This window comes from Vombatus ursinus, unplaced genomic scaffold (assembly GCF_900497805.2).
Source record: "Vombatus ursinus unplaced genomic scaffold, bare-nosed wombat genome assembly UNPS02014793.1, whole genome shotgun sequence".
Classification (NCBI taxonomy): Eukaryota; Metazoa; Chordata; class Mammalia; order Diprotodontia; family Vombatidae; genus Vombatus; species Vombatus ursinus.
The window spans coordinates 6,967,788-7,095,348 of NW_020954571.1; the positions used below are offsets into that span (position 1 = coordinate 6,967,788).

At 37.8% G+C, this 127,561-nt stretch overlaps 1 protein-coding gene across 3 annotated transcripts; it reads left to right on the forward strand.

Moving 5' to 3' along the window:
* Positions 1-12,504: 12,504 nt before the first annotated feature.
* SETX (senataxin) lies at positions 12,505-105,016 on the forward strand. 3 transcript variants are annotated; one of them, XM_027869290.1, is made up of 25 exons: positions 12,505-12,645; positions 44,797-44,980; positions 46,062-46,272; positions 50,738-50,847; positions 51,355-51,574; positions 52,402-52,521; positions 53,566-53,737; positions 53,912-53,999; positions 57,542-61,903; positions 62,715-62,814; positions 63,673-63,849; positions 65,349-65,587; positions 71,335-71,502; positions 75,535-75,691; positions 76,295-76,396; positions 76,584-76,699; positions 77,037-77,108; positions 81,257-81,406; positions 82,219-82,326; positions 83,703-83,890; positions 84,180-84,272; positions 89,706-89,870; positions 92,413-92,511; positions 93,536-93,623; positions 99,101-105,016. In XM_027869290.1, exons 2-25 carry the CDS (start codon positions 44,804-44,806, stop codon positions 99,881-99,883), a joined length of 8,265 nt encoding a protein of 2,754 aa, XP_027725091.1. In that variant the 5' UTR covers positions 12,505-12,645; positions 44,797-44,803; the 3' UTR covers positions 99,884-105,016. The 3 variants fall into 3 exon arrangements, with proteins under 3 accessions (XP_027725091.1, XP_027725092.1, XP_027725090.1); XM_027869291.1 differs by lacking the exon at positions 12,505-12,645 and adding an exon at positions 12,917-13,103; XM_027869289.1 differs by lacking the exon at positions 12,505-12,645 and adding an exon at positions 19,708-19,796.
* The last annotated feature ends 22,545 nt before the right edge of the window (positions 105,017-127,561 follow it).

Here is a 127,561-nt window from a genome sequence, read left to right on the forward strand (position 1 = left end):
GTCCCACATGAGACATTTCTAGATATCCTCTAGTGATCTCTTTTCATGGTTACTATTAGATTGTCAGGAATGCTGACTATATTCCTCTCTTTTAGCTCTGATAATACGTTTGCAAAACAAAGATAACAGTGACGGCAAATGTCACTGAGAAGCCTTCTACTCCAATCCTTGGGTGGGGAGAACCAGAGCTAAATTAGGGCTGCTTTACAGCAATTGGAATGTAAGGGATCTTTCTGAAAGTTTTAAAATGAAAAAGTTTCTCCTATGTATTTCAATTCCTATATTTGGAGTCAAAGGCCTCCAAAAGAATGACTATCTGGTAAATCAATAGCCACACAAAAGAGGAGAAAAAGATAAAACTCATACTTAAGATTTATATATCCCAATGAGGTTTATTATAGGCTATTTTTACAGCCAGCAAGAGGTAGGAGGGATGTTGTGTTTCTCCTAGTCTGTTTCCAGTTTGGAGTGGTAATAGGGCAGCTCCATTGAAGGCTTCCCATTCTTTTATGCAGGAAAAGTCCGATCTCTGACATGTTTTAGGGATGTTCTCTTACTTTTAGGGAGTCTCCAGGGTGGTAGATATACTGTGATGTGTCTCTCCAATTCCTCTAGTCACTCGCAATTTTAATTCTCCAAAAACCATGGTATTTTACAACTTTATTGTAGCTGCAAAATTTCCAATCAGCCAAAAATGGGCAACTGAGATAGGAGCAATGATCAATTTATTTAGGGAGACCAATGGTCCCTAAGTAACTGAAATCCAAGCTCTTCCTCATGACCAAGCACGCTCACTGCTAGAAGGTGGTCAGTATTTATACAGATTGAGAATACACTAAAAATAGAATGAGCCAGTACAATTTCATGATTGGTTAACACCTGAAGTAGGGTAAACTCTATCATTGGTTTCAGGGCATGCACATTAATCATAACCACTTTGTCATCAGGCTTTTAAGTCATTAATTCCTGGTTATTAACTGAAGGTTTTTCTCAGTAAAGGCATTTCACCTGCCACCTCAGCAGATATTTTCATAGGAAATCAAACAGCTGGTGTTTTGGTCAGCAGTATACTAAGAAATAAGGAAATAGTATGCAAAAGGCAATGTCCCAAGGAAGCAATGACAATGATTTATAGGGATGAGGGATCTTGATACTGCAATAACAATCTCCAGGGTTAATGTAATATGTAATGTAATATGACTATAGCAGTCATATGATTTTATAATCTACAGTGATATCACTAATATATAATATCAATATCACTAATACATAAGAAGGTTTTTGGTCCTAACACACATAACTCTTAATGTAACAATATATCTATATCTGTCAGTCTAAACTCTATTCTTATAAAATCACCATGAATTGAATTAAATACTGATTAAATTTAGTAGGAGTATCAAAATTTTCTTCACAGTATAAGATGGATGCCCATTGATTGCATAACAGCTAAAAAAAACTATAGTATGTGACTATAATGGAATATTATGCAATAAGAAATGTTAAATATGAGGAATTCATGAATTGTGGTTCTATTTGTAAGAACAGATGCAGAACTGAGAATATGTATATCCAACGACTATAATGTAAATGAAAAAAATCACTAAAAGGAAGTTGAACCTTGAGTAATGGAAAAACTAGTGTAGGTTCAGAAGAAGAAATAATGAAACATAACTCTAGTCTCAAAACAGAGGTGGCTAGGTGGCACAGTGGATAGAGCCCAGGGCCTGAAGTTAAGACTGGAGTTCAAATCTGGCCTCAGACACTTAGTAGTGCCAAGCCACTTGGCAGGACAAGTCACTTAAAATCTGTTTGCCTCAGTTTCTCCAACTATAAAATGGAGACAACAGCACCTACTTTGCAAGGTTGTTATGGAGATCAAACAATATTTGTAAAAAGCTTAGCATAGGGCCTGGCATACAGCAGGCACTATATAAATGCTTATTCCCTCCTTTTCCCCTAACCCCTTCATAATGGAGAGGTAGGGAAGTACTGGGATAGAATATTATATGCATTGTCAGATATAATTTTCATTAAAGTCAGTCAATAAGCACTTATTAATAAGCACCTACTATATGACAAATACTGGGACTATGAAGAAAGACTAAACACAATTCCTGCCCTCAAGGAGCTTACATAATTGTTTTTCTTTGAGACAATGGTGGGATTCAATAGGAGATGAGGAAATGATTGTGATGCAGACAAAAGGCATAAAACCAAAGTTGGCCATTTGCTTCACAAAGAAGTCCTAGAGCAAGCCAAATGAAATCCATAATCACTAAAGGAGCATTTGGCTTCATTCTCAACATAGAAAAAATAAAGTTGATAAATACCTACTGGCAGACTATGATGTACAACTGTATGGACAAGCCCTAGATCTAGTTCATCAGTACATTTTTTCATATTTTAAAAGCTGGACAATACCTAGAATTAAATAGACAAATTCCATACACACACACACACACACACACACACACACACACACACACACACACAAAATTATTCTCTTACAACAATTTAGTAACCATGGCAAAAAAGGAAATGAGGCTAGTCTGATATGACCTCTTTTTGATGAAACCATGGGGGCTCTTTATAATTACTGTTTCCCTTTCTAGATGTTCATTAACCATCTTTTTAATGATTTATTCTAAAATTTCCTCATAAGGAAGTTAATTTCACTGGCCTACAGTTTGCAGACTTAATTTTCTTTGCTTTTTGAGAAATAAGGACATTTACCCTTCTTCCATCTTATGGTGCCTCTCCCATTTTCCATAATCATTTAAGCTATTCCCAATCTGGCTCCAGCCTACCTTTCCAGACTTACTACATATCACTCCCCTTCACATATCCTGTGGTTCAGCCCAACAGCTTGCCACAAAACACTCTTATCTCCTTCTCTCTGCCTTTGTAGTACTACCTCTTATGCCTGGAATATACTCCCTTCCCTCCTCCACCTCTAAGAAAAATCATGTCAAATTCCAAGAGAAGGGGAGGCTACTAAACTGCACATAAGAATCTCTGCAGGCCACATACTGATTTAGTTTTAAAATGTAATATTATCTATGTTTTATTGTATTTTTATTTATTCTGTTAAATATTTCTCAGCTACATTTTATTCTGATTAAGGTAGCACTTGGAAGAAACCCTAACTTCCTCAAAGTTTACCTCAAGATCCTTTCCTGATGCCCAAAGCTGTTAATGTTTCTCCCACCAAATTATTTTTTATCTGTTCAGTATTTTGTGAAAAATTATTTTTCTTAGTAATCATTATCTTGGAAACTCAGAGCTTCCCCATCCCCTTTCTTTCTAAGTTCAATCCTTCTTCAGAAGGACATTGAGATGTAATCTAAACGGGTCTATTCCTGCTCATTATATTGCCTAGACAGGCCTGGGAGAATGCTGATTCCTCCTTATTGTGAAGACAGGTGATATGGAAATTGATGTCTCTTTGACTAGGATTGAGTGATGGGGGTCATGTACTAAAAGACTCTTATTTTCATATGGGCCACCTCCCAGAGTTGACTGGCATCCCTTGGGAACACCTACTCTTTGAAGAGCATATAAGGCTGTACCCCAAAAATCCAATTTGAGCCAGTTCTAAACTGGCCCCAGGGGTCCAGTTTTATACTGAACTCCCAAAGCAATGCATGTCAAGCCACCTTGAAAGAAATTAAACTGTGAACACACACACCCCAATTTCGTTTGTCTTTCTTAGAGCTGACTCTGTTTCAAAATTGGGGTTCGTTTTTTTGGTGGGTTTCACAATTTATAAATGTACATGTTTTTTTTTCCCCCCATGGTAAACTGTCTAGAATGTCTAGAATCTTTATTGAGATAAGGAATTGTTTTGTTTTTTGCTTTTGTATCACCAATGCTTTCAAAGTGCCTGGAACACAGTACAAACTTAATAAATGTCGGTTGAACAATCGACACATAGAAATATTCAAATATATGCATAAAACAGAAGAAAGGCAATAAGAGCAAAACAAACAAAACACCCAACGAAACTCAAAAACACAATAATACAAAAAAGTAATGACAAATAACTGTACTTGTAACTCTAAGCTTGTTATAGGTTGTTAAGAGAAACAAAAAGTTAGTGCAGTAACTTTGAAGTATTGATGCATTTCATTTAGACACAATAGGTACTACCTAACAAACACCCAAACAAACCCCACAACAAAGAGGACAATTTAGCATAACTGTTGATTGAATGATTATGCCTGACTTACAGGACTAGTCATACTCTACTTTCAATGTTTCCTGTTTATTAGAAGAAAGGAAGTCTAGGTAATAGAATGTCCAACCTGAGAATTTAGTCATTACCTTGATTCTTTGAAGTCTTCCAAATAAAACTGTTCAAACCTTTGTTGCTACTGTTCGTCCTTCATTTTCAAATAGGACCAGTGATTTCACAGGGTGACATCTCAACTTGCGAGTGAATTAGATCTAAGTGAAGCAGAGTTGCACAAAGTTTTCAGCCTCAGTCTCTCTTCCAGAGTCGTCAAAGTCTAGTGGCAAGACAAAAGTCAAGACAACTGGCAATGGCCCAGGATGCAATGGATGACCTTAGAGTCTTTAATGTCTGACCAAACTCTAAGCGTCTACAATTCTTCCTTTAGCTGCCTTCATGGCACATGTTCTCATTTGGCCATTTCACTGGGGAAGTATTCACATGCTTAGGATACACAATACTCACTGAAGATTTTTAGAGAAATATTGCTGAATTTACTTCAGAAGCCATAGCACACACAGGGGCCACACCCCGGTAAAACTGGCTTGGCAGACGGGTTAACCCAGGTTGCAGGTAACTGACAGGCCTCAAACTTGTTCAGACCTTACACAACAGAAAAAGGAAGACTGTATGCTTTAACTATGATAGTCTGGTACAAAGCATTGTCCCTTGTATCTGACCTGTTTTGTTGTCCCATAATGTTGTCTAGGTTGTTGAAGCTAGGTGGCGCAGTGGATAGAGTACTGGGCTTAAAATCAGGAACACTCATGTTCATGAGTTCAAATTTGGCCTTGGACACTATGTGACCCTGGGCAAGTCACTTAACCCTGTTTATCTAAGTTCCGTATCTGTAATATAAACTGGAGAAAGAAATGGCAAACCACTCTAGTATCTCTGACAAGAAAACCCCAAATGGGATCAAGAAGAGTCACACGTGACTGAACAATAACAATGTTGTCTTTTTTTTTACATTGTTGTCCTTGGTTTACGTTTAGTTCTGCCTTCATTCCACAGCACTTCACACAAATCTGTTTTTCCCAGAATCCCTCAAATTTATCATTAGCACAGTAATATTCCATCACATCCTCACACTGCAGATCATTCGACCATTTCTCAATCCCTGGGCCTGTATTTTGCTTCCAGATTTTTGTTATAGATTTTTATACGTGGGTATTTTCTGATCAATAACCTTCTTGGATAATATAATATTAATAGGTAACATTTATAGTGCTTTAAGGTTTGCAAAACATTTTACAAATACCTCATTTTATCCTAACAAACCTGAGAGGGAGGTGTTATTATGGTCCCCATTTTGCAGATGGAGGAACTGAGGAAGAAAGAAATTAAGTCATTGCACAGGGTCACATAGCTGGTAAATATCAGAGTCAAAAGGCATGAATAATTTATTAACTTCTCTGGTTTAATCAAAATTATTTTCCAGAATAAATATTTCAGTCCTGCCTCTCTCCACCCCTCTCCCCTCGCAACAAAGAGTTTTTCTCCCTTTGTTTGAATGGAGCCTGGCTTGAAGAAATTCTTTCTCTCTCCTTCATCAGAGTTTTTATCCCTCAAACCCCTAGCTTATCTCTTCTTGTTCCTCTAGGTAAACTACTTTCTGGTGAGACTCAGGAGGCCCCAGTAGTTTTCTCTTCTCCTTGCAGCACAGAAATATTTCAAAGTTATCTGGACTTGTTTACAATTCTTAAATTTGTTTACTGATATAATCTATTGTATTATATAGTGGTTTCTTGGTTGTTTAATGTTTTTATTTACATAGCTGTATTCAATGTAAACATTGTTATTCTCATATTCCTTTGAATGTCTTTAAATTCATATTCCTTTGAATTCTCCTTGTTGGTCATTCCTTATAGCATAGCAATATTCATTATTCATTTCTCACTTGACTGAACTACTTTGGGCCTTCTCTGACTACTGACCTCATCATCTGGTGAGATCTCACTAGTCTTGATATTCCATTCCCATTATGACTCTCTGCTGCTCTGATTGGAGAGGAGTTGGAGAGGAGTTGGAGCGGCAGAGGGAAATGAATTCCAAAACTCCATTTAAGAAGAAAGAGATAGGTTTGCTCAGACTTCTCATTTCTCACCTGGCCGCACTACTTTAGGACTTCTCTGATTTACTTTTCCAACGTGACCCTGATCCAGGTACCTCCCCACCCCTCTCTGCTTATCAGTTTCTTTTTGTGTTTGTTTTCCTCTATTAAATTGTAAGGGAAACTTGGTGGCATAGTGGATGGAGTGCCAGGCCTGGAGTCAGAAAGACCTCAGTTCAAATCTGGCTTCAGCCATTACCTGGATGACCCTGGGCAAGCCATTAACCCTAAATGTCTCAGTTTCCTCATCTGTAAAATGATCTAGGGGAGGAAATGGCAACACTTCAGTATCTTTGACAAGAAAATCCCAAATGACGTCATGAAGAGTTGGACGTGACTAAACAACAAAATTAGATCGTAAGTTCCTTGAAGGCAAGGACGGTCTCTTTTTATATTTGTATCCCTTGTGCTTAACACTGTGCCTGGCATATTGTGCGCACTTAATAAATGTTTATTGACTAAATATTTACTGATTGACTTATATATCATGATTTATTCATATATTCTTTCAATCACTGAGAGTACAGATTTATAATTGTTTCTGTTATTAATATATTATGTATTAATATGTAATATATTATGTTGCTAAGGCTTAATGGCCTTTAAGGTCCCTTCCACCTCTAACTGATACCTAACATTTATTTAGCACTTTAACACTTGTAAAGCACTATAATAAACTTATGAAGGTACCATTATTATGCCCATTTTACAGATGAGGAACCTGAGGCACAAAGAGGTTAAGTGACTTGCCTAGCATGAAGTGACAGCTAGTCAGTATCACAGGCAAGATTGGAACTCAGATCTTTCTGATTTCATGTCCAGGGCTCTCCTAGCTGCTTATAAATCTATGAAGTGTGATAGATGATTGATTGAACTCCTTTTTTTATTCCAATCGGTATTAATCATTTTGTTATGATTCCATGGGGGTAGTGATTATAAATTCTGTATATTAGGTCCCAGAGCTGTAAACTGCAGATTGTAAGTTCACTTGCTTAATTATAGGAAGTTAACTAGAGGACCTCCATCTTTGTTTTTCCTCGTTATGGTGATCAAGACCAGCATGGCAGAAGTGACTCAATTGCATGGAAAATCTTCCAGCTATTTTTGTTGTCCCTCTGTCCCTTGTCATCCCTCTTATTGGCTGACATGGGAAGATGACCATGAGCACTTGACCAATGAGTGACCCTGGCTGTTGGCCTGTGACCTGCCTTTCTACTGGTCCATCAGCCTATGTAGATTTTTTGACATCTGTTCATCAGCCTAGCTCATAGGTCTGCTCATCAGTTTGGTAGGACCTCCTGAAAGATCAAGATAGGTCTGTCAAGGTATGCACATTAACCTGTTTGTTGACCAATGGGTTTCTGTATTTTATGTAGATCCTCCCAGAGGGTCAAGGGCAAGTTCTATCACCCCAGTGAGATTCTGTATTTTCAGTTTGTTTCATCTGTATTGTCTGGGTATCAAGCATATAGAACTAAGGCCCTGGAGGAAGGGGGTATCTCAGAGCGTGAGGAAGATCTGAGGTCCACTTCATTAGAGGGGGCCATGGAGCCTTTAATAAAATGACATTGGCTCAGAGTTCTGCCTCAGTTTCTTTTATTGTAGGTTGGACGATTTTGGACCCCACAGAAGGGCAGAGGAAGAGGCAGGAAGTGAATAAGCATTTACATAGCTCCTATACCTGCTAGGCACTGTGTTTACAAATACTATTTTATTTGATTCTTATAAAAACCCTGGGAGATAGGTGTTATTATTATTCCAATTTTACAATTTAGGAAACTGAGGCAAACAGAGGTTAAGTGAGTAGCTCAGGATCACATAGATAGTAAGTATCTGAAGTAGGACCTCATTTCCTGTCAATAACTTACTTGGTAAATAACCATATACTAGAATTTTTGGCTCAGCTTTATTACTGCCATTTACTTAAGATGAGCAGGTCATATAACTAGCTAGAGCCTACATAATCAAACTGACAAAAAATTTTAGTTTTGTTAATGGTTAGTTTATAAATTCTAAGTGGTGTTTACTGATTAGTTTCATGTTTTACCTGATACAGATCTTCTCATCTGCTTTTTTTGCATAAATCTGTTCTTTATGTAAATCGTTAACCTCTCCTTCTGCCTTATAAAAAATTCTATTATGCCCATACTGCTCATGTAACTAAACCGAACCTATATATAAGGCTGAAACTGCTACTCTTGGCTCACTGATTTTTATATACAGTGAAACTATGCTAAGTTACATAGTGAATCAGTTTTACCATATCTCTGCATGTTGATGGTTATTGGCAGTAGTACCTATCAACGAATTCTTGGATAATTTTCTGTCACAAAACATTCCTATTAACTTTTGTTGTATTGGTCTTCAACAGTAAAAATTCACAGACACTACCCTTCCCCCCAGCAGTGAATTAGCATGTATTAAACCTGTAGAGTAGTTCTAGTCTAACCATGAACATGAATATCTTTCCAATTTCTTGAATTTCTATTAAAAAATTGTAATTGTATTTGTATAAATCCTTCATGTGTCAATGGCTGGTTAATTTTATCTTAAACAGAATTTCTCTTTCTCTCTCCTTCCTGAGTTTTGCTGGTAATTTACAGGAAGGTTAATGATTTTTATGAATCTAATTTGCTTCCTGAAAATTTATTCAAGTTATTTGTATTTTCCATTTTTTCATTGATTCTCTAGGGCTCTTTAAAACATTTTTTTTCGCAAAGAGAATTTTTCCTTTTCTTGGTATATACTTATTTCCTCAAGATGTTTTTCCTGTCTCATTACTAATGTTTCTAGCACCATGCCAAGTAATAATAGAGATAGTTGGCACGTTTGTTTTATGCAAGATCTTTTTCTGCAAAGGTTTCCAGTTATAAATCAAGCTAGCTCTTGGTTTCAAATAAACGGTTTTACTCATATTATTTTTAATCCTATGGTTTCTCAAATAAATGAGTGCCATACTTTATTGAAGTTTTTTTGTGAATATTTAATATTATCATGTGAATTTTAAGTGCCTACTATGTGCCAGGCACTGGGAACACAAAGATAAAAATTAAATACCTCACCCTTAAAGAGCCTGCTTTCTATGCAGAAAGAAAATATGCACACATGTAAGTATTCAAAATAAATGCAGATAATTGTGTGGGGTAGAGGGAGGCAATAGGTGCTGGGGGAATGTAGAATTTAGCTAAGTTTTCAAGGAAACTAGGGACACTAAAAGGTGGAATAAGGCAACTTAAAGCAATCAAGAAAGGGGTGGGAACAGAAACCCACACTGTCAAAAATTTTTTAAATGATGTCCTGAGGCAACTGACCTTTTGAAGAAGGAAGGCTTGCATACTTCTGGTGGGCCTAAAGAGTCTAAGAGGAAGGAAAAGTGAAAGCCTAGCCTCCCAGGAAGTTAAAAGTGTGACAATATAAAAAATTCTTCCCTAACCTGGACTTCTCCCATGTAATGGATAAAAAGTTTGAGGGACATAATTTCTGGGTAATTAATCATTTTATTAATTATGCTAGCAGATAATAAAAGGGGTCAGTGACACTTTCAAATGCCAAAGACCCCTCATGGAACCCATTTAACACTTATATACCCTTGGAAGAGTGGGTGTTCCTGAGGGTGGCATTCAACTCTGATTGGTTAACAGTTAATGAGAAGAATAAATATTATAATGAGAGATGAACTTAATTTTGATTATGTTATTTATTTCCAGACCTTCTCCAGCCTTGGGCAATCTAGACAAAGGATCTACCCTCCCTCCCCAAACCACCCCTTTCCCCTAGTAGAACTGAATGGGTTGGGTGGGGCAACAACTTCACCTAGATAAGATGGTCTAGGTGGGGTAAATTTTTGGGCAAGGATCAAGGTTTCCTTAAGGGAAAAAAAACCCTGATCTCCCCAATAACTGGTTATTTAATAATCATTTCTCTCACCCAGATTCTTCCTTCTCCCCTCCCTTATGAAATTTCTATTAGCTATTGGTTCAGGTCACTGTCAACAGCAACTCTCACTTGCCTGGCCCTCCCTCATTCCTTTCTCCTTTCATTTCTTCTCATGCACTTCTCCTTTTTCCTTCTCTCTTTAAAGACAAATATTTGTTTAGTTGTTTCAATCCTGTCTGACTCTTATGTGACCCCAATTGGGGTTTTCTTGGCAAAAATACTGAAGTGGTTTGCCATTTCCTTCTCAAAAAGACAAATATACTAAGGAAAAAAGGACCCCAAAGAGGTCAATGACAGAATGAAAGGGCCCATATGTATAAAGGTAGTCATAGCAACATTTTTGTTGTAGCAAAGAGCTGGAAGCAAAGTAGGTGTCCATCAACTTGGTAATGGCTGAACACATTATGGTATATAAATGTAATGGGGTATTAGAAATTACACAGACCCTCTGAAACCTGGCAAGATCCATGCAACCTTATGCCAAGTGAGGTAAGCAGAACAGAACAATGCCCACAATGATGTTCAGAATGCTGATATTTGCAGTGACCAATTATGACTTTCAGAAAACTGATAATGAAACTTAAGTCTTCCTCTTACCTCTTGGCAGAGGTGCTGGATAAGAGATACTTAGTTAGATATAGCCAATCTTATTCTATGTCTTCATTGCACATAGTTGTTTGCATATTGCCTCCCCCATTAGACTGTGAGTTTCTTGAGAGTAGGGACTGTCTTTTGCCTTTCTTTATATCTTCAGCAATACTCAAAAGTGTCTGACACACAGTAACAGCCTGTAATATACGAAGTAGATATATAACATAAAATATACATAATAAATGCATAATGATTGATAGATTGACTTGATTATACTTATTTGCAAGGGGGAGGTTTTGATGAGGATGATGATAATAGCTAACATTTATTTAGCACTATGTGCAGGTAATTTTGATACCCGACTCAATTTAATCAGTATTTACTTAGTTCTTTGTGATTTAACAGGTATAGCTGATCATGTTAGTGAATTAAGCAGAATAGAATTAAGTTTGAATTAGTTATGTTACTACTGTTAGAATGAGTGTTATAATTAATTAATCTACAATGTATTGACAATTATGTTTGATTTAATAGCTAAATCCATACTGTATTAATAGGGCATGTTATAAGAATTTATTAGTGCTCCACCCCCACTACTCTTAAGTATTATGCTTGAAATAAGGTTCACTTGCCACACCAATTTACACCCATAGAAATTACTACTGCTCTTTCCCCAGTGACCTTTGCTGCAAAACCACATCTTCCTTAGTCCCCTAGGATACTGCTGATCAAACAGTGGTGTTTAAAAGTTATGGAAAGCTTCTGTTGAGATGCTTGTAACTAATGATCTGTGAAAGGCTTGCTGACAAAAGTAGTTATGGTTGATGGACATTGCCCTTAGACTATCATAGGACCTCCCCACCACTTCTGAAAACTAGGCAACCATAGGAATTTCCATGCTTTTGAAGGAACTTCCCAACATCTTCTCAAGGTTTAAAGATCCCTCAGCCCCTGAGCATTTTGGTCCATGGCCTGAAAGGTCTTGGATCCCATTACTTAGGGACCTCCAGTCTCCCTAATAAATTGACCACTGCTCCAAGCTCTCCTTCAGTGGTATTATACTGAGGATTGGGAATTTTTGGGCCCACAACTTTACAATTATTGTCTCATTAGATTCTCACAATAACCCTGAGAGGCAGATGCTATTATTATTCTCATTTTACCAGATGAGCAAACTGAGGCAAACAGGGTTTAAGTGACTTGCCCAGAGTCACATAGCAAGTAAGTTTCAAAGACCAAATTTGAACTCAGGACATTGACTCTATGCCCAGCACTCTATCCCTGCACCAAAAGTCGATGCGTAGTGATGCAACACACACACCAGAATCGAGTTCATTAAGGGGTAGAGCCAAGCAGGACAGTTTTGTTAACAGCATATTAAATTTAACGAAAGCTTAAAAAAAAAAAACCACAAATGGTCCACAATTTCACATACAATCCTCTTTTCTGGGCCTTCTTTGTTTAACAAAGAACTTAAATGTTTCCAATTTATTGATCGTTATGTCTGTAATTAAAAAAAAAGACTAAGGGCAGGACTTATCCAGGGCAGTGTCAACGACGTGAGATGGGCGGGGAAGGGGCGGGACCGGAGGCGCGCGCACCCCCGGCAGCCAGACTTCCGGATGAAGCTAGTATCTTGTCCTTTTTCTCCCCTCCCCCACCCTTCCGCCGCTTCCTCAGGCAGGCTCGAGCCCCAGCATGGCGACGGGATAGCGGCGGAAGGAGGTGAAGCCGAGTGAGTGAGTGAGTGAGTGAGTGGAGTCTTAGTCAGGTGAGGAGAAAAGCACAATTGGAGATGGGGGTGGAGATGGTTGGAGGTGGGTGGTTTGGCTCTGCGGACCGCGGAGGTGGGCAGTGAAACGAAAGGCCACGCGCCTGTGCGCACGCGTGCATCGGCCGGGAAAAGGATGGGGAGATGGGGCTCTCTTGGTAACGGGTGTTCCAAAGGCCTAAGGGTTGGGGGGCGGGGGGGAGCAAAGTCCGCATGCGCAGGCCGCGTGCTCCTCGGACCACGCCCCTTTTCTCTCAACCTCCAACTTGCTCCCTTCCCCTTCGGCGCGGGCGCGCGCCCTCTTCCCTCACCTTCCCTCGACTGAGGAATTTTCTCCTGAGGCTACGTCTGGGGCTCCCTTTCCCGGCCCGGCCTTCCCCCGGGCTGGGAGCCCGGCTCTGCGACGGAATTTGTGGCGTTTCCCTCCCTTGAGCTGGCGGGTAACCGCCCGAGGGCTGGTGAGGGCTTCAGGGCTTGGATGTCAGCGCCGGCCTGGGGTGGGGCGGGGTTTTGGTAGCTGACCCTGTGAGGGAGGATGGACTCAGGCGGGGGGGCGGGGCGGGGCGGCCGGGGGTGGGGGTGGGGAGGTAGGCATAAAAACAAATCTAATCGCACCCCTTTTTCTGGCGTTTTAAGGTTTCTCATGTGCTTTCCTTAACCAGCCTTCTGTGAGGTAGAGAGTGAAAGGATCATTCCCATTTTTGCCCTTTTTTTATTTGTCAGGAACTGGGGATGTCATCGATGGTGGGGAGCTCTTTCTGAGGAAACTCCTCTGCCTGAGGCAGATCCGCAACTGTTCTGCAATTTACAATCAGTCTTAGAAGGTTGACTCCGTTTTACAGATGAGGAAACTGAGTCTCATAGGTGAAATGACTTGCCTAAGGTCACACAGCTAGTATGTATCAAAGCTGATATTAGAACCCAGGTTTTCTTTACTCAAGTCCCACACCACACTAAGTAGAAGGGATCAGTTATTTCCAAAATGGCCTGGTTGTGCATGTGTGTGTTCTGTGTATGTTTTATGTTATTTTATACAGCAGTGGAACCACGATCTTATTAGTATGGATATAATTGTAGAATGGAAGTTCCTAGAATGGAGCTTCTTAACCTGGGGCCCATGGATTTCAGGGGAACTGTGAACTTGGATGGGAAAAAAATTACATCTTTAATTTAACTAACCTCTGACTAAAATTTAGCATCTTTAATTATGAAGTTAAAAAACAACATTCTGAGAAGGGGTCCATATGTGGTTTCACCAAATTGCCAAAGGGCTCCAGGATACAAAAAAGGTTAAGGAACCCTGTCCTAGAGAGCAAGGGCTATTTCATTTTTTGTCTTTTCACTCCCTAGCATAGTGCCTTGTATACTTGGTAGGTAATTTAACAAATATTTGTTGATTTGAATTATCTCCATACCTCTTTCTTTGTGATTCTCCTTCCATAAATCCTTCATATAGGGATCTGCACAATATGCTGAAAGCCTTCTTTGGGTTCATACAAACCAGTGCAGTACTCAGCTCTCATTTGTTATCCCTCACTCTGAACGTGACAACCTGTCTCCTTTTCCACTTATGCCGTGCTTTTACTGAGGCTTAAGTCATTATATCAAATTGATATATTTAAAGTCCTTTGTAAATTAAAAAAGTACTGTAAATGTTAACTATTGTGATTCTATTTGTAGCTATAATGACATATTTATATAACACTTTACTGGAAACAACCCTGTGAGGTTGATCTTGTAAAGATTATTATCCTCCTTTATAGATTAAGAAATTGGCTCAAAAAGGTGAAGTGACTTACCTTGCAGTTAGTGAGTCTGTTGGAGCCAAAATTTGAATCCTGGTCTCCAGAGTCTAAGTTGGGTCAAATGTTCTAGATGATACATTGACCTGTCTTCAGCCTCCAAATCCAGTGTTCTTTCCACTACATCAAGATGGCTTTCTACATCTGATTTTACTATTGATGTTGTATATATGTAGTGCAGTGGTGTCAAACTCAAATAGAAAAGGATCCCTGTGGGTGGCAAATTGACTTAGAAAACCACAAATTAACATTATCTATACTGTTGTATTTTATTTGTCATGTTAATTTTTTCTTAATTCAGATGTTAAACATTTTAATCTGGTTCAGCTGCAGTTTGAGAATTTTGAGGTCCAGTGTGTTTGACACCTCTGGTATAGTAGATTAGGGTATTGGTTATATCAGGAGACCTGGGTTCTTGTTCTGGCTCTGTGACTTTAGGCAGTTTCCTTCTTTCTAGACCCTAGTTTTCTAGTCTGTAAAACCGGAGGATTCAAGTCAGTTCAACATCTTGAATTTGTCTCCTCTTTCTACTGTAGCCATCTTTGTATAGGCCTCATATTGACCAATCTACCTATTACAATAACTCTTTATGAGTCTTTATCCACCTTTTTGTCCCTCCAGTCTATGCTTTATACCATTGCTAAACTCATATTCCTTCTGTATAGTCTTGTCATGCCTCTATTTAAAAATATTTAGTGGCTCCCTATATTTGCTAAGTAAAGCAAATTTCTCAGTGTGGCATTAAAGATCTTCCACAATCTGGAACACTCCTGTATTTGTAGTTATGTCTTTTTGTAAATCTTAAAGTGATATACAAATGTGAAATATTATCATCTTACTCCCCTTCCCATTGCCAAATTGAACCTACCTGCCCCTCTTTTACCAGTATGCTCTGTGCTTATCTAAAAACCTTGTTTCTTTGCTGTATATAAGGCCTGGACTATATTCCCTCCCACTTTACCTATTGAATTCCTACCCATCTTTTAAGAGCCCAGTTTATATGTCAACACCTGTATAAGCCCTTCCCTGAATTCCTCCAACATTCTATCAACTCCTTAGTACCTCATATAGCACTTTATTTTGAACCTAGCTAATGTAATTATGTATTAACATGCATATTATAGTTATGTATATATTTTCCTTCTACACTGGAAACCATGAGGACAGTAACTTTTCTAAACTTCTTATTTCCCTAGGGCTTAGCCTAGTCCCTTTAGCAATGCACTATAATAGGTGCATAATAACTATGGAATTGCACTGAAAACTTAGTAAATTTTCCTATGTGCAGAAATATGATAAAAACATTATCCCTTCCCTTATGGAATTCAGTATAGTAAAGGGAACTGATAAATACACAACTAAATGTAACAAAAGTAATACATTTTAAGTACAGTAGCAATTTCAGGATTGTACAAAATCACTTTGGAAGTCCTTTACATCTCTTGACATTCTGTGATTCTTTGTATTTGGGAGATTATACTTAGATTTATCCCTTTAAAAAAATAAGACTCCTGTCGAGCACATAAAAACAAAATATAGATAATTGAAAGCATCTTGTCAGTAAACAGTTTATAAAGAGATACATGGTATTCAGGAATGCTGCCTGATTTAAAATAATGGTCAGTGTCTTTTTTTTTTTTTAAAGCAAATGTATTACTAATATATGCCCAAAGAAGTATATGTTTATGCTAACTGACCTAGCCAGAAAGCTGGCCTCAGACTTGGCTTTTTGGGGGGGGGGGGGGGCCCTACACAAGTCACTTAACCTTTCAGTGCCCCAGCCTACTCCCTTAAGATTTAGTTAAGGAGAAAGCTCCAATCTTTATATGCTATAAAAATGTTTATACATAAAAATATGTGTAAAATTCTTACAAAATTGTTTATTTGAAAGTATAAATGGTACTGCCTTAGAATTACCCTTGTAATCCTTTTATCTTAATTTTGAAACTTTTTTTTTTAGATTATGTATGCTGCTGTACCTGAGGTCACTCCCTCTGAAACACTCTTCAAGTGTCACCAGAGTCTTCTTAGTGCCTTCTCCAAAGGGCCAGTCAGTGTTGGCAGCAACCCAAGAAAATAGGCAACCTCTGGAGTGTCCAAAATCTTTCTTGTTCTTTCCATAAGCTTACAAAAAGCTTTTTAAAAAATTATTTTATTTTCAGGTCTGCATTCTCTCCTTCCTATATTTTTCTTCTCCCATTCCCATCCCATGATAAAACAAGAAAAACAAAACACATTACTAACATGTCATAGTCAAGCAAAACAAATTCCTACATTGGACATGTCCAAAAAAAAAAAAAGCAAAACAAATTCCTACATTGGAAATGTCCAAAAAAAAAAAAAGGATTTCCTCAAATTGGACTCCCAAGACTCTCTGAATGGAACTCACTTGCCTTTTGAGGCAGCACATTCCATTTTTGGGCAGCTTTGTAATTGTTAGGAAGTTTTTCCTGATGTTGAGATTAAATTTACCTGTTTCTCCTAGTTGTTTTTATAAAAACCATCAGAAATCTATCTTCTTTCCTTTTTATCCCCACCAACTTGCTCCATTGAGAGTGAAAGAAAAACAAATCCCTTTTATAAATGTATTTGTAGTTAAACAAAACGAATTTCCACGTTGGCCATGTCCAAAAAAATGTCTCATTCTATGTGCTTAAATCCTTCACCTCTTTATTAGGAGGTGGGTGGCCTACTTCATCCTAAGTCATATGAAATCATGGTTCATGATTACTCTGATCAGAGTTCCTAAGTATTTCAAAATTGTCATCATATTATTGGCACTATGTAAATTGTTCAGGTTTTGTTCACTTCATTCTACATCAATTCATGTAAATCTCAGATTTCTTTGAAACCATCTCCATCATTTCTTATAGCACAACAGTATTCGATGACATTTATTATAACTCATTCAGCCATTCCTCAATTGATGGGTACCCTCTCAGATTTCCATGCTTTGCCCCCTCAAAAAATAGCTGTCAATATTTTTCTGCATTCTTAGAGTTTGTTTTGCTTGGATTACTTCCTTCCTTAATCTGTCTTCCTAATTACTTTCTGTTTCATTTCCCTGTTCAGTGAGATGCTTTGTTAAGAATATAAACTCTTCGTGTTTGTGTATATTCTTCAAACTTTTAACCACTTCAGATAAGAATGAGGTTGAAGTGTCAGCTGCTTCCTCCATCCCCTTCTCGTTTATATAGATGTCTGCTAAGCGCATACTGATTATGTGAGATAATTTTTTAACCTTCCTTTCCTTTTTCAGAGCCACTCCCACCCTCAGTATTTTACTCTTTCCATTCTTAAGATCATGAAGATATAATAGATTTACTCACAGGTCTTCTGTCTAATTAGATTTCCTCTCTGATCCCTGATGATGATGGGCTTCAGTGGGGACAAGGTATCATCTCCTGTATTAGAATTTAAGCAATTTATCCTTACTTAGTCCCTTAAGGTTGTTTTTTTATGTTTCTCTTAGCTTATATTTGAACTTCAAAGTTTCTGTGCAGCTCCAGTCTTTTCATCAGGAATGCTTGGAAGTACTCTATTTCAATAAAGTTCCGTTTTTTTCCCTTGTAGCATTATACTCAGTTTTTCTGGGTAAGGTATTTTTGACTATAAGACTATGTCGTTTGCCTTTTGGAATATTGTATTCCAAACTGTCTGCTTCTTTTTGGTGGTGACTGTTAGATCATATGTGATTCTGACTGTGGCTCCTGGATACTTAAATTCTTTCTTTGTAGCTGCTTGAAATATTTTCTCTTAGACCTGGAAGCTCTGGATTTTTACTGTAAGGTTCCTGGGAGTTTTCATTTTGGGCTTTTTTTTTTTTTTAGGGAGATAACCAGTGAATTCTTTCTATTTATTTCTACTTTGCCTTCTAGTTCCTGAGATATTGGGACAGTTTTCTTTTAAGATTTCATGAAATAGGATGTCTAGGCTCGTGTTTTGATCATGACATTCAGATAGTTCAATGATCTTTTCCGCAGATCAGTTGCTTTTGCTATGAAATAACCTCTGATTTTTTTTTTTCAGTCTTTTGACTTTGCTTTAATATTTCTTGTTTTCTCTTGGAGTCATTGGCTTATATTTGGTCCGTTCTCATTTTCAAGGAGTTTGTTGCTTGGGTGAAGTTTTGTGCCTCTTGTGTCAAGCTGCTAATTACCTTTCCAGTTCTTTATTCCTTGATTCTCATTTCTTTTCCCATTTTTTTCCTCAAGCTCTCCTTTCATTGACAAAAGCTTTTTTTTAAAATTGTTCACCTTTTCCAGAAATTCTAGTTGAACTTGTGGCCACTCTGTTTTTCTCTAGGGCTTTGCTTATAGATATTTTAGAGTCATTTTCTTCAGTGTTTGTGTCTTGAGCCCCTCTGCTACCATAATTAGTTCTTTATGGTAGAATTCTTTTTTGGTTTGCTCATTCTTTCTCTGGACTTGATATTAAGGCAGGAGGCTGCACTTGTGGAGGGAAGGTCTGGGCTGATCCTGTTGCTGCTTTCTTGGGATATTAAGTGTTGTGTTATTGCTGGATGCTCCCAAAGAGGTAGGATCCCGGGTAAAGTCTGATTGCTTTCCCCCTGGTCTGAGCTCTGTAAGTTTCCTGACTTGAGTTTGGGTCCAATCAACAGTAGACTGCTGCTAGGTTTGGCCACAGTCAGCCAGTGGGAAAGCTCTGCTAGTTGAGACTGATAGAACTGTAGTCTTCCCTTTGGCCTGGGGTTCTTGCCCTGATTATTTCTATGCAGGCTTCAGACTGGACCAGAAGCTAGAACTGTGACCCTTGCTCTTCCCTTGGTAACTAAGTCACACTGATGCTGCTTGCTTCTGAACCTGCTCCTTTCTTGGTACACAGCCTCTGGGTTGTGCTAGGATAGAAGAGTGTGGTGGGGGTAGGCACAGACCCGCTCCTCACTCTGCCCTGGATATGTGACTGGAACTGGGTAGTGGGTGATGAAGTTGCCAGTTGGCACTTGTCGCCAGCAAGTGCCTTGGTATGGGACCTCTGCTTGACACTTGTGTACAGCTTGTTCTGATCCCCTGCAGACTTCTCTATCTGTCTCCTTATGCCAAACTTGGCTAGAAAAATGACTGAACATGATTTTTTTCTTGAATTTCCCTATTAGAATTCCTTTTCTAGATCTGTTTTGTAGGAGTTTTGGGGAGCAACTCTGTACTGCTTCCTGCTGTTCCTTGGTCTTGACCTCACCTACAAAAAGCTTTTAAAACACTAACTTTTGTTTTTATATATCATCCCTTTCTCTTGTCAGTGTCGTCCATGTGACAAAGCAAAACTGACACTTCAAGCAAATCTGAAAGTACATGCAATGTTTCATATCCATAATCTCTTCCAAAAAAGGTAGGGAGGTATATTTTCTCATCCATAGGACAAATCTTGGCCATTATAATAACATGATGGGTCAGAGTTTCAAAAAAAAATTCTTTCCGTTTACACTTACAGTCATTGTGCATACATATAATTTGTTTAAAAATTACCCATGTGATAGGCACCTATTTTGTTTCCAGTTCCTTGCTACGAGAGAAAGCACAATAATAATAATCGTTAGCATTTATATAGCACTAACAGGCTTGCAAAGTGCCTTACAAAATACTTCATTTTACCCTCACAACAATCCTGGGAGGTAGGTACTTTATTTGGTTTATGTGAGAACTTTCATTCTACTTTTGATCTTTCTTGGCTGTGTTCCTAGTACTGGAATTCCAAGGGTCATACCTGAACCTCCAGGTATGGACATTCCACTCATTTTTTTAAAAGTATGCTTTGAAATTGTTTTCCACAATGGTTGGACCACTTTAGGATTCTACCAACAGTGTAACAGTACATGGCTTTCCATAGCCTCTCCAACACTTTCCATCTTTTGTCATTGTGATTTACTGGTTGTGAGGTAAAACCTCAGAGTTGTTTAGATTTCCTTTATTATTCTTATTAGTGATTTGGAAGTCTTTAATATCGTTGTTAAAATTTTACAGTTCTTTTGAGAACTTTTTGTTTATATCCTTTGACTACTTGTCCATTTGGTATGGCTCTTGGTCTTAATGTATTTGTGTTATTTTCCAATATATTTTCCGTATCTGACCCTTACCAGAGATATTTGATACAAAAGTTTTTACCCATTATTGTTTCTTTTACCTAGTTGCATTGATTTTGTCAATGCAAAAGCTTTTAGTTTTATGTAATAGAAATTGACTCTCTGTCTTTTGTGATTGCTTCTGTTCCTTGTTTAGTTAAGAACTTTCCCGCATAACCATAGCTTTCTTTAAAAAATTTATCTATTTATTTGTTACATTTTGAGTTCTGAGTTTTCTCTTTCCTTCTGTCCCTCACAACCCTGCATTGAAGGAAGGGCAACATTTTATATATGTGTGTGTGTGAGTGTGTGTGTGTGTGTGTGTGTGTGTGTGTAAGTATGGAACCATACTTCCATATATCAGTTCTTTTTCTGCAGGTGGGATAGCATTTTCCTTCATAAGTTCTTTGTATGATCACATTACTCAGAATAGCTTAGTCATTAACAGTTACTCCTCAAACAATGTTGCTGTTACTGTATATAACATTCTCTTGGTTCTACTTGTTTCATTCTACATTATTTCATGCAAGTCTTTCCATGTTTTTCTAAAACCATCCTGCTTGCTATTTCTTACAATGCAGTAGTGTATTCCATCATAACATTTTAACTTTTTAATTAAAAAATTAGCAATCAACAGACATAAACTTTTCAATATACAAAGAAAAACAAAAAAAGGGACTATATATGAAACTGAACTGTTATGTAGTTAGTCTTCCCTTTACATACATCTTTTTTATATAATTCATTTAAAAAAACTTTTAAAAATTATTTGTTTTTGCATTGCCTAGATTTCCCCTTGTATCCTTCCCCCCTTACCTCCACAGAACCATCCTTTATAACAAAGAATTTTTTTTTTAAAGAGGAAGAAGAGGAAAAAATCCAGCAAAACTGGTCAACACTTCGAAAAAATCTAACATACGCAATGATTCACACCCTTGGACTCCAACCTCTGCAGAGGAGCAGGGGGGCGGGGGAGAGGTATCTATTCATATCTCTTCATTGGAGCCAATCATATTTATAGTTTCACAACATTCATTTTTGATTGTTTTGTGGTTACTGGTCTTTCCATTTACATTGCTGTAATCATTATATATATTGTTTTTTGACTTTGCTTACTTCACACTGTATCATTCAGTCATGAGTTTAGTTCTTCTCTATTCTTCTAGTTCATTGTTCCTTGTAGTCCACTTATATTCTATTACATTCATATACTGTAATTTGTTTAGTCATTACCCAGTTGATGGATATCTACTTTGTTTTCAGTTCTTTGCTTACCATGAAAAGTGCTGTTATAAATAGTTTCATATGTAAGGTGTCTTTCTTTTTGTTAATGACCTTCTTGGGACATATACTTAACAATGGAATCTCTGGTTCTAAAGGTATGGACATTTTCATCACTTTATTTTCATAATTCTAAATTGCTTTCCAGAGTAGTTGTACAAATTTACAGTTCTACCAGTTATACATAAACATACCTGGTTTTCTACAGCCCCTCCAAAATTAACTGTTTTAGTCTTTTGTTCTCTGCCAGTATTTTGGGTGGGAGGTAAAAATTCAAGGTTATTTTGATTTACATTTTTCTTATTAGTGATTTAGAACATTCTCTTTTGTTAATAGTTTGGAATTCTTTTGATAACTGTTTGTTCCCATCTTTTGACCAAAAACGGCCTTTAGTGATGTGGCCTTTAAAATTCAGGTTATCTATTTTGAGCTTATTGTACCATGTGGTGTAAGATGTTGATCTAAGCCTCATTTCTGCCAAACTGCTCCACAGTTTTCCTAGCAATTCTTATCAACTTAGGGATTATTTCCCAAATAATTTATAATCTTAAATTATTAAAAAGTGAATTATTTAGTTTGGTTCTGCTTTTCTTTATCTAGGCTGAACTACTTTTCTATTTTTCACCAATATCAGCTAGTTTAACAATTATTGCTATATCATGTAATTTGAGATCTGGAGTTAAAGAAACAGTGACTCTTAAAAAGATGAAATTTGCATTTTGCCTTTAAAAACAACTTTAAAAGTAAAATAAAATTAGCTTTTCTGGTCCCAAAGTAAGTAGACAATGAAGTAAAATTTATTTAGAATGTAAAATTGCATCTAAATTGTTAATACCAATCAGAGCCCTATGCATGAGTTTTATACAAATGCTACTGGTTTCCCCTAACCCTTTTTTTCCTGTTTCTGAAATAGGAGTTCATAAAAGTTTACTGTGCCTTAGTGTAATTACAGTCCTGTTAATAAGTCAGTTTCAGATTCTATAACTATGCTTACCACTGAGGTACCTTCACTTTTTAATTTTTAATTTAAGTTTTTGAAATTCTTTTCATTCTGAACTTAAACACTAACTAAACATTTCCACATACACAGCAGAACACAAAAAAAAGGATTCTATATGAAGCTTAAAATCTATTTCCTACTTTCCTTAAAAAAAAGTATATAATTCTACACATTACTTTCAAAATTGCTCGTTTGTGCTTCTTTCTGTTTTCTTCTGTACAATTAAACAAGAGACATTATAATAACCCTCTTCTTTTGCGTTATTATTGCTAATCCTGATCCTATTCTAGACCCTCCCGCATTGAAAACTGAGAGAAATAAAGGGGAAAAAACCCCTTTTGTAACAGATAAGCATAGCTGAAACAAATCAAATCTATACAGTTACGGTGTTCAAAAATCTATGTCTCTGGACTGTCAGTCACCTGTCTGTTAAGAAGGTAGGTAACATGCTTCATCATAGGTCCTTTAGAGCCATATATGATCTGGAGCTACTTGGTCATCGCATTGATCAAATTCTAAAGTATTTCCCACTTGTTTTTCTTTACAGTGTTGCTTTCCTTGTATGAATTCTCATTCTTCTTACGATACTCAGTTCATACAACCCACGATCCTCTAAAATTGTCTCTTTTATCATTTCTGTTTGATCTATTCTAGTTTTAGGGAATGCATTTCTTGGGTAAGTTTTAGCACTTTTTCTTCTGAGTTATTTATTCTATTTCTAATTCTTTCCTCCAGAACTTTTATCTCAGTTTTAAAGATTTCTTACTAATTTCTTCTATGTATGTTTGTGGTCTTTGTAGAAAATCCATTTTTACCCCTTTTCTGTTTGCAGTAATTTTTGATACTGGTTGGTGTTTTCTTTGATGTACTCATTTCTCCAGCTTTCGTTTCTGCATTGGTTCAGGCTCCAATCCCTGCTGCACTTTTGGATATAATGTTGATTGATTGATCTTGCTGTGAATTCTTGAGCTTGCTTCCTTGGGGTAAGGCCTCCCTGAGCTCTTGAGGTTCAGAGTGCTAAATCTTCAGGCCCTTTCCTTCTTTCTTCTTCCTTTCTTTCTTTCCTTCCTTCCTTCCTTCCATCCTTCCCTTCTTCCATGGGGTTAAGTGACTTGCCCAGAGTCATACAGCTAGTAAGTGTCAAGTGTCTGAAGCCGGATTTGAACTCAGGTTCTCCTGACTCCAAGGCTGGAACTCTATCCACTCTGCCCTATTCAGGTCCATTTCAGTGTCTTAAGAGTGTTAGAGATCTTAAAGCCCTTGGGCATAGGTGATCCAAGTCTAAGCACTGGAGCACTATGCTAGTCATCACTGTTGTACTGTCTGCTTCCATTCTACAGGTTTTCCAAGGTCCCCTTGGGGCTTTCTGATTCCCCAGAAGCTTTCACGGGGTAGCCTGCCACTCTTGCTGCCTGCTAGACAAAGACCCTTGAAGTTACACATATGCTGTTTTTGATTGTGCTGGAGGGAAGCTCCCTTTCTTATTTCTATTCCTGTTCTTTTTGGCTGACTTTTTTTTGGGAGGGGGTGCAGGTCCGGGGTAGAAGTTTTTTATTGGATTTTCTTATCATTATTCAGTTTGGTGTGAACATAAAGGTTTTGTTGAGGTAGGGAGGGGAGGAGTTTAGTGGTCTGCCACTTGTTCAGGCAGTCATTTTGGCAGGAAGTCTTGAATTTTATTTTAAATAATTTTAAAAATTGTAAACTTGAAGAATAACAAACTCGAACAACTTAATATACAAAGTAGAGAAAAAGAGGATTTCATAGGAAACCATAAATCTGCAGCTTTTTTGTATGTATGTGTTAACTTTAACATTGTACTACTATACTAACCCTTTCTTGTCTGTATCCCTTTTTGAATTTGCTTCTATTTTATGTGTGTTTTTGTATTTCTTTAATGCCTTTTTCTTCATTTTTCTTTCACATCACTATCATTACCTTGCATTCCCTCCACAACACTCCTTCTTTTCCTAATGAAATCTCTCCTTTGTAACAAATTTGTGTGATTTTGGTCATGTGTGAAAATGTATGTTTCATTCTGTACCATTGCTCCTTTACCCCTCCATCAAGAGGTGGGATGCATGCTTTGTCATCAGTTTTCTGGTGTAGTGATTATTCCTTGCAGTAGTGATTATTCTTTGCATTAATCAGAATTCTTAAATCTTTCAAAGTTGTCCTTTATAATGTTGTAGACAGCGTATAAATTGTTCTGGTTCTGTTCATTTTACTCTATGTAGTCGTTCGTATAACTTCTGATGTTTTTTTCTGAAATCCATTTATTTGTTATGGCACAATAATATTCCATTAGATTCATATATCATAAGTTATTTAACAATTCACTAGCTTATGGGTACATAATTTGTTTATAGTTCTTTACATCCTCATTTGTTAACAAGTGATGATGAGGTACTTTCTATTTATTTGTATTTTTAAAAAATTTTGGGGGGGAGGAGGCAATTGGGACTAAGTTACTTGCCCAGGGTCACACAGCTAAGTGTCTGAGTTCGGATTTGAACTCAGATCTTCCTAACTCCAGGGTCAGTGCTATATCTACTCTGCTACCTAGCTGCCCCATTGAAGTATTTATTTCAAAGGAATTCTTTTGTTTTATCCTTCCACAGGTACAGAATCTGTGTGTGTGTGTGTTCATAAACATGTATATATGTGTGTGTATGTACATGTACATATGTGTGTATGTATAAATACACACAAACATGTGCAATCAGTGTTACCAAAGCTTTACAACTTGAACCCAAAAGCAAAAAAAAAATTTAATTCTTTGTAGACTTAAAGAAAAGTATTATTTATAGAATTATGAAATATAACTTAAGTAATATCTTTAAAAAATGAAAACCATTGAGCAGATCCATCAACAGTAGATAAGTGCTTTGAATTACTTTTGTTTATTTGTGGGGATTCAGCCATGCTTTCCTGAAATACCTGACTTGGGTTAAGGAATATAGTTTATGCAAATTAATTCTGTGGGTTAGGGATGGTTTATGCAAATTTATTTATTAAGTGGAACTAATGCCTTATAATGTTCAAAGTACTTTTTTTTGTACCTACATAGTTCTTTTTTATTAATATATTCTGTTTTTCTATATCAGCTGTGACATAAAAATTTTTCAAGGATTTGTTGATAGGTACTGCTGCCAGTAACACTGATCAACATACAGAAACATTTTAATAACCAGTTTATTTTATGCTCAGTGTAGACTCATGATATACAAAAAACAAGTGGGCCCCAAGCAGCCATTTTCAACAGCCTTATATAGGTACATAAGCAGGATAGATACAGTTAATTTTACAGAGGGCAGAAGGGGTAAGGTAAAAATTTACAGATCAAAAAACAAATAGTAGAAAGGGAAGATCTATATCATGTAAAATAATAAACTGGTCAGTAAAAACTCAGGATAAAGGTGAAATTTTAAGACTAACCATTAACACTAGAGTTATACCTAGTTACTTGACATATGTATCTTATGTAAATAAAAGTAATAAAGTTGAGTCAGAAATTCTCACTAACTGGTTAATTGCTGGAACTAAAGTTTGATGTCAACTAAGTTCTGCAAGCTCTAGCTAGTTATGAGACTTTGTCTTAAGGAAATGTCAGTAAGAAAGCAAATTCTAAAATTCTATTACGACAGCTACATTTCCCAATATATTCCCTCCTCTCTACCCCCAGGACCATCTCTTATAATAAAGAATAAAAAAGAGTCAAAAAGATAGTTCAACAAAATTAGACAACTCATAAAGAAGTCTGATGTATGCTGTGTTTCACACCCATAGTACTTTTCCTTTTTAAAGGAGAGGCTTGATCATTATAATTTCGTAATATTCAGTTTATGTTGTTTTGTTGTTCTTTCCACTTACATTGTTGTAGTTGTAGATATTGTTTTCCTGGTTTTGCTAACTTTGTTTTGAATCAGTTTATATAATTTTGTTTTTCTCCATGTTCATCATTTTCATAATTTCTTACAGTAATGTTACGTTACATTCGTGCCACAATTTGTTTAGCCATTCCCTAAACTTGTTTCCAGTTCTTTGCTACTACAAAAAGTGCTTTTATAAATATTTTAATGTTTATGGGATCTTTCTTTTTATAATTGACCTCTTTGGCCCATATGCCTAGATCTGTGGTTCAAAAAGTATGGACATTTAAATCACTTTTTTAGAATAATTTGAAATTGTTTTTCAGAATGATTATACCAGATCTCAGTTCCACCAACAATATATTAGTATATAGTTTTTTTTCCTGAAGCTCCTCCAACATTGACTATTTCTGTTGTTTTTCTTATTTTTGCCAATTTTCCTGGATGTGAGGTAAAATGTGTTTTTAAAAAAATAATTTTTTTTCCATTAAGAATTTTATTTTCTTTCCCATCCACCTCACTCCTTAGGAAAAAAAAATAGAATCCTTGTAACATATGAATAGTTAGGCAAAACAAATTTCCGCATTGGTTATATCCAGAAATGTAATTCTCATTCTGCATCTTGGGTTCATCATCATTTGTCAAATGAAATCTTAAAAGAATTCTTTTGACTTGAGTTTCTCTTATTATTGATTGAAAGCAGTTTTCAAATATTTAAGTTTCTTTTAAGAACTGTTTCTTCTTATCCTTTCAAAATACATTTATTCACATCTCTTATCTCATTCTCTGATCTTCATTTTCCTCAGTGTGAATATCAAAGTAAATTATCTTTATGGGTCCCTTTAGTTCTCTTAAATTTATCCTTTATATAGCTGCCAAATTGATATTTCTAAAACACTGATGTGATCATGTCATTCCTCTCTGCTCAGAAATATTCAATGGATCCCTATTGTCTATAGGATAAAATATATAATCCTTTACCAGGCATTGAAAAGCCCTCCACACTCTTTATCTTCTGTTTACCTTTCTAGTTTTTCGTATCATTCATCTTCATGCATACTATTTGCCAGTTAAACTGACCTGTTAGCTGTTCTCTGTCCATGACATTCTGCATTTTGACTCTGTGCCTTATGGTAATTCCTTTTGTCTGGAATGTGTACTACCTCCTATCTGCATCTTGTAAAATCACTGGCTTCTTTCAAAGCACAGCTTTGGTGCCCCCTCCTACACAAAGCTTTCATCAGTGTCTTCTACCAATCAGTGCTTTTTCTCTCTTGAAATGACTTTATTTACTTTTCTACATATTGTATTCCCTACCCCCATCCATCTCTTAATGGTGGTAAACTCATTGAACTGTTGTATCTTGCACTTAATGGGTTCTCAAGAAATGTTTGTTTGAATTTAGTTGAGTTCCTATTTGAAAGTCCTTACTGGATGAGGTGTCATTTGAGGTGTGCTTTAAAAGAAAATGGGTAATAGTTTAGGGGTAGGAAGGATTTTCCAGGCTAAAGACAGTAAAGTATCTTGACTAGAACACAGAGATAATGGGAAAGAGTAATATGAGAAGGCTGAGAAAGTAAGAATGTTAGCAGATTGAGTAGAACCTTGAATACTAAGCAAATAGTTTGAACTTTATTCTATAGGGAATAGAGAGCTACTGAAGATTTTTTAAAATATATTTGTGTATAAAACTCTTAGTCACATCTCCCTAATTTAGATCTAAACCCCTTGAAGGGAAAAGACTATATATTGTACCATGTTGCTTCAGCTCTTAGTTCCTTATGAATATTAATGAAATACCTAAAATTAAATGTCTTTGAAAGGAGAAAAAAGCTATTATATATTTATATGTGTATATCAATATTTAACATTTAAAAAGTTCAAGAGGCATAATTTTCTGGGTTATTAATAATTTTATTAATAATGGTAGCATTTTATTAATAAAAGAGATCAGTGGCACTCTCATATGCCAATGCTCATGGCCGTGGGGCTCACAGTTTATGTGCCCTTGGAAGAGTGGGTGTTCCTGAAGGTGGCAGTCAACTTTGATTGGTTAACAATTAATGAGAGGTTGAACATTAGAGTGAGAAGTGGGCTCACTCCAATAAGGGGGCTAGAGAGTGACATTTTGCCACTCTTGGACAAAGACTCTGTCTCTACACCCAGACCACCCATAGTCTTAGGCAGTCTTGACACAAGTTCTACCTCCATCCAAACTTGGGTAAGTGGAACTCTATGGGCAGGAATTGGCCTTAGATTAGAAGTCTGATCTAGTTGGTTGGAGTAGCAATACCCAGAAATGAATAGAATGTTAATCTTATCCTCCATCAGCCTTGTCCTTGAGAGATTGGGCTTCAGACGGTGAAACAGGACAGGGAAAAAAGCTGGGGTCTCGCTCATTTTAATAATTGGCTATTAATATGAGAGAAAAATAATCATTTCTTTCACTATCTATAGATCTATAGGTAATGAGAGAGAAAAAGAGAGGTATATAGTGAAAAATACTTGGATAGATTAATGATCCCATTGGTGCAGGTACTCTCTCTATTCATGCAGATCATGATTTCTCTGTGTCTTTAAAATTGATTTATTAATGCTTTTTGTCTTTATATGATAATGATTTCCTGTCCCCCTCTTCAGACTGAACCCTCTCTTGTGACTAAAAGACATAATTAAGTATAAACATTCACTACCAATGCTGTGGGCTGACGGACTCCACCCTTATCCTTTCCTTTTTTTTGAGTTTATGAGCGTTGGGTAATGCAGGCTCTTTCCTGTTCTTTTCTCTTTCTGTTGTGCAGACTGGTAGGCTTCAGTTTGGTGAATTCAGAATCGATCTCTGCTTCTGGTTCCATTGGGAGAGTAGTGGGTGAGAGAAGAAGAGTAAGGACTTCAGTTAAAGTAGAAGAAGGAATTTTGAAGATATGGGTTTACTGGAATTGGAATTGTGAATAAAGCCAAGGATTAAATTTTGGGAGGGGAAATTTGGCACTATTCAAGGAGAACTGGAGCTGAAAGAAAAGAACTTCTGAAGGAGAGAGATGGGTATTATTGTAAAGGTATTAACAAGGAGGTAAGAATTCTCCTGTATAATTAGCTATAAGAGTTACTTATTAGCAAGACCTGTCAGAAAAAAAGGAGTAGGAATCTTGCTTGCAGAAAATACGGAGAACAGTAAGAAATTCTGCAGTAATCTCCAAAGACCTTGCAGTATTTGTCTTTCTGCTATATATAATTGTTATCTATTGTCAAAGTACAAATTCATCTCTTTCCTAGAAAAAGGACTTGAAGAAAGCTACCCTACTTTTGATATTGTCAGAATCAAGTGACCTATTAAAAACTGGAAGAAAAAGGATGTGACGAGATAAAAGAATCCTAAGCTATGTCAGGAGTTTGAAAGGTGGAAAAACCTAACACAGAGGACTATTGAACATTTGGAGCTAAGTGAAAAATATAAAAGATCTTCTCTAAGAGGAAGGAAACAATTGCTGTTTATCCTTCAAAGAATGATCATGTTAATCCACAGGTGCTGTGAAGTGCAAGAGCATCCAGGTTCTTGGGCCAGAAAAAGAAGAGAGGAGTAGTGGTGGTTGTTGACTCCCTTTTGAGAGATATTGAAGTATCTATTTGTTGACTTAATAATAGAAATAAGCCTACTGTCTTCCTGGACCATACATCCTGACTGGAGAACTTTTCAGGACTTGAGAAAGATGATGATTACTACCCATTTCTGATGGTTAACTTGAGCTCAAGTAATATTGCTAAAAGCAATCTAGAAAGCATTGCTAAGGATTATGAAATTCTGGGCCAGAAGACCACAGAAGGACAGGGAGACATCATTTCTGACAATAAGAAGACAAAGGATTCAGAAGAAAATGGCAGATTTGAAAATTGAAAAGCTGAGTAAGAAGATGTTTTTTAGGAATAGAATTAGAATTTACATTTCTTAAAATATAGAAACAGATTTCTAGTTAGGATGGTGACCTAAAAGGTTGTAGAGAAGCCCAGTTCTCTCACAGAAACTCCAACAAATATATGAAAAGGGCCCCAGAAAAACCGATGATACATTTGTTTTTTGCACATGACCAGTGTGGGAATTTGTTTTGCTCGACTATATACATATATATGTGTGTGTGTGTGTGTGTGTAGATACACACACACACACACATACACACATATTTGTTACAATGTTTTTGTTCATTTTTAGTTGAGGGAATTGGGAAGGTGAGAGGTGGGTTTTTGTTCATTGAAAACAATAAAAGTTAATTTTTTAAAATTACCATTGATAAATCTGAAAAAAGAAACAGAAATAAACTTCACCCCCATCCACAACTGTTTAAAAAGACACCCAGATGACAGTAGAGGCTGGTAGAGGAGTCAAACCAGAGAAGCCAGTGCTAGCTCAGATAAATAAAGAAGTAACAGTTGGCTGTGAGAGGGATCAAGCCAAGGAAACCAGCTCAGACTTTGGTAACTGGGCCAGAAGCTAATGGAAATGGGGAGAGAAGGGAAGTTAAGGTGCTTTCCCATAATCCTGAAAGCCAGACTGTTCTTTGGACAAAGAATATCACAAGCCAGTGCAGCCCTAATAATAATAGGGTACCTGGAGCCAGTCTTGGCAAGTCACTATAGAAGTGGGGCAAACTTAGACCCAATAGGTCACTGTGCAGAGAGACAGGGCCTAGCCATAGTAGGAGGCAAGACTTACTTAGGCCCTGGGACATCAATGCCAGGAGGGCTGGGAAGAGAAAACTGAGCCCAGTATGATTTCCAACATTCCACTGGTAACCATTAGGGCCACAGTAGGGTTGGAACCAATTTGTCTTTAAGAAGCATGCCAGGAGGGAAAAGAGACCAGCTGAAATCAACCCTTAGTGGTCTACCAGGAGATTGAGACAGAAATCTGAAATTAAGGCAGTGGATGAGGCCTGATCAAGTTGACAAGCATTTAATAAGCATTTAATATGTTCCAGGTAGTATGCTAATCACTGGGGTTACAAAAATAAAAGCAAAAACAGCCCTTGCCGTCAAGGAGCTCACATTTTCATGAAGACATTGGAAATACTATGTATATACAAGATATATAGCTGTATATGAGAAAGTTGGAGGTAATCTCAGAGGGGAGACAAGAGGAATTAGCAAAAACTTCTTGAACAGTGGGAATTGACCTGACTCTTGAAGTTAAAGAAGCCAGATAAGAAAGAACAGCATTCTAAGCATGGGGACAGCCAGTGAAAAGGCAGTATCGTGTGTGAGAAATAGGAGGTCAGTGTTACTTGATCACAGAGTATAGAGGGAAGTAAAGTATAAGAAGACTGAAAAAGTGGGAAGAGGCTAGGTTGTGAAAGGCTTTAAAAGCCAAACTGGGGTTTTTATATTTGATCTTAGATGATAGGGAGCCATTGAAGTTTATTTAGTGGGTGGGTGACATGATCAGACTTGCACTTTGACAGCTGAGTGAGGGATGGTCTGAAGTGAGTGGGAACAGAGTTGAACTAGTCTAATCCAGAAGGCTATTTGAATAGTCCAAGTGTGATATGTCAAGAGTTTGCACCATAGAGAAGAGATGTTACGAAGATAGAAATGGCAGGAGTTGGCAACTGATTGGATGTGGGGAGTGAGAGAAAAAAGAGTTGAGGCTGGTGCCTACAGGAATTCTGATTCTTGGTGACTGGATGGTGGTAGTACCCTGTACAGTAAAATGGAAGGTAGGAAAAGGGGAGGACAGGGATGAGGGATGAGTTCACTTTTGGCCGTGCTGAATTTAAGATGTCTCTAGGTCATTCAATCAAAAGGCAGTTGCTAAGGATGACAGAAGGGAAAAATTTGCTGAAGAACACAGGATAGAATAAGATTAATGGTGCATGAACCAACCCTTCTAGGTCACTAGCATCAGTGTCATAGACCAGAGAGATAGAACTAATAAACAAGGCCTATCTAGAAAGTGCCAGAGGGGAATGACCTGAAAACAAAATCCCAGTCCAAGATAAGGCTGAAAATATGAATAAACAAGATTCCAAACACAATGAAGAAATACTGTGGGGTTATAAAAATGCAAGAGTTAACCCAGAAGAAGAGAATAACTACACAGCGACTGTAAGCTAAGCCTCAGAGAGAAAAATGCTTTGGCTACAAAAACTACAAAAGTGGCTGAAAGAATTAAAACAAGAGATAAAACGTCATTAGGAATAAAGGAGGACTTTAAATAATTAATAATAAGAGAAATAAAAGTGATAATAATCCCCAGATTTCACCTCCCAGTAAATTTGCAAAGATGATAAAAGACAAGAAGAGTCAGTGTTAGAAAGGTTGTGAAAGATAGGGTTACTAAATGCACTGTTTATTGGTGAAGCTGTGAATTGGTACTGTTATTACTGGAAAGCAGTTTGGAATTATGCAAATAAGGTAAGTAAATTTCCATACTCTAACCCAGAGATTCTACTGTTAGGCATATATCCCAATGAAGTCATTGGTTTTAAAAAAAAGCCCCATATTCACCAAAATGTTTATAGGCAACACTGGAAACAAAGTGCAAGTATGCATGGATTGGGGACAGTGGTGGCTAAGTAAATTGTGATACCTTAATGTAATGGAATACTACTGTGCTGTAAGAAATGACAAAAATGATAAATTTAGAGATGTATGAAAAGATTTACATGAGCTAAAACAGAATGAAGTAAGCAGACCCACCCTCCCTCACACCATACACCAGGGGTGGGGAACCTGTGGCCTGGAGGCCACATGTAGCCCTCTGAAGTCCTCAAGTGCGACCCTTTGACTAAATTTAGTTTTGTGAAGTTTGTATTCAGTCAAATGCCATATACCATGACTACAATATGATTGGAAAGAACAACAATCATAAACAATTGAAAAGGAATGTTGCAAAATTATAAAAAACAAGCATGGCCCTAAAGAAGTGACCTAAGAAGATACTTCCCCTTATTCTTTTTCAGGGGAGGAGGAGAGACAGTGGAATATGTGAATGTGGAAGATTGCATTAATTGTCAGATTTTTTCTATGTTTTTGGTTTTGCTGATTTTTTTTCTCTTATTTTTTAAAAAAATTTGTTATGAAGACGGTTCTGTGGGAGTGGGAAAGAGGAGGGACTTTGGAAAATTTAGGCAATGTAAAAACAGAAGTTATCAAATTTTTCTTAATGAGTTCAAGAAGAAAAATCAAAAGGAGAATTAAGAGTTCAGAACAGAAGTTGGAAAACTTACTCAAGAAGTGGGCTGTCTGAAAAACGGAATGGAGCAAAGAGAACTTAAAGATTCTTTAGACAAGAAATACTTGAACAAAGTCAATGGATTAGAAAAAAATAGAAGAAAACGTCAGGCATCTACTGATGATACCTGACAGACACAAGTGACCTGGAAAAAAGGCTAAGGAGAGATAATTTTTAAATCATTTGACTCCCTGAAAATCATGACCAAACAAAAAACCTGAACACTTTATTTTAGGCAATCATAAAATTGCCCCATGTATTAGAACCTGAGGGCAAAATGAAAATAGATCCTGCTTGTCACCTGAAAGAAACCCCAAACTGAAAGTACTCAGAAATGTTATAGCCAAAATCTACAGCTTCCAACTTTAAAAAAAAAAAATACTGCAAGCAGTCAGAAATAACTTAAGTATCATACTTGTCGGGATCACACAAGATTTGTAGCTACAGTAAAGAAAGAAAAATTGCATATGATATTCCAAAAGGCAAATAATGAAGGCAAGAATAATTACCCCTATAATTTTTTGGGGAAAATAAACTTTTAATAAAATAGAGGACTTTAAACCATTCCTGATAATACCAGAGCTGAATAGAAACTATGAAATGCAAGGCATTTGAAGGAAGAGAAATCTAAAAAGATAACATTTTAGGAATTGGAAGGGGCCTAGGGTTGGGGAACCTGTGGCCTTGAGGCCACATGTGGCCCTCTAGGTCCTCAGGTGTGGCACTTTGAATCCAAACTTCACAGAGTAAATCCCCTTAATAAAAGCATTTGTTTTGTAAAAGTTGGACTCAGTCAAAAGGCCACATGTGACCTCGAGGCCATAGGTTCCCCAACCCTGGCACTAAACAGTGTTGAAGTGCTTAAATTCTGATGGGGTTTGAGAAGGGACAATTCCTTCAGAGGGATGATATTTTCAAGGCTCAGAAACAGCACCTGGGTATGGGTTTGTTGGTTTAAAGTAAGGAAAGAAAAGGGAAAGATAAAGGGATGCACTGTGGTAGAAATGAGTAAAGAGAAGGAATTTATTTCTCATAAATATATAAACATGGAAAAGGGGATGAAGGGAATGGGAATTTCAAGACTTAACAATTGACCTGGGTAAAGGAGAGTTGAATGAATATACACATAGCCTTCCTCTTTGATAGGGATGGAGTTGAATTCTTTCCATGCTTTTCTGTCTCCTCACTAGAGGGTGCTGGTTTCTAATCTCTGATCTTTTCTCTTCGTAAATCTGTGCTAGGCAGTTGTAGAGATATAGTTAGCTACATCTTTTTACTACAATTAGCAATTTTTGGTTTGTTTTTTAAGCTTAGGGTCAACATAATAACAGACATAAAGTTCCTTGTTCCCTTTCTCTTTGGATTTTAAATTGGATGAAAAAGTATTAATACAATCATGATAACTCAGAGCCCTCAATTAAGAAAATTCCTAACATTAAGACAGCGGGTTGGCTATATCTTAATGTGTTTTTGTTTATCTCTAGTCTAGCCATTGACTTCTTTATGTTTGAAGCAAAATTGAGGGTACAGGAAATGTTTTAGGTAAAAGAAGCATGCAAAGCATTTTACAGTGTCTGTTATTGGACAGGTATAGGGTTGGGAAGAAGAATAGGCTTTTGGGGAACTTAGTTCAGATCCTGAAGAGATTGTGTACAAATACTAGCTTCATTCCAAGGCCTCTATACCAAGATGCATGCAGATGGCCCAACTTGTTCTTTCTCTTTAATTCTTCCCCTTCCCCTCAGTTTCTCTTTTCTCTTATTGCCCCTATTCCTCTGATTGTTTTTGTCTCAGCTCTTTAAGTGCAGAGTGGGTTTTAGGAGTCCTACTGCTCAGCTCTTGTCTCTGTTCCTTTCCATTCTCCTTGTAAAGGCTACAACTAGGAATGTTGTGTAACACGATAAGTTCTTTGCAAGCTTACTCCCAATTTAGGTTTTGTTTTGTTTCTGTCTGTTAATGTTTGTTCTAACTTAATCACATAATAATTCATAGAAAAATTATACAACCACTTAAAATGTAAAAATTAGTGTAAAAATAAATTCTTGGATTATGTGTTTAAGTTCTGTACTACAGATGTGAAGGGGAGGACCTTGTTCTGTATTTCAGAGTAGTAGTAATACAACATTCTGAAGGTCATCTAGAGGTGATATTCTGTACAGTCGAGCCTTTTTGGCTTTCTAAAGAGTAGCAGGGAGAGAAGGAGGGAAAAGCATAAAAGTACATGATGGAGGGAAGTGCACAATGAACCTAACGTACATTATGCTTAAAGGCAGCATAAATAATAAAGTAATATCAGGAATAGATGTGATAGCTCTCTGATTAGTTTTTTTTATTCAGAGCAGCTAAGACATCTACCTTTTATAAAACTTTATGAGATCTTTATACCTATCTTTTTGTTATATTTTTCTAGGTCTGAAAGGGGAATATTGAGACAGCCAAGTATTAGTTTTGTTATTTCTCCTTGTAATTTGATTAATTTTTCCTTCTAGTATTTAGATACCATGTTATTTCATTATTTATGTTGTTTTTAAGCATAATGTAGTTTCCTTGCTTATCTTTTCAATGTTTATTTTACTATTGCCTTGCCTGAAATCATGATTGCTACTACTACTTAAAAAAAATTTTTTTAATTTTTTCTTTTTTTAGGCAATTGGGGTTAAGTGACTTTCCCAGGATCACACAGCTAGTAAGTGTTGGGTGTTTGGTCTGAGGTCGGATTTGAACTCAGGTCCTCCTGACTTCAGGGCTGGTGCTCTATCCACTGTGCCACCTAGCTGCCCCTTCAAAAAAAATTTTATGTCGTATAATAAATCTTCCCATCCTCTCACTTGAACTGTATAAAAATCTTTATGCTGCTAATGTGTTTCTAATAAGAAGCATATTATTGGGTAATGCATTCTAATTCATTCTGTTAACTTTCCTTCATTTTATGGGTGAGTTCATTCCAATCATATTGACTGATAGGATCTTCAATTGTGTATTTCCCTACATCATGTCTTTTTGTATTTCATGATATTTTATCCAATGTTTTTGCACAGAATTCAGTGTTTTTACCACAGAATATATAAAATATGAGGGATCTACTTACCAAGACACACACAGGAATTGTGTGACTAAAATTACAAAATACTCTTTATGGAAATAGAGGAAAACTTAAATGATTGGAGAGGAAATAATTGCTCATCGTTTGGCCATGATTATGTAATAAAAATAACAATACCTAAATTAATTTACTGATTCAGTGACATACCAATCAAACTACCAAAGGATTATGTCATAGAACTAGATAGAATAACAATTTGTCTGAAGGAACAAAAGATCAAGAATTTTAAGAGATACAATGAAAAAGATGAGAAGAAAGGAAGTTTAGTAATACCTTATCTCTAACTATGCTACAAAGCAATAATCATAGAAACAGTTTGCTACTATTACAAAATACTGGTACTGGTTAAAAATAAAAAAGTTGATCAGCAAGACCAATTTGGAACATAAGATCCAGAAGCAAGCAAACAGCAGTGTAGTATCTTCTATAAATTCAAGGACATATACTCTCTTATTTTTTTTTTTTGGTTAGGCTGTTGGGATTAAGTGACTTGCCCAAGGTCACACAGCTAGTAAGTGTCAAGTGTCTGAGGCTGGATTTGAACTCAGGTCCTCCTGATTCCAAGGCTGGAGCTTTATCTACTGTGCCACCTAACTGCCCCCATATACTCTTTAAAAAAAAAAAACTGCTAAGAAAGCAATCTGGAAAAAATTAGAGGTAGATCATTATCTTGCCATATGCTCCAATAAGCTCCAAAAAGATGAAATGACTTAGATATAAAATGTCACATAAAAGTTAGAGAAGACTGGAAGAAGGTATCTTTTACATCAACGGAGAGGCTAAATGTGCTTGGCCAAGTGAGAGAGATGATCATAAGAGATACAGTGGATAGTTTTGATTACTTAAAATTAAAAAGGTTTTGCATAACTAAAAACTGCAGTTAAAATTGGAAGTGAAATGGATAATGGGGGTGGGAATCTGCAGCAAATTTCTCTGATAAAGGTCTGGTTTCCAAGTTAGATATGGAATTGATATAGATATATGTGAATAAGAGCCATTCCTAAGGGATAAACGGGCATTGGATACAAATAGGAAGTTTTCAAAGGAAGAATTTTAAGCCTTTAACCCTATGAGGAAAAAAAAATGCTCCAAATCATGTAAGAGAAATTCAAATTAAAATGGTTCCACTTCATACCCATCAAATTGACAAAAATCATACAAAAGAAAATAATTATTGGAGGAGCTGTGAACTGATCCAGTCACTTAGAATTTAAGACATCACTAACTTAGCATACCCTTTGACCCAATGGTACCATTACCAGACATATACCTAAGAGAGATCGAAGAAAGATAAATGATCCATATTAAATAAATATGTGTAACAGTGCTTTTTGTTGTTGCAAAGAATTGGAAACAAAATGAGTGCACATCAATTGGGCATGGCTGAAGAAATTATAGTAGTTGGATGTAATGAAATTATTGCTCCATAAGATGTGACAGAAGGCATGGATTCAGAGAATCCTGGGAAGATCTTTATGAACTGAGCAGAACTAGGGGAATTATTGATACATTAACCACAACCTTATAAAGGATAACAACTATGAAAAATTTAAGGACTCTGGTCAATCCAGTGGCCAGTCACAGCTCCAGAAGACTGATGATAAACATTCCTCTTGCTAGTGAACTGTATAGGTACACAATAAGATATGCATTCCAGACATGACCAATACAACACATATTTTACTTGATGCTTATAAACAGGGGAGGGCAGAGTGGGGAGTATACTGATAGTGATGTAAAAATGCAAAAATCATCAAATGTTTTTGAAATATACAAAAGAGCAGAAGGAATTTAGAAGGGGACCCAGACATAAAGGACAATTTTGGTACTACCACATTAAAGTATTTATATATTAAAAGCTATGTGTAATAGATTCACAATTTCGTACGTAGTCATTTTCTGGCCTATCTATATGGAAATGTTCATGTTTGTTGATTTTCTAGTTCATTTTAAAGAAATAAAATATAGGAATAACAGGCTTTTGGCTAGGACTGGAGTGCCACCAAATGAGTTAGGTAAGAATATATTTGCCAGAAATACTGCAGATATAATCAAAAGAACTTTAATCTAAAAATGAGAGAGGAAGAAAACTTCAATCTGACCACCGGTTTAGGTAACATGAATAAATACGTTGTAGGAAGAATAGATGTAGAGAGGTCTAGAAATTCATGGACAAAATTTAAGAAACAACTCTATAGGCTCAGATTGATAGGGACAAAGCTATAAAGTGGAAGGAACATGATTTCAAGTCAGAGCATCTGGGTTTGAACCTCTCTGGCTCTTTTTAACTAATCTGTAAAATGAAGGGATCAGATGAGATCCCTTTTTTTTTCTTTGGCTAGGCAATGGGGTTAAGTGACTTGCCCAGGGTCACACAGGCAGTAAGTGTTATGTGTCTGAGGCCGGATTTGAACTCAGGTCCTCCTGAATGCAGGGCTGGTGCTTTGTCCACTGAGCCACCTAGCTGCCCCGATGAGATCCCTTTTTTAAAGAGATAAAAGTAATAGAAATTGTCTCTAAATCTATGCTCCTATATCTATCTATACACAGTTGCACAGAATGTGGGTAACAAGCAGAGTGAGCTAGAAAGAAGCAAATTTGACATCATTAATATCACTGGAAGTTGTTTTTCACTAACCATGAGTATAGAATAAGGATGTGGAAAGGTATAATTTATTGCATGGAATGGGGTAGGTCTGAAAAAAATGGGGAGGAGAGAAGTGTAGTGACATAGGCCTAACATCCCTGAGTTGCAGTAGGACTAAAGCCATTTGGGTATCCATGTTAAGCCTGGTACCAAAGTGATGAGCCTGAAGGAGGCGGAGAGAGTAACAGGCTGGATAAAGATGGGTAAACCATTCCAGGTTGTATCTAGGCAAAGTTTCTGTACTGATTAGCAGTGGGATTAGGTTCACGAGTGACCAGAGTATCTAACTTGGGTGAGATAGCCATAAATAGGTCCAAGTAGTATTGTGTGGTGAAGTATGATGAGCTTTTGAGTAAAAATCAGTGGAAGCAGAAGCAATATTGGATGCAAACTACCTGGACAGGAAAATGAAAAGTGGGGAACTAAAGGAACTAGGTCACAAACTTCATATAAATGTATTATATGGTGATCATTAGAGACTTCAGTTTTCTAGACAACTGCAGAGGTTCCCTGCCAAGAGAAGAACAGTGAATAATTTCTTTGTCTAAAGGTAGAAGAGCCAATGAGAAATTTCTATTCTGGAATTGATTGTAACCAAGAGGGAGGATCTATTAGGGTATATATGTGAACTTTAGGGGAAAGTTAACCCTTCATCAAAAAACAAGTGAGATAAAGAAGGAAAGGAAAACGAGGCATATAGTTTGACATCTCCAGTTTATAGTGCCCTCCCTGGGATCTAGCACAGTGCCTAGCAATTAGTGGGTACTTTATGTTTATTGAATGAACAAATTAATACATCCTAGATTTTGTGAAAGTCTATTTCAAAAGGTTGAGGAAAAAGCAGTTGCAAAGACTAAAGTAAGGTCAGGAGGAATAAGCTTTAAAGAATGAAATTCTGAAGACATTATTCCAGTGAAAAGGGAAAAGTTATTTAAATGAAAGAAATATGCACATCAGCTTATATTTTAGATGTAGGAAAGATAAAAGTGAAGGCAAGTAGAAGATAAATATGAAAGTGTGACATAGTCATCAGTATCAGCAGCACTAATGCTCAGAATACTGAGACTAATGAAGAAAAGGACACTACCAAGCTGTTTTAGTTATATTGTAGGAGAGAATTATTTTTAGTTTGTAAAGGATAATAGGTAACAGCACCTGCTACATGGCAGTGTCAACCACTATGAAAAAATGCTTTATAATATTTGATTCTCACAACTACCCTAGGAGGAAGGTGCTATTATCCCCATTTTATAGTTGAAGAAACTGAGGCAAACAAGTGACTTACCCAGGGTTACACAGCTAGTGTCTGAAGCTGAATTTGAACTCTTCCTGACTTGGGACTCTATTCACCAGACCGCCTATACACTGGTTCTAAGAGATCTGAATTAGAATGTCTAGGCTCTTGTTTTGATCATGATGTTCATGTAGTCCAGTGCTTCTTAAAATCAGTTGTTCGTGTTATGATACCTTGTCAGTTAACAAGCTAATATTAATTACTGTGCTAAATGATGCAAATAAAAGTCTCTGCCCTCAAGGAATTTATAATCTAAATGGGGAAAGACCACACACAAAAGGAAGCTGAAAGGGGGAGGAATGGAGAGCAAAGAGAAGATACCTGGTATGGAGAAGGTCAGAGAAATGCAACAAGGTGGGAAATGAAGATATGGCTGGTCTGGGTTCCTTTCTTACATGGATGTTCTGAGAAATACTCTCCACTCAGAGGAGCAGAGAGTACTGAAAAGGTGTGAGGACCAGGGCTGATGTGATGAAGTTCCTGGTTGGATATGATGGAGAAGTCTAGTGGAGTACAGTTGGGTGGGAAATTTATTTTTTAGTTTTTTGACTTTGCTATTTCCCTTCTGATGAAGTCATTGACTTCTGTTTAGTTGATTTCAGGGAATTTGTTATTTAGGCTAAGTTTTATACCTCGAGACAAACTACTCTCAGTTCTTTCATAGTTCTCATTTCTTTTCCTATTTTTTCCTCAAGTTCTCCTTTCATTGACAAAAACTTTTTTTTAAATTATTCCTCTTTTCCAGGAATTCTAGTTGAACTTGTAGCCACACTGTTTTTCTCTAGGGCTTTGCTTATAGATATTTTAGAGTCATTTTCTTCAGTGTTTGTGTCTTGAGCCCCTCTGCTACCATAATTAGTTCTTTATGGTAGAATTCTTTTTTGGTTTGCTCATTCTTTCTCTGGACTTGATATTAAGGCAGGAGGCTGCACTTGTGGAGGGAAGGTCTGGGCTGATCCTGTTGCTGCTTTCTTGGGATATTAAGTGTTGTGTTATTGCTGGATGCTCCCAAAGAGGTAGGATCCCGGGTAAAGTCTGATTGCTTTCCCCCTGGTCTGAGCTCTGTAAGTTTCCTGACTTGAGTTTGGGTCCAATCAACAGTAGACTGCTGCTAGGTTTGGCCACAGTCAGCCAGTGGGAAAGCTCTGCTAGTTGAGACTGATAGAACTGTAGTCTTCCCTTTGGCCTGGGGTTCTTGCCCTGATTATTTCTATGCAGGCTTCAGACTGGACCAGAAGCTAGAACTGTGACCCTTGCTCTTCCCTTGGTAACTAAGTCACACTGATGCTGCTTGCTTCTGAACCTGCTCCTTTCTTGGTACACAGCCTCTGGGTTGTGCTAGGATAGAAGAGTGTGGTGGGGGTAGGCACAGACCCGCTCCTCACTCTGCCCTGGATATGTGACTGGAACTGGGTAGTGGGTGATGAAGTTGCCAGTTGGCACTTGTCGCCAGCAAGTGCCTTGGTATGGGACCTCTGCTTGACCCTGGTGTACAGCTTGTTCCTGATCCCCTGCAGACTTCTCTATCTGTCTCCTTATGCCAAACTTGGCTAGAAAAATGACTGAACATGATTTTTTTCTTGAATTTCCCTATTAGAATTCCTTTTCTAGATCTGTTTTGTAGGAGTTTTGGGGAGCAACTCTGTACTGCTTCCTGCTGTTCCTTGGTCTTGACCTCACCTACAAAAAGCTTTTAAAACACTAACTTTTGTTTTTATATATCATCCCTTTCACTTGTCAGTGTCGTCCATGTGACAAAGGAAAACTGACACTTCAAGCAAGTCTGAAAATAACATGCAGTGTCTTGAGAAAATCAAACTGATTTTGATTACATTTTTAATTGATTCTGTTCTGTATCACCAAGAACATTTTGTATAACTACCTAAAGTCATGTTCCTTTGTCTTTATGTTAAGTTCAGAAGTTTAAAAGTTCAGCTTTCTCATAATGACCAGCTTTCCTCCCTCTGAGTTAAGTTTAAAAGTTCAGCTCTCCTATAAATCACTTTTAATTAAGAAAAACCCATTATTTCTCTACTACCAGCTGCTTGACCAACTAGAGGAAATCCATTATCTCCCAGCCACTTGTTGTCCTTGCACAATTAAAGGAAAATATGTTATCTATATACCACTAGTTCAGGGGTGGGGAACCTATGACCTTGCAGCCATATGTGGCCCCCTAGGTCCTCAAGTGCAGCCCTTTGACGGAATCTTGTGAATACTTGTGAAGTTTGGATTCCATCAAAAGGCTACGCTACACATGAGGACCTATGAGGTCACATGCGGCCTCAAGGCCACATGTTGCCCATCCTTGTACTAGTTATTCTTGTAGGATCCAAGGGTGCTCAATAAATCAGCAATTTCCTGGCAAGAAGATGAGGGGTTGTTGCTAGCCCCACATTCCTGATGTCTATCCAATCATAGTGTACCTCACACCTCTGATATTTTTGACCTTGTAAGCGAGCAGTCATATTGTTTTCCCCATCTACAATGTTTCCTTCTAAATTTTAGATGCCCTTCCTTTTGTCTATAAAAGTGATTTGTCAGCCCTCACTTGAAGTCTTTTGGCTTGCTCGGGAACTGAGAGATATCTTTTTTTTGATAATTGCTAGCCTTACCAATAAATTGATTGTGCTCAGAGCTTTGTGCCTCAGTCTACTTTATTTTTAATCATGACAGTTTCACTTCCATGATCCTCTACTTTTGCAAAAAAAAGATAGGGAGGTACATTTGTCAAAATTGGGAATTTTGTAGAGGGAATTCTTGTTCAGGAACAAATTGGGTTAGATAGCCTCTGAGGTCCCTTTTGATTCTTGAGATTATACGCTTGTCATTCTACATTGGATTTGTTTTTTTTTTTTTTTCATGTCTCTGTAAATTCTCCATAGAAGATCTTTACACTTGAGACCTTTTTCTGATTGTCTTAATATTTCAGGGCTGCTAGTGTAGTACTAGGGCTTCCATTTGCTATCTTTTCATACTATATAATCAGCTTACATCCTTTTAAGTCATGTGCCTTATATATTCTTGTACATGAGAAGTCATGATTTTTTCTTGCAATATGGGATCATTGTGACAATATTAGTGTCTAAAAATTCCGGGCTTCTGCGGACAAACAAGTCTTGGGTTCATTTAAAGTGTTTAATTTCTAAAATCTGACCCTGCCACTCTCTTCTCTTTCAATTCTGGACCCAGCCCACTGAAGTTGTCTGTTTGCCTGCCTGCCTGTCTATCTACATTACTGCTTGTGATGGATTAACTCATTTGCGTGTTGTAAGCTAGAAAATATGTGTTTATCATCGGCTTTGTTTTTCTAATATGAATGATTTCTTTCAAATAAATGTAGATTGAATTAGAGAGATTTTGGATTGTGTTAAGAGTTTGAGACAGTTTAAAAAGCAACAAAATACAGTCCAAAGACTACTGGACTTAGAGTCATAAGACCTGGATTCAAGTCCTAGCTCTATCACTTATTAGCCGTGTGACTTTGGACAAGCCACTTTACCTCTCTGAGCTACAGTTTCCTCATCTGGAAAATAATACAAATAATATGTTGAAAGTAATTACAGAATTATATAAATGTTTCTTGTGAATTTTTTATATTTCATATACTTCCAATCTTCTGTGGTCAAGACTAGGTTTTCCTAACATAAAGGAATAGTACAGTTGCTAAGTTGTACAACAGATTTGAAAAAGGTTAATTTTAGAAATGGGGGACAAATATTTTAAATCAAAGGGTTTTTGATGTACAGTCTATATGTAAATTTATATCCACATAAGAAAATATGTCTTAAATTTTATTTAGCACTATTTTTTCCTTCAGTATATTTTTTATTTTTTCCTGAGTTTAGGTACAGAATGAGTACATGTCGCTGGTGTACACCAGGTGGTGAGTCTACTGTTGACTTCCTAAAGAGCTATGCTTTTGGAACACTTCCCTGTGAAGTTCTCACAGCTAATGAGGACCTCTGTTACTGCTTGGAGTGTGTGGCTGAATACCACAAAGCAAGAGATAAACTGCCTTCGTTGCATGAGGTAATCAGAATGAGCCTAGAATATTAACTAAAATAAGAAAAAAGTAGATTATTTAGAATTTTAGCATAGGGAAGAGAATGAGTTTGAACTTTATTCACATTATCCAAAGAATTACTAATGCATAGTAATTTAGAATCTGAGGACTGGAAAGGCCTAATTTGAGGATTTCTCTACAGCCTACAAAAAAATAAATTAAAACATGGGAGAGATTCCTTATGCCTCATTCGTTCAGTATGTTGGAATAAAATCAGTTTGTTGAACAAGAGCATTTTCTTTTTTTCTATATTAAATGGATATGAGTGCTGACTTGTAAAGTTAGGTGACTTGTAATTTTTTCTTCATAAACAGTTCGTTTTGAAATATTTTGGAAAATGTAGTAAACTTCCAGGGGCAGCAGCATTTTTTCTCACCAAAGAAGCTAGTGTGCAAGATGTAATTTTCAATTGCTAACCATAAAATTTTAGATCTGCAGCCAAATGTGCTTGGTAAGAAACGGGAAGCTGGCCTGTAAAACATTTAGGGGAGGACAGCAGTGGTAAGACTATCCTTAGAATATTTGTTCTTTATTTATGAAGGGTCCCAATTTTGGAGCTAACCAACATTTTCAGTTTTAAGAATAATAACTAACCCTTCTCTGGTGTTCTCCTTTCCCAACAATATGATGAGTTAGTTAACAAGCATTATTTTCCCCAGTTTACAAATAAAATTAGTTCAGAGAGCTGAAGTTCTTTTGCTCACTGATATGATAAAAGTGTCACTGGGTCAACATTAAGGATTGACTAGATTCAAGCCAAGGATACTGAATGATTTCTATCAAACTGCAAAAGAGAATTTCTGAGAAAAGAAAAAATATTCATTTTAATCTCTTTTGTCTCTTCCCAGCCTAACCCTTCTCTATGTAATTTATATTTTTAAACAAAACAACATTGTTTATCTGACCCAGAGATTTCTTTTAAAAAGTATTGGCAGTAGTCTATTACATAGTCTTCTTTAAACTCCTAAATTTCTAGTTATTGAAAAGATTTCTGTAGATCACCGTATACAGAGTTTTTCATTAATAGCTCTTTTTTTGTTCTGATAGATATTATGGAAATTTGAAACCACTCGTCTCATAAATCATTTTGAAAAATCTATGAAAGGCGAAATTGAGGAAGATGACGAATTATTTATAGTCGATGACAATGGTGAAACACAACTGTTTGGTTTCACTGGCCAAGACTTCGAAAACAAGCTTCGAGTTCCTCTTCTTGAAGTACTGAAGTATCCTTATCTGCTCTTAGATGAGCATGTCAGTGAGTATCTTAGAATTATAGAACCATAACCAGTGAGGGCCCAGAATCTATTCTCAGCCTCAGGACCAGACCTCACACTCTTCTTTCCTCTCCCGCCGTCTCCCTCACTAGGGAAAATGAAACTAGCATCCTAGCTAAGACTTTGGTATGTGTTACCATGGAAGGGTTCCTTATTGAGAAGCTTATGGCATTGCATTTTCCAATGGTTTGCAAACCATTTTCCTCTCTGAATTCCAGCGATTCAGAGCCAAAGGCTGCCTAAGTGAAAATTCTTTTCCCTTGTTTCTACTCCCTCATCCCTTATCTTCATCCATTTTAGCCCTACCCCTCTTGAGCCCTATCCCATTCTGCTCTTCCCTTCCACCATGCCTCTGGAACCTCAATTCTGTTATCAAAAACTACCCCTCAAATTAGATCTTTTCCTCTCATATTCCTTCCATGTCTAAAACAGAAGTCATATTTTCTTTAAATCCATTTTTCTTTCTTTCCTATTTCTGTTGACATACCACCATCTTTCTAGTTTACAATCTCAGTCATCCTTGACTTTGCTTTTTCATTCACCCACCTCCCCCCCACACACACAATGTCTTATCAGTTACCAATGTCACTTCTACTATCACAACATTCCTCACAACTATCCTCCTTCTCCATTCACAGAGCCACCACCCTAGTTCAAGCCCTTATTATCTCTTGCCTGGACTGTTGTAGTAGTCTCTTAATTTTGTTCAAATCTTATCTCTGACACTCCCTATGTGACCTTGGGCAAGCCACTTAACCTCCTTGGACCTCATCTTTAAAATAAGGGCATTGGACTGGATGGCCTAAAACTTTCCTTCAAGTTTTATATTTATTTTCACTTCTGTTCTTCCTCCCTCTGTACTTTCTTCTCCAATCCATTCTCCATTGCCGAAGTGATACTACTAAAGCATAGGTCTGAGAGTGTCACTCCCCTATCCAAGAAGCTGCAGTGGCTTTTTGTCGCCTCTATGATCAAATATAAATTCCTCTCTTTGGTGTTTAAAACCCTGCACAAACCTGAATCTAGCCTATCTTTCCAGACAGTACTTATTCTTTCCCTTCATACTGTCTGTATGCCGGCCAGATTGGCTTATTTCTTTTTGTTTTGTTTTGTTTTTGTTTTTTTGGTTAGGCAATGGGGTTAAGTGACTTGCCCAGGGTCACACAGCTAGTAAGTGTTGTGTGTCTGAGGCTGGATTTGAACTCAGGTCCTCCTGAATCTAGGGCCGGTGCTCTATCCACTGCGCCACCTAGCTGCCCCAAGATTGGCTTATTTCTTATCCCTCATAGACAGTATTCCATCTTTCATTTCAAGCTTTTGCATAGGCTGTCCCCCATGCTTGGAATGCACTCTCTCTTCATGTCTGGGTCTTGGAACTTCTAGCTTAACTCAAGTGCATCCTCCTACATAGTGCCTTTCCTGATCACCCTAGTTGTTACTGCCTTTGCTGTCCCCCTAGATTACCTTGTATTTACTTTATATATATACATATACATATCTATATCTGTATATTTTTTAACATACATAAGACAGTGTGGCAAAATAGTTAGAGAGCTAGTCTTGAAGTCAGGAATACCTGGATTCAAGTCCCATCTTTGACACGCTGACTTATTACTCTGGACAAGTTACTTAATCTCTTGGCCCTCTAGGCCATTGGGGTCAGACTTTGAAATGACAGCCACTAAACCAAACATAAAGATCACATATTGACTTGGAAAACCACACATTTATGTATTTCTTGTCTTAGTAATTTATTCTGTTAAATATTTCCTAATTACATTTTAGTCTGGTTTGGGCCATATTTGGGAGTGTTGTGAGTTGTGTGTTTTGACACCTCTGCTGTAGGCAACAATCTTAGGCTATAAGGAAAAGAAGATATCAACCTGAATTGGTAGAGAGGGTTTTCTTCCTTCCTTCTTTCTTTCCTTCTTTCTTTTTCCTTTTTTAAATTTTATTTTTATTTTCAGTTCCAAATTCTTTCCCTCCTTCTGCCTCCTCTCCCTCTCATTGAGAAGGCAAGAAATAAGATGCCCATTATATATATGAAGTCATGCTGAACATATTTCCACATTAGTCATGCTCCTAAAGAAACAAACGAACAAATAAATAAATAGAAAAATGCTTCTATCTGTGCTCAGTTTAGAGAGTGTTTTCTTACTTGGGAGTTCTTACTACCAATGAAATCACAAATGTAACCCCTATCTTTTATTCGTATGTTTTTTAATCTACTTAGATGTATACCTATTATTTCCCTTGACAGAATGTAAACTTCTTAAATAATTAGGGACTTTCATTTTTGTCTTTGTATCCTCAACACCTCGTACAGTATCTTGCATGTAGTAGGCATTTGCCTATTGAATTGTTCTTCTTTATATTCATGGAAACCTGGCTCCTCCTTGAAGATACTTAACAACTTTATCAGTAGTAGTTGTATCTCCTCTCTTACCTTCTTCTCACTGGGCCAGAATAAAGAATAGACATAACTTTTGCTCTTTATTCCACTGTCAGACACTCCATCTGCCACCATCACTCAGCAATAGCTCCTCAGATAAAACCCATGCATTGTGAGCTCCTTCTTTATTTCATTGCTGTACCTCAGAGCTCTTCAAATGTCACCCTCTGGTCTCCTTTTGTTTCAGTCTCTGAAGAGGCACCCTTTGTCTTTATCAAAGACAATTCTTCTACTTACACACTTGATCTCATCTCCTCTTGTTTCTTCTGAGAGTTTGCCGCTTTGATCATCCCCTCTCTCTTTTTAATCTTCATTCTCTTATTGTCCACTGTCCACTTCCCTGACATCAAACTGTCCTTAATCCTTTAAAACCTTTACTTTACCTGCTGTCCCCTCAAGCTATCATCCTCTATCTTGCCTTCTCACAGCCAAACTCCTGGGAAAAAGCAATCTATACTTATTGTTTTTACTTCCTGTTTCCTACTCCTCATCCTTTTATAATCTGTCTTTTAAACCTATCACTCAACTTTTCTTTCCAAGCTTACTAATAATCTATTGCTAAATTCAGTGACTCTTTTTCTGTTTTTGTCTTTTATCCCTTTTTATAATATTTGGTCTGTCATTTCATCCTTCTTATACTCTATTCTTCCTGGATTTTCATGACACTATTCTTTCTTGGTTATCCTCATACCTAATTGAGTATTCCTTTTCAGTCTTTGTTGGATTATCGTATGTGTCCTATCTCCTGTGTATAGTTTTACCATGAAGTTCTGTTCTAGGCTTTCTTCAGTTTTCTGTCTTGAATTCTTAACTCTTGATGATGCCATCAGTGTCCATGGGTTCGATTATCTTTATTATAGATGATTCCCAAATCTATATTTCTAGTCCTCTTTCTCTTGAAATCCCTAATTTTGGGGGTAACTAGGTTGCGCAGTGGATAGAGCACTGGCCCTGAATTCAGGAAGACCTGAGTTCAAATCCCACCTCAGACACATAACACTTAATAGCTGTGTGACCCTGGGCAAGTCACTTAACCCCCATTGCCCAACCCCACCCCCCAAAAAAAAACAAAAATAAAGAAAAAAGAAATCCCTCACTTTAAGGATAAAATACCACCTCCTACACAGTCTTTCCAGAGTCACTCCATTTTTTTGTGTTCTATATGTTGCCCCCAAAAATTACTTTGTATTTGTTTTGTATATACATATATTTTTACTTATTTGGGTACATGATGATTCTTTCCAATAAAATATAGGTTCCTTGAAGGTAGAGACTGTCACTTTTGTTGTTGTAGCCTCTGAGAGTAGCAGAGTAGCCTAATAACTAAATAAAAATTACAGTGCTAGGTTTGGAAGTGATCTTTGATGTCATCTGGTTCCACCTTATTTTACAGATGAAGAAAGTGAGATACAGAATAGTGAAATGACTTGTCTAAGGTTATTCAGCAGAGCTTAGGTTATGTTAGCCCAAGCTCTTTCCATTATTATCATGATGCTTTGGATTTTTCTATTAAAGTGAAAAGGATTCATTAGAAAACTTGTTGGGCAGCTAGGTGGTGCAGTGGATAGAGCTCTGGTCTTGGAGTTAGGAGGACCTGAGTTCAAAAGTGATCTCAGACACTTGATACTCACTAGCTCTATGACTCTGGGCAAAAAAAAAAAAAAAGGTAAAATAGAACTTTATGGGACAGCTAGGTGGCGTAGTGGATAGTGCTCCAGCATTGGAGTCAGGAGGACCTGAGTTCAAATCCAGTCTCAGATACTTGACACTAGCTATGTGACCCTGGGCAAGCCACTTAACCCCCCGTTTGCCTCACCAAAAAGCACAAAACAAAACAAAAACTTGTTCCCTGAAGTTTTCATGGTAATCTAATGATTCTTTTACATAACTTTTTATTTACCCTTAAAACCATTGAAGTAAACAGAATAGGCTACTTTAATTTTAGCTGATATATATTTTCATATTACATTTACTGTGTTTTTCTTTCTATTTAGATGAATTATGTGTTGAAGCACTTTGTAGGATGGAGCAAGCTAACTGCTCCTTTCAGGTATTTGACAAACATCCAGGGATCTATTTGTTCTTGGTACATCCCAATGAAATGGTGAGTTGTGAATGTGCTATGGCTGTAAGGTGACATTTATTGCATATTTAGGCTCTTATACTACATTGTTTTTGTCATTACTAAAGCCTTCCATTAATATTACCTATAATATTTAGTTGCATCAAATTGATATTTTTATGATGTGACATACTGTTGTATAAAGAAATTTTGAGTCCTAGTTTGTAGCTTGTTCTATGAGGACTGTTTGATTTCAGTTTTGAAAATATATTTTATAATTCAAAGCATTTTTTAAAAATTCTTAAATTTTACGCTAAAGGTTTACAAGTTTTTATACAAAGGTAAAAAATAGAAACATAGAATCAAAGAAAGCATTCATTCTTATTACATTTCTCATTTTAAAATAAAATTCATAATAAACTTCTTTCTTATCTTATTATTTTAACCAACGGCTTTAATTTAGAGTTAAGCTTTGATTTAATTAAAAATGCCAAGTCTCATCATAGTTCTCGATCTTTTTAATATGTGCTTTTTCTTTCTTTCATATAGGTTCGACGATGGGCTATTCTAACAGCCAGAAACTTGGGCAAGGTAGACAGAGATGATTACTATGATTTACAGGAAGTATTGACTTGCTTGTTTAGAGTTATTGAGTTGGGGCTTTTAGAAAGTCCAGATATTTACACTTCTTCAGAATTCGAGAAGGGTAAACTTGTCCTTCTGCCATCTCACATGTATGACACAAACAACTACAAAAACTACTGGTTAGGTAAGTTTTATTCTTACTGTGTTGGATTTTCTCAGTTGATTTCAGGTGTCCTGCATGGGAATTCTTCTCCATTTATGATGTGATTACAAGATTATTATCGAGTATCTCCCAGGTGCTACCTAGTTCTTATTCTGTCATTGAAATAACTTTAGAAAGCCCTAAATTTTCAAGAGTATTTAAGAGGAGTCATGTGAACTCTTAAAGTTATTTCTACAACTCAAACCTCTTTATAAATACCATTGCAAAAAAGTTTAAATCTTTGTAACTAAAATATTGTCAAATACTAACCAATGGACCTCTTCTTTAAAGCAATATTTGATGTAACAAAATTCTGTTACCACAGAAGAATTTTAATAACATTTGGTCTTTAATGCCTTTTTTCACCTGTGAGTTTTCCTAGTGGGAAAACAAAGGAAAAATATTTTTAAAAATTATATATCTGAGATAAATTTATTCTATATATGATCACAATCATCTGAGATGATTGTCTGCTCAACAAAAATTTCTCTGTTTTTTCATCAGATTGATTGCCCTAAATTTTCAAGTGCCTTAGGAGTATTTAAGGGTTGTGTAGAAATGCCTTTGTTTTAGACTGCCAAAAGTAGTTTCTTGATTGAGCTTTGTCTAAAGAGCTCAAAGCTGCCAGGCATTACTTATTTAGTCCCTGCCGAATAGTTCCTTTGGCCAACTATATCTTAGAATGCTTTTTAATATGTTGTTAATCTTAATATTTCAGAGAAACAGTAAATTATATTTCATGAATCTATATGTTGCTGTTCATTTTTGAGGAGCTAATGATTTCAGAGAAATATGAAATTGTTTTTCAGGAATCTGTATGTTGCTAACTATTCTTGAGGAGCAAGCAATGGATTCTTTGTTGCTGGGCTCAGACAAGCAAAATGATTTTATGCAATCAATACTTCACACCATGGAAAAGCAATCAGATGGTAACAAACTACTTGGGCAGAATACTTTGATATATTGTAATGCAGAAACTCTTAAATTGTTAATGTCACTGTGAGAATTTGCTTTACTGTGAACAAGTCCAGTTTTATTTTCTACTTCTACGCTCAGTGTCAGGCCAAGATTTGGTGATGGTGATCTGGGTAACTTTTGGAAAGATGTTAAGACAATGCCTGACTAGTATGGGAAGGGTATGTGGGAAGGGGGGAAAAGAAACACTTTTATCTTAATTTTTTGTAATTCTGTTCTTGACAAACATCATTAAACACAAGCAATTCTCTATACAAAACAAAACCAAAAAATTGCACATGAAAGCACGAATCTATAAATGGTACAGCTGTCCTGCTAGTCTGTATCTTTCTTCTGAACTTCTTTCTGTTCTTTTCTGTGCATCTTTTTTTTTTTTTTTAGTGAGGCAATCGGGGTTAAGTGATTTGCCCAAGGTCACACAGCTAGTATGTGTCAAGTGTTTGGTCTGAGGCCGGATTTGAACTCAGGTCCTCCTGACTTCAGAGCCGGTGCTCTATCCACTGCGCCACCTAGCTGCCCCCCTGTGCATCTTTTTTACAATACTAAAGTGACCCTCTTTTCTTCTTCTTTTTTGGCATCTGTATTACTAGTATTAAAGCAAAACAAAACAAAAAGACAAAATCAGTCTACTTTGTAACAATTAAATATAGCCAAGTAAAACATATCTATACTTCATCCACGTCCATGTCCAAAAATGTATGTCTTTCCCTTGAGTCTCCTCAAAGGGAGAAACACTTTTACAAAAATCATAATTGTGTACCACCATACTTGTATACCATTTATAGTAGGGGCTTTGATAGACCTTCCTTGAATATAAAAAAAAAATCATATCTGTTTCTTTAAAGATGGCTAGTATGTTTTATTTAAAGTTTTTTGTTGCTAAGCTTTTAATTTTGTATACATTTAATAATGACATTTGGGGTAAAAAATGTACAGTTATCTGTAGCAGTTTTTCTCAAATCTTCCTCTCATTGAACTATTGTTAATTTATATTTCAGAGGATAGTGTAGATCCTTTCTGGCCAGCATTGCATTGCTTCATGGTGATTCTGGATCGCCTTGGCTCAAAAGTCTGGGGTCAACTTATTGATCCCATTGAAGCATTCCAGACCATTATTAATAATGTGAGCTACAACAAAGAAATTCAAAATATACGCAATAGTTCCACAAGGTTAGTTCTATTAACTTCTGTTCAATGTGTGGCACATAGGAGGTGCTTAATAAATGCTTATTGATTGATTTAAAAATCTCTTTGTGTTAGTTTTGTGCTAGTAACATAGTTCCTTTACTCTTGGAGTATATTTCTCTATTCAAAGTACTTTTATTTATTTCTTAATGTTTTAAGGACGAAGTTAGAGCCTGAGTCAGATTTGGAGGAAATGGTGACTTGCAGCCAGATTGTGTACAATTATAATCCTGAAAAGACCAAAAAGGTATAAAAAACTTAATATTTGTTTTGAAAAAATAAATGAAATTGTACTGCCTTTTTATGCTAAAGAAGTTAGGATTACAGTTGAATAATGTTCTGCATAATAATTTGGCTTACTGCTTTTCTGACTTTACTAACATACATGTTGACTTTTAAAAATTTTTTTTCAATGAACAAAATCTATTTTCTCTCCCATCTCCCTCCTTTCCCATTGAAAAAAAAAAAAAGAAAAACAAAACCCTCATAACAAATATGCATAGTCAAGGAAAACAAATCCCACACTGGCCATATCCAAAAAAACCTATGTCTCATTCTGTACTCTGAGTCCATCACCTCCATCAGAAGGGGGGTAGCATGCTTCATCTGGAATTTTAGTGGTTATTGTGTTGATCAGACCTCTTAAGTCTTTCAAAATTGTTTGTTTTTATGATGTTGTTACAAATGTATAAATTGTCCTGCCAGTCCTGCGTACTTCGTTTTCTATCAGTTGATACAAGTGTTCCTAGTTTTCTTTGAAAACATCACTTTCGCCATTTCTTACTACACTGTAGTATTCCATTATACTCCCCTTAATTCCAATTTTTTGCCACTACGGAAAGCTGTTATAAATATTTTTATTCACATGTGGGTCCTTTCTTTCTGTTTTCAATATCTTTGGAATATATTCACCTGTGTTACTGGGTCAAAGAGTGTACAGTTTTATTGACTTTTTGGATATAGTTCTAAATTGCTTTCAAAAATGTTTGGACCATTTCACAGGTGTACTGACAATGCATTGATTTGTCTACTTTCTCTCAATCTCTCCACTAGATTTTAAGAATCTAAGCAATGACTAGATTTTAAGAATCTAAGCATCTTAATGGAGACAAGGTGGACCTTATGTACAGAAAGACTGTGGGAGGGACCTAGGAGTGGCTAGTAAGCTGGGGTGAGCTCTGGGACCTGGAGTAGTCAAGGGAGAATAGAGCCTAGCTAGGATTAAGGGTGGGAAATAACTGGGGGCCTTAGGGAGGTAAGACAAAGGAAGGCCAGGCTAGGTTAAGGGTAACAGAATTGGGAGTTTGAGTGTAGCTACAGTGAAAGGCCAGTTGATGGGATTACAGCCTCAAGCGAAAGCCAGATATTTGGCCATGTGGGAAAATCCAGGGTTTTTCCTTTCTGGGGTCCGGATCCCAACCCCATCATTCTCTCCTCAAACAAATGGGACCCAAATTCTTGTGGGATAAGGGGCGAAGGTCTTGGCTTCTGAAACTGCTTCCTGCTGGCAAGGGGTGTAGAGCTGTCCCTGCCTTGAGGGGGTCCCGAAGAGGAGCTTGAATGGAACCAAGCACAGGCTGCATCCAAGGAATGATGGGGGAACATTGGCTGGTACCCACTGTTTGCTACCAACTTGAGGTGAATGTCTGGACTTATTTCAAATGGAATTTCTTATTCTATCTCTTCCTACTGGATTTTTTTTTTTTTTGTAGCTCAGAGAAATATTGATGATTTATATGGGGTTTTTTAATATCCTACAAGTATGATAAATAATGTTGCTGTACTTAATCTTTTTTGTCTAAAACTCCTTTGGCAATCTGGTGAAGCTAATGGGTTCACCTTCTCAAAATAATGTTTTAAAATGCACAAAATAAGATACATAGGGTAACAAAGGAGACCAAATACATTGAAATTCTATTCACAGACTCCGGGTTAAGAGAACCTTTGCCATAGCATCTTTGCTAATATTTTATTTAAATTTTTGTCTTAGTATTCATTGGGGATATTGGTATATCGTTTTCTTTCTCTGTTTTGATTCTCCTTGATTTAGATAATAAGACAGTATTTGTATCGTAGAAAAAATTTGGTAGGACCCCTTCTCCTTTTCTTTCAGATAGTTTATGTAGTATTGGAATTAATTGTTCTTGGAACGTCTGATGACATTTGCTTGTAAATCTCTGTTTTTGAAGGTTCCTCCTTTGGGAGACTATTTATGGCTAGTTAAGTGGTTTCTCCCCTTAAGATTGTTACTTAAATTCTTTATTTCTTAGTCTGTTTATCTGGGCATCTTGTGTTTTTGCATATATTCATCTGTTTCATTTAAGTTGTTGATTTTCATTGGCATGGAAATGGGCCAAATTGTTTCTAATAATTTCCTTCATTTCTTTTTTTAATTTTGGATACTGGTAATTTGGTTTCCCTCTTTTTAAAAAATAAAATTAGCTAATGGTGTATTTCTTTATTTTTTTCTTTAAAAAGTCAACTTCTAGTTTTATTAATTCAATGAGACTTTTTGTTTTGCTTTGAATTTTGTTGTACTCTTCTTTGATATTCAGAATTTCTCTTAGTCTTTAATTGAGGTTTTATAATTTATTAGTTTTTTATTTTTTTATTTGCATGCCCAATTCATTGATTTGTTTGTTCTCTTTTTTGTTGATCAAAGTATTTAGAAATACAAACTTTCCCTTAAGAGGCTGCGTAAGCTGTATCCCCCAAATTTTGTTACGTTGTCTCGCTATTGTCATGATCTTAAAAGAAACTATTGTTTCTGTGATTTGTTCTGACTCACTGATTCTTTATGATTATGTTATTTAGTTTCCAGTTAATTTTTAATCCTTTCTTCAGTCTTTCATTAACTATAAATGAATATATGTAATAAAATGTATTTAGTATTTCTACTTTTATGCATTTATTTATGAGGTTTTATGCAATCATATATAGTTGATCTTTGTAAAGGTGCTGTGTCTTAAAAAGAAAAGAGAATGTGTGGAAGGGCCCTTGTAGTGAGTAGAATAGAGAATCATTTAGGGAAGGTTAAACAATTGCCTTGAGTCATTGAGGGACCACTTGAAATTAAAGAACATAAATTTGTCATGGACCCAATTAGCAGTTCTTTGTAACTTTAGCTTTGTTCAGTTGTTAATGCCATACGTTTTTATAGTCTTTTACTATTTACAGTTATCTTATTTGATATTCACTACAACCCAGTGGAGTATAATTATTATCCTCATTTTACAGATGAGGCTACTGAAGCTCAGTGGAGGTTAAATGATTTGCTTAATATCAAGCAACTAGTAAGTGGCAAATCTAGGATTATACCCAGGTTTTACAATATAATATACTTTTTGGACACCATGCAGCATCTCAAACTGAAGATGTTAGCAATGCCCTGGCCATCTTTAGCATACTAACTACACAGATATAGTTGCACATGTGAACTTCTAGAAGGCAAAATATAGTTTTGGCAGGTAGGTAGAAGAAGAGGACAGGTCTAGAAGGAGATGGAAACTGACTGAAGGGGGAGGAGAATGGACTAAAGAAACTCAGTATTATTTAGTGTATCTGAATTGGGAGAGGTATAGAAATGTATCTTTTCAGGTTACCTTCATACTAAATTCTAACTTGTTTCTACCCACCTGTTTTTATATTTAAAAATAATTTAATAACATAGATATTATAAAAGTTTAGCAATACATCTTGTTTAATGCTTTCAACTTTAACATAGCCTAGAAAGCCCATATGTTAAATAGTTCATTTTTAACTAAATATCATTGTGTTTTTTCACCTTAGGATTCAGGATGGAGATCAGCTATTTGCCCTGATTACTGCCCTAACATGTATGAAGAAATGGAAACATTAGCCAGCGTGCTTCAGTCTGATATTGGACAAGACATGCGTGTTCATAACAGCACATTTCTTTGGTTTATACCTTTTGTTCAGTCCCTCATGGATCTCAAGGATTTGGGTGTAGCTTACATAGTAGAGGTTATTCATCATCTATATTCAGAAGTCAAAGATGTCCTCAACCAAAAAGTAGCAGTATGTGACACGGTCACCGAGTTTTTCCTTCTGATACTGGTGTCAGTAATTGAACTGCATAGAAATAAGAACTGTTTGCATTTGCTATGGGTTAGTTCTCAGCAGTGGGTAGAAGCAGTAGTGAAATGTGCTAAACTTCCTACCATAGCATTTGCACGGAGTGCTGAAAAGACATCTGGAAGCTACTCCAAAGGGGCAACTGTAATATCTTCTTTGCCTTTGCACTCAATTCCATCTAATTCTGTACAGCTTGCTTGTGTGCAGCTGATCCGAAGTCTTCTTAGAGAAGGTTGCCAGCTTGGACAGCAGACTCTTTGTAAACAGTTCTTAGACAAACTCAACTTGCTTCTGAGGGGAAATTTGTCCCTTGGTTGGCATTTAAATAGTCAGGAGACCCTAGAATTACAAACATGTTTGAAACAAATCATTAAAAGCAAAAAAGTCAAAGGACTACCATGTAGCACTTTTGTGGATAGGGCCATAGCATGTAAAACCCCCCCTGCAATTTACATTAAAGAAGAAAGTGATGCAACTATGGAGAAATCAAAAAAGGATACATATTCTCAGGACAGTTCTAGTCCACCATTTTCTAAAGAACCGCTGAGAGCTGATGTCTATCAAGGACAAGACAGTCCATCTCTAAGAAGAAATTATAGTTGGGAGGAGGAAAATAAGCAAACATACTTAAAGGAGTCAAAACTAGATGACCATTTTTCAACTAAATCGTGCTTAAGGCAGGAAAAAAACCCTGATGCTAACAGATCTCATAATCATGAAATTTTAGATAATGTAGAAAAACAGAAGTGTACTGAAGAGAACAACTCCACAAATATACAACAGAATTTGACTTCAAAAAATAATGCAGTGGAAGGAGGATATGACAGAACAACAAATATTCAGACATGTTTGATGACAACTGACTCTAGATCTGATTCTCCCCAAAATGTATCAAGCTCAAGTGATGATTCCCATTCAAAGAATGATTCTGGCTTTAGGAACTCAAAGTTTAGGACTAAAGCACAGAAAGATGAATTATGTGCAAAATTATTACAGGTAATGAAGGAACACAAAAAAACCACCATGGTCACCAGTGTTAGCAATTTAGAATCAAAGCAGAGTTCATCCAATTTGGGAAGTCATAATCCATGCAAAGATGTGGATGTTCAGAAAGGGTTTGCCTTAATACAGAAAGCACAGACAGAGCCTTGTATTACTCCAAAGGAAACAACAAATGAAGAGCAAGAATCAAGAAATGATGATTCATTGGTTGAAAAGAAAAAATCAAATGATAGACAGCTAGATCCCTTAACATTTCATAAAAAAGATGACCTACCACAGGAAAGTGATAGTGATGAAGATGATGATGATATGGTTTCACTTAAAACAATTAGAAATACCTTACTGAAGAAGAAATGTCAGCTTTTACATCACACAGATAGGCATGAATCAAAGGACAGTAATTGTGAGGAAATTAATAATGATAATGATCATGTTCCACATAATTTGGCAAGAGAAGAAGTGCCTCCTCAGAACCTTAAATTTAGCACCTTAACAGATTCTGATAAAGACAAAGACCTTGACAGACCCTCTTTCATAGTCCATACTAATGTTCTTAATTTTCCTTCAGATTCAACTCCAGAAAGTTCTTACCAGCTACAGAGAAAAGTGAAAAATGTTATGAGACTGTCTGAAGTTAACCAAGTTAATGAATTAACCTCTGTTGTGGAGACCACCAGAAATCAAATTATAATCATTTCAGATGATGATGATGATGATGATGATGGTGGTGATGAAAGATCACCAAATCTTCAGAAACAAATTAAAACAGATAAAATAGGCATTAAGAGAGAATTTCCAGAAGAGAATCCTTCAACTTCTAATGCCATTTTGGAAAAGAAACTAGAAAAAGAAGAGAAAACAAAATCCCCTTTGCTTGATGAGGAATCTGATTCACAGTTTTTTGAATTTGAAACTCCATATGAAGTATTTTCTGTTTGGCAAAATTCTGAACCAGAGAGCAAGAATTCTGTTCAGGAAAGTGAACCAGAACAAGACTCTTTTTTGTCTTCAACAGGTGAGAGTGCCATAGATGATCAGACAAATGACTGGGGTTATGATACCGATTATATATCTGATGAAGTTATTCAGAAGGTAGCAGAAACTCTTGAAGAACATTTAGATTCACAGTGCGGTGTTTTTCCTAATGAGAAATTTCAAATTGAATCAAAGAGTAAGAAACAGCTATCTAAAGTACCTATGGCTGAAGATCTTTCATTATGTTTAAGAAAGGTAGACAAACCTCGTATTTGTATTTCTGGGGATCTTATTGAAGAGCACACTAAAAATGTAGATGAGAAGGAGGAAAAAGAATCTACATCCACTCTTCCAGTGTCACCTAATTTAAATGTTGAAATTTCCTCTGAAGAGTCAGGTGAACAGTATTCTCCTCAGTCTCTTTCCAGTCCAAAACTTAGAAGACCATCACTTTCTAAAAATTCAAAGAAAACCAATGTTAATCCCCCAAGAAGGCAAAACAAAAAAATGAATCAAGCTAGTCCCAAAAAGATACTTTGTAGAACAATGCCTGCTGTGATTCCTCCAAAGAAATTTCGCCAGTGTCCTGAACCAACTTCAACTGCTGAAAAACTGGGTTTGAAAAAGAGGCCTCGAAAAGCATTTGACTTGTCCCAGAGATCTTTAGATTATGTAGTAAAGTTACGTGACCATGGAAAAACTGCAGGTGAAGTTGATATTCAGCAAAAGAAGAAGACAAAGTTAATTACTCCCCAGACTCTGGTTGTCAAAAATAACAAGAAAATGTTGGCATGTCAAGATCTTCAGTTTTTAAGACAGATAAGACCCAAATCCCACAAAAACCAACAAGGACGTTCTGCCACTCATAGTAAAGATTCTTCTCCAAAGGCAATTACAAAACCAGTCCAGAATTCTGAAACTATTATTCAAGCATCTTCTGGACCCAGTGACAATTTTAAAGAAAAAAACAAGCTAGCCCCAGGCACTGATAAAAAGCATCAAAGAAAAAGCTCATTTTCTGAGACAGAAACAGTTAAAGCAAAAAGTCTATCACCGGTTGCTAATAATAGTCCTCTTTCTACCAAACAAAGTTGTGCAGAATTAAATGTTAGAGCAGAAACAAATGGAACCACTGTCTCTACTTCAAAGAGCCCTTTATCCAACTCATCTTCTGTTGGAGGTGACCTAACAGGGGTTGTCCAACCCTTATCTTGTTTTCATTCTGAGGGAACAGCTTCTAGAGAGGCAGACTCTGATGTTAACAGTGATACAGAGGAAAATAATTTGTTTTTAACACAACATGATCCTGTAGATATGGAATTAAGTTCACAGGTAGAGAGTTTTCATGACCTTGAAATTCCTATTGGAAAAGATAGAATGGAGGAAGATTCTGAAAACCTCACTGGGGACAGGGCTTTGAGTAGTATAAAGTGTAAGCACAAAGATTGTACTGATGTTGTGGAAAATCTGAATGAATATTGCTCTATACATTCTGAAGCTAAAGTATCTGATGACTATGTTTTTGCTAAACCAGGCTTACCACTTTCACTGTCTAACAAAACTGTAAAGTCTACTACTAAGATTTTTAGTTCAAGTAGTAATTCACGAAATGCTCATCTTTCTAGAGCTATAGAAAATAGTTTAAAACTCCCACCAGCTTCAAAAAATCAAACAAATTTGAGAACCACAACCACGTCAAAATTAATGCAACCAGTTTCTCCATTAGTTCACAAGCCAGTTTTGAATGATGAGGGGAAAAATTTGTCTAACATTCTTCAACCACAGAAAATGCAGACTTCTCCAAATTATTTCAACAGACCTGCTCCACCAAGTCCCCTTGAGAAGAAAAGAACTTTTCAAACTTCCTCTGCAAATTTTCCTGTGCAGCAATCTGTATTTGACAGCTTTGTTAAGGAGATTTTAAAATGGAAGTATGAAATGTTTGTAAATTTCGATCAGTTTGGACCTCCAGCAGATCTTTGCCAGTCCACCTTAAGATCTGTTCCTGTCACATTTCAGGACTGTCAAGACTATCTAAATGTTTTTTTCCCTTTGCTGATGTTGAATACTTTTGAAACAGTAAGTATGTATCTTTGCCTTTATGAAATTTGCCATTCTCCTATCTTTTCTGATTGACAAAACATATTTTAAAAATTAATTTTTAATGAAAAGAATTTTTTCTCCTCTCCATCCCACCTCACACCTTGAGAAATAAAAAAAAGAAAGAAAAAACAAACCCTTGTAACAAATATGCATAGTTAAGCAAAATGAATTTCTGCAATAGCCATATCTTTAAAAATGTCTTATTCTGTTATCAGGGTATATTGTTAAAATGTTTAGCTTCAGTTGTCTTCTAGATTCAGATTTTAGATGTATTTAAGATTTCCACCATGCCTATTTCCAAAAGGATTTGAAGTACTTTGCAGATTAAAACATGGGACAAAATATGGCTATTTAAAGGTAGAGCAGAGATTTTCTGAAGGACAAGATAGCTCAGCTGAGATATATAAAACTTTTAACTCTAAAGCTTCATATAAATGTGAGTTATTTGTATATTTCAGCCACTTGAATTGAACAGATTATAGCTTTCAGGCAGTTAATTTTTCCTCCATTTTAAATTCATTGATACATTTTGTTTTGACACAGCATACTTCCCAGTTAGCTCCTATACAAAATACATTTGTTATTAATGGAAAGGGAAGGGGTATGTCCCTTAACATGAATAATGGAGTACTAACTACAAATTTTGCTGTAATCCACTCATTTCCAGATCTGGATCTTCTAGTTATGAATTTTTGCTGAGATATAATGTGATTTTAAAAATTATACTTTAAAGAATGGTTTCCTAAAATGTTTTAGCATTCTTAATTTGCCACTTTGTTGTATTTAGGTGGCCCAAGAATGGATTGACAACCCAAAGAAAGAGAATGCCTATGAGCTCCATTTACGAAGCTTTTCTCCTGGTGACATAAATTGTGGGCAGTTTGTGGGTAAATTTTTTTTTTTCATTTTTAAAGAGTTTTGAGAAATAGGTTCAGGTACTCTGGTTTTTTATTCAGAAAATAGGAATATTTGTCAATTGGATGGTTCTCATTTAAAAGAAAACCTGTCAGGCAGAATTTGTATCTACTTATAAAAAATGTTTTTGATGTTAAATACTGATGGCCATTCAACTACTACTGGCAAATGTGCTCACTTAGGGGCCTGATGCTTCCTTCTGAATAACTATGGAAATACTTATAGCATAGAGGCCAAGAATGGGAAAGGGGATCAGAGAAAGAATTTCATCGAGTCAGAGCAGTGTTCATAGGACATGAGACGATAACCAGAGGAAAACTGCCTGTGTCATTTGTCTTCAGTAGTAGCCTGAAAGGAGCTCAGTTGACTTTTTATAGACATATAACGTTAAGAATTCAGTGGAATGTCTACCTCTTAAATTATTTTGTTTAAGAAAGAATAAGTAAGACTCACTTGATTTTTAAAAAATGTACTGACCTCCCCAAATTAATAAATTCTTTAGCTAATTTGCTAATATGAGCTAATAACAAATTAGAATTAAATTGATGATTATCTCCCCAGTTTTGTGGTGTTGATATTAAGTAAAAAAAAATTTATGTCACTTATGGTAATATTCAAGATTGTATACTACTTCACTTGGCAAAGTAATTATTAGTACATTTTTGTAATATGAGTGGTTTAAATATATACTCAATTTGTCGTAGTAACAAGATTTGAATTTTGCTAACTTGGAGCCACTTAAAATATTTCTATTATTGACCATAGCTTTAGTAAACATAAGTTTTTATAATAAACATGTAATTTTTTTTCTGATTTAATTTTTCTTGTAGTTTGTCTTCAGGAGTGTGATATGACTAAACAACTACATCCAAAGGAAAATGACTTGGTATTTTTGGTTCCTAAAAAATTAAATGGAAAAAAAAAAGCTGCTGCAGAAGAAAGTGAGATGAAAGATCAACAAGTGTATCATTGTGGTTACGTATCTCAGTTTCGACGCTCTTCAGTCAGTAAGTGAATCAAAACACTACAGCCAAAAATAGAATAAAGCCATAGCTTTTCATTGCTCATTTAAATAATTTATTTCCCTAGACATAGTGTTTTATGTTGCTTCATCACTCTGTTGTCTTTTGTAGTTTTCATAATTTTATAAATTTAGGCCTAGCATTAATTTTTCTAATTTTAAAGCTTTGGTTTCTTTTTTTTTTTTTTTTTTTAATTCTCTCTTGCTTCTTATTGATGTCATCTGTGGAATTCTTTGTTTTTAAAATAATATATTTAGTTGTATCGTAAATTGATTTCCAGTCTTTCACCAAGTTATATGACTTATAACTAAGATTTCTAAATGCATAATTCAAAATCTATAAAATAATTGAAAGTATTTCTGTACTTTAAAGTATCTGTCTGTGGTGACCCTGACTCCCAGTATTATGTATATTGCTTCCTTAACCTCTTCTATTTAAAGATAAGAATTGAGTTGTATCTTCCATATGCCTTTTCATAGACATGTGGGGCTTTATTTCCTTGAAATGATTACAGGGCTCCATGGTGTAATGGAAAGAGTACTGGATTTGGAGTCAGAAGACCTAGGTTCGTATCCTGGCTCTGCTGCTTACTACCTGTGTAACTGTAGGCAAATCACTTGAATTTTCTGGGCCTCAGTTTCCTTGTAAAACAAGGGATTTGGAATGGATGATTATTAAAGATCCTTTCCAATACTACAATCTGATCCACTACTTTGTCATTTTAATATGTAGTATGCTTTATTAAAATGTGTAGAACCTAGGTCCTTAATTCCTTTGTATAGAATGCATTTGGAAAGAGTTGCAAGAGGAAATACCATGTTTAATTGAAACTCTAAGGCCTTTAGACTGTGGCTTTCTTTTAAAAAAATTATTGATATCTTGTGTTTTTACAAACATCACCCTCATTTCCAAATATATCTTTCCCTGTTCTCCTACCTAGAGAACCATCCCTTGTTGCAAAGAATAAAGAAAGGGGGGGAAAGCAATTCAGCTAAATTAACCAACACATCAATTGAGTCTGACAGCACATGCAGTTTCTCACATCCATTGTCTCCCACCACAGCAAAGAAAGGAAGGGAGGTTCATTTTTTCATTTCTTTTTTGGGGCAAATCTTGGTCATCATAATTACACAGCATTCATTTTCTTTTTGTTTATTATTTCTGTTTACATCGGTATACTCATTGTGTATTTCTTTACTGGTTTTGCTTATTTCACTTTGTATCTGTTCATATAAATCTTCCTGTGCTTCTCTGTAGTCTTAATATTTTTTGTTTTGCATTTGCTTTTAGAAGCGAAATTAAATTTACTAACAGATGTAGCTTTAAGAAATCAAGTCACTATTTACTTTGCATAGAAAATAATCTACTAGAAAGTAAGACAGCATATAGAAAATCAATTTTGTTAAGTTTAATTCTGAAAGCCCCATTTAGTTAGATTGTATCCATTGGTAATACTGTATACATTTTCTTTCTCCCAATAATAGGACATAATTCACAATTTGAGGGTTGCCTTTCCATCCAGACTCAAGGCAATTTGTCATTCCACATAAATGAATCAGTAGACTGTATTGTGATCAGTTCTTTGGTGACTACACAACGGAAGTTGAAAGCCTTGTCTCTTTTGGGGCGGAATTCACTGATTCCACTGGCCAGGGCAATTCTGAACCCAAGTACTTCAGACTTTTGTCCTCGAGATTCACTGAACATGGCTCCTGAGAGGATTGTGAGTAATATTTATGTGTGTGTGCCAGGGAAGGTTCGAACATTACATTTAAATACTCTAAAACCAATATAAACTATTAAATTATTATTTTAATTTACTGTATTTCCCTGCTTCTCTGAATATAAGACTAGGTTAATATTATAAGCACAGTAATATTCTGAGTACAGTAGGCTTGTTCCAGGAAGAAAATGTTTCAGTAGAGTAAGGAGATGAAAGTATCTTTATAGAACAGCAGTGAAGTGTAGCATAGTGGATAGAGTACCAGACTTGGAGTTAAGAAGATAGAGGGTTCAAATCCTGCTAGTTGCTAGTTGCATGACCATTGGCAAGTAGTTTAGCCTCTCTGATCCTTACTTTCCTAATCTGTAAAATGAGGGGTTTAGGGTATATGACTTCTGAGGTCCTTTTCAGCCCAAATCTATAATCCTATGATCATCCCATTTGAATGTTGGAAAAGGATTAAATTCATCATAATTTGATGTAGGAATTAATATAAAATGTATATTTACAGATAGAGAAGGGGACATGTGCAAATGCCTTGGGTTAGTTAGTACTTTTCTAAGCTATTTTATGTCAGAATTTATTATGCATCTATTTTGCATAGTTGCATGAAAACTCTGGAGAATTAGAAGGAAGTAGTAAAAATATAGGCTATTTTTCCATTGCTTAGGTGTTATTGAGAGAGATCAAGAATATAGAAAAGAAAAACATAAAGATAATTGAGGTTTACTAAAAGTTTTGGGGATTGGTAAAGTCAATCAAAAGTATTAAGAACAGCCCAAGGTAAGCTCTGATAATAGTTTAACAATACAGAGGTGATGTTGGAATACGAAACTGATTCATTAAGTGAAAGAAGTCTTGAAGCCAAATCTTTTTATGTTCATATTTGGTGCTGATAGAGTGAGAAAGCAAACATCTCTATCTTTGCTTTACCTTAGCCATCCACAGAGATGGTTCCTTAGACCTTACCACCTCCCCCTATTGCTACTTTCATGATGTTGTACTCAATAATATCCTTCTGATCGTAATTTCAAGAAAAATTTTTCTCTTTCACTCTTAATCCTTTCAAACATACTCTTCATTCTTCTTACAACTTATTACATTGCATCCTTCTCACAATTGCTGTTTGTGTTTATCCAGTCCATACATACTCCAATCTCATTTCATTACTTTCTTAGTCTTGGTTCCATGTTTAACCAATTCAGTTATGATCTATCCTCCACTCTTAGCACCTTGCCCTCTGTTCTTCTGCTCTTCATTGCCCTGCCAATTCCCAATTCTTGATAATCCCACTAGCTGCCTTCTCTGTTCTTATTCCTGAGTTGGAGAAAGAAGTACAACTTCCTGAGGGAAAGGATTTTTTCATTTTTGTCTTTTTATCTCCAGTGCCTAGCATAGCGCCTTGTACACAGTTGGCAGCTAATAAACTGAAGGCATCCAACCATGACGATTGGGTCCCCTACAAATATCTGTTCTTCATTCTCAATTAGTCTCTCAGTGTTGTTTGTCTTCCTTGATTTACTTTGTCTCACATTCCCCAAAGTGGCTGTTCGAAACATTTCCTTCAGTCTTCAATGTCACTACCAGAAGCAGAGAGTCACCACCTCTTTTACTGAAAAAATTGTAGTCATCTGTCATTAATTTCCTTTTCTTTCCTGCTCTGTACTTCATAGCCCTCCAAATTCATACCAGTCTTCTCCGTTGTTCTAGTTGCTGCAGAAAAGATGGCTCTTCTTAACAAGGCTAACTCCTTCATTTGTGCCTGTGATCTCTAATCTCTTCTAATGGCTTGCCTCATGAGCCATTCCATCTTTTTTTGTCTTTCCTCTACTACTGATTCTTTTTCTGCAGCCTGCAAATATGCTCATCCTTGTAAAAACAGCTTTTACTTGACTTTGAGATCATCTTTAGCTATATCATCTTACATTTTTCTTCACTTTCACTGTCCTAGAAAAGTGAATGAATGAATTTGAAAAAACAAGCATTATTTAGAGCTTACTCTGTGCCAGGCATTGGGCTAAGTGCTTGGGACACGTAGACAAACAATACTAATCCCTACCTACAGGAAGCTTAGATTCTACTAGAAGAAGATAACACCAAAATGGGGAGCTTAAGTTGGGAAGTAGGTGGTTGGGGAATTGGAGTAGGATTAAGGGTACCCTTAAAAGATCTACTTACACATGTTGGCTCTACTCCCTTCTCAGTTTCTTGAAGTCTACTAATCATATCTCTGCTGAAAGTGGTCTCTCCCAGAATAACCAGTGATCTTTTAACTACTAAATTTACCATTGTTTTAAAACTCAGTCCTGTTTTCCCTGAGCTTTCTGTACTTGTTGGCAGCCTCCTCTTTCTAGACATTCTGTTTCCTCTTTGTCTTCTGAGACACTGCTGTCTCTTCTGGTTCTCTTTATACCTGCCTTTGCTGAATCATAGTCCAAATATTCCTTTCTTTCGGTGTGAGTGTTCTCCATGGACCTCAGGCCTAGGACTTCTTTCTGTATATTTGCAACCCTGATGAGTTCATCTATTTCAGTGGGCTTGCTTATCATCTTTATGCAGATGACTTTCAAATCTATACATCCAGCTTAACTCCCTCTTCATGAACTTTCAACCTGCATTGCCGCTGCCTGCTTGACATCGCTACCTGGATGTCCCAAAAAAATCTCAAATTCAACATGTCCAAAGTAGAATTAATTATCATCTTTCCTATATCAGACTCTCCTCCAAATTTCTTTATTCCTGTTGAGAGTACCTTTGTCCTTTAGTCAACTAGATTCAGTCTTGATTTTTCCTTCATCCTTATCACCTATATCTAGTCAGTTGCTAGCTGTAGTTGACTGGATTGATTGGATTTAAATACTCTATAATCACTATACATTATTAAATTGCAATTTTCGTTACTATATTTTCTTGCTTGTCTAGTACTTGACCCAGAGGAAACATAATAGCTCTCTTCAAGTATTTGAAGGACTTTGAGGTAGAGGAGGGATTAAATTTGTTCTGTTTGACATCAGAGGGATGGAAACAAAACCAGTGGGTAAAAGTTAAAAACAAACTTGGCTTTATGTCAGGATAGTCTTCCTAATATGGCCTGTTCTTGCTTAAGTGGACTGTTCTGCAGACCTCCTCCTCCTTCTATGGCTCTGCTCCCTCTCCTACCCCTCCTCCACCCCCCAGCCAGAGTTCCTTCGGTGCCTCGTGGGGAGTACTCCTGGCAAGGGTCTGGCCTGCCATGGAATGAAATTTGCATAATGCTTATCTAAAGCAAGAACTGTCTGCATTTAGAGATGTCCAAAAGTGGAATGGTCTGCCTTGAGATTTGGTAGGTTCTTCCTCCTTAGAGGTCTTCAAGCAGAAGCTGGATGACCGCTTGTATATGTTTTAGGGAGATTCCTTTTCATTTATAGACTGGACTAGATGACCCCTGAAGTGCCTTCCAACTCTCAAATTCTGTGTTTCTGTGACTTTCCCACAGCAGCTTTCACATCTACCCCCTTCTTGCTACTCAAATGGCCACAACCCTGGTATAAGTTTGTTTTACCTCTTGCTTGAACTGTTGTAGTAGGCAATTAATTAGTCTCCGTGCTTCTAGTCTTTCTTTTTCAAGTCCAGTCTATTCTCAACATAGCTGCCAAATTGATATTTCCAAAAACAAATGTGACTGTATCACTGTCCAGTTAAAAACAATCATTGGCTTCAATAAGCCTGTTTCCTCAAGGATATAAATGCAAGCTCCTTGGCCCAGCTTTTAAGGCCCTGTACAATATGAGCCCAGCTTCTACCTTTTTAGCCTAATTTCACATTACTCCCTTTTATGCATTCTACTTTACAGCCATAATGGACTACCATCTCTTCCCTGAATTCTTCATTCCATCTCCAGATTATGTGCATTTATATGAGTTGTTCCTCATGCCTTTTCTATTTAATTCAACAAGCATTTTAAAGTGTTTATTACATATCAGGCACTGTGGTAAGCAACAGTGATACAAAGAAAAGCAAACCAGTCCATGACCTCAAGTAGCTTACATTTGGCAGGGATAGAGGCAGCAAACAACATGTATACAAAAAAATAATATAAAAATCTATACAAAATAAATACAAAGGAACTTTTTAGAAGTGGAACATAACAACTAGGGGAATTAGTAAAGGTTTCCAACTGAAGGTGGTACTTGAACTGAGTCTTGACTAGAGTTAGAGTTTCCAATAGGTGAGATGAGGAGAGAACACATTGCAAACTTGAGGGACAGCCTATGCAAAGGCATAGAGACAAGAGCTAGACTGTTACGTACAGAGAATAACAAGTAAGCCAATTTGTTTGGGACATATAGTACTTCAGAGGGAATAGTACGATCAGATAGGTTAGATAGGGAAAGATAGGTTAGAACCAGATTGTGAAGGGCTTTAAATGTCAGGCAGCAAAAATTTTATGTTATCGAAGCCTCTGAAATGAAATGAAAGCCTCTGAAGTTTCTTTTGTCACTTTCCAAACTTTGAAGTTTCAAAATGTCCCTTTTGCAGCTGTATGGAGGATAGATTGGAGAGGGGATAGGTCAAATGCAGGAAGACCAATTATGAAACTATTACAATAGTCCAGATGAGTGTTGATGAGGGCCTGATTCAGGGTGGTGGTTGAGTGAATTGGAGAGAAGAGAATGGTTGTGAGAGATGTTGAGGAATTAACAAAACTTGGCAACTGATTTGTTAGGAAGTGAAAAATCAAAGATGACTCCTGCATTGCAGACCTGGGTGATTGAAAGAATTGTGCATGGTGCCCTGACAAAGAGAGGAGCTAGGAGGAGAGATGATTTAGGTAGAAGATAATGAATTTTGAATTTGAGATGCCAGTGGAACTTCGAGGTGGAAATGTCCAGCAGGCAGCTGGAGATGCAGGAATAGAGTTCAGAGACCTAATAACTGGATATGTAGATTTGGGAGTTAATCTATATAAGCTATAGTTTAACCTATGTCCATTGATGAAATCATGAAGAAAGTGAGTGGAAGAAAAAGAAGAGAAGAGGGGGTACATCCACACATAGAGGATGCATTAGATAATGATCCTTCAAAGGAGATTAAGAAATATCAAGCAGACAGGAGGCAAACCATGATAGAAATAGTATCACAAAAACCTAGAGAGGAGGGTAGTGTACCTAAAAGAAGGGGAGGTGGTCTGGTCAGCTGGATCAGATACTGTGAAAAGATCAAGAAGGGATGGGGAATGAGAAAGGGCCATTTAATTTAGCAATTAAAAAATCATTGCTGACTTTTGAGAGAGCGATTTCAGACAAGTTTGAGGATGGAAGTCACATTATAAGGAATGGAGAAACAAATAGGAGATCAGAAAGAGAAAAAATAGATCACTTTTTTCCTGGAGTATACTTCTCATCTCTGTTTTTTAGAATCCTTATCTTCCTTCAAGGTGCAGCTTAGAGGTTACTGGAGTCCACAAAGCCTTCCTTTTATCTTCCCTGGAAATCTCCTTTATCTCTCTCAGTTAACATTTTTCTCCATTCTCAATTTATACTGTATTTATTTATCTGTGTGCATATAACATACTGTTAAGAGAATACAAGCTCCTTTAGGGCAGGTACTTTTTCATTTTTGTCTTTGTATCTTCAGTGCCTTACACATACTAGGCTTAATATATGTGTTGAATTGAGCTGAGGAAAGCAAAATCTAAACTTTCATTACATTTCCTTCAGTGTGCTATAAAAGAAAAAGCAAATAATTTAATTTTCATTTTTATATAGCTTGCCTACCTGAAAGACTATAATGAAGATCAAAAAAAAGCAATTGAAGTTGCATATGCCATGGTAAAGCAACCACCATTAATTGCCAAAATCTGTCTGATTCATGGACCTCCTGGAACTGGCAAATCAAAAACTATTGTTGGCCTATTGTATCGTATTCTGACAGAGGTAGGGTGTGTGTGTGTGTGTGTCTGTGTGTGTATGTATGTGTGTGATGAGTTATATTTTGTGGTATATACCAAATTTCTTATGTTAACTTTATTCAGATTATCATCGGTAACTATGTATTGACATAGTTTTTGCACTTTTACTATATGTCTGTGATATAAAACTGCTATTTCACAATGCCTATTAGAAGAATGGCCATGGAAGAAGGAAACTTTTGAGTTGACAGGAAATAGGTTTTAATATATCTATGACAACCGCAAATTTTAAGAACATGACTAATTTTTTCAGACAGTAAGACAACAAAAGACATTTAAAACTGAATGGAGAACTAAGAAGTAGCATGTTTCCTATGTGTAGGATAAACACGGCTTTATACAAGATAAATAGAAGTAATCTACAGAGGGAAGGTATTAGAATTAAGAGGGATAGGGGAAGGCTTCCTGTAGAAGATGAGATTTTAGCTGGGCCTTAAAGGAAGCCAGGTAAGGCAGGAGACAGAGAAGAAGAGGTAGAGTATTCCAGGCATGGAGGACAGCCAGTGAAAATTTCTGTAGTCAAGAGATGGAAAGTCTTGTTCAAGGAAAGCAAAGAGGGCCAGTGTCACTGGAACAAAAAGTATATGGGGACGGGTAAGGTGTGAGAAGACTAGAAAAAGGGGTGCAAGGGGAACATGAGGAGGAGACTGATGAAATGGTACTATGGATAGAGTGCCAGGCCTGAAATCAAGAAGAGTTGGCTTCACATTCTGCCTCAGATACCTGCTAGCTATGTGACCCTGGGAATGTCACTTAACTTTTGCCTGCCTCAGTTTCTTCATCTGTAAAATGGAGATAATAATAGTACCCACCTCCTAGGATTTTTGTGAGAATAAAATGAGATTCTGTTTATGAAGCACTTTGTAAATGTCAAAGCACTATATAAATGCTAGCTGATGATGATGGTGATATTGATGATACGATGTAGTTGACGTACTTTGCAGCATTAAATTAACAAGCCAGGAAACTTTCCTCCTTCCATTCATTTTAAAAAACCCATTAAAATGAACTCCGAGAGACTTTTCTAATTTATTTGCAGTGGAATTTGTGTTTACCCAATGTTATTGAAATAGACACATTTGTTATTCAGAGATTTTTCTTATAATGAGTCTGTGATGGAATTTGCCCTGTAACAGTCGTAATGACTTTGTCTTACCCTCCAAACCCTCTCCTCTACTAACTTTCCTTATATTCATCGAGGTCACCACCATTCTTCTAACCTCTCAGGTTCATGGCCTCATTGTAAAACTGAAACTGCCCTTCTCAAAATTACCAGTTTAATTGGTGACACTTAATTTCAAAATCTAATAGGCCTTTTTCAGTCTTCATTCTTTTGTCATCTCTGCATATGACACTGTTGACTATCCTTTCCAGTTTGCTCTTTTTCTGGGTTTTAATGACACTACTGTCTCCTCTTCTCCTCCTACTTGCCTATCTACTTCATTTCAGTCTCTTTTCCTGACTCACCTGCCATATCATGCTCCCTAACTCTGGCTATATCCCAGGTCCCTAGGTTCTCGCTTCCCTCCTTACTAAGTACCCTCAGGGATCTTATCAGCTTCCGTGGCTTTAATTATAACCTTTATACAAATGGTCCAACCTGAGTCTCTTTCCTGAGCTTCAGTTGTGAATCACCAACTGCTTTTTGGACATTTTAAAATCGATGTCCTATAGACTTCTTAAACCAACATGATCAAAAAAACCTCATTATCTTTCCCCCTGAATCCTCTCCTCTACTGACCTTCCTTATTTCTATCAGAGGTACCATCGTTCTTCTAGTCATAACTTCATTTCATAACCCCGGCTTCTTCAACTTTTCTCTTTTCCTCACATCACATATGTAGTCAGTTGACAAATTTTACTTTTTCTGCCTCTATAGCATCTCTCCTATCCCACCTCTTCTTTCATCTTCTCCACAAATGAATTTCCTATAGTGCAGGTCTGACCAGGTCAGTCACTTACTCAGTAAACTCCAGGGGCTCCTCTTGCATCAAATATAAACTTTTATTTGGCTTTGAAAGTCCTTCATAATTAGGTCTTGCTTTTTCTAGCCTCATTATGCATAACTCCCTTTCCTGCATTCTCTGGTCTGGCCAAACTGACCGCCTTTCTGTTTTTCACACATGATACTATAGCTTCTGCTTCCAGGACTTTGCACTGGCCATTTCCCATGTTTGAATGTACTTTCTTTTCTTTTCTTTTTAAAAATAATTAATTTATTTATTTTTAGTTTTCAACATTCACTTCCATAAGATTTTGAGTTTTAAATCCCCCTCCCACCAAGATGATGTACAATCTGATATAGGCTGTACATATACATTCATGTTAAGCATATTTTCCCGTTAGTCATGATGTAAAGAACAGTTAGAACCAATGAGAGGAACCACAAGAATGAAATAGTAAAACAAAACAACAGAGGAAAAGAAGAGCAAATAGTATGCTTCCATATGCATTCAGACTCCATATTTCTTTGTCTGGGTGTGGATAGCAATTTCCATCATGAGTCTTTTGGAGTTGTCTTTTGTATTGCTGAGAAGAGCCAAGTCTATCAAAGTTAGTCATCCCATAATGTGGCTGTTACTGTGTACAGTGGTCTCCTGGTTCTGCTTATTTCATTCAACATCAGTTCATATAAGTCCAGGTTTTTCTGAAGTCTGCCTGCTCATCATTTCTTACAGTACAATAGTATTCCATTACATTCATATACCAAAACTTGTTCAGCCATTCCCCAATTGATGGGCATTCCCTCAATTTCCCATTCTTGGCCACCGCAAAAAGAGCTGCTATAAATATTTTTGTACATGTGGGTCCTTTTCCTGTTTTTGTGATCTCTTTGGGATACAGCCCTAGAAGTGGTATTGCTGGGTCAAAGGGTAGGCACAGTTTTAGAGCCCTTTGGGCATTTTTCCAAATGGTTCTTCAAAATGGTTGGATCATTTCACAACTCCACCAGCAATGTATTAGTGTTCCAGTTTTCCCACATCTTCTTCAGCATTTATCATTATCTTGTTTTGTCATGTTAGCCAATCTGCTAGGTGTGATGTGGTTTCTCAGAGTTGTTTTGATTTGCATTTCTCTAATCAACAGTGGTTTACAACATTTTACTTTCTTCTTAGGTTTGATTCATAAAATTCCTCACTTCTTTCAAGATGCAGTTCAAACATCCTCTTCTATAGCCTTTCCTGATCCCTCCAACAAGTAATGGCCTTCCTTCCTAACTATGTTGTATTAACTACCTTGTATTTATATATTTAGGTATTTATATATTGTCTCCCTCGAGAGAATGTAAACTCCTTGAGAGCAGATTGTTTCATTCCTTTGTAACCTCAGCACCTAGCACAAGACTTAGCATATATAGTAGTCATTTAATAAATACTTATTGGTTGGTTAGTTAAAACTTCTAACATTGAGAAGAAAATTATTCTGCATTGCTGACTATCAAGAGTCCCCAGTTCCCCCCTTTCCCTTCTCCCTTCCCCCCTGTTTTTTTTTTTCCTGGCTAGGCAATGGGGTTAAGTGACTTGCTTAGGGTCACACAGCTAGTAAGTGTCAAGTGTCTGAGGCTGGATTTGAACTCAGGTCCTCGTGACTCCAGGGCCAGTGTTCTATCCACTGCACCACCTAGCTGCCCCTCTTCCTCCTCATTTTAAAAGATATTACATAATGATTTTTCTAGACTGTAAGCTTTATGAGGGCAGGGACTGTGTTTTATCTAAACTTTCTTTTCTGCCCGATACAGTGTTTTGTATGCAGTGACGCCATAATTTGTTTGTTGATGAATGAGTGAACAAATGAATTATTTAGGGGTTTCTGTTTCAACTTATGAAAAATAAACATGTTATTTATAGAATTGAGGCTGTCCAATATGAGACTGGAAAATTTTGTTGTTTGTGACCTTTAAGTATGAAATGGCAAATATAGTTTGGACTCAAGACATAGCTTAAACATTACATTGCAAAGTAGAACTCATTGTGTCTTTTCTTTGGGAAATCTGTAGAAACCAAGGAAAGGAGATTCAGATGAAAACTTGAATGCCAAAATCAAACGAAATCGTGTTCTTGTATGTGCACCCTCTAATGCAGCTGTTGATGAACTTATGAAAAAAATCATCCTTGAATTTAAAGAAAAATGCCAAGACAAGAAGAATCCCTTGGGTATGGTCTTTTTATTATTTTAGTTGTCTGGTGTAGGCACTTTTGAAGGAGAAATGTGAGACTATTCGTCATGTCAGAATCTCTGTTGGGGACATAGTCCTTATTTAGTAACCTTAACAGTTAGCCATCTAATGGAAGGAAATAGTACTGAATAATTCCTAAATAATTTATATTTTGTGATCGCCTGTCACACTTATAAGTGGCTCCAGAAGCTTTCAGGGGAAAGCAACCTAGGAGCAAAACTTGTTGTAGATAATGCTTATCCACACTCTGATAGTTGAAATTTGATGATGCTGGGTTGCAGGATAGCAATTAGAAGGTAAAAATCGAAGTTAGGTAGTCAACTCTGAATATTTGAGATTGGGAATTCAATTTAGTTTGGCAGATAGAATGGGTTATCTGATGTGAATAAAAATACTTTTATAAACCAAACTTCCTGTAGGTTAAATATTAATCATTTTCTAAAGCATTCAATCTGAGAATCTAGAAAATCAATTTAAAAAAGGTAGATATTTTACTGTCAAAGATAAAGAAAGGGAGAGGAATGGAGGGATTAATCAACAATTTTCCTCATTGATCATCCTATGCAATTTTTATATACAGGAAATTGTGGAGATATAAATTTAGTGCGACTGGGTCCAGAAAAATCTATTAATAATGAAGTCCTAAAATTCAGCTTGGATAGCCAAGTTAACCACAGAATGAGTAAGTATGAACCTAGGCTTATATAGCTTTCCCCACTCATTTTATTATACTCTGCATGACTTGGACGTGAAATATAATTGGCACTCTCTTGGAACTTGGAAGTTACCAGTTAGAATTTGTTTGATTATGTTGTTTAAGCCATATTAGTTGTATTAATTAAGTCTACTTTTTACCTTTACCATTTTAGAAAAGGACTTGCCCAGTCATGTTCAAGAGATGCATGAGAGAAAGGAACATCTGGATATTAAATTAGACAAGCTTTCTCGCCAGCGTGCTTTGGATCGATGTGAAAAGGGGCAAAAGGTAGATACAGTCTTAACTATACATCAGATAGGAAGAAGCTGATTAAGTGATTGACATTTCAGATCAGCAAAAAATAAAGTGTTGATGTTCCAGTGTAGTAAATGGAGAGTACTGGCTCAATTCAGTTCATGTTGAGTTGAATTAAATTTGTTGAATGAATAGAATTTTATTGCTGAAGAGTGGGATAGGTTAATAGTGATTTTGATATCTCTTCCACAGGATAAACTGGCTTTTACTACATTAAAGAAAACTTAAAATCTATAGGAAAAAAATTCATAAATCCTTTTCTCTAGTAATCCTTAGCTTTAACAGTGTGGTTGTTATTTCTGTTTTTTAGAGATCAAATTTAGATGAGGAAATTGCCCGAATTTCCAAAGAAAGGCAGCAGCTCGCTTCTAAAATTAAAGAGGTAATGTATACCCCATGTCAGTTTCTTAATGTCACCATAATTATAACCAATTTTTATCTTCTCTGTAATCTATGAATGACTTTATCACTCCCCAACTAATAGCTTTAAGAAAGGTTAATGAATGTTATCTTTCTTCTTTGCTTTAGGTCTATAAACTCCTTTGTTAAGTGGACTTTGGGATCTTTTTAGTTCTGCAAGAAACAGTATTGGTCAGAATACTTAACGGTGAAAGGAGTGTTAGTGAAAATAAATAAAATTAATATCTACATTTCTTTATACAATGTAAATAATTTGAAATTCATGGTTTGATGTATAGTCTTTTAAAAGTTTTTTATTTGAATGCTTTTGTTGATGGTTATAATTTAGAGTTTTTAAAAAATAGAACAGTGGTTTCTTTGAGCAGTTTACACATTTTGAGATACATGTAAACTGGAATAAAGAAACAAGAGAACAAAAAAGGGGGGTGTTTCTAGCTTTAGTCTTACTATATTGGTATGTACTATTATCTAATTATATGAATGCTTCTATGATGTTATGGAATTTTTTATTTTTCTTTGGATATAAGAATATTGGACTTAAAAGTTTGACAAAAATTATATAGCAGAGATTCTCTGTATAAATCTGTTGAGAGATAGGTTCGTGTCATGACTGTTCTAATCAGACTCAAAGAGGATTGTATACATTGATCATAATAATATTGCAGATTCAAAACAGGTTTTCCTTTAGTATACTCACACTTTTGGATATATTCTTGGCATTCTGAATGTGGGCAAGATAAATGATATTTTAATTTAACTCAGATTTTCAGTTCTAGTCTATATTTTAATGTAATGGAGAAAGATGTTGGATTAAAATTTAAGCTAATTCTATTAACATTCAGTATGCCAGGTCCAATGCACTGGGGCTATAAAGACAAAAATAAAAGTTTTCCTTCGAGGACCTTACATTCTCTTGAGTGTAAACATCATGTACGCAGATAACTAACAACAGTAAACATACACATCCACACACATAACCAAAATAAATACAGATTAATATAAAGAGGAATTAGTTCAGCCTCATCACTTAATTTTTTTTATCCTGAAACTGACAAACTTGAACATTTTAATATAAAAAATACAAAATGAAGATTGTTAGGAGATCGAGAATCTATATTACTGACAACTTATTCTTTTAAAAAGTATATAATAAATTTAACAGGATAGTTCCAACTTTGCATTGCTTGTCTGTATCTCCTTCTCAATTTCCTTCTTTTCTTTTCTGTATATTCTTAAAATTCAACCCCCTTATTTTGCAGAGCAAGAGACTGAAATCCAGAGAGTTGAGTTGACTGAGGTCACAGGGCTAGTGAAGCTGGACCTAGAATACACATCTTCTCACTCCAAAGCCAGTGTTTTTTCCACTGTACCATAAGGCCATTTTTGTTCATGTCTCTGAGCTTTATTTTCCTCATCTGTAAAATGAAAATAATAAAATGTCTGTACTTACTTCACAGGGTTATTATAAAGAAAGAACCTTGCTATATGTGTGTAAGCTATTATTAATTGAGGGATTGGGGATAAGAGGAAAATTATCTAACTGTAGCCCTTCAAATATAGTTATTTGTGTATGAAGCATTTAAAATGTAGGAGAAGAGCAAGAAATTAAGGGGAGGCGAAGAGAGATAGCTGAATGTGAGGGAACTACAAAAGCAATTATATACCAAATTTGAGAAGGTTTACACACATATACAATCATTGGATTGCTGATTGTTACTTCACTTGTGCTTTCAAATTCCTGAAAAATTATGTGTAATATTTTAACATATACTACTTATTTTAGTTGAATGTTATCAACATGGAAGCTGTTTGTGTTGTGATAACTTGAGTACTGGATGTACCTTGCATTGCCTTGCATATTTGCTTAAGAAGATCATTTTAATACAGCTGACTTTGGAGTATGCACACATAGTATTTGGATTATTCTGACCTATATGGATTGTTGTTTCATTTAATTTTAGTTTTTCAATGCCAGGTCAATTCAACAAACCTTTATTAAATGTCTGTAGTTTGTAAGGCATTGTGTTTAGCTACAGGAATACAGAGATAGCAAAACAGTGCCTACCTTCAAGACATGTACATTCTTCTCAGGCGATATAGAATATTCACAGAAAAATATAAGATGATTTTAGGAAGGTCAGAGTATGAACATCAGAGGGAGTAGGAAAGATTTTATGTAGGGGTGGCGCTGAAGTTGAGTCTTTAAGAAGTCAAGGGTTTTAAGGGTGGAAGGGAGGAACAAATTAATTCCACATGAGAGGACAATCCATTTGAAGAACCTCTGATGTATTTAGGCTGAATCTCTGATAAGAAAAAAGTTTTTGAGAGGCAACATTGGTCAGATAGCTGGTATTAGAAAGAGGAAGATCTAGGTTCAAGTCTGCTTCTGGCATTCACTATGTGTATGACCTTGGTCAAGCCCTTTAACCTGTCAGTGACCCAGGCAACTCTTTTAAGACTATAAACTACACTACAGTTGCAAATCTATTTTGGTCAAGGGAGTTCCAAAACGAAGATGATGCTTACACTTATGAAATCCCAGGTCCAGACTATAAAAAAAGAAAAAAGGCTTTTCAAATTGAACGCTACAGATTGCATCCTTTGTGAAACTTCACCCTTGTTCCCTGACTCTGTTTGTATCTTGTGATTTATTGAATTACATAGATCAAAGTTATATACCATTTTTTTATAAGCAGAATATTTACAAAACTTTGTAATGCGCTTGATCTCTAAGTGAAATATTTTTAATCAAAACATTTTACAAATAAAAATATGAGTTAAGGTATGATACAAAAATGTACGAATTAGATGTGGAACCTATATCAAATTGCATGCCATCTTTGGGTGGAGGGGGAGGGATAGGGAGAAAATTTGGAACTTAAAATCTTATGGAAGTGAATGTTGAAAACTAAAAATAAATTTAAAAAAAAGAAAAAATATACAAATTAGAACTTAGTCTTTAAACTAGTTTTACTCATAATATGAGTTAAAATATGATATAAAATATACAAATTAAAACTTAGTCCTAAACTAATTTTACTCAGGCTCTTTTCATCATGAATAGATAGAACCATTTTTGATCTCTAGTTATTCTGACAGATCTTACTGTGAATCAAACCACAAACAATCATCCCTTAGTTTGTATTGATCATGTTTGTACTGTATTCTTTTTGGTGATTTGTGGTATCTTTGATTGTTTCTGCTACTCTCAAGATTTGGGGTTAGGATCGAACTATTTTTCATTTATTTATTTATTTATTTATTGGAGTATGTGAATTTTTTTATTAATTAATTTATTTTTAGTTTTCAGCATTCACCTCCACAAGATCTTGAGTTCCAAATTTTCTCCCCATCTCTCTTCTCTTCCCACTCCAAGATGGTGTGCGTTCTGACTACCTCTTCCCCTGATCTGCCCTCCCTTCTATCATCACCCCCTTCTCTTATCCCCTCCCCTTTCTGTTTTCCTGTAGGGCAAGATAGAGTCTATACCCCATTGCCTGTATATCTTATTTCCCAGTTGCATGTAAAAACAATTTTTAACATTTGTTTTTAAAACTTTGGGTTCCAAATTCTCCCTTCCTCCATGCCTACCACCCTCATTGAGAAGGCAAGCAACTCTATACATGTTACGCATGTGTAGTCATGCAAAACACTTCCATAATAGCCATGTTTTGTGAAAAACTTAACTATGTTTCCCTTCCTCCTGCCCCACCCCCCCATTTATTCTATTCTCTCCTTTGACCCTGTCCCTCCTCAAAAGTGTTTGCTTCTGATCATCCCCTTCCCCAATCTGCCCTCCCCTATATCATCCCGCTGCTCTCTTATCCCCTTCCCCCCTATTTTCCTGTATGGTAAGATAGATTTCCACACCCAATTGAGTATGTATGTTATTCCCTCCTTAAGCCAAATCCAATGAGTAAGATTCATTCATTCCCTCTCACCTCCCCCCTCTTCCCCTCCATGGTAAAAGCCTTTTCTTCCCTCTTTTATGCAAGATAATGAGGATTGAACTAATTATTTATCAAAGTTGCTGTTTTATTGTTAAGAATGGATGTGTCTGAATAAAGGAATTAAATTGCAACTCTATGTTTTCTCTCATTATGCTCCTAGGTTCGAGGACGGCCACAGGAAACTCAGAGTAGCATTATTCTGGAGTCCCATATCATTTGTTGTACACTGAGCACAAGTGGTGGTTTGCTGCTGGAGTCTGCTTTTCGTAGGCAAGGAGGTGTTCCCTTCAGTTGTGTCATTGTTGATGAGGTTAGTGAAACCAGTCAAGGCTATACAGCTATAACTACTTTACTGTCATGATTAATAAAACAAAAATGAAAGAGACTTGCTGAAATATGACTAAAATATGTTTTTTATCAGTAGTATTTTCCTACTTTTTATATACATGCTATTTTTGTGTAGGAAGATGAAAATAGTGACTGTCAGGTACCATCCATTGAATCACTCTCCCAATAGTTGGGATGAATTTCTGCAGATCTAGCCACAATTTTTTGTCTGTCCCCTGTTGTGATCAACAACGTTCATTTGCATGCTGGTTGGCTAGGGTTGGTGTAGTCTGTAGTCTTGGAACAAATCAAAGCTAACTGCTTCATGAAGGGATTGTTGCTTTAGTGTCCTGAGCTAACCAGACAAAAAGATTTCTTTTCTCCTCTGCTCCATGTCAGTTTCTCTGTTTTCCCACACTCTGTGTCTGCTTAATAGTTAGTTCCCAGGGTAAGGATGGATGTGAAGGCTTTTAAATCCTGTCCAAATAAACTCCAAGTCTCTAACCCATAGATAAGCTGTCTTGCTTGTCTCTTTGAATATAGTGGCTCTTATAGATCTCTGGTATCTTCAACGTAGTAGGCACTTAAATATTTGTTGATTTGAATTGAATTATAGTAGTAGTACTTAGATTAGAGAATCATTTCAACCCAGAAAATATTTGTTTTGCTAGATATTTGGGGCAGAAGTGTGAAACTTCTTTTTAGTTAGAATGCTTAGAAATTTATGAACTACACGTAAGTAAACTCACAGAAACACGGATTGAAAAACAGTCTTCCCTCTTGGTTGTTATCAAGGCTGGGCAGTCTTGTGAGATTGAGACACTTACTCCATTTATCCATCGCTGCAACAAACTTATTCTGGTTGGAGATCCTAAGCAGCTTCCTCCCACAGTCATTTCTGTGGTAAGTATTTCTATAGCCATTTATTTGTTAACTTAAAACAAAAGGTTTTTAAAATGGCTTTGTTTGCAATAAATCTTATAGTTACAACTGGACTGATAATTTTTCAAAACACTAATTTTTGGGGGTCAGGAGAGATATGGAAGTATTGGCTTCTCATAGAGAGAAGCAGTATTTGAAAAGATTCGTTTGATTAATACATCTTAATTAGCTTTAAAAGTTGATCTTAATGTGTCTTTTGTTCTAACATTTTAAAATATGAGTTTTAATAACTCCCAGCTTTATATGCTAATTAGTGTCAGGGAAATGAATGGTTGGAAATAGCCTTTTTTCCTACATCTCAAATTTCTTTTCTTTTGAAAATTGATGTTGGTTTTTTTTTTGAAAACAATTTATCTGTGATTTATTTTTAGTAGTTGGATTTTAAAGAAATATGCCAAGGATTAAAAAAAAGTTGTATTGAATTGTTTTGAGGCTATTTGTCTAACTTAGACATCTGTGTTTGGCAGCATGCCAAGATGGCAATTTACCAGCCTTGTAAGAAATTTGCCTCTCTTCTCTTCTTCATCCTAATAGTAAAGGTGGTAGATTTTAAAAAACAAAACAAAACAAAACAAAGATTGGCAGCATTCACTTTGATTATGCACAGTTAGAGGTTAATCTGCTCTACCTACCTCTCCCTCCAGAGCAGAATGAAATTAAAATCCTGATTCCATATTCAGGAGTCAAAAATCATTTGATTCTCCAAATGAGCTAAGAAGTCAATTTCTCTAAGGTTGATTGTAACTACAAGCAATGGTAATTATAAGATTAGTTATTAGTATGAAGAATTTATTTAGTCATTAGTATAAATTTGTACTTCCAAATGGAAGTTGCAGTTCATGTAATCCCAGATGAGAAAAGTAGTCATTCCTGTTTTTGTCTACAGATGTCAGTGTGCTTTTATGATTTTGATTGTAGATTTTCTCTTCATATTCATGTGTGTCTCAGATTGAAAGTAAAATATATTTATTGGCATTTCAACAGTACATACCAGTTTTATAGAGAAGTAGCCCAGAAGTTTGTTCATTGACTAGGGGATGCCTGTTTTGTATTTTAAAATTTGCTCCAAGTATTCTTTTGATGAATAATTGAAAGTTTACAGTATTACAGTTTCTGAGATTAAAAAAGATCACATTTTCTGCCTGATTTTGGCTCTCCACAGATCTGGGAGAGTTTGTGATCTTTTAGAGCCTAGAATTGTGCTGTTCATTTCATGTTTGATAGGTATCTAAAACTTAACATGTTCAAAATGTATTTTAGATTCCCAATAAATATTTTTTATGCTAGTGAAGAAATATAAACTAATTCTAATGAATTACTTCTTTTCTCCCTGGCAGAAAGCACAGGAGTATGGCTATGACCAGTCAATGATGGCTCGATTATACAAACACCTGGAAGAACAGGTGAAACAGAATGTGATCAGTAGATCACCTGTTTTGCAGCTGACAGTTCAATACAGGATGCATCCTGATATATGTCTCTTCCCATCTAGTTATATTTATAACAGAACTTTGAAAACAAACAGGTTAGTTCAATTTGTTAGTGGTTGATGTGTTTTACTTGTAAGTTTAGATGCTTTGAAAGGTTAGTACATTTCAAGCATTGTATTCACATTTCTTTACTATTTCAGACCATTATGAAATTCATAAATTACAACAATTGTCTAGATTGCTATTCTGAGCACCATGGTGGAATATAAGGAGGGCAGTTTTTAACCTCTGTATATCCCACATTTATAGGAGAAAGTCAGTCCCCTAAAATTTTTATAAATGCTAACAGAATGATATTTTGATAACCATTGATAATGCTCATAGATTGACTGAAGAGAGCCGATGTACATCAGACTGGCCGTTCCAGCCTTACCTTGTGTTTGATGTAGAAGATGGTTCAGAGAAACGGGAAAATGAGTAAGTCCTTTTCTTATTCCTCTGGTTCAGGATATGGCTTGGAATGTTTTTTACCTCAAATTTTATCATATTAAAATGCCTCCTACAAACATTGTGCATCATGCTGAGTCACATTGGGCTTTCAACTATCCCAGTTGATGGCTTCTCTATTTTAACTAATGTCTCATTATGGAACTTCTGCCTCAACTGTTCCTCTTAACTTTAACTATCCTTTTAATTAGAATTATTTGCTTAGTTTATGTTTAGAGTCTGTAAATAGAAGATTTTCCTGAGACCCAGTAACAGCAGGAGTGTTGCAACAACTAAAGTACAGGAAGAAGAGGTAGAAAATTCTTTTGCTGTGTCAGAATCTCCTTACATATTCCTTCCTCAGGTGTTTCTTCACCTTTCAGAAGACTCTATCTGTGATGCTTTGTAGGTAAACCTAGGTGCACAACCTTAATAGACAGATACATTTTTTTTTTAAGGCAATTGGGGTTAAGTGACTTGCCCACGGTCACACAGCTAGTAAGTGGCAAGTGTTTGGTCTGAGGCTGGATTTGAACTCAAGCCCTCCTGACTTCAGGGCCGGTGCTCTATCCACTGCGCCACCTAGCTGCCCTGATAGATACATTATTGCTAATGAAGCTTGAGGACTTTACACCTGTTCCCCACAAAATGTATCCTAAATTTGTTCCTTGAGAATAGACACCATTTGCTTTTCATCTTTGTATTCCCAATGATTATCATAGCAACTGGCACAAAGTGGGTACTTAAGTGCTGATTGATTTCCCAGTGACAAGGTGTCCTGTCTCTGCCAAGGTACCTTTTGGGAGGGACTCATCTATCCAAAAGTAGACTTAGGACATTCTCCTGTTCTGAGAATACCTCCATGTTATATTAGGACCAGGTATAGACACATCAAAACTACTATGTTCCCGTCCCAGGGACCTTCTCTAGAATGACTGTCCTTAAGTTCACCTGATTTTCCTTTAATTTAACCAATTAGCCTTTGTCTCATTACAACGCCTTCTTTGCTACTATTAGAATTTTAAAAGTTCCAAGATGAAACTGACCCTTTTAATAAGTCTTAACATGCTACTTATTTCTTTGTAAAAAGCAAATCTTACTGTTAAATGGTTGAATATAACAAGTGTAGGTGCCTCCTAAAATTGAAAGAACATAGTCTGTGGGGAATGGAGCCAATGACAAAGACTAGATGCCCTCAAACTTTAAAGGTTTTGGAGAATCCTAGGAAAGAATTTAAATGTAATATATCTGTCCTTCAGGCAGTGGAGGCCAAAGCAATCACTCTTAAAAACGCATAAGAAAGAGTTGATGACATTTTACCAAATGGGAGAGTATACAGAGAATAGAGAGCACAGGACAGAGGCTAGTGGTTGGTTTGCAGTTAGGGGTTATGATATGTATAATGAACCAAGATAAGAAACTAAGCAGGAATAATCAAACAGGTAAAAAGAGAACCAAGAGAGCACTGTCATGACAACCCTGAGAGGAAAGTATTCAGGAGTTGGGGGCAGGGGCAGTTGTCAGTGGTGTCAAATGCTACAGAGTAGACCAGAGGATTGAGAAAAGACCATCAGATTTGACTGTTAAGAGATTATTGGTAACTGAAGGGGGCACTTTGGAATCAAGAGTAAGGAGATTAAGCTAAGAGACTAGAAAGATATTGGTGCCCTCCAGGGAAAAAAGGGAAATTCAGAAGAGGTATGAATCTTTGGTGAAAGATAATGTAATCACAAGCCACCTCTTCTTATTCATCCTGTGCTACTGACTCTTTCTCAATGAATAGTGAAGAGGGGCAGAGAAGGGGAAAGGGAATGGGCTTACTTACCTGCCATTGCCCCAGAGCATAAAGTCTACAACTGTGGACCAACTATTTAATCTTCTTTCTTCAGACTTCACTCCCATGCCTCTGCTATGTCATTCCTCCCTCCTTGCAAGTGTCTTCTCCCATTGGTGAGTTCTTTCAGCCTCCATTTTGAAGACAGATCCTGACCAGCCATCCTTTACTCTCTGTCCTTTGCACCAGACTTTAGCAGCTTTCTCCTTCTGACCCTCCAACCCTTTCTCTCATTGATGGGTTCTTCCCAGAACCTCCATTTGGGAGAAGAGTCCAGACCAGCCATCCCTCATTCTCTGAATTTCACCACTGTGTCCCCAAAGGTACCTCTTCCCCTGCCGTGTGGAAGCCTTTCCACATAAGACTATAAACTTCTTGAGGATCAGGACTGTTTTGTTGTTGTTGTTGTTGATTTTGATTGTAGTTGTATCCCTGATGTTTACTTCAGTGTTTGGCACGTAGTAAGCACTTTATATATACTTGTTGACTGACTAAGAGGAACATCGTTATTATCATCATCATCATCGTATCAGGCATTTATATAACATTTTAAGATTTGCAAAGTGCTTTACAAATGTCATTTCATTTGACCCTTAAAAAAACCATGGGAGGTAGGTGCTATTACTACCCCCATTTTACAGAGGAGGAAAGGGAGACAGGCAGAAGTTAAGTGACTAGCAGCTGGTTAATGTCTGAGACTGGATTTGAACTCCAGACTTTCAGACTCCAAGTCCAGTCCATCCACTACACCATTTAGCTGCCATATAGTTTTCCTCACTAAAATCTGTTAGTCCTATAAGATTCTTCCCCCTTATCATAATACATTTCCTCAGTTAGGTCTCTAGGACTCAGGACATGATTGTTCATCACTCTGTGGACAAGGATATGGGTGTAGTATCCCACTTGAGCTAGTATAAGGGTTGGTTGGTATTGTCTGGGAAACTTCAACTAATAAAGATCATATCCTTCAGGGGAATAGAAAACGTAGTCTTTGCTAACACCAAGATTGAGATGCCTTTGTCATAAGCCTAGTTATCTGTATACTTATACTTTCTCTCTGAGGAATCTTATTCTTGCGTCACTCTCAGTTTTTCTTCTCCTTCTCTTACTTGCTTCTCAAAATCCCTTTTGAGCTCTTCCAAGGCCTGGGACTGATTCATATTTTTCTTGGAGGCTTTGGATGTAGGAGCTTTGGCTTTGTTGTCTTCCTCTGGGTTGTATGTTTTGATCTTCTTTGTCACCAAAGTAAGATAATATAGTCTGACTCTTTTTGCACTGCTTACTCATGATCCCGGCCAATAACTTGAGTTTTAACTCTTTGTTAAGGTAAAAGTCCACTTCCAGTGTGAAGAGTGTACTGTCCCAAACTTTGGGGGTTTGTGCAGCTGTTTTCAGAGGTACTTCTAGGGACTTGTAAATTTTCAGTTCTTCCAAGGTGGTATGATAAGGGGCAAGGTGTCTTCTCTCCACCACCACAACAAGCTCCACCGCACCAGCGTTCCTTCTCCCCCCAGGACCACACCTCAGAACTGTGACCCAGATCCAAGCACAGGCAAACGAGAGATTCCTGCCTCAGCCCTGGCAAAGAGATCCCTGCAATCCCCCTGTGATCAGCCACTCGATTCCCCCTCAGTCTGTGGGCTGGAGGCTCAGGAAACAGCTGCGGGCCCAGAAGCTGCACTTGAGACTTGGAGCTGAGACCTAGGTCCTTCTCTCACCGCAGACACAGACTTTTCCCACTGACCTTCTAAGTTGTCTTTGGCATTCAGGGGTTGGGAAGTCTGGAAACCACCACAGTTGCCCGTGATTCAGCCCTCTGAGGCCTGCTCCAGGGTCGCTGCGGCCTGCGCGCCCACGCCACACTGTACTCCTCTCCCCGCCCGGCGCAATATACCTTTCTGATCAACCATCCAGGCTGTCTTTACCTGGAAATTTGCTTCACTCTGTCTTTTTGTGGGTTTTGCTGCTTTAGAATTTGTTTAGAGCCATTTTTTTAGGTATTTGGAGGGCTTTGGGAGAGAGCTCAAGACAGTCACTGCTTTCCCTCCGCCATCTTGGCTCTGCCCCTGTTTCAACAGATTCATTCAGATCATAATTAGCATGCAGTGAGTCTATTTTGTCACTGGTTTGCATCTTCATTTTGACCTCAGCTTTACAGCTGAGTGAGAACAAAACAAAAACTTGCCACTTCCTTGATAGATAATGAATAATATAGAAAGAGAATAGAAATATATAGTGATATATACACATTTCTACTTTCTCATAACATTGTTTAATTATTTCTACTTTTTCTTCTTTATGCCTATACATTCATCACTATGTCTACTATATTTCCAGTTCCAAGGCTATACCTGAGTTTTCTGTTAATGTTCTTACGGAAAGCAAGTGAAGGGTTTTAAAAAATATTTTTTCCCTAAATCCATGAACAGTCTCAAGTCAGACAAGTCACAATTGACTTAACCGATTGTTAGGAAGGCGTTATTAAAAGAGCAGTTGTGACTCAAGTTCAGTTCTGCAAAAATTTTTTAAGTACTTTTTGCAATGCACTGTTTTCAAAAATGGGATGGAAATTCAAAAACAAAATGAGTCCCCACCTTGAAGGCGTTTCCTTGTCCTCTCCTGGCTTTCCTTTTAACTCCTACCATTCTATAATATTGGTAAACCTGGTATTACAGAGCCAGAGTCTTAATATAGGCAGAACCTCTCCTCCTAGTACCTATAACCCTTCCTGAGTAAACAGTTTTATTTTGGCCAGGACGTGTTTTATATATTTTTTGAGTCATGTTCCTTCACTTGTACTAAAATAGTTAAATGACTTCTGTTCAGTAGACCTATTTTGAGGACCCAAATTTTCATTAGAACAAAGTTTCTTTTTCTAACCATGTGTAAAACATCAGGCTCTAAATGAGTTCTGAGTTGCATAAGAAATGAAGAATTTTAAAATGATGTTTTACTTAATTCTCATTATTTTTTGAAGACCAAAATAACCAAATGAAATTTTGTCCATCTTTTTTCTGTATTATAGACAGTTTTTTTTTTTGTCACTCAAAGAAGTTCTGTTACTCTTCTTTAATTGGCTAGTGACTATTCCATTGCTAGATAAATCTGATTCTGTTTATTGAACTTCTGTTTAGTATTTAATTTCCCCATTACAGATTGATTTTCATTTCTTTCATTGTATTGTATTCTGTAATAGTGTTGGCTTACTCATTTAGAAATTGTTGAGATTTTAATGGCTATATTCAAAGCTTTTCATATAATTATATGGCCCACCTGTAAATTAATTTAGCATTTATGGATCTTGCTTCATACTTGAATCATGTAACATGTCCTACCCTGGACAGATGTTGGTGGCAGGAAACCTTCAAAGGGGAAGGACCCTGGCTTTTATTTTGCATATTGTTAGATAACTTATAGTAAATCAGACTACTAGTATCAATGCTCAGCAATTGTAACTATTATCAGGTAAGTATTTCAAAACTTATTGAGATTCTGGACAACAAAATATGGACCAATATTAGTTATGTAAACTATATTTAATTGGCAACTGATGAATATCACTGATTTTTTATGTTATTTTTCTCATATAGCTCATATGTTAATGTCCAAGAAATAAAACTAGTAGTGGAATTAATTAAGCTGATCAAAGACAAAAGAAAGGATATTACTGTACGTAACATCGGTATAATCACACATTACAAAGCACAAAAGATGATGATTCAACAGGAATTGGACAAAGAATTTGAAAGAAACAGGTAAAGGGGCCTTAAGGAAGCAGCAAATATACACTATTATTTTTGAGAAAAATGACAAAAGAGAAGACTAAAGGGGAGGGCAAGGCAGAAAAAATATGGTATGGAAAAAGAAGGATAGGATAGCAGGGGAGTTAAGCAGAGGGTTGGGTTGGGGTTTTTTTGTTTGTTTTGTTTTTTAGGATTTTAGAGAACTGTGTGTAGGCACAGGGAAGTGTAGAGGATAATTGATAGAGTGGAGTCCCACATGTAGTAAGAAGTGATAGAGTCAGGACCATAGATAGCAGGATTAACTTTGGTCAGGGAGACAAGGAACACTTTAGAGGCAAGAATGGAGGAAAGAGAGTTGGTAAAATTCAGGGGAAGTTTGAGGTAAAGAGGAGAGAACTTGAAGGAGGAATTCATGTGATGTGGCCTCCCTCATTTTGAAAATAATTCATAGGTGAAGTCATCTGCTAAAACTCAGGGGGGCTGAATTGGGCTTAAGGACTTGAGGATAGTGTAAAAAGTTTTAGAATAGTAATTGTGGAGAATGCAATGGTTATCTAGGAAAAAATGAGGAATCCTGCCCCACTCTCCCCACCCCACCTCTACCCCTGAAGCCCTGACTTGTTATTTAGGGACTTGGTGAATTCTCTTTACACATAGCAAAGTTGAGTAAAAGCTACATCTGCATTGAATTTAATGGCTAATTCAACATTAGTCTTTGTTAGGAAACTTAAAATATAATGTTCAAAGTGTCCTTAATTCTGTTTAGGGAGGTGAGACTCTTCCCCACCTTTGTTCTTTTTGACTTCTATATTTACTGCTTTGAGCTTCAGCTTCTTTGTGTATAAAAACAAGATTATGTTTTATTACCACTCTCTGTCTCAACAGGGATGTTGAGGATTAAATATTAAGAATATGTCACTTTCAGCTACTCAAAGATACTGAGTGTTTATATAAACATAATACATATTTAATTATAAAATACTTAAATTTCCAAGGCATTTTTAGTACTTTACAATTTATAAAATGTATTCACATGTGTTGGAAGGCAGTATACAATAGTGGTTAGAGGGCTGATTTTAGAGTCAGAAAAGCCTGGATCCATATCTTGCCTTTTCCATGTATAACCATGGACAAGTCACTTCTCAGTGTCCCCAGGCAATGTTCTAAGACTATATGTTAAAGATGAGTTGCCCCATCTCTATCTGTAGAGAGAGTTTCCATACTGGGAATTCTTTATACCAGGGCTTTTTCTGTAAAGGGCCAAATAGTAAATATTTTAGGTTTTGTACTCCAGAAAGAAAAACTAGAGATATTATGTAGATACTGTACCGATAATAATAAAATAGAAAGCAAATTTCCACCAATTTTTATTGACAAAATTCAAAATATAATAATAATTAATGATGATAATAATAATAATTTTTTTGGAATACAGGTCTAGTAAGGAGAAGAATGGAATTACTGGGGAGAGAATAACATTTTACCTAATTGAGGTTCAAAGTTAATGTTCCCTATCATCAAATTTTTTGCAAAATGTTCTTCTACTAGTGCTGATCTGTAATGACATTTTATATATTTAATCTTTGAAAATGTCTTTTCACGCAGATAGGTACTGCCAAATACTGATATCAGTCCATGAACACATGATTTTAATTGAGCTGAAAGGCTCATAGTCTTAAGCAAATTATTTTCTCTGGACACATTTTTTTGGCTACTGTAGTCAAATATGATTTAATTAACTCACCATTAGTGAATGGCTTTCTTTACTTCCTTAATAAGTAATCAACTTGGAACATACTTTGGTTGCAGCTTCATTTTCCTTTTTAATTTTTGTCAAGAAGTTTTGCTGATGAGGTATTCTGTTTTAAATTTTCTAATCTTTCTGACTATTGCTTTCCTCTGAGTTGGGAATATTGTGATGAGTACTTAATCTGATAATATTGACTTATTCTGTATTCTTTTAGCAAAGCTCTGGTGTCATTGTATAATAAAAACAATGCTTTGCTGTTTGATTCTGTAACAAAATAATTTATACCCCACTGTGCCTTAAAAGCACAATATTCCAAGTCCACTTTTGTTGTTTTGATATGATGGGTATATACTGGAAATAAAAAAAGAAGTCACAACAATATGTGTGGTACTCTGCTCTAGAATTATAACTGCATCACTATGATATAAGCAGCAATTTGAAACCTTGAGAGCTTCATATATATGTTCTACTCAACTCTGCCATTGTAATGCAAAAGCAACCAATATGTAAACCAGTGAACAGGCCACAATTTGCCAACCCCTGCGGAAGGAAGTCAGAGGTGGAGACAAAAATACGAAATGTATGTATTATTTCATTTGAAATTCACAGCAGGCCAAAGGTAGGTAGAGCAGGTCCTATTGTTTCTATCTTACAGATAAGGGAAATGAGTCAAAGAGGTTAAGTGATTCATGCAGACTTACAGAACTAGGACTAGAACCCCAGACTCCTAACTTATTGGTTGAGTGCCTTTCCCTTGTATACATACTTCTCCATAATGAGATTTTTTTTTTTCTTCTTAAATAGGCCAGGGGAAGTTGACACTGTGGATGCATTCCAGGGTCGTCAGAAGGATTGCATTATTGTTACATGTGTCAGAGCAAATACTTCACAAGGCTCAATTGGGTATGTCTCTCATTTCTCTTTTTATGTGTTTCGAAGGTCAGTCTTATTTATGGCATTAGACTACCTTATTAAAAGTTTATCTGTTGTATTAAAAAAAACTTTTCATTGCTAAAAGTGATACTGTTTGCTTTTACCACTCTAAAGCTTGTTATGAAAAATGAAAGCTTCCTATACAGTATCTGTATTTTGTTTCTTTTAAGAAGTGGAATAGATCCACTGATACTTCTTTCAACATCTTTTATATTGACTTCATTTTGCAATATGGATCTGTTCTTTGCTTCATTAAGTAAATTTAAGATAAACCAAAGCAGATTAAGTATATTTGCAATAGGAATTGCTATTTTGAAGTATATGGTTGTTTCTTAGCATGCAGGTTTTTTTCTCTTCATTTCTAGTTGCCACTTCTAGTCAAGTGTAATGTCTGACTGTTTACTGTTACTGCAGTTTTTAAAGAGACTAAGGACATGGCAGTGCTTTCTGACATGATTAGGTGGTATTACTCAGTCATCATGAAGGTACTTTGGTCTGGGGTGGTGATGGGAAGCATAGATTTCCACTGCCTCCTATTTTATCTTTTTTAGGATTAATAAAAGATGGTAGAATAGTGCTTTCCAAGACACGTGTGTGCTATCTCAGCAGCTCCCAAATTATCATTAAAAGGAGAAAAGATTTTAAATATATTGAGTTTAAAAGGCATATATATGAATTATGTCTCATATGTAGTATCTAAGGCTCAGAATCTTCACTGGTGAAATGTATGGTCTCTGCTTTCCTGATTGACTTAGACTTAATGTTGAAAGGTTATTGAGTCACATTCAGAGTTGGCTGAGTTGGAAAGCAGCAGTAATAAACAGGAAATCACTTTTTTGTAGATATACCTGATATGACAAAGCAAGTAAAAAGGGAATTTGATCTTTATAGCAAAGGAGCATCCAAAAATGCTAACATGTAGCCTGTGTCTTTGTTTAAACTAATAAAAGTTTGCTTCTTTAGAAAGAGCATTTAATTTTGTGTCATTTATTAGGTTTCTGGCAAGTTTGCAAAGATTGAATGTAACCATTACTCGAGCCAAATACAGTCTGTTTATCCTTGGACATTTGAAGACATTAATGGTAGGTACCTTGCTTATCTTTTTTTCTTCCTTTGCATCTCTGCTAGAATTTTTCAGTACTTTATCTTGGGGTCTGCTCAGTAATAGGTCTGTTGCAGATTTTTTTTCTGTTAATTTTAATAAACTATCATTTCATTTGTTCCTGAAACAAGAAGTGGAATCCCATATTTTGGGTATATAAACAAAGGGTGCTTCTCTCCTTTGGAATTCCTTCTAGCTCCCCACAAAACTACCGATTTTTTCTCTCTGCCACCTGTCCCAGCATGCATGTTTTCGCTATTGATTTTTCCAGCTCAGTCCAAGATATTGAACAAGTAAGGGTGGGGGGGAAAGGGAGAAGGTTAAGTGTGTCTTTGTTTTTCTCTTCCCTGCTTCATTATTTTAGTACTTTATTTATTACATTATTATTTTGGAAGTCAGCCCTACTGGCTGTCCACTGGTGATGTTTATTCTTAGTTTGAGGTGGCAGTGGACAAATGATAAACCTTCTTTTGACACTTTTCTCTTTTCTAAATAATATGATGACATATAACTAAATCCTCTCATTTTCTTAAATAAATAGTCTAATCGAATTTGCAGGAGAAATAGTAAAATCTCAGGCTCTAGGATTTCTTTTACTTCCACTAGAGGGCATCCAAGTATTGTATTCATCCTTCTTTAACTCAAAAATTGATAGTATTTACAACTCATTGAGACTTTAAATGTCAACTAGTTCAGTACCCTCATCTTACAGAGGAGGAAACAGGCCTAGATGGGGGAAGGGACTTGCCTCTGGTCACAGTGGGTAATGGAGTGAAGAAGATTTGAATTCAGGTCTTTTCATTACAAATGCTCTTGCCATTATGCTGCTTAACTAGATTATGACTTAAAAATTATCTTAACTTTTGGAAGTTAATGCTACGAATAGTGGGGAGGAAAGCGTGAAGCATACTTCCTAAATTGTAATCTGGACTCTTGGAACTTGGTTTCAGCCTTTTTTACATTCAGGTATTCTATTTCCCCATCAAGAAAATGATAGGAGTAGAAACTACATGGGGGAACTAAGGTCAATAGTTTGTTCATAGAATTGTTCTGAGATTGTAGGATTGCATTACTTAACAAAACTTAGGTAAAAAGCAAAAAGATAAGAGCTACACATCTGTGTGAATAACAGTTTATGACCTTCCTATGGGATAAAAATCCGTGGCAACCTTTTCCCATGCTCCATAATGGGTAATACAGAAAAACTCACTCTATAAGCAAAGGCTCATAAACCTCATATGGGGTGTATATACTCCACTTCATTGCTATATGTGACATTCAGACAATACCTCTCCTTTCTCTCTTTTAAGAATTCTCTTTTCTCTACCTCCTTTTCCCCTTCCTCTTGTCTCCCTAACATTTCTTGATGCCCTAACTTTTAGACTTTGTAGCCTTGCCAAGAAGTAAGATGACTTGGAAAATAAACCCCTTTTTCTGTATTTGGAAATGTAAGTCACATTCTTTTCCTCTAACCCATCAACTCTATACCAAGAGGTGGGAGGCATGCTTTTTATCATTGATCTTTTGAAATCACTTCATTCTTCAGAGTTCTTAAACTTTTTGTTGTTTTTTTTTTTGCTTTTTGGTGAGGCAGTTAGAGTTAAGTGACTTGCCTAGGGTCACACAGCTAGTAAGTGTCAAGTGTCTGAGGCCAGATTTGAACTCAGGGCCTCCTGACTCCAAGTCCAGAGCTCTATCCAGTGTGGCACCTAGCTGCCCCTGAGTTCTTAAACTTTTAAAGTTTTTTATTTACATTATTATAGTCATATGATACATTCTCATTCAATTAATTGTGTTATAATACATAACATTCATATTCTAAAATTTATTCAACTATTCCTCAGTTGATGGAAACCACTTTGATTATTTCTTACTTTCTTTTTTCAGTTAACAAACGTTTGTTTTCTTTTTCTCTTATCTCTTCCTTTTCTTCATTTGAAAAAATAAAGACTAGTTCTTTAATAGATAATATTAATTATCTATTATCTATATCTAAGCTAACACTTATATAGTGCTTACTATATGCCAGTCACTGTGCTATTTGCTTTACAATTATCTCATTTGATCCTCACAGCAACTTTGGGAAGTAAGTGCTTTTATTATCCCCATTTAACAGATGATGAAACTGAGGCAAATGGGGCTTAAGTGACTTGCTCAGGGTCAGACAGCTAGTGAGTGTCTGAAGCCAAATTTGAACCTAGGTCTTTAGGCTTAACACGGTATCCTCAGGTAAAACAAATTCCCACATTGGCCGTGTCTAAAAATGTATTTCTCATTCTGCATCTTGAATCCATCACTTCTTAGGAGATGGGCAGTATAAGTGATCCTCTAGATTTGTGGTTGGTCCTTACATTGATTATAGTTCTTAAGTCTTAAAAAGTTGCTTGTCTTTTTAGTGTTATCGTCGTTTAAATTGTTCTCCTGGTTCTGCTTACTCCACTCTGCATCAGTTCATACAAGTTTTCCCAGGTTTCTCTGAAACCATTCCTTTCATCATTTCTTACTGAACAATAGTATTCCCTTATATTAGCATGTCATAATTTGTTCAGACGTTTCCCAGTTAATGGATATGCTCTTAGTTTCTTGTTCTTTGCCACTACAAAAATAACTGTTCTAAATACTTTTGTACTATAGATCCTTTTCCTTTTTCTTTGATCTCTTTGGGGTTTAGATAGAGTAGTAGTATCACTGGGTTGTAGGGTATGCCCAGTTTGATAACTATATGGCAGTTCCAAATTGCTTTCCAGAGTGGACTAAACCAATTCACAGCTTAACCAACAGTTCATCAGATGTGTCTGTTTTCCTTTCAACTCTTCCAACATTTATTGTTTTTCTTTTTCATCAACTTTGCCAGTCTGAGAGTTGTAAGGTGGAACCTCAACTGCTTAATTCACATTTCTTAAATTATTAGTTATTAGAATTATTAGTGAATTAATGATTTGGGGCTTTTTTTTTCCATGTGATTGTTAATTGCTTGGATTTCTTACTTTGAACGCTGCCAGTTCCTTTGGCCATTTTTTATAAATTAGAGAATGGCTCTTAGAAATTTGAATCAGTTTGTTATATATTTTGGAAATGAGACCTTATCAGAAAAACTTGTTGCAAAGATGCTTTCACAATTAACTGCCTTCTAATTTTAGCTGTATCAGGTTTTTTGTGCAAAAACAAATATGTATATTTTATCTTTTGTCTTCTCTCTATATATCCCTCACTTGGCCATGAACTCCCCTATCAGTAGATCTGAAAGGTACTTTTTCCTTGCTCCTCTATTTTGTTTATGATGTGATCTTTTATGTCTTGTCACATATCCATTTGGGGCTTATCTTGGTATGTATAGTGTGACATACTGATCTAAAACTAATTTCTACCAGACTGCTTTCCAATTTTCCTAATTTTTGTCCAGTAAGGCTTTACCTTTGTACACAGGATCTTTGAGTTCCTCAAACACTTGCCTACTATGTTCTTTTGCTTCTTTATGTTCTGTACCTAATCTGTTCCAATGATTTATCTCTCTGGTTTTTTTTTTTTAAACTATTGATCTCTATTTTTTTAATTGGTGCCAAATTATTTTTCTTTTATTTAAATTACTTAAACTTTTTCCTTTCAGATGAATTTTGTTATTATTTTTCCCATATCTGTAAAGTAATCCTTTGGTGATTTGGTATGGCATTGAATGAATAAATTAATTTCGATAGCATTGTCATTGTTTATTGTATTGGCTTGGCTTCAACTTTATTTCCAGTTCTTTGCTAAAACAAAAGTTCTGCTATAAATATATTTGTACATATGACCTCTGTCTTTGACTTCTTTGGGATATGAACCTAGTTGTGGTATTGATGGGTCGAAAAATATGCAGTTTACTGACTTTTGGGGCAGAGTTCCAAATTAACTTCCCAGAATATTTCACCCAATTCACAGCACTACTGTCAATGTATTAGTGTGCAGGTATTCCCACATCCAACCATTGTCATTTTCCTCTTTTGTTATTTTTGCCAATATGACTGCCATGAAGTAGAAACCTCAGAGTTGTTTTAATTTGCATTTCTCTTACTACCACTGATTTGAAGCATTTTTTCATATGGTTTATTGGTAGCTTATCTTTTCTCTTTTGAAAATTGCTTATTCATATCCTGACCATTTGTCTACTGGAGAATGGTTCTTTTCTATTATATATCTATACCAATTTCCTATATATTGTGGAGACCTTTATCAGAAAACTTTACTGCAAAGATTTTTTCCCAGTTAACTGCTTACCTTTTAATTCTACCTGTATTGATTGTGTTTGCACACTTTTCAGTTTTATGTCAGTCAATAAATATTTATTGAGTGCCCACTATATACAAGGCACTGTGCTAAGCACTGAGGATACAAAGGTAAAAGACAATCCCTGCTCTCAAGGAGCTCATAACTATGTACACACAAGCTATATAAAGGGTAAATCTGAAATAGTTAATAGAGGGAAGGCACTAGAATTAATGGGTATCAAGAGAGGCTTCCTGTTGAAGGTGTGGTTTTAGCTAGGACTTGAAGGAAGCCAGGGAAGCCAAGAGGGAGAGCATTCCAGACAGCCAGTGAAGATGCCCCAAGTCAGTAGGTGTAGTTTTTTGTACAAGGAGACCAGTATAGCTGGATCAGAGTGTGTATGGTGGGAGGAAGAGCAGGTAGAGAAGGGAAGAGGTGGTAAGAAGGGACCAGGTTATAGAGAGTTTTGAATGCCAAACAGAGAATTCTATATTTGATCCTAAAGATGATAAGAAAGCACTAGAGTTTGTTGAGTAGGAGAATGACATGTCAGAACTGCACTTTAGGAAGATTTTAACTTTTAACCATTGTTTGTTTAAGGACTCTCCTTTTCCACATAATTATGAAAGATATCTCCTTCCCGTCTCCTCGCATTTCATATTTAGGTTTTGTATTCATTTAAAGGTTATTATGGTATATGGTGTGAGAAGTTGGTCTAAATTTAATTTCTGCCAAATAGTTTTCCAGTTTTCCCAGTAGTATTTGTCAGTAGATAGTCCTTATCCCTCCCAGTATTTGGTGTCCTTGCGTCTATTAAAGACTATGCTACTATGTTTGATTGCTTCTGGGTCTTGTTATCTAATCTGTTCTATTGATCAGATTTTCTGTTTTTTTAACCAGTACTAAATAATTTTGATGTTTACTGCTTTGTAAACAGTTTGAGATCAGATACTAGCTGGCCCACTATGACTTCTAGATTCCTTGCTATCCTGTGACTTTATAGCATGCATCTAAGGATCAAATGAGACATAGCCTTATTTCTAGGTGGTATCCAAGGGTTACTAGGTGGTAATCCAAGGGTTCTCTTTCATCGTTGCCTCTATAACTGTCATAGAAATTTATTTAGATGTATTAAGAAATGGAAGCTATAATCATACACACAGTCCATGTTTAGGTGTTTTTATTTTGTAATCATTTTTCTTCTTTTATTTCAAGGAAAACCATCATTGGAATGAGCTGATTCAAGATGCTCAGAAACGAGGTGCCATTATTAGGACCTGTGTCAGGAATTATAAGTGTGATGCAGTGAAAATTTTGAAACTCAAATCTGTGCCACAGCGAACCCTACCACACCCTCCTACTGTAATGCCAGAAGTCACTAGATCCCAGAATAGCTTACCCATCAATAAGCCAAAAGAAGTGATGAATAAACCTGACAATGGTATTTCTAAGACCACTTCTGTTGCTTCTCCACGGCGCAGCAGCACTTCCTTGTTACCCGCTGACATTCAACCCCTTGACTGCAGGGAAGCTGCAGTTGTTACAAAAGCTACTGAAGTACCTGTTGTCCGGGACCCAAGACTAGCCAAGAGAAATGAGCGTGATGCCACTGAGAAGTTCCCAAGTGATACACAACCATCCAGTAGCCAGCATCCAAGAGTGACAGCACCTTCATGTGAACCTGGCCTTCCTTTAACTCACCAGGACCCCCCCAGTAATATCATACAGCACCTTTTTTCAAAAGGAACAGCTTCCAACAGTTGCAACCTTACAGCACAACTTGAAGCTCCCTCTGCAAGTACCTCCATGCACACAATGAAAAGAAAAGCCAGTGAAGAGGAAGGGTCTGGCTATGGAAGAGAAGTGACATCTTCTAGAGAAGGACAACAAGAAAACCATGGGTATAGAAAAGACTATCATTTAGACAGGGACTATTGCTTGGACAGGAGGAGAAAAGAACACCAGGACAATGATTCAAAAAGAAAAAAACTTTCATAGCTGAGGTCTTGAGTCTCAGTGACAGGCAACATTTACCAAAAAAAAATATTTATTATAAGAAATGCAGCTTTGGGTGCTCAGTTAATAAGAATAGAGATGTTAAATTTATTTTTAAATTTGGGGCCATTCATTTCCCCCAGAACATGGAAGATTGTATACTCTCATTTAAACTTATTTTCTATTGGTAATCTTTACAAATGAGTATGTTTTTCTGTCTCGGATTTCAGAGGACCTTTGTGCATTAATGATAGTATCCTTAGAGCCAGATAAATGAAATGTTGTTCTGTTGTTCTTCCTTTTTAGAAAAGGAAACCAGACTTGGACAAATATTGTAAATGTAGAGATGTACATTTGTATAGGAAACAACAAAACCTTTTTAAGATTTAATCTAGTTGATTTTTTGCCTTTTCTTTCTCCCTAGCCCAAAATGTTTGATCACTTTTCAGCAGAGCAAACTCATCTTTAAAAGTGGGGGTCAAGGGGAGGGGCACCTCTAGTGCTGTCGTAAGCCTGATTTCTTTCACAACATAAGTTGTTTGGAAAAAGCTGAGTTGGTGATAGTGGGTCAGATGTCTCTAGTTCTATTTTAAAAGCTGACTGGCCTCATGGGGAAGCTTTGGGGAAAGCATTTGGTTTATATGGAATTCTGCTTATCTTGTACATTTTTAAACAAGGCTCTTTTGCACAAGATGTTTGGTTTCTACAAGGGCTCATCCACCTGTTTTTACTAAACCCATAACCACCCCAAATTTTCTCTTTCTTGGCAGTATTACACAACTATCCTCGAAGCAGTGAGATAGTATAGATTGAAGGTAATGCTTTAAACAGGGAATAAATGGTAGAAGTGGATGATCTCAGAACATTGTTAAAAACCACAAGAGAAATAAAAAGAAACTGAATACTTCCCTCCTTCTAACTGGAATAGTTTATAAGGTGATTGGGGGTTTGGAAGAGCTGGCAAATTTCCCACATTTTTTAAAAACTGTATAATTTTGATGAATGTATACTGCTATTTTGGTTTCTGTGATGGTGCAGAAAGTAAAAGCAAAGGTTCAAATGCGGCCTCAGACACATAACATTTACTAGCTGTGTGACCCTGGGCAAGTCACTTAACCCCAATTGCCTCACCAAAAAAAAAAAAAAAAAAGATTTCTTTTATTTAAGCAGGTTTTTAACTTTGTGCTCCCCCTTGGTTTCATTTTCCTTCCTTTCTGTTATGGGAATTTCTTCTAAACAAAGGCCTACTTAGAATGAGTTATCAAAGTTTTATGAGGAAAACACCCACATTATTTTTATCATAATTGTAAAGAGGCACCTTGTGGGGGAAAGCCTTGGTGCAGGGAATGATTCTTTTAAGAAAGTTAAGAAAAAACTACCTGATTTAGGCCACAGATTTATATATACATACTTACGTACATATGTATATACATACACACACATATACATCCATACTTTAAGGTACAATAATAAGTAAATTACATTAGTAGCGAAAAAAATGGAACAATTGTTTAAAGTGTTTCTTCACAAACGTATTTCTAAAAATAGAGGGGTATTGAGAGAGTGTAGAAAAGAGAGGAATTTTTCCTATTACATTTGAAATTTTGCACTACTACCTGCACTTTAAGCAAAAAGGACAAGTTCTATATTTGGGCTTCTTGAAAAAATCTTCCTGTGCAGAATGTTTGCAGTCATCTCATGGGCCATGTTTAATTCTTAAGCCACTCTGTTGCATTTTTCCAAATTGGCAGTGCAATTCCTCTTGATATTGCATGCATCTTTCATGTTGGTTTCCAGATATCTAAGTAAGTTGTGGAATGAAAGTACCTCTAACAGTAGCAGCTTCTTTGATCTTATGGTGCCTACATATTCAGAATGTGTCTCTTTTGCCTATGGACCAAAGGAAGAATGGCAATAGGATTCAGGTTGGGGGCGGCAGGAGACAAGTACACCCATTGTGTGGGTTTCACAACATTAGATAACAGCTTTTATTATACATCTTTGTCAGGGAATTTTATGAATTTGTAAGTCCCAACATCTTTTTTTTTTGTGTGTGTGTAAATGTGTGTTAGTGCTTTCAGTCTGGGCTTCTTGCTGCCAGTGAACTTGACTAAGAAGGGATGAAGAGAGGAAATATGAAAGATTTCTAAGATTTCAAATGAAATAGTGCAACATCTTTGTTTTGGGCTTGGTTAGTCCTCCTCATCTCTCTTTATGTTTACATGTGGATTGTGAATGAACTTTTCCCCAAAATTTAGGATTTATTGCCATATGCTCAATTGCTCTACAAATAGGTGTTTTCAGTTGAGTGTATGCACTCATACTGATTATGTTCCTTTGTTTTCCAGTTAATAAATAGCAATGTCTCCTTCCTGGAGACTAATGATATAAATACTACAGAAATAATAAAGATATAAGTGAGAGTTCTATGGCATTAAAAGGAGTATATCGGAAAAGACAATGATGTTAAACAAGACATATCCAAAAAATGAAAAATAGATAAAAGGATAATGAGGACATTTTGCCTATAGAATAAATGGCATCTGTACTTTGAGCCAATTCACTTATTCAAATAGACTTTAGGTACCATGTTGTAAAGCTTAGATTTGTTCTAACTATTCCCTTTCCACATTGGTTATGTTGCTACCAGTAGGAGAGCTAAAGTTAATGAGCAGCTTGTGCATAATTCTTCTGATGAATGAAATTATATACTAAAAGAGATTCTTTTAGCAGAATGGCCATGTATCAGATAAGTAAATTGAATCTTCATTTGGCTTTCTGTTCAGCAAAATGATTTTAAGCCACTTTAGTTTGGGGATTAACCTAGCCATTCTGGACATGGCAAGCAATGAATTATTTTGTTGAATAGTAGTTGGTGAGTTTATGTGAAGGTGGAGAAATAAAACTTTTCTTTCTCCTTTCCTTGACATTTAACCAAAATGCCCAGCCTCTTGCAAGTATAATTTTTGTATTTTTCACATGCTTTATATTTTTCTTTACTTTTGACTTACCAAGCACAAACACAGTACGTCAGAGCTGGAAGGGAGTTTAGGGGTCATATGGTTCAACCCTCTCATTTTACAGAGGATAAAATTGAAGTTGAGAAAGGTTAAATTGCCCAAGGTCACGAAACAGAGCCAGCACTTGAATCCATGTCTCTTGGCTCCAAATCTATTGCGTTTTCTTTTCTACCTCATTACCATCTATTTTCTAGATAACAACCAAGAGGCTCAGAGATAGTCTGGGGAAGTTAATTTCTTTGCACATCCTATTAGAAACTAACTCCATCAACTCTTTCTCCCCCCCTTTGGCAGGAGTGGAGGGAGTGGAAATGGCATTACAAGAACCTATGAGCAGTTCTTCCAGTTACTTGTAACTTCATTATATTTTCTGGTTTCATTTATAGCGAGAATGTCAATATTGATGTAGTTCAGTCCTTTCAGTAGTTTTACTGCTAATTGGTTGGACAAGAATCACATTTAGGGTACAAAAACTTAAATTACTATTAATACAGTCCAAAATTATTGGATCACTGAGACATTTCAGCACCTTTCCACCACTTTACAACAGATACAGTAGTGTGGTGGTCCCCAGGACTGAAGACTATTTTGTATTTTTCTTTGTTTCATGTGTTGCCATAGTCAATTAACCCACTAGTAATCAGTCTACTTGTGATAAGGGTATATTTATTTAGCTAGGGTGAACAACACACATTATGTTGCTAGCACCATATTCAAAGCCTTTGTACCTTGATAGTACCTCCGTAGTGGTGTAGCCTTTGAGAATTTAGGGTACCCTCACCTCCATCTCACTGTGAGATTTTGGAGTTGGACTTTTGAGGATTCTGTTTCATTGGGTACTCAAAGGCAACAAGAAACATCATTTCATGGGTCACGTTATTATCTTGCCTTGTAGTGCTCATGATAAATACAAAAAAGACCACCATAAAGACCATTGCAGCTTATGTATTATTTTTTTGCACTGGGTGATGAGGTAGAGAAAATCTATAAAGAATTCAACAATATTCTCCGAACTAAGTCAACATTTTTAATACTTTAACAATTTCAATGCAAAGGTGAGCATGGAGTGAATGGTAAAAAATACATTGGAAATGATGGTTCCAAATTAGGAAATGTGAGTCCAAAGGCTATACAGAAACCTCAAGCCTATCTAACACGAATAGCTTAAGAAGAGAATTTGGAGATATTAGCCATGGTGAACACTGAACATCACAAAAGTGTAATTTGATAAATTTAATAGATGAGAGTCAATATAGCATAGCAGAGAGAGCTGGCCTCAAAACCAGGAAGACATAGTTTTAAGTACTATCTCTGACAATACCAGCAGTGTGACTGGGCAAATCATTTAACCACTCAGTGCTCTAGGCAGATATCAGACTAATTTGCAAAGAAGATTCTAATTTTTATTGGTGGAGGAAATTTCCTAAACTAATAAAATTACAGGTCCAGTCTCTAGATCCTATCCTTAATAGACAGGAAATGATTGGTTACTAATATAGGAATTGGTTTCCAGTCAGCTTTTTCTTTGTAGTCAGAGCATTGACTCTTTATCCACTAAAGGTCAAAATGGACCAAATTAGAAGAAAAGATCAAGATGAGAAGAAAATATGTGCCACTGCAACATTTTCAACTTGGCTTATTCAAAAAAGCTACTGACTGGTAAAAATAGGAACTGGATAAAGGAAAAGACATTAATATGGACTGTGACCATTTTCCATGTGAGTTTAACCAATAAAAATGAACTGCCACAACTACAAGGCTAAAAGAGCACAGAAAGTACCATGGTCAGCAAACACTGTCCTTGTGGAGCAGAGAGACATGGCAACTGAGAGCAGTGTCAATATGGAATGTAAATTTATTTTGCATTATCTTGAGGAGGAGGAGGGTAGGAGATTATGAATGGTATGAACTCGGCAGTAGAGGGAAAAACACATTTGAAGAAAACTTGGTGTGAGACCAAATTAAGCCAACATACACCTATATGTGTACATATTGTTTCCCCTGATAGAATGTAAGCTCCTTGTGGGCAGGGACTGTTTAACCTCTGTTGCATCCCCTGCACCTACTAGGCACATGCTTAATAGGTGCTTAATAAATACTTATTTATTTGATTTGATTGATGATCCTCAGGTTTTCAGTAGCAATTACATGAACAATATAGATATGCTCATCAAAAGTGTTTGCTCCTGGATTACCAGGGCAGAGTTCAAATGTAAAAGGATTTCTTATAAATTTAGAATCTTCCAGATATTCTTGTAAATGACATTGTGCTGATTATATTGAATCTTGGAATAGTTCAAAGCTTCATAAGGAGATCTACGGCTGCCTAAAAGTATTCAGCCTAACCATACATTCAGGAAACAAAACATCCTAGCTAATACCACACTGTTGCTTATACTCTATCCACTTCATCCCCTTTCCACTGTAACCTTGCTTGGGTTTTGCCTTGGATGATAGCTTCTAATAGGGGAGCTTCTGACTGATGTTGCCAAGGGATCCTGCATTAAGTGTTTAGCTCCGCCATGAGGCCACGTGACAGGGGTCTCTAGCACTCCTGCTGGCCTCCCAAGCTGCCATGTGATCTGATACATGGAGAGGTGGGGAATGGGGAGGGAGGTGGCAGGCGATGCTCACTGCCTACCTTTTACACCACTGGGGCCTTGTCCCAGGACTAACTCCTATGCCATACAACCTTTTGAGGCTAAGATTTCTTCCATCTCCTGCCCCCTACAGCCTTCTCTGGAACAACCAACAAATCATCTTGTTTGGGAGGTGCAGCTTTCTTGGGTCTCAGGACAGGCAGACGTTGCTATCAAGCTGAACCTCCAAGGAGGGCCTCAGATAATGGAACTTTGTACCTCTCTCCAACCATTGATAATCTACCTGGATTCTGCTCAATAGTAAACATTTTCCCATCTCCTTATAGTCTATCCCGGTGATTCTAAATCCTCATCTGCCCCATTCTCCATCCTTGATTTATTTCTGCTTTAGCCTTACTCCTGCAGTGTCCTACTTTAGAGCTGCTTACCCTTCCACTGTGCCCTCTGTATTGCCGGCTCCATAATTAACAAATTTTCATTAATTTTAAAACTTTTTCTTTTTTTTTTAACCTTTCTCTTTCAGTCTGATGGCCCTCATTGAGATACTACTTCCCTTGCTACCCCCAGAAATAGTAGTGGTTATATTTTTCTTTTTTTTTTATTTTTAGATTTTTTTTTTTTAGGCAATTGGGGTTAAGTGACTTGCCCAGGGTCTCACAGCTAGTAAATGTCAAGTGTTTGGTCTGAGGCCGGATTTGAACTCAGGTCCTCCTGACTTCGGGGCTGGTGATCTATCCATTGCGCCACATAGCTGCCCCAATTTTTTTTTAAATTGTCCCTTTGTTACAGGCTCATTAATTCATCTTAGTATGAAACTCAGATTTAGTGCTTTTTTTTTTTTTTTTTGGTTAGGCAATGGGGTTAATTGACTTGCCCAGGGTCACACAGCTAGTGAGTGTTATGTGTCTGAGGCCAAATTTGAACTCAGGTCCTCCTGAATCCAGTGCTCTATCCACTGCACTACCTAGCTGCTCCCCCCCCCTTATATTTTCTTTCATACAGTTTCTTACCTTCTGCCTGCTTCTCTTCTGCCTATAAGCATCCCCATATCTCCCCCATCCTAAAAACAAACAAAAAACACCTCTAACTTGATTCTACCACCCCGCTAGCTGTAATCCTGTATCTCTCCTACTCTACTCAGCTGATCTTAAGAAAGTAATTTACAGCAATGCCCCCACTTTCTCACTTCTAAAACCTCTGAAATAGGAATTCTGACTTCACTACTCAACTGAAACTGTTACCTCCAAAGTTACCAATTATCTCTTACAGACTTTTCTCATTCTCGTCCTGGAGCTCTGTGGTCAAGGTTTTCTCGACACTGCGCTTTCCTACCTAGTTTCACCTGTCTCAGTCTCTTTTCATGCCCACTAACTGAGTGCCCCGACCCAGGCTCTTTCCAGGGCTTTCTTTTCCCTCTCATTTGGTGATCAGTTACCTCATGTATGTGATGCTTAGATCTATATCTAGGCCTAGTCTTTGTTTTGAGCTATATAGTCATATATCAACAAATGCCTCTTAGACATCTGGCACTGGATGTTCTGTTGGCATTTCAATATGTCCGAAACAGAACTGATGATCTTTTCCCCAAAGCCCTCTTTTCCTTTGAACTTTTTCAATTACTCTTGGAGTCACTACCATCCTCCCAATCACTCTGACCTGGGACCTTGATGTCATCTTGGCTTCTCACTCCACATATCTCTAATACATTGTGAAATCTTGTCATTTCTACCTTCACAACATCTCTATGTGTTTCTCCAGTCACAGCTACAACCCCAGTTCAAGCCATCATCATCTCTCAAATGGACTTCTAACTGGTCTCTTTTCTTCAAGTCTCTTCCCACTCCATTCTATCCTCCACTTAGTTGCCAAGGTGATCTTTATACAGGGTGGGTCTGATCATCTTATTTCCCTGCTCAGTGAATTCCAGTGGTTCCCTGTTATGTCTAAGATCAAATATACAGTCCTTTTTGGTTTTTAAAGTTTCACAACCTGGCCCCTTCTTACCTTTCCAGACTTCATAACATTTTACCCCACTTCATATACACTAACCTAGCTACACTGGCCTACCTCCCACATGACTTTACATCTCCTGTCTCCGTGACTTTCAATGACTGTCCCTCATGCCTAGAATGTTCTACCCCTGTAAACCCCGAACTCCATGCACCCCACAAACCCAAAGTTATTATCTAAGAAAGACAAACAAGAGTGGAGTACATATGTCCATGGTTTAATTTCTCTCAAGTTGGCTTGACATGCATTGCATCTCAGCCCAAAACGGGCCAGTTCAGAAGTGGCTTGATTTGGGATTTTGGGGTACAGCCTTATATGCCCTTTGAAGAGTAGGTGTTCCCAAGGGGTGCCAATCAATCATGATTGGTCAACACACTAGGGGGTGGGTCATATTAAAATGAGGTCTTGAGTTCCTGCTTTAGATCACTTAGTCCACAGGGGCCAATATCACCCACCAGCAAAGGAAATACCAAGATAAGAAGATTCAATACAATCTCATCAGAGATGTCCTTCTGAACATCTTTGGACAGGAGGCTGGCAGGGTGGAACTCAGTCTCCAAGACACAGATTACCAAGAGAAATCATTTTTAACACCCCCTAACCTCCTCTTAGTTTCCCTGGCTTCCTTCAAGACTCATCTCAAAGCCCATTGAGTCTGGGCAACCAGCAGGGTGGTAACTCAATGCTAGCTGACTATCAGTGAAGCATGGGGGATATACAGCATGGCACTACTAGATGGTTTTATGTGTAAAGCATTTTCATCTAGCTATTTTTTTTTTTTGCTAAGCATATATAGTCAAATTCATGTAAGTTAAATGTGTATATGATTGTGTATGTGTGTGTGTATATATATATAAATGTATTTGTGTGGATATACATATATTGTATATCCTGAATAGTCTATGCAGATTAACAATGAACTGGGACCAGAATTAAAGGGAAAGAAAGTAGATTGGAATGCATTTTGGAAATTGTGCAATGTTTTCAATGATTCTAAGCTGCTCCCTAAACAAAACCCTGTGTGTTTTACATCAGTATTCCTGTGGTGGTACTATGTAACTGCAAATCTTGAAACATCACAATCTCTGAGAAATCAAAATGTTAAGTAACCCAAAGGGCAATGAGAATGTATATGTGATGGTTATGAAGATGACAATGAGTGGGTCAGAAAATGGCCTGTTTACATAGTAAGATAAAAGAATAATCCACAATCCTGGGGTTGCACTGGTTCCTGCTTATTAATTTAATGTTAAAAGACCTAGAGAAAGTAATTTTTTTTATTTTGGGTAGATTTCCTATGGCATATTTATGAGATACTATCAATAAATTTTAGACAAGATGAGAAGACATGGATGGGTCATGATCTTTACTGCTGGCAGGAGTACTCACAATGATGAGATTATGGATCCATTTCAATACTGAAGTATTTAGAAGTAATTTTTAAAAGTGAGTTAGAAGGGGCCTTATAAATGATCTATTTCAATTCTCTCTTGTGCAGTCATGCATGTAACAAATAGCAAAGAGAGGGAATGCAAACTTAGGCCATTTGACTCTTTTCTACTATATAATGCAGTTTTTTGTTTGTTTTTTTGGCTAAGGAATGGGTTTAAGTGACTTGCCCAAGGTCACATAGCTAATAAGAGTCAAGTGTCTGACACCAGATTTGAACTCAGTTCCTCCTGATTCCAGGGCCAGTGCTCTATCCACTGCTCCACCTAGCTGCCCCCATAATGCAGTTTTAAAACTGAACCCACCCATTAAAATCATCTTTGAAATTTAGGTTCACTGACAGGAGTATTACATATATGTTGTGGTTTTAACCATTGTTCTTCCCACAGCAGGGACAATAGAGTTCAACAATCTGCAATCCACACTCTGATTTATGGGGTCAATTCCTATAATAGGAAACAGACAATAGTTCTTTTTTCCCTTGCATGGTACTTAAGGGAATTCAAAGGGCATTTATGAAGTTCCTAGGAATAGAAAGACAAAAAGGAAATAGCTCCTGTCCTCGGGGAACTTTTATTCTATTGGTGTGAAAATAAGAAACACAAAAAGTAAACAGAAAATATAGTATATACGAACTAAAGTAATTTGAGGAAAGGGCCCTAGCAACTGGGTACAACAGGATAGGCTTACTTGAGCTAGAGATTCCATTAGTCAGAGGTGGGGCAGAAACAAATTCCTGGCATGAGGGACAGTTTGTGTAAAGGCAAGCAGAAGAGACAGTACGCTGTCCGAGGAATAGCAGGGAAGTTCTTTTACTGGAACTTTGAGTGCTCAAAAGGCTGGAGTCAGATTGTAAAGGGCTTTAAAAGCCAAAAAGTAGTTTGTGTTTTATCCTAGAAGCAATAGGGAGCTGGTGGAGGTTCCTGGGCCAAGGAGTGACTTGGTCAGACATACAGCAGTCCGGAGAAGAGGTATTAGCAAGAGACTTGTCATGTTGGATTTGGGGTTAAGTATTATTGAAGTCATAAGGTGCCTACCAGTTTGTATTCCTGACCTGCCATTGTTTTGTGTTTTATGTCCAGATTTGTTATGAAGGAATATTGGTTTTCATATCTAATAAAGAAAATTTCTTATCCAACTGGTTCTGGTTATTCTCCTCTCTCTCCCCCTTTCACATTCTTTACCAGTGGTTGTATACACCTGTCAGCTGAATAGCCTTTTGGAATTCCCTTTAGATAAGATAATGAGACTTCCTTGTGGCCAACCCTGTAGTCTAATTATCCTGTTGAAGAAGAAAATGAATCCTTTTCATTAAGGCCGGGTTGGGGTGGAATAGGAATGAAAATGAATGGCAGCTTCTGAAAGAGGCTCCTAGAGGTAGTGATTGGGGTGCTGCGTATAAATGTCCAAGTTGGGGCTAAATTGCTGGTGGTTACAGGAGTGGAATGCATTTTATAAAAGCAATAACTTCAGGAAATGTAGTCAGACTTTGATGTCTGCACTTCTGCCTGTTAAAAGGCACTTGACCTCAGTCTTGGTGTCTCATAATGTACTCAGAGCATGTGCCTAAAGTACATAACTTGGCTTGTCTTGCTCATTTGGTATGCATACGCAAATTGCTATGGAAGGGGGACATGATGTATTTATTTGAGAGTCAGAGAGAATAATATATTTAGCAAGTGACCTGACAAGAGTTGATTGCTCTGTTAGGGCCAATTTATTTGCAGGTTTCATTTACGGTAGCATTACACCACCAACCAGAGCCATGACTTTTAAAGTAACTAGACATCATCCCTCCTATCTCTACCACCTCCCCAACTCCACCATTCATTGTTTGAAAAATAAATAATTCAGAGAGGAAACTAAAATTTGGCTTTGGCCTAAATGGAATTTATGGTGGTTGTAATGCTACAAAGGAGACTTCTGTCCACAAAGGATTCCATCCTACCAAGGCCTCAGCTATGCTCATCCTTTCTGTTTGCACAAAAACAAAAAACAAACAAACAAAAAAACAAACCCATTTACTTCAGAATTAAGGTCCCAAGTAGGATGTGGTCCATGTACATGTTAGGTCCCCAAAATTCAGCCTCTGTGCATGTACAGAACCTCAGAGTTGAAGAAGACTTCAGAGGCCATGTGCCCAACCTGAACCTGAACAAGAGGCCCTACTTTCTGTAGGTATTGTCACCTACCAGAAATGGATATCCAGTGTGTGGGGGGGGGGGTGAGGGGTAGGTGGGAATATAATGCCACTGAGGTATCCCTTTCCACGTCAGGATAAGACAAATTCTTGGGGAAAAATTCTTTTCATCAAGTTTAAATTTGCCCAGGGTAAATCCTACTCATTGCTTCTAGTTTTCTGCCTTCTGGTGCCAAACGGAACAAGGCTATTCCCTGATCCACAGGACAGCTCCTTGAAGACTGATATTAAGCACCTCCTGAATCTCTTCTCCGGGATCAACTTTCCCAGTCCTTTAACCTTTAAACCCTACAGCCCACATGGGGTATTTAATGGCCTAGGTTGCTTTCACTTTATAACCTTTAGAATGACTAAGACAGAAGTCAACAAGCACCTACTTCGGACCATGACTGTGCTAAGTGGGGGAATACAAGGAAAGAGGAAAACCAGTCCTTGACCTCAAGGAGTTCACAGTCTAAGGATGCCTAAGGTTTGCATGTGTTAATATGCAAACAACCGCATTCAAACAAGATGTCCGAGATGACTGGAGACAGTCTCAGATGGAAGGTGCTAAGATTAAGCGGAACCTGGAAAGGCTCTTTACAGAATGTGAGACTTTACTTGAGGGGAGTCAGGGAAGTCTGGAGGCAAAGAGTGTTCCAGGCCAGTGAAAATGCCTGGAGGCAGGAGATGAAGGGTCATACATAAGGAGTGGCAAAACAGGCTGCTTGAGTATGTGGAGAGAAGGAAGGTATAAGAAGATTGTGAAAGGCTTTAAAATGTAGAGGATTTCTATTCCATCCCGGTGGTAACAGGGAGTCAGCTAGTGGTGACTTTGGGGAGTAATAACTTTACCCTTAGTGGACTGAAAGCCAGCCTTGAAGCTAGAAAGTTCTGGGTTCAAATTCTGCCTCTGGCTGTGTGATTCTGCACATTTCACTTAACCTTTCAGTGCTCTAGGCAATTCTCTAAGACTATGACAAGTTACAGAGAAGGTGCTGACCTGCCTTGGTAGAGAGAATTTCCTCACTTATGAAACCACAAAACCAATCTTTAACCCTATTTGTAACCCTGTGACACCAGTAGGATGTTATCCCCACTTTACAGATGAGAAAATTCATCTGCCACTTTCCTGAAGCTTGATTGACCACCCCAACCCACAGTAAAATCTCTTCTGAACAGCCTTGTGTGTTACTGTTATCTATGTATGTATTCTATTTCTTCAATCAAAATGATATTTCACATTTAGCTTAGTTGGATATCTGGCCTTCCTTATTGATCTTTCTATATATCTGTCTGGGCTCCCTTGATAGACTGCAAACTCCTTGAGAGCTGAGACCTTGTCCTTTACTTCTGTCTTCCACAATGCATTGTGGTAGTTGTTGTTATTCAGTCATGTCTGACTTTTCATGACCCCATTTGGGGCTTTCTTGGCAAAGATACTAGAGTGGTTTGCCATTTTCTTCTCCAGCTCATTTTACCGATGAGGAAACTGAGGCAAACAGGGTTAAGTGACTTGCCCAGGGTCACACAGCTATTAAGTGTCTGAGCGCAGATTTGACCTCAGGAAGATGAGTCTTCCTGACTCCAGGCTCAGCATTGCACCACCTAGTAGCCCACAGTGCTTTGTACCTAGCGGGTAGTCAATAAACAGTTGATAAGATAAAACTCAATTCCTCTGCAGAAGCAGGAACCATATTCAAATCATAAGGGCACCCTGAGGGCTCTGATTTAAAGAGAGACTCTGTGATTGCAGCTTGCAAAAACCCCCAGTGGGAATTGGATTATCAATTTATTTAAAAAACAAAAACAAAAAAACAGTATAGTGGAAGGATTCAAGACACCCAAGTTCCAGCACTGGCTTGGCAAGTCACTTCATCTTTTTGAACCTCAGTTTTCCCGTGTGTAAAATGGGGGAGTTGGTCTAGACAATCTTTTAAGAGCCTCTCAGTTTTAAATTCTATGATCTTAGGGTTTTGCACTAGGGCGGTCCCCTAACTCAACTGTTTCTGGGTATGGTTTCTGAGGCTAATACCTGGACTTCTTGATCGTTTGTCTAATGCTCCTTCCACAGGTAAGGATGGTTCCAATGGTAGGCACAGATTCCAGAGCATGTTAGAACTGGAAAGGGCCCTTCCAAATCCTCTTGTCCAACCCCCTCATTGAAAAATAATAATTATAGTTTACATCTGTATCATGCTTTAATATCTTCAAAACACTTGACACACATTATCTTAATTGACCCTCACGGCAACCCTGATGAGGAAACTAAGATTGAGAGGTTAAGTGACTAGCTCAGGGCCACACAGCTAGTGGTGTCTATGGCAGCACTTGAACCTACCACTCCCAGACTCCACATCTACAGCATTTTTCAAAAATAACTGCAGTTTTTGATGGTTCATTGTGCCCCGACTTGCCCTTTATTTGCCCTTTGGCAGTGGGGAGAAGCTACTGACCTCATCATAGAGACTTCAATCCCTCCCCATCCCTTGACAGTAATACCAGCACAAAGCTGGTCCATTGTATCTAAATTGCATCTAATCAGGATAGCAGCCTTCAGCAGAGAAATGAGCTGAGGGACGGCTGTTTATCTCAGGCCCTCACCTCCACCCCCCCCCCCCCCCCCCCCCCCCCATCCCCCATCTCTTCCTGGAGCATTGCAATGGAGGTACCACCCACGTGTTGCCTGTCAGTGGCCGTGGTTGGCTCCTGTCTGTGATGAAAAGACCTGCCCAGAGCTACAGTCAAAAATTGTGGACTAAATTGGGATTGCACAGGCGAGGGAGGTAATACTGGGCCTGAAAGTAACTTTCTGGCCCACAGAGTCCCAGGCACCACTTTGGGCTGAGTGTGTTATCGGCTTTAGCATAGTGTAGTGAAAGGGCCTGCTGGGTTTAGATGTAAGAGGCCTGGGTTCTAATCCCGGACTCTGCCATTTATTCACCTTGAGCAACACCCCTCAGAGCTTCAAATTCCTGGTCTGCAAAATGGGATTGATCATATTTGCCCTGCCTACATTTTTTCATAGGATTGTTGGCTTAAGACAATGTGTACATTGTAAATTTCATCTGTGTTAATCTATGACATCCCCCAAATCTGAAGTAGGAAGGCAACCATGTATTTCTACATATTTCCATTTCCATATTTCCAGCCACATATTTTTCCCTTGCCTCACATCTCTCAGAGGCAGCTAGGTGACTCAGTGAATAAAGTACTGGGCTTGGAGTCAGGAAGCATGAGTTCAAATTTGACCTGTGTGACCCTGGGCAAGTCACTTAACCTCTGTTTGCCTTAATCCACTGGAAAAGGAAACGGCAAACCACTCCAGTATCTTTGCCAAGAAAACCTTGTGAACAGTGTGGTACACAGGGTGAGTTGGACACTACTGAACTGAATAACTGGTATAGAGTCGGTACTTAATAAATGCAAGTTGACTGACCCACTGCAGATTCGAGAGCTGGGGCTGCTGAGAACTCCGTATGCCCAGGGAATCCAGAGCTGAGAGTGCAGGTGATCAGGTCGCAGTTTACAGGAAGGTTGAGGGAGAGGGAGGAACCTGTTCTCCATCTGAAGGTGTGTGAGCCGAGAAAGTGAGGTTCCAGGGCTGAGGAGCTGCCACTCTTTGGTCTAGATTCCCCATCCGCATTTTGGGATTTGAATTCTGGAATTCCTATATAGCCAGAAGGGGTGGTGGGGCGGGGCTCACAGCTGGAGCCCAGGAGGGAGAGGCAGCAAGCAGAAGCTGAGGGAATGCAGGTCCACTTCACTCTAGGCTGGTGCTCTTCCCATGCACCACCAACTCCCCCCCCACCCCACCCCGACCCAACTCAAAATCAGTAGCACAATCAGGAATTTTCTGGGCAGCAGTTCAACCACTGGTCTACCAGTGACTCTCCTTCCACATAGTATAAAGGAAAATGCCTGCTCCCACTTCCTGCTCTTAGAGAGTAGCAGGCTCTCAGTCTTACACTTCTTACTCACTGGTCATTGCAATTCTGGACTTCACCTAAGCTCTGCTCTGGGGAACCTCTTGGGGCAAGGTCTGTTACCCTCTATGCAGGGCTCAACCAGTCTGCAGTTTAGTAGAGAAGTGTTTAGCCCATGATCACACAACTACTAAGTATCAGTGGCGGGATATGAACTGCACGTCTTCCTGACTCTGGCACTATGCACTATGGTGGATGTCTCCCTGTACTGGGGAAAATGAAGCTAAATAAGACACTCTATTCTTTAAAAGTGGGGGATGTGGACATACTTTGAAGCCATAAAAGGACATAGGACCCACAGGGAGGCATCATTGTACATTAAAAAAGAGCACTGTCTCTGGAGATGAGGAGGGGCAGGGTTTCAAATCCTGCCCTTTGATGTATATAGGCAGTGTAACTTTGACTAGGTCACACAACCTTCCCAGCCTCAGTTTCCTCATACGTAAAAGATGGGGGTTGAATTAAATAGCCTCCGAGGTTTGTTCCAGATCTGTGATTTCTATCCTCTGCTTACCAGCTTCTAAGAGAAATCCTGCCACCTGCCCACTGACACTCCCTCCATTCAGGTGTGCCCATCTTTCTCTTCTTGTTGCTCAAGCTGTTGTTGTACCAACATGGAGCTTCTGGCAGCCCCCTTGCACACAAGGATCTCAGCAACCTGCATCCCTACTCCCACACCCCCAAGCAGGAGGCTGAGGAAGAGCTAGGGAAGGAAGGAAGGAAGGTCAGCCAACTTCATCTTCCCTCCACTTTTTGCTAGAGGGCTCTGCTCTCCTGTTCTCCCTGTAGGTACCCTAGTTCAGAAAGGTCATCTAATCCTAGCTGCAGGGAGCTAGGTCTGGCTCTTGCACCGGCTCACACAGAAAGCATTTCTCTTGTTTTTAAGACCTTTGAAGGGGACTCCCCAGTTCTTACTGTCAGAAAATTATTGCTTTCATTCAACCAAAATCTCCTGTGCTATATACAGTTTATGCCCATTTTTTCTTTTCCCCTAGCCTTCAGGACCACTTTTCTCCCAATTCCATTTCTCCCTCACACAGATAACACTCTCTTCCCCTAGCCTCCGGCTTCTTTCCTCTCCCTTTCTTGGAGCCAGAGCCCTGTGCTGTCCTTCTCATGCAGAAGATGCCATGTCTGACCCCATCCCCAGCTTCTCTTTCTGTTTGTTCCTTCCCACTGGTCCCCATCCCTGTTGCCTGCTTTGTCTCTGCCCTCAACCCTATCCCCATCTCAGTTCTCCTGCCATTCCTCGTTTCTATCCCTATCCCCACTCTGCCAACTTTCCTGTGTCTTGCAGGAAAGGCTGAAATCTGTGGGGAAGAGTTGTGAGGAAAGGCAGATTGGAGCAACATCACCCACAGGAACACCACCTGTACCACTACAATGTGCCCAGCCCTATGTTCAGAGCTCAGGGGATTCAGAGATGGAAAAGACACTGGCCCTGCCCTCTGGGAGCTCATGATCTAGTCAGACAAATGACAGAGATAAAAAGATGAGCTACCAGCCAGATGATGCTCAGAGAGAACTAGGTCCCTTCATTACCTTGGGATATGGTTTGTCAGTGGTAGAGCAGCTAGGTGGCCCAATGGATAGAGCTCCAGGTCTGAAGTTAGGAAGACTCACCTTCCTGAGATCAAATCCAGTCTCAGACACTTGCTAGTTGTGTGACCCTGGGCAAGTTGCTTAACTCTGTCTCAGTTTCCTGATCTGTAAAATGAGCTGGAGAAGGAAATGGCAAACCATTCTAGTTTCTTTGCCAAAAAAACCCCCAAAACCCAAATGGGGTCATGAAGAGTTGAATACAACTGAAATGACCAAGAGACACAGCAATACAGGGGACTGACTAGAATGTGAAGGATGTATTAGGAGGGGACAGGAGGAAGGGGAATGGAATGGTCAGAGCCCCCTTAACCCCATTGGTGGGGAAGAGGAGTTCCTGCCTCTGGAGCTCAATGACCAAGTATGAGTCTGTCCCCTCTTCTCTTCAGATGGATCAGAGATTCTTGTTCCCAGCATGTCATGGCCATTACTCAGGCTTCCCCTTCTTTCCATAACCACCTTGCTGTGTTCCAAGTGACTGACAGTTGGCCAGACCCACAAGATCATAGCTCTAAAGCTGGAAGAGACTGCAGAGGGCATGCTATTTCAGCCCCCCATCTTACTGATGAGGAAACTGAGGCCCAAGGAAGAAAAGGTACTTGCCCATGGTCATGCAGGTGGTAAGCATCAGATGCATGATTTGAGCCCAAATATTCTGACTCTAGAGCCAGAATTCTTCCCATTGTCCCACAGTCCTTTTTGACACCCCCTAGACAAACCTGCAGCAACTTTTTTGCACAGAAACTAAACTCTCCCTGGAAAAAAATGTCTGTCCCACAAACTAATACTTGGCAGGCTTTCTCCAGCCACATCTGGAAACCACCACCCTACTTGTCACTTCCTGCCCGAGCTGATGGTCTGAGTCTTTCCTCCATACTACTAGGTGCCATAGTGGATAAAGTGCTGGGCTTGGAGTGGTAGAAACTTACTAGCCTGTGTGATCCCGGGCAAGTGACAATTTCTCTCTTGGCCTCCATCTATGAAATGGGGATAATAATAGCCCCTACCTCACATGGCTGTTGCAAAGATCAAATAATAAACAAAGTACTTTGCAAACCTTAAAGTATTATATAAATATTAGGTATTGCTATGACTATTATCATTTTCATTATTATTACTAATACTATTATTACACCTTCTATTGTGGGGGCAGGGCCAAATGGGAGAAGCTGCTCTTTGGATCAAACAGAGTAGCCACTAGACTGCACATGGAGAGGCTAGATGTACTCCCTGAATGATGCATTCATTTACATAACCTTTATATAAACCTTAGACTCATAATTGCAGGTGTGCCCATCCTTCTATTTGGACATCCTGCTTTCATCTCAAACTTGGCATCCTGTTTTCTGCTCCCCACCCACCTTTTCAAGCCAGCTCCCTCTTCAACCTTCCCCATCTCTATCCTCCATGTCACCCAGGTTGTAACTGCAGACTAATCTCTGGATGCCTCCCTCTCTCTTACTTCCCAGAGCCAGGCAGTCAACAATCACTCTATCAACAAGCATTTATTAAGTGCCTAGTATGTACCTAGCACCCTTCTTACTTCACAATATTTATTCATCCCATTATTATCACTCGTGCTCAGGAATTTTACCAGCTCATCCCAAAACTATTGTTGTAGTCCAGACTCCCTGCCTTTTACCAATCCCTTCTGCACACCAGGGCCCTCTTTTTCTTTCGGGACCAGTCTCAGCATGTCCCTCTCCTGCCCAGAAAATTCTCATAGCTTTCAACTGCCTGGAGGATAAAGTAATGGAATCATACATAGATTTCGAGGAGGAAGGGACCAGAGGGATAATCTAGTCCAATGCCAACATTTCACAGGTCAGGGAACTAAGACCCAGAGAAGTCAAAAGTTTCAGCCAAGGTCACACAGATAGAAAGGAGCAGAATCAGGATGCAAACCCAAGATTTCAATCCAATTTCCTCTTCACCTGACTGCTTCCCATTCCTTAGCTCGACACTCAAAGCCCTATGCAATCTAGACTCAACCTACCCTTCTTACCTCCTATCACTCTTCCAACAAAAACTTGTGCTCAAGCTGGACACGCCTCCTTGCTCTGTGATCAAAGCTGTGTTTATTCTTATTCTGAGAGTACCCCTGAGATTCTTCTCACCTGCCCTTCCCTTCTTTTCTACCTCCAAATCCTTCAGGGTTCATCTCAAGTTCCAACTCTTCCATGAAGCCTTCCCAAAACATCCCACCCAGAGCAACCTCAATCCTCTGGACTCTAGACTCCATCCTCCTCAACCTCTGGAACATTTCTTTAATATAACTTAGTCTAAGTATGAGCACACAGCAATTCTCCCTCCCCCCTCCATCTGAGTGCTGAGAGAATACCGAGCCATCTGGTGTCCCTGTTTGCTACCATAAACCCCTAAGAACCTTGCTTCCTGTGGTCACCTTTTCCAGAAGGTAGGCTTTTCTGGGGGGCAGTGACAAGAAGGAATTGGATGGCGAGGAGTATTTGAGTAGGGGACAGGTGAGACATAATGTTGGAGAGGTTGGCAGGGGCCAAGATGTAGACAGCTTTGAATGCCAAGTCAAGGAATTTGAATTTTATCTTAAAGATCCTGGGGAAGTCATTGAAAGGTTTTGAGTGAGGAAGTTGTGTACTAGAAATGATGTTTCAGGAAGATTAGTTTAACAATGGTGCATAGGCTGGATTGAGAAGTGAAGAATGGGAGCTTGGAGGGAAGGGGTTCACCTATGTAAGTTGATGGTCAGGCCTGGGTAAGCACAGAGGAAGTGAGAGTAGAAAGGAAGATATGGAAGACTTTTGGGAGGGAAAATCAAAAAAACTTGAGGGCTAATTAGATGTGAAATATGAAAGACCCCTCTGATTTCTTTCCTGGGTGACTGGAAGGATGTTGGTGCCATCAACTTAGAGAGGACAGTTGAAAGAGTGGGATGAGAGTACAGAGAAAGAAGATTTTCTTTTTAGGGGGGCAGGAGGAAGAAGCACCTGAACAGAAATACCTGAGATAGGAGAGAATCAGGAGAATTCAATGCCCAAGAAGCCAAAGCAGGAGAGTACATCAGGACAAAGGTGGTCAATTTGACATTCAGCATGAGCACAGTAGAACCACAGTCGTGGCTAAGGTGGGATAACTTGAGCTTTGTTTCAGGCTGCTAGAATTTAGAGCTGGGATGTCAAACCCAAATAGAAATGGGAATAGGGTGCTAACCCATACATATGAATCCTTGTGGACCTCACTTTGACTTAGTTTTAAAACGTGATATTATCTGTTGTCTTATTGTGTTCTCATTTATTTTGTTAAATATTTCCCAATTACATTTTAATCTGGTTCAGGACTGTATGTTTGATACCTCCAGTTTTAAGGGTGTTTATGGCATTTGGGATCCTTCAGCATGTAGAAACAACTGAACCTAGTGCCCAGGTAACAAGAAAAATTAATTGAAATAAGAAGCTTCCAGATGGGGGTGCTTCCTCGTTCTGTCTTAGGTAGCACCTTAGGTGAACCTTTTCCCAGCCCAGTCCCACCATGTTTCTTCTTCTTGTGGCAGCACCTCCACTAGTGGCCTTGCGGTAGCCTGGGGTCTTGGCCTCCCCAATAGGGCAGTGTCCTGAACTATTCCCCCCATGGGACCTTATGTCCTGAAGTCCAAAGCCCTTCTCCCCAAACTGGATTTATATTAAAGAGTTGATTGGAAGGTACCTTCTGTGATGTTTGACCGTGGCTCCAGATTGGCCAGGTAAAGCTTGAGTAGAATGTAAGCCACTTGAGGGCAGAGACTGTTTCACTTTTTTCTTTGTTTCCCCATAAGCTAGCACAGTACCTGGCATATAGCAGGTGCCTTAATAAATATTTTTTTACTGAATTGAACTGCCACTGGTAATTGTGGAGAAAGCAGTGTCACCAGAATGGTGAGGAGGGAGCAAGATCCAAAGGGATATGAAATGCACGGATGCAGAGGAAGTTGCATCATGAATGTAGATGCCATTTTTGGCATGTATGATCTTATGACAATATGTTTAACAGTGGTGGGAAGGAGGGAGAAGAGTCAATTGCTATAGCATTCTTAGGGAAAAGAGAGGATATTTTAGAACTGGGGCGACCTGAGCATGTTCGAGGCCTAGGAGACTGTAAAAAGGAGGGGGATGTTGTGATCAGTGGAGCAGATGCCCTCACAAATAAGGTCGTGTGTGTGAAAAGTACAAAGTACTCTTACAAATTCAAAAAACAATTCATTCTCATCATCATTTGCATTTCTTAATAGTTCTCCTCAGGGAGCTGTGCTCTACTCACTGCTGATGCATAGCCAGAGAAGCTACCCACCTGAGCAAAGTCAAGTACGACGCCACAAGGACACATTACGAGCACCAGACTTACTTCTGTGTACTGTCGGACAAGATACTTAACTGCCTTGGCCTTCAGCTGTAACTTGAGAAAGCTGGACTAGAGAATCTCCAAGGTCCCTTCCAGCTTTGATATTCTGTGATACTTGGCCTCCTGCCAGTCAGTGTCTGTGACCATCACTGAAGTCCATGTCCTTCATTAAAGGGATTTGGGGTTTCTAATGTTGAGAAGAGAGAAGATTCGAGTTCCATCCCCCTTGGAGAGAGCTGAGTGAGCCACAAGACTTCCCAGGGATTTTACCCTGGGCCAAGAACACTTTTTCCTTCATGTAGAAGGAATATTAATAAAATGAATTCATAAAATGAATATTGACAAAATAATGCATATTAATAAAAATAATATCTAGAGCTTTCAAAACACTTTAAGGTTTGCAAAATATGTTATGTATTATATCATTTGATTATCACAACAACCCTGTGAAGTAGATATTATTATTATTATTATTTCTATTTTATAAATGAGGGTACCTAGGCTAAGAGAAATAATTTGACTTATCCAGGGTCACACAACTACTAAGTGTCTGAGGCAGGATTCAAATTCAGGTTTTCCCAATTCCAATATTCTATCCATTGCACCATCTAGCTAGAATTAATTTCAAACCCTGTAACCTACATCCATAATAGAAATATCCTCAAAGTACTTATACAAAGCCAGACATAAGAGCACAGATCTACAGCTAGCATTGGCTTTCAGTTCCACCCTTCACTTTACAGATGAGGAAACTGAGGCCAAGAGAGTTCAATGCCTTTCAAGGTCCATAATAAATGTCAGAGAACAGATTTGAACCTAGGTCCTCTGGACCTTAGGAGCAGCTAATTGAGTGCAATGGATAGAGGGAAGAGCCTGGAATCAGGAAGACCTGAGTTCAAAACTAGCCTCAGATCAGCTGGGTGTCCCTGGGCAAGTCACTTAACCTCTACCTCAGTTTCTTCATCTGTAAAATGTATCTAATAACGGTACCTACCTTCCAGGGTGATATTGTGAGATCCAAATAAGATAATATTTGAAAAGTACTTAGTACAAAGTCTGGCACATAGCAAGAATGATACAAATGCTTATTTCTGCCTTCTTCCCTCAGACTCCAGGGTCAGTATTTTTTTTACTGTGTGACAGTACCTACTTCCCATGTGTTTTATGATGTCTTCCAGAGTTTCTAGTCACATCTCTTCACCCCAAAGTCTGCTCTTCAATGTTTCAGACTCTGATATTTGCTCTTATTACCTTTCCCCTGGAGATGAGCAAGCTCAGGGCTGACTGGTCAATGATACACAGGGCTTTATACCAGAATGTCAGTTTATCCACTTATTACAATCATTTATCAGTGGCTCTGGGGTGGTCATGGATCTAGAAGCAATCTTTCCAGATTGCCCCCCCTCCCCCAAGTGCCAGAGAACACATCTGAAAGTCTCTTGAAAGATATTCCTGTCCCCTTCTAATTAAGGACCTTTCTGTCCAAAGAACTCGAGAGGGCCAGACGGACAATGATGAAATTTGACTCTCCAAGCTCCTACTTATTTATTTATTTATTTTTGGTGAGGCAATTGGGGTTAAGTGACTTACCCAGAGTCACATAGCTAATGAGTGTTATGTGTCTGAGGCCAGATTTGAACTCAGGTCCTCCTGACTCCAGGGCCAGTGCTCTATTTACTGGCCACCTAGCTTCCCCCAAGCTCCTACTTCTCTAGACTCTAAGGACAGACATCCATTTTGATTTCTCTTCCTCCTTCCCCAGTACAGCCAGGCACCCTCATCCTAGCCTAGCCTGATATATCACACAGTCAGGGGTATGGTGGAGCCAGCTCGAACCCGCTCAAAAGAGTCCATTGTTAAATTTTCAATGTGAGCATTGACACCTTGGAAATTGGTCAATGCTACAAACCAGGGCTTGGCATTGTTTTGTTACTGTCTAGATTTAAGAAAGTAATGGAGAAAATGCTAATAATGCAAAGTAAACTTAAAAGTATACGGAGCATACTTCTTCCGCCTGCCCCAGAGCTGGCTGCTAAACATTTACTAGCCCACCCTTGCATGTGGTTAATTTTAACCCAAAGACATATCTAAGGAGCTGACTCTAACCCAGGTGAAAACAAGGCTTCCTGCCCCCTTTCTTGAAGACTCTTTTTCCCATATCAACCAATGACATCTTTCCCTGAAGTTAGAATTAAATTCCTGGATTCAGCTTTGAACAGCTTGGGAAAAAACAAATCATGACAATGAAGTTATAGGACTCCTTTGCAGGAGGGAGTGGCAGCTCAGAGGGAGGCTCTAACCTGCCCCTGGAGGCTGTTGCCAAAGAGGAATTACAGCAATGGTGTGAACAGTGGCAGCCTCATTGGGGTAAGCATGGAATGTTCTGTGTGGAATGAACGGGAAAAGTAGCACTCATTTGTAGATGCAAGTTTTGGCCTCTTTTAATCCAGTCTCAGGTAGGTAGGAGGCGCAGCGGATAGAGCTCTGGGCCTGGAGTCTGGAAGATTCATCTTCGTGAGTTCAAATCCAGCCTCATACACTTATTAGCTATGTGACCCTGGACAAGTCACTTCACCCTGTTTGCCTCAGTTTCCTCATCTGTCAAATGAGCCGGAGAAGGAAATGGCAAATCACTCTGGTATCTTTGCCAAGAAAATCCCAAATGGGGTCACAAAGGGTCAGACAAGACTAAATAACAACAATAATCCAGTCTCATTGATTTATAATCCTCCTTTGCCCATCATCACTTCTTTAACTTTTGTCTACTTTCAGGAGAGAAATCTGGACTCAAAAGAAAACATTTGAGCAACACTGCCCCACCCCTCCCACCCAACTCATTCTGAGCTTCAAGCTCAGGTAGCACCTGCTGCAGGGAGCCGCTCCTGATCGCCAACACCCCAAACCGTTGTTATTGTTAGTGCTCCCTCTTGCTTCTGATTGACCTGATATTTTCCTTCTTTGAGTCCATGTTGTAGCTACTCTGTACAATGTAAGCTCCACGAAGGCAGGGTTCTGGTTTTTGTCTTTGCATCCCTAACACCCAGCACAGGGAGCCTTGCACATTTTTGGTTTTGTTTTTCTGTGGGACTGAATTCGTTGGGCTGGGGAAATCTCCTCCAGGGTGGAAACTCTCTCTAGGGAAGCAGTTCAGCAACTTTTTCATCATGTAGAGTCTGATGGCTGCCTGGATATTGGACCATTAAGTGACTTGCTAATGGTCAGACAGGTAGGAAGTGTTACAGGCAGGGCTTGTACTCAACCTCCTAAGTCCAAGACAAGTCTTCTAATCACCACCTGCTGCCTTTCACCTCCCACCTTCCTTTTTGTTAGAGAGCTGTGATCATTGAGGCAGGGACATCTTCGAGAGAAAGCTCCCTCTAACCAGTGCAGTTACAATCTAATCCAGGGACCTCAAGGCCACAGGTTCCCCACCCTTGATCTGGTCTTTGAGAGTTGCCTGGGGCCACTGAGAAATCAAATGCCTTCTCCAGGGTCACTCTGTCAATGTATTTCAGAGGCAGAACTTGAACCCAGCCTTTCCTGCTGCAGAGGCTGAGGCTGGCTCTTTATCAGTTGTGCCAAATTGCTTCTCGTATATACAGCAGGTATTTAATAAATGCTTGTTGAGTTGAATATCACCTCTCCCCTCCCCTCCTCCCCCAACCAGGAGAGTGCTGGAGCCAGCTTGAATTAGCTCTCTAGTCCTACTACTAAATTTTCAGTGTGACCATTTTTACCTCAGGAAACCAGGAAATGCTACACATCTGGGCTTGATTTATTCTTTTGTTGATTGTCTAGATTAAGAAAGCGTTGTTAATAATAAGGATTAAATTTAAAGGTGCCTTTTGTACATCTATCCTCCCCACCCTCCCAGAGCTGGTTGTTAATATTTACCAGTATACCACTGTCCCCAACCCCATTCTACCTGGCTACAGTCGGGACCAGTGGGACCATTTGACTGGTCAACACAGGGAGTTCCCTCCCCTGACCCAGTGGGGAGCTACTGTCCCCTGCCACTGCAGAGCCTCCTATGCCTTCAAGCTGCCAGGCCTTCTCTTGGATGCATAGATGGTGTTCTCTTTGCTCCCAGTAATGCTTCATCTGTAAGCAGGGCCAGCTGAAATCCACAGAGCCCAGAACATTAAAGGGATTAGTATATTGAACCACTAGCAATTAATTTTAGAAAGCTGGAGTCAAGTGTACAGCAGACCACAAGCTCTGGGCCCGTGGTGGTGGTCAGGAGGGGAAAGTGAGGAAGGGAGGATGTTAAGGAAAGAAAATGTGGTTTCATTAATTTGTTTTAAAGAATGGTTCCCCTCTAGGACTTCTCCCTCGACTCCCTTACACAGGCCTAAGGCTTCCAGGAACAGAGAGGCACTTTGTTTTGTGGGTGTCAGAATGATGGCCAAGGAGGGGTCGGGGAATGGAGGAGGAGAGGGAGACAAGTGCCCAGAGTCATGGGGCTGAGGTGCCATTAGTTCCTGGTCCCTGCTGGAGGAGAACTGATGGCCATTCCCCGTGCCCCTATAAATGTCTCATAAGAATAATCCATGGCCCCAGAGACCATAAATGCCAACACAGCAGGCTGGGTTATTTAGAGGGGTTGCAGGGTGACGGGGGTGGAGGATCAGGCAGAAGGTGCAGGAAACAAGCAGAGGCCTATTAGGCTGAACATCGGGGAAACATTTTCCCCTGGCAGTGGGAACCATTTGGATGAGGAATAAGCTTTCAGGGCCAGAGGGCAGCTTCACTTCCAATCTGAAAGTGAGCTAGGCTCCCCAGGGGGACATCCTGGGTGTAGGCTGACTTCCTAAGCCCTGTTCTCAAGGGCTGCCCCAGCAATCTCCAATGATTTTACCAGGATCAAGGCAGGGACCACAAGCCCTAAAGAACCATATTCTGGGCCTGGTTCTAAGTAGGTAACTGTGGCTCCACCCATTACCAGGTATCCCCTAGGGCCTCACTTACCCCATGCCTAAAATGGGTATATTCCCCCCTTTTACCTTGCAGATTGGGATGGTCAATATTCAAAGATGTGAGAGGGCTATGAGCTTTGTAGGAACAAGAAAGTCAGATTTAAAACAAACCACCCTCCCAACCATTCAAAACCATAGTTGTTTTCTATAAGCCACTGCCTTTAGGTTTAAGGACTATTATCGCAGGATTTAGATTTAGAACTAAAAGAGACCTTAGAAGCCATTGAGTCAACCCCCCTCATTGCATAGAAGAGGAAACTGACATACAGAGAAGTTAAGAGATTTCCCCAGGGTACCAGAGCTAATAGTATTTGAAGTAGCATTTGAACTCAGGTCCTTTCTCCTCTTCGTTGGCTTATAGAATAGTCATAGAATGCCACAGCTACCAGAAACTTCAGAAATTATCTCATCCAACCTTTGATTTTACAGAGGAGGAAACTGAGGTTTCTCTTTCCTCACTTTGCTCCTAGAAGATGGCTGAGTCCTCCCTTGGGTATCAAAGGATTTAGTCCTGGAGGGGACTTACAGGGTTACCTATTTCAGTGCATTCATTTTATAGATGAGGATTATAGGGTCAAAGATTTAGAGCTGAAAGGGACCTGAGAGGTCATTTTAGCCCAACCTCCTTAGTGTATAGGTGAGGAAACGGAAGCCTTTTACTGTTTAGTCGCTTTCAGCTGTGTCTGACTCTGTGACCACTTTTGGGGTTTTCTTGGCAAAGATACTGGCGTGGTTTGCTATTTCCATGAGGAAACTGAGGCAAACAGCCTGTAAGTGTCTGAAGCTGGATTTGAACGCAGGTCTTTCCGGCTCTAGGCCCTGGACTCTCTCGTCTGAGCCCCTAGCTGCCCTACTGAAGTCTAGAGAAGTTAAGTAAGTTACCCTAAGCCACAAAAATAATAAGTAGCAGAGCTAGGCCTTGAACCCAGGTCCTCTGAGTCAAAAGCCAGAACTCTTCCCACAAGATTATGCCGCCTCAAAAACAGAGCAAGATGGTTCCAGTAACCTGCCAGCAGAATGGTTTCAGCCTCCTACAGTGAACTTCCGCCTCAGCCTCTGCCCCGGTTTGGGGCCAATTCTGCACATGAAACGAGTCCTTGGGGACTCAGACTTAACAACCTGCTTCCCCCCACAGGGGCCCTGGTTGGCGCTGAGCCTTTTCCTAATGAGGCTGAGACAGCACTGTCTGTTCAGAGGTCAGTCAGAGGGAGCAGACAAGGATGTGCTGAGATGACCTGCTCACCATCCACCCTGCCTGTCTGCGCCTGGCCCTTCCCGAGCTTCGGGGGCCTGCCCCAATGCAGATTGGCTTTGCCAGGCAAGACCTACAATTTAGGAGGGGCCTGCCCATTCTACCACCCCACCCCTATTCAATAAACTTCAGTGGCTCCCTGTTACCTCCAGGACCACATATAAAGTGCTCTGTTGGCATGTAAAGATCTTCACAACCTGGCCCCTTTCTTCTTTTTCAATCTCTTTGAATTTTGTTCCCTTTCAAATACTCTATGA

Excerpts from the sequence above, each read along its gene's own strand:
- SETX (XM_027869289.1), top strand. The coding sequence starts at position 19,765 with ATGTTTCATATCCATAATCTCTTCCAAAAAAG. Across the intron at positions 63,850-65,348 it reads GTTTCGACGCTCTTCAGTCA|GACATAATTCACAATTTGAG; the intron begins GTAAGTGAATCA and ends TCCCAATAATAG. Across the intron at positions 77,109-81,256 it reads TCGCTTCTAAAATTAAAGAG|GTTCGAGGACGGCCACAGGA; the intron begins GTAATGTATACC and ends TTATGCTCCTAG.